At 41.1% G+C, this 144,179-nt stretch overlaps 2 protein-coding genes across 2 annotated transcripts in view; both read left to right on the forward strand.

The window, feature by feature from the left end:
- plpp4 (phospholipid phosphatase 4) overlaps positions 1 to 35,031 on the forward strand; it is a 54,105-nt gene extending 19,074 nt beyond the window's left edge. The window contains exons 2-7 of the mRNA XM_085800586.1: positions 13,395 to 13,503; positions 17,280 to 17,370; positions 20,909 to 20,972; positions 21,146 to 21,270; positions 30,050 to 30,220; positions 31,752 to 35,031. Of these exons, the coding sequence (XP_085656712.1) occupies positions 13,395 to 13,503; positions 17,280 to 17,370; positions 20,909 to 20,972; positions 21,146 to 21,270; positions 30,050 to 30,220; positions 31,752 to 31,960 (769 nt within the window). The 3' untranslated portion in view covers positions 31,961 to 35,031. The remainder of the gene's footprint in view (positions 1 to 13,394; positions 13,504 to 17,279; positions 17,371 to 20,908; positions 20,973 to 21,145; positions 21,271 to 30,049; positions 30,221 to 31,751) is intronic.
- Positions 35,032 to 63,074: 28,043 nt separating this feature from the next.
- wdr11 (WD repeat domain 11) lies at positions 63,075 to 117,076 on the forward strand. The gene is made up of 29 exons (XM_085800594.1): positions 63,075 to 63,300; positions 64,429 to 64,540; positions 65,945 to 66,098; positions 66,345 to 66,518; positions 66,650 to 66,851; positions 72,896 to 73,061; positions 74,969 to 75,071; positions 75,816 to 76,014; positions 77,080 to 77,180; positions 79,790 to 79,966; positions 91,063 to 91,147; positions 94,531 to 94,637; positions 97,370 to 97,445; positions 98,998 to 99,106; positions 100,226 to 100,347; positions 101,141 to 101,288; positions 104,085 to 104,191; positions 104,426 to 104,540; positions 105,783 to 105,954; positions 106,161 to 106,269; positions 107,477 to 107,539; positions 107,885 to 107,950; positions 109,172 to 109,361; positions 111,207 to 111,302; positions 112,011 to 112,176; positions 112,391 to 112,488; positions 112,735 to 112,880; positions 113,342 to 113,421; positions 114,936 to 117,076. The coding sequence occupies exons 1-29, from the start codon at positions 63,215 to 63,217 to the stop codon at positions 115,136 to 115,138; spliced, it is 3,732 nt and encodes a 1,243-aa protein (XP_085656720.1). The 5' UTR covers positions 63,075 to 63,214; the 3' UTR covers positions 115,139 to 117,076.
- The last annotated feature ends 27,103 nt before the right edge of the window (positions 117,077 to 144,179 follow it).

A 144,179-nucleotide genomic window follows, 5' to 3' on the forward strand; every position in this document is an offset into this window, starting at 1 on the left:
TTACAGTAATGCATAAAGTAAAGTGTTGTGGTCCAGCACTGGAGATGAATAGCAGCACTGACTGTCAGAACTAGGGATAAACTAGCCTGCAGGTGCTATTAATAGTTTAGAAATACACCTAGCTACCAGCAATTACAGTTTAATTAGACACTGGTAGGAAGAGTTTATCTTGGCAGTCAGCCCTATAATTGGGGATACCCTGCACAATAATACCCGGCTCATGTTAACTATTGTACATTAATAAAAAGCTTAGTCAAAGCAAAAACACCCGTTAGCCACAAGTGTGTATATTGGCTAGTTGTTTCTCCCTGTGTTCAGCTGATAAGCAAAGATGAGCTAATTGTAATTGCACACAACTCCAGCTTCTCTTCACATTCAAAGACATGAAAGTGATTGGTATCAGTCTTGTTATCCAGTTCTTTGAAAGAAAGCAAAGAGAATATTTCTGAGTCTTTAACTAGCTTCTTTTATTCATTGTAAGAAAGGACTGGCGTTGGGCTTAGAGGAGAGGAAAAGTCGAGTACACCAGAAAAGTAAAACTTCATGACACCAGTAACTTCTGTGCACTTCAGAGTTGTATAGGACTATCTTAGGGTGACACTTTGGTCCACACAGTGCAATAGAGGGAGAGAAAGCTCAGCAAATCTGATGAGCCTCAGCCGACAGCAATGGGCCAGTAAGGTCGATGCATTTACTCAGCAACCTCAGTGAATACAAGCTTTGGACCTGTGGAGCATTTGTGAAGCCTGCTGGCAGATCATCTGTGTGTAGCAGCCTGCCTCCTTTCTTTCCTGCTGGGGGCTGGACACTTATCTCACCATGCACTCCTCGCATGCGCTACCTTGATTCCCCAGTCCCTCTGTGTCCCTTTGGCCATGTCCTGCCAGCCTCACACCACTGCTTTTCCTAATGCCTGCCTCAAATAAGAGACTTTGACCTTTTGTAGCATTTCTCTGGGGCTCCCATGAGCAGACACCTGTAATCTGACCGAACACGCCCTTGTTTTGCTCCTCATTATATAGTGAGCGGCTTTTCAATACAGCTTCCTGAATTAGACAGCGTGAAAGGGTAATTGAAACTAAAAGAATAACCCTGCTCTGTATGCTCTATATCCCTCCAGTAGGGTTTTACATGATAAGGAAAGGAGGGTGTTTTCTGTTTTCTCTCGCCTTCAGACAACTTGAGAAGAGATATCTCTAGGGAGGTCAGAGCCAGCCAGTGTCACTCAGGATCTATCCCATTCCCCTCCTCCCACCCTCTCCTGTGACAGGACCAAAGCTGTGCATTCCTGACACGTTCGGTCAAGGCCCTGACCATAAGAACCTACAGAAACAGAGAGTGGGAGGGCTGTGACATTTATTTCACTTGCACAACACTGACTTGCATAACAGAGTGCATGTCTAGGAAAATACACAGACTAGTGGAATATGATTATATGCAGCTTGCTGTATGGGAAATTCAGATGAGGATGTTATTATAATGCAATTTTTTCTTATATTTTAAAACCAGAGCAGGTGTACTGTATGGCTGGATTTGTTGGCTAAGAGCATAATCGCCTGGTTCCACTTTTGTTTTTACCCTGGCTGTGCTGATAATGTTGGAAAGGGTTTGAGAATTGTCCTTTGAGGGACAGTCGTGGCCTGGTCCCCAGGTCTCAGTTTCGTCTCCAAACTGAAATCCACTGCCACAATCAGCCACAGAACCTCACCTTCAGGCTCAAAATCATGAGCTTCACACATTTCCTCCAATCCTCATTCCTCAGCCAAAAACATCTTGTCTCAAATGTCATGATTTTAGGTTTCTGAAATCCAGCAGGAATCCGCCAGATTAATCACCACCTGCCTCAATAAAAGTTTAATTCCTAAAAAAGAGCAGTTCTCCTCCAGTCTGCAATCAGCACCACACAGAAGTACGCTTTAGTTGCCGAGGCAGCAGTGCTGTGCTCTGATATGGGACCAATAATCAATGAAATAAAAGCAGCTTGATTAAACCAAGAATGTATCATCAATCTGTCCAATCACCTCCTATTTCCCTTCACGATGAACCACCTCAATCAAAGTGCAGCAGGAGAGCTTTATTAAATCACAGATACCCAGTTGTCTTTGCTTTAATGCAGCCGCACCCCACGAGGTTTGATTAGATTTTGCTGGAAATGCCAGACGCACGATTTTCTCTCTGTGTGGGGTGAGCATAGAAACTTAAGCGAAACCTGTGCTGTTCTTTAATCCTCGCAGCAGTTTGGAGTGTTTAAGTTGTGGATTTGTGATAAAGTGAAAATCACCTGCTGAGGCTCATCCATCAACCAGTACAAAGTTTTCTTATGTAGGGTGAAGCCAGTGGCAGCATATCTCACAGATGCACAACTTGGATCTGAAGCTATTGTGAAAACATATTCTGTCAGTGTATTCCTGCTGTACTGCACTGTATACCTACTAGACTGTGATCCACTATTTTGTCTTACATTAGTATTCCTTTCTTTTATGATTATGATCACTGCTGTATCTCCAAGTACCACAACACTGCACATGCCACAGGTATATTCAAAGAAAAGACTTTGGCATTTTGCAGAATATTCTTCTCCTCTTTAGCTGGAGCTGACAGCTGGTTGTTTTAGCTTGGCATAAACAGTGAAAAATAATCAGAACAGATAACCTGGCTTTGTCAGAAGGTAACAGAATCTATTTACCAGCAGCTCTTAGGTTGAAACAGTAGACATTTTTGTATCAAGAAAGAACATAAAACTTGGGAAGCTGCCTTTATCGTTATACTTTGGGTTTCAAGACAGCTTGGCTACTACTGGCTATAGCTACAGTTACATTGAACAGACAGATAGAAGTGGTGTGTGTGCATGCTAAATGTCATACTATTTTTTTTAATTCATATATTTCCTCCACCACTCCAATACAGTGCTATGTTACTTTTAACTTAATTCCAATGACATTCTCTTACTCCTCCTCCTAATATGGTGCATCCTTGGTCTGGCACTTCCTTCCAATTTTATACATTACAGTAATATATGCACAGTGTGTGAGGTGAAGTCAAATGAGCTTAATGAAGTGACACCTTTATCCAGTATTTGTTATAGAGCTCTTGTGAAGTGAAAAATAGAACAAAAGTAACACACTGAGCCCGAACACACGAGGATATGAATTACTGAAGGGCTCAAACGGAAAAATGGAAAAGTGCATTTGAAATATATCCTTCCAATGCCCTTATTCTGGGAACGCTTTTAATTTGAAAATGGTTTATGCTCAGACAATCTAAAGACTGTAAGTGTTGAGCAGCCATCTGAGCTACTGTATACTGCTGATTTCACCACTCCAGAAAAGCCTGTGTGTGCATGTGAGCCAGGAATTGAAGAGCTGGCAAATAGTCTTCTTCACCATGCTGTCTTTTCATATGTCTTCTGATAAGATAAGAATAACTATTGTCTGTCACAATGTAGCTGAATTTTATTTTTATTTTTTTGACAAGGCCCAACATTAATTTCATCCACACATTTGCAGAAACATGGAACAGGACTAAAAAATAATAAAACTACAACAGACACATACAGAGCTAGACATGTCAGAGTGCATTTCCTCTTGTAATTTATTCAGTGTGATTATCAGAGAGAAGAAAGGATTTTTGTTTGTTTTCCTTGCCCAGTGGGACTTTTTCAGTATCTACCTTATGGCAGTGAGTGAAAGGATTGCTGGAGGGGGTGCGAGGGGTCCTGCTTGATCAGAGTGGCCTCCCTGATTAGACCGAGTGTACAGTTCAGATAGGGGAGTTTGGGATGAACCAATTATTCTTCTGGCCTGATAAGCTGTGCAGCAGAGCTTTGTTTTGTGTGTGGCTGTGATTGATATTGAACCAATGCCGAAATAATGAAGGTGAGTATAGATTTGAGCACTGTGCTGTAAGCTGGGGTTAAAGTCGCTGACATAAAGTATTTCGTATTTGTATTTGTGTTTGTATTAAAAGTCCCCAGCTTCCTCAGCAGGTGGAGATAACACTTGGCTTTTTTGTACACAGAGTCAGTCAGTGTGCAGAAGAGAGGACTGGAAGGTACAAAGGTAAATGTGTTTTGTCACGAGGTGCTTGAGAACTTGTTGAACCAAATTCCACACTTGTACATATTTTACATTTTGTTAAATTATGGGTTACTGACATCATTTTGTTTACCTACATTGTTAGGATCACTGGTTCACTTCTAAGTACCTTAATGACTAACCTGTAACACCATGTCTCTACCAGACATATCTGCCCACTGCAAGCAAAACATCCTGCATTTTAACAAGGTCTAGTCAATCTTTTAATCTTTCAAGAAATCTTTTAATCTTTTTTTCATATTTTTAATAATGCAGGTGATGGAAACCACGGCCCATCAATCAGTTAAATGATCACAAAGCTTTGTTTGATTTATTCATTGAGGCCAAAGAGAGATGTGCCATCATGTATTTGTGCGCTTGACTTTGTCTTGACAGCTTGTGAATTTGTAAATATTGCAGTCACTGAAAAACTGTTCATGAGCTTTTGGGGATTAAAACTTTTAAACACATGCACAGTGTAGGCCTGTGCACTCAGTCCAAACCCTATATACTGTCATTTACAATGTTTAGATATGTGTGTGGAGTTTGTGCATTGGGGTTTGCAATCCAGTCGGGTTGCCACGTCATATCTATATTATTTATTGCTAGTTTGTCCAAATATTGGTTGGCATTCCAATTTAATTTCTCCCAGTGGAGTCGCTTTACTTTCTCTTTCTTCTTCTCCAGCACATCTGAATAATTTAAACAACTTTTTCGACTAAGAAAATAGGTACCATCCTCACAAGATTGCTTCTCTGTCCCAACACGCTGTGGTATGGGCTGCAGTTCTCCAATGACAATAACAAATTTGTATTCGACATTTAATCATTGTTTCAGACCTTTTTAAGCCTTGCCCTAAATTTGTGACTAAACTTTAACCACCATCTGTGGAAATGAGTGAGCAAAGCAGAAAGGATAAGTCTTTCACATGCAAGTCACTGATATATACATCAAAATTAGCCAGGATGTAACTACAGTATATTTGTGTGCATTGGGGAAGGGTGGGTGGTGGTGGGGTCTCAGTCTGTAATGATCCTAATTGCCGCAAATGAGGCTGCAGTCTACATACAGAAACATTACGTTTTCAGCTTGTTCATGACAAATCGCTGTTTTCCTACAGTAAGCACACTGCACTTATGTAAAACAAACCATGCTGGATGGAAACAGTTGAAAATCTTGGTTTTTCTAAACATGTAAATCTTGTTGAAGAGGTGGTTTGATCTTGTAAAGGTTTATTGGTCAATGCTAATCTCATTTTTGATGCTGTGAGGATCATTTGGGCTCCTCAGCTCTCCTGACTCTATTGTAGATTTGCACTTGGCCAATACAGCTGTCAAGTTAATTCTGACTGTGGATATCTGTGGCTGAGACTGTAGAGTTATTACGGATACTTACTTTGCATCTTTTTGTCAAGTAGGGCCAGTTCAGGTGGTGTTTATTACATTATGGCAGACATACACCTGTTCTCACAGCGGCCAACAGGCAAATGAGTGTCACAGTAAGCTTTTGCACCCACCATTTTTCTCTCTGAGGGGAATGCTGGTGGTCTCAAAGGTCATGGTCGTGTGCCGCTCCTGCTCAGCTTCCTGCAGGTTTGCCATCTTGGGAATGGGAAGTGAAGCAGGCATCGGATCATGTCAGCATACCGTGCCGTGCCATCTCCTGGAGTTCTGCTTGTGCGTGTCGCTCTGCGGCCTCGAGCGGCCAATCCCAGGAATAAATCAACCTCGGTCAGCTCTTGCTGGAGGACACATGCGGATTCCCCCCTCTCTGTTTAATCAGCTCTTGGACTTTGGATGAGCATGGTGGTGGAGAGGAAGAGGATGAGAATGTCATGTTCAGCCCTGAGGCATCTATTTAGACAGAGCTAAGGGGTTTAGGAGCAGTAACCAGCTCTTTGTATCTGGATCCCCTTTTCACAGATGGAAGACTCTATTTTGCCAGTTTCTGTCACAGTGGGTAGCGGAGGCGATAATTTGGGCATGCGAGAGTAGGGTTTGAGCCCTCGGTGGGCCTTTAGGCTAATTCTGCGAGTGGATTAGCCCCCCCATGGGTCCTGTTCAGAGGCATTTCTGTGAGTGATATCTGTGCAGCTGCTAGTTGGACATCCCCACACACTTTTATTAAGTTTTATTGCGTCGACGTGACAGCGCTGTCATTAGTGCACTGTCCTCGCTGTTGTTTTATCTTAACTGCGTGTTGAACCCACAGGGATGGATTGTAGTGTTGACCTTCCTTGGTCAAGGTACAGTATGAGCTATATCTCCCATAGTGAGATGCTGAATGAGGTTTGTGAAAGACTATTTGGTTACCAAGGTAACCAAAGATATCTGAAGACACTGCATTCGTACAGCAATGCAGTCCTGCGAGACACATGGTCACACCAACCACAGAGATTATGTGTGAATATTTCATACAAGCCCGAACTTAAATGTTCAATTTAACAAGTTGTGGAGCTTGTGTAAATTGCAAGCTCTACAACTTTTATAATCTCTTGCATTTTGAAACAAACAAACCTTCATAGGAAGGTGTTTATTTCTGTCACAAGGTGTTTAAAAGATTATACTTTGTACAAGTTTCTACTCGTTATATCTCCCTGAATCTCTGCTCTTCACTGTCATTTCTGCTAATACATATTTTTAGATAGAAAATACATTCAGGCTCAAGCGTGGATTTGGTGGCTTGTAAAAGGAGGGATGGGAATTCACCACCAGTAAATGAACCAGAAGATGCAGTGAACAGAGAAGGATGGGAATTTCCCTCAGGGCTCAACACAACCTCCGATCTTAATAGCTTTTAAATCCGACTAGTCACTTTTCAATAGCTCCCTGCTTTATGATTAAATGATGGGAGCAATAAGTACAGGGTGACATGTGGGTGGTATCAGGCTGAGAGAAAGGCAGTGATGATCGCTCACCTCTGATCTGGTGGGGACAATCAGCCCAGATCCAGTCCCAGATCTGGCAGATGGTCAGCTCCAGTTTTGTCCACTCAGTTTCTTCACTACACACACACACACAAGTGTAGCTGAGCTGATTGCCAAATGTGCACCTCCTGAGAGTGGAAATGCAATCAAATGTGAGTGGACACAATGGCCTGCATCCTTTTAAATGTGTCCCTGGATTGCAGAAAGTATTGTAGCAGTTCTACCATTGAGGAGCTCTGGCGCAAAGTGTGCCTGAACGGCCACGGCCGCTTTAACCCTTTCTGCTCCCGAAGGACAGGAGGGCACTTTCACAAAAGGACTAACTCTAAACGACATCCATACGCACAGTTTGCATTGTGCGATGCTTTGTGACCCCGTGTTGAGGACATTTTAAGGCTCTGTGATATTTCCCATTCCCCTTGAGAGGTGAAGGTCTCACACTCTGTCCGTCAACATAGCTGTGCAGACAAAGTGCTGCTCTGTAGCCTCCTGCACTTGTGGATGACTGTTAGAGTTTTACTTTTTTTGTCATTGCTAAAATGTAACTGAAGTCACATCTCATAACTCTTCACACAGCGGGTCTATGTGGACCAAAATATTTTCATTGCTTTAACACACATACTCAATAACAACATTTGCCACATGCACAAACTCCATTCTCACGCTCTACTGCCTGCAACACTACATTTGCAGCACAACGCTAATGCACTGTTTTTTTTTATAACACATTCAATACAAAATGATGGAAGATTTGTGCGTTTCTGCTGTAGTGTTGAAATATTATATAGCACATCTGATTCCTAGTCCAGCTGCAGGCCTATACCCAGGTGTCCTGTTTTTTGCCTCTTTGCCAAACAGACAGAGGGACTGGCTTAAAAATTATTGGATCTGGAGGAAGGATGAAGGATAACAGGTTGGTGGGGAAACAAGAGAGGCAGGGAGAGGAAGAATGTGTGTGATGTGCAATGGTCTCTGATGAGATAAGACCCACAATTATTGACATAAATAGTCAATAACTGTAAACCCATGGTTTCCCTTTGAGCCATGCTAGTTTATGGGGTGCAACCAAATGTGCAGTGCTCAACAGTTGCATCAATAATGTGACTTTTCCGCTTAAAGGAAAAAGAAAGAAAGAAAAGAAAACAAGTGGGATGTGCATCCTTCAATGATAATTGAAACATACCTGACAATACATTTACTTTTTTACATGAACTGACATTTTCAAATATTGATTGTTGTGCTTGAACCTCCCACAGGAGAGACAGGAAGAATATTATTAGATGTGCAGGAAATTGAAAGCGCTGTGGATTTACTGTATTTCAGAGTGTAATGGAGATGGAAGCCAAACAATACATCCATCTTTGTGGATGAGCCTGGATTTATGCCGCGGGGGAGGAAATGTTATTGGACCGAGAGAACCATGGATGTCCCAAGCCAGAGAAGAGCTATAACGTCATAGTATGGGCAGCGCTGTCCAGTGAGGGTTTTGTTGTTACAGGGAGCACACAAAGTACAGAGAGGATCAGTTGTTTTTCTGTATGACCTGCAGGAGAGAGGTCAGAGGAGAAGAAACTCCCCTACCATTGTTGATGTGTTGAATAAACCACTCTGGTGCAGTCACAGGCTGCATTATTCCTTTCCCCGTAGTCTTTTTCTGCTCTCAGCTACATGGCCAGATGCTCTTAATGTATGCCAGGGATGTGGGAGGTGGACACACTTCTCCTGATGTGGGATTAGACACTGTCTAGTAGTTGACCAGAGAAGACGTGAGAAGTGAGGTTGCTGTGGCCTAATGGAGGACAGAGGGAGGACTTTTTGTTGTTGTTGCTGGTGTTTTTGTTTCGTTTTGCTTTTGTAATTTTCTAAATGTGTTCTTTCATTGTTTCCTTTCTCACAAATAAGTTAGAATGTGCAGATATGAAGAAAGATAAAAGATGTTGAAGAAGATTGCTGCTTTTTCAGATTTATTCTGCAGCAAAGTCAGCGAAGTGAAAATGTTATTTTGTAATATTTCGTAAAATGTTCATAATTTATATGTAATTCTGCCTGCTGTTAGCGTTTTTTTAAGTCAGTGTTGAGTTATGTCCTTCGAATAATAGTTGTTGGCAAGGCAATTTATTTATTATTATTTATTTATTTATTATTTATATTTATGTTGAATGAGCCTATTTTGCTGGTGTTGGTTGGTGGTTGGTGTCAGCTCCAGACGTGTTGGTAATGCAGAAAAGTGTGAGGAGTTTTAAAAGAAAGGCTTCACTATTGACTGATGCTTGATAGCAAGTGAAAAAAAAGAAATACCATAATAATGCTTTGGTTTAATAATGGCTCTGGGTGTTTGACTCCTGTGTGGCCAACCTCTAGAAGATATAATATGATCAATGTTGATGAAAATTCTCAGCCTCTGTTTGGATGTGTGATAGGCCGATGCATTAATACACACATCCATACCCCTACTACATACACACACACACACACACACACACACGTTCAGCCAAAGATTACTTTTAGACTTTTTTTTTAAACGAGAGCTTGCCTGAAGTTAATCCAACTAAGCCATTCCACTCTCCTGCCTAATTGCTTCGCAACATTTCTAACTAATTTAGGAAGAATTTTTCTCCTCTTTTTTTTCCTGCCAAAGTGGCACCGCAGACGATATGTATTCCCCAGGCCACAGCCATAGTATCTGCTCCACAGTGCCTCGTAAATCAAGAGCTTTCAAATTAGCTGCCCCGTATTGTCCTTAATGCTGTTGGGTGCTAAATTACCACAAAGGGGGTTGTGAGGGTGGGGGGGTTGATTTCGAGAAATAGTTCCATTTCATTCACTTGGCTGTGGCTGTGCTTTTCAAATGTAGAAATACTGTATGCACATAGTGGAGATGGATAGGAGTTGGTGATAATAAATTAGTCCAGTTGCAGAGATTTAATGAAGACAAAAAACCCAGTAAGGCAGAGAGAGTCAGAAAAAAGGTCAGTCATGAAGCTTTAATGCCAAGAATATGAAGTAGGTAGAGTTTGCTCTTTATGGAAATGAATGTGGTTGTATGTGGCACATCGTGATGACCCCGCCAATTAAAGTATTTGCAGAAAAAAAGAAGCCTCCTGCCACTATGAATCTGGATGCCAACGTGTTATTAACCTCCCAGATGTACCCTCGGACCTGCTTGGTTGTTGGGCAATGTAACATGGATTGGCCCCTATAGAAGCCTTTAGTCTGTGTGCAGTGATGTGTCTACACAAAGCAAACAGAAGCTGATCAAAGAGATTGGGGTGCTCTCCAGGCGGCCTGCAGACGCTGCTGAGTTCAGCACCTTTTGTTTGCCTAGTGTATATGGGCACGCGGAGAGCTCATCTCCTCCGTCCACAGATCTTGTCAGAGGGCCTTGGGGCTCATTTGAAAACTGATGGCAAAGAAACACTTTGTTTCCTTTCCTTTCCCCCATCATTGTCTCTTCTCATTGTCTGTGCAGCTCCTGCTCTCATTGTCTTATGCACAGTAAGGGTTGAGATAATCTTCTTGTAAATGAGCAGAAGAAAGAGAAGCAAAAGTAAAATGAAGCCACGAGTGGCAGATCTATAGAGAAAAACTCTTTTAGGTCTGAACCGAATGGTTTTCTTGTCTAAATGTGCCAATTTTGAGTTTGTTTCTTCTGCGGTGCAGCCCATCACCACACCACCCTCTCCATCTCTGAATCAATGTGATTACAATTATTTCCCAGCAGGATAAATTGGGGTGCATGCTGTGTGTGTCATTACCTCTCAAAGCTCTGACATTAGCTCAGCTAATGTGACTGTGATCCACATTGTACTTCCTTCCAATCCTCACACAGACACTGACATGATGCACTTCCTACCACTTTCATCACAGCCTGTAAATTACAATAAAGCAAAATTAATTCCCTCAAAGGCCAGGCACTTCCATCCGTGGAATCAAGGATGAAGCCTTGATTAATTCCAACTGTGTGCGTCACGTTTGGAGCCTGGAGCCCGGACCAAAACTATATTGGAGTCCTTCTTTTAATAAAGTTTATCGTTGGAGAGGAGAAGATGAGGCAAATAAACTCAATCTGGATCTTGAGCCAAAGGAACTCCTCTGAGGGCCGCAATGCTTTGATGGCGTAGATTTAATACAAATTCTCCAAAAGAAGGAGGAATGTTATTACATGGCAAAAGGCATTTTAATTTTGAGCTTATGAAAGTGATCACACACAGTAAACAATGTGACCGTGGAAATATCTGAAAACACAACAACACTGAAATGAAATGAAATGAAATTCACCTACCAAAATTTGTCAAGCTGGCATGTGACCAGATATAAAATGATTCTCAGCATTAGTTATTGCATGAATAGACGTTGAACATTAAAGAGTTATGTCGTGTAAATGCACTCAATAAATGCCAAATAGTGATATCAAAAATGAGGTTTGATTTTTTTTATGAAACTTTCAACAGATATTTGAAAAAAAAATCCGACAGACTCAGTAGAATTTATTTTTTCACGGCAGCAAGTCTGTGTACCTTGTGTGCATCTTAATGTGAATGCATAGAAGAAATTATTGATGAATTATATCTGTGTAGTTACCTTGGAGAAGTGTGTGCCTCAAACTCATTAAGACGTTAGGAGCTGAATGCAAGATAAGCCAGGAAGAGTGACAGGTAGACCACTGCACTATTTAATGGCATGGGAGCTCTCTCTCCCTGTGAGTGTGGGTGGGCTGGGGGGGGGGGGGGGTCTGCCTTGACTGACTCTATTTGTCTATGTTCTGTCTTTCATCTCTTAATCCCTGGGGGGATAAAATTACATTCCCTGTCACTGATGTCTGAACACGAGAGCCGAGGAGAGGACAAACTGTGAAACTGGTGTGTAATTCATGAGGAGAATCGTGCGTCATTAGCACGGTGTAATTTATTGTGCGCCACACAGTGTAAATGTATGCTCAGCAAGGTCTGAAATTAGCTTGCACTGAATAGAATAGATTCGATTAGAAAGCCTTTATTGTCGTACAGAATAATATACAACAGCTGCTCCCTTTTCAAGAGCATCGTGACAGATAGTCAGCTGACCAGCAACAACAGCTGCTTTTTTACTGTGTGTACTGTAGTACACTGCAGGTCTTTTAGAGAGATTTAAAATATTTAATTGATTTCCTGTACCTTGACAAGAGAGAAAAATTGTTGTGCATGACTTTTTATGTAGGAAAAGATTTGCAGAAGTTTTGTGTGCCCTTTTAGCCACTGCCCTCCTTCGCATTCACCCAGCGAGATTCTCACTGAGGAGATATCCTCGCACTTTAGCCGCTGGCCTGTGAGCGGCTCAGCTGGAGCAGATGCGTGATAAATGCCTTGCTGAAGGGCATGTAGTTCTTTGGGAGAGCTCCACTCAATCACTATTTCCACCTCGAATGAAGCAGTCCATCTGGGGAATGAACTGCTGCACACGAGATACAGACTTAAGACAACTGCCTCATCTGTCATTTCCATTTGGGCTCGTGGTTTGCCTGTTTATTTGATTCACCATTTATCATTTGTTTTTAAGGTAACAGCAGAATTACACCCGGGGGTGTAAGTACCCTTGGTTGGAAATCACTGATCTGGGTAGTTTTTAACAGCAACTTGTTGAGTCTATATGTTCTCAAAATGAATGTGCTGTTGTCAGGGGAGCTGAGAGCACAGAGCACAGAGGAGGTGAGATGATAATTAAGGGGAGGCAGAGTTCGACTCAGGACCTGGAACACACTGAGGATTTGAGATATTTCCTATTTGTGGTTCTTAAATAATTGTTTTTCAGGGATCCCAGAATTGAAGCCCCTTGGTGTGCAGCTAAACTTTTCATTTATTTCAAAACTTGCATGGACCACTTCTTCAGACAGTCACGGTGAGGCACACACACACCACCAAATCGGAATTTCTGTTTATTATTCTTTTTGCTTTTTGTTGCTAGAAGACAATGTCCCAGTAAAAATGTAGTTTCTACTTTTGGTGTGAGCACAGTGTTTTGAATATGTGGAGCTATCTGTGGCCCGGGGAGGTTTCTGATAGCATAGTGTTGCAACACAAAAGGTTTTTAGAGAGCAAAAAGACTTTGTCGAGAGCACAACAAGATTGTATCCGACAGGTCTCTGTGTGGCCAGGGAGGGCTGGAGGAAGCAGGGGCATGCTACAGTAAACTCCCATTCTGTATGAGGGTGAGAGAGCGGGGCTCACCTGTTTAATCCTAATAGAAGAATAAACAGGTCTTCTTTACCTAAGTGCTACAAATGCAGAAATTTAAACATATCAGTCTGTGCACACTAATAAATCGTGTGATATGTGATGTAGCTGCTGTTTGTAACAACATTTACTGAACACTCAAATATATTTAACTGATTTTTGTACATTTGTTTTGTTCTGCTGCAGATTTACAGAGTTTCTGGAGCCGTTTGAGAGAGTGATTCAACCAGAGGAACTTTGGCTCTACAAGAATCCTCTCGTTGAGTCAGACCACATCCCTAAGAGGGTCATGTTCGTAAGTACCTTCCTTCTAAAATGATGAATTCTGTTATTACAGCCCTGATTGCCTCTAAATACTGTGTCATAATTGGAATTCTACATGAACCACATCCTCTGCTCAGTTCTGACTAATGTATGTGGTGCAGAAATCCTTCATTCGGGAGAGTCAATACGGTAAAACCTCCTGGTTCCACTGATGAGGTGAGGCCTGAATCATGTTGATAGAACGGGGGTCTTGGCAAAACTGTGGTGATTAGTGCTTCGAATGTAAATATTACCTTCGCGTGGAATGAAGTACAGGGTTAGGATGAATATACCAGATACAGCACGGCCTGAAAACGCCTCTGCCTCATACCGTGAACACTAATAAAACTTTAAAGAATATTTTGTGCGAACATTTCTGCCCAGCATGTATTTGAGCAGTTGGGTTGATTTTGTTTTCAGTGCAGTTTTCAGCCAATCACACTTCAAATTCAACGTACTGGTCATTACAGAACTCATTGTTGTGACTCATACATCGTTTTCAGAGTCTGAGATGGAAAACACTGCTTTCAAAACGTGATCATGGTAAAATAAAACAGGAGTGACAAAATAGAAACAGCTCCCATAAAATGAGAAATACTTTGTTTCCATCTACTACCAAAAGTCCACACCGTCCAATGACATGAAATCTATGGGAAACAATTTAAGCAGTGGGCTCTCTTCTGTATATGTGCCTAACAAATTTCATATATCTACAGTGAAGTGTACAGTGAGGGAATTAAATTTTACATGGAGGGCACTACTGAGCCATTTTGCGAAACGTAAATCCTGAGACTCATCGTTCTAACATCAAGGTACTGTATAAAACATATCATTTCCATTGCCAGTAGGTGTTACTTCACCATGGCTCCATCAACACGCTGTTCAACAAAAACTAGAAAGCTTTGCGTAGAAGTACTTCGAGGGTCTTTAGATTATGCTCCCCAAATATGATGTTGGCCTGATGAAATGTATTTGTGAACTTCAAATTAAGAATGGCTGACGTCCTGCTGGGCTTGTGGTATGGCTCTAAGAGGTTTTTTGTAAGTCTTGTGATCATACGTGTGGTTACTGAATTTCATAATACTGTAGGTTAAAAGCCCAAAGTCTTCTTCATTGAATTTTTGTAAGGTGTACGTTTTGCTGCACCCAAACACATGATCCATAGATTTTACCCACATCTAATGAGAGTGTTTTATGAAACTGCTTGGGTCCTAATGACAATTTCTAAGATTGTAAGGCTTGCACATGCAATAGATAATAGAGCAGTTTAACATTTTGTGGAAAAAGGCTTTTTTATTGCCATGAATGTGATAAAAAAGATTAAAAGCACTCTAATGTATGTACAATAAGTCTGATGCTAGAGCCATGATGTCAGTCAAGAAGCCTGCCTGTCAAAAGTTCATGAATTCTCCCTCCAGTTACAACAGTAACTTAAAACAGAACTCATGACCATATAAACCTGATAATCTCAGCTGAATGTGCTGCATATAAAGCAGAACAGCCTTTTAAAGGTGCTGCAATATGAATATTGAGAAAATGTGTTTTCAGTACTGCTGTTGCAGAGCATAAATGGAGCCCTGGTGTGAAATGGATATGCTATATTGAAATCCTGACATGTAATAAACTCTTTTTTCTACCACATTAAACTGCGAGCAAACTATAGTTAAATATCGAGTTGTTATTAGGCATGGGAAACTTCAATGTATTTTTTGCTGATGACAAAACTCAAAATAATGAGTGTGAGGACCCACACCCCCACCCCATTCTCATGCCTGTTAGGTAAGAAGGATGACACACAGCAGTCAGGCTTCTTCAGTGTCATTGCTCTGACAGTGGCCCTGAAGTTGTGCAGAATTTATCTGGCCATTACAAATAGTCCATGGTGGGGATTTACATGAAGCTACATTATGACTCACTCTGACCTTCATTAAGATACTGTATTACCCTGTATGCATGCAGCCTTAAGAGTCACCCTTGGATTTTCTCATTACAGGAGTGGCGGGAATATTCTCAATGCTAGTTATTTATTGATGGGCCCAATGAGTGTGTCTCTTCTGTTGAGCATAGCCAAAGGCAGCATTGGTAGAATGTGTAAACAGGCCATTAGCATTCAGCCCTCAAAACTGTGCCTGAAAATCTGATCTCATCTTCAAGGAAAACCTTCCTCCTCACATTTCTCTGCAAGGATGTTGTCCCAAATACATAATGCAACTAACTATTACAAAAATTAACTGATAATGATTTGTACTTAACGATAAGTTATTGACAGCAAGATTCTCAATGGGAGTGTTGACCATCTTTTAAGTAGGGCAATGGTGAATGGTACAAAAAAAGAGTTTTGCACATAAAGATCTCTACTTATAATATCTAACAGTCATCCATATACCAAGAGACAAAAAAATGTTTGAAAAGTTAGAATATCTATAGAAATGTGATTAAAATGATGTTGGGCTTGAATATAAGTCATGTTGAAGGCAGTGCTAATTAAAAACAGACATGACTGTCACTTTGTGAAATATTGTTAGACAAAACCCATTACATTGTCAAACCTTTTAAGATGTTTTAAAATACTTCAATGTGCTTCCATGGCAACTTAAATCTTCTACTTTCCTCATCTACATATCCCCCTCCACATCTTTGACAACTGTATAATACCTTCAGGATTGCTACTGTATAATTTTAGCATAAGAGGAGCAACTATAAGTAAAACACTGTTAGAAGTTGTAAATGGAAATGTCCTCAATCGTTAATAAAAAAGGCAGTGTTGGGCCACCTTTGGTGTCGGCACCACTCGGGTAGATTTGCATAGTTGTTTCACTCTGCATTCATTCTGAGGAGTTGTGAAAGTGTCTCAACCTGACAGATAGTGCAGCTGTTTACACCGGTTTCCCTCCCGACCTCAGTGATAAACTGATGGGGACTGCTGAGAATTAAAGGTCACTGATACGCAGGATGCGTTTTTGGCAAAAGTGATTGATGCAGCTACTGCCTGAGTTACAGCTTTGGTGCTTCGATCAGTTTTGTGAAGAAACGTTTTGATATCGGAAGAATGTGATCCTGTGTCTGTGTTTTTCTTTTTTTCATTGACCTATGAAGCATGCAGTGTGATGTTATTCCTGCTATAACATAATTTTTTTGTTCTGTATGTGTAAGGGCATGTTCTTCACTGTGACATTGGGTCTACAAGGACATGTTGGATTATTTAATTTCAGATTCAGTCAGTAAGTGTTAGAGCACTCAATCCAAGTGTAATTACACATTTGAATCCAGCTACTTCAAAGGGGATTGTGAGGTGCAAAATGAGTTTATAATTGGCAAAGATACACAGATTCACAGGCAGCAGAACTGATGAACAGCACTCAAGGCAAATTCAATATGTGTCATAAAAATGGATGTGAAACCCAATCTTTGTTGTTTCCACTTCCTTTGCCTAGGAAAAGAAAATATATTGAATTTGGACAGAAAGTTATTAATACAATTTGGGGCATGAATAATTACCAAGGTGCTGAGGAGGCCCGAAATCTCTTATCAAGTGTGGAGCAAAATTCTTCTCTGTGCAGGCAGTGATCCCACTGAACAATAAAGTAGCTTGTTTGGCCCCTCAGTTTGTCTTGTTAGAATTAACTCTGCATAAAAGATTGGTTCATGTCATTACCTGAGGCGAATGTCATTTTTTGATTAACCCGCAAAACAGACCCTGTGGAATGCAGTGCATCCCTAATGTCACAGTAATGACTGTACATTTTTTTTGTCTTGATTTTCTCACAGGCAATTTCATTCCTCACCCCACTGGCAGTGATATTTGTGGTGAAGATAATTCAGAGGACGGACAAAACAGAAATCAAAGAGGCTTGTTTAGGTATGTGGAGCCAATTACTTTAAATGTCATGAAATTGTTGCTGTTAGTCACAGTCTTACCTACGAGAAGACTGGAAATGATATGCATAGTCGCTTCACACAGTGCAGTCAGTGGGATTTTTTAATAGCCGTGAAGAAGACGTCTCTTGGTCTTTAACATCTTTCACCTTTCCCAAGTGAGTGTGGGCTAACTGGACACCTGTAAGTATTCCGTTGAGGTTAATGGTGAAAACAACTCTGTAACATCTGTTGCAGTCAGCGTGATACCACACAAGTTCATCTTAACCACAGCAGTCATGCGCATTTACACCCATTAAAAATGTTCATGGTATTTGGTTGTTTCTCGACTGAGCATTTCTCTCACACTGATTCTCCTCCTGTTTGCAATCTCCCCCGGGTCGAGGGGCCGGTGGGGGGTTTGGCACATCTGAGAGCATTAAGAAAGTTTAACACAAATCCAATTAAAGAGACACACGGATGAATCGGATGGATAAAGGGTGGTTAAGTCTACTATCAGTATAGAGATTACATTGCTGTGTAGAACTTAACAGGCCCATTGCTGCCTGCAGCGGAGCACTTGTACGAGGCTTTATGGCCGTAGAGGAAAACAAAAATCACTCAGAAGAACAAAGTCAAAAGAAGGCAGTTATTCCAACAAGTTTCTACAGCATCATGTCTTTGAACTACTGTAGTGTGACCTATAAACCTGAGAAGACAAAAATATCATAAAAGCAATTATTTGGTTGCATGTGCAGTTAAAATGTAGCTTATTTTTATTTATCTGCAGACCTATTCATCCCAAACTAAAATCACAAAAAAGAAGCTGTCTAAATTCCGGCTAAGGTTGTCCCTTTCAAACACAACAATATCACTGTGCTGGCATAAATTAATGGCCTGAGTTAGATTTTCACCACTTGGTTTTGCTACTTCAGTGCATAAATTGTTTGATAGATTGCATTCTGCTTTGTTTTCCTTTGGAGTAAAATGAACACAGTGTAGCCTTTGTAGGATTGTCTAATAATGTCTAATAACCCTTTATCATTCCCAAACTCCTGCAGCTTAATTGCACGATTATCTATCAGTCAGGCTGTAATGACGCCATTTTGAAAGTTTGATTACATTTTCCAAAAGACTACCCTCTGAGAACGACACAGAGATGATTCTGCTGTGATTGTTTTAAATTTTTGGTTACAAAGCATGAATAATTTCAGATTTCATTATTCATCATCTAAATGTGAGATCTCACCACACAAAGCTTTATTGTTTGGTGTTTGCAGAGGAAGTACTCTTCCAGTTAGTGAGAAAAGGGGGGAGTTTTTAATAATGCAAGTTTTTGTAGTCTCTACATATTGGGTCTGCTATATGAACGCTCTAGTCCTCTCTGGGGATTTGAAGTACTCCTCCCTTGCTTTGTTAATGATTAGTCCATAATACATTAGATGTTGTGGACAGAAGCAGAACCGGCAGGTATGTCTCTGATTGTTCTTTTTCCTTTGAGCGGTTTTTGTTAAATCAACCAACCAGTCTGCAACAACTTGGCAAAAGCACTCAGAAGCTGAATGAGAAAGTCTCAGCAATGTAATGGCAGCAATCCTGTCTTTACTCAATAGGTTTCTAATTTCCTGAAACTGTGCCTTGCTGCAATCACTGGTTCAAACTCGGGGGTGCAAGTGCATATAAATGTGGTCAATTTGCTGACACAGCACAGAGCAATTTAGCAAAGCGACAAATGCAGGTTGAATAAACTATTAAGGTGCTCTTGTGGCGAGCTTCAAGAATGGCCAATCACGTAAACCCTTGAGAAGTAACAGAAGTGAAGTCCATATTAATCTGGAGGAACAAAGTTGCAAGGCATGGACATACAGTACAGGACAAAGTTTCCCTAAGAACTGTATGTGTCTCTGATATGCTTTTAATGCCTCCTTTATGAATCTGATCAGCCATGCTCCTCAATCTAACTTGACAGAAACTGGCTCATTTGGTTGCCAGGAGTCTTACAAACAAGCAGAAGTGCAAACAAATGGACTGCCAGAACTGTGTTAGTGCTACAGTACTGTCGGCTCTGGGCCACGGGCAAAATTAATTAATACTTTAATGACCATCAGTAAACATCCTAAGTGTGGAGTATGAGAGAGAGAATGCTGCTGCAGCACATTTTACACCACACGTACTCGGCCTCCTTAACGAACTGGTCAAATGGAACATGTATCATTTTGGACTTTCATCTCATCTGCATGGGGTCTGCCCAAATTAACAAGCTGTTAAATACCATTGACACTGTGCATCTCAAAGCAGCTCATGAAGATAATACATTTGAGAGCCAGAAACGTGGGGTGAATTCAATTGGCCTTCAGACTTCTGGGATTAACCTATGAGGGCAGTCGCTCTGGCTAATGATGAGCCCCAATGGTTTGCTTCACAGCTAATTAAATGAACGTACGGTTACAGTGGGATTCCTACCTGCCAACCAACTGTACTTCTGTTTCCTATTAGGAAAGTTGAGCTGAAGTATTAGTAGTAATTGCTTCACAGTTAGATAAGCTGTACGGCTGTAGGGATTTGTTCTGGTCTTATATTTTAATATGTGAGTGATATTTACCAGCATTCAACAGTAACTGTTAGCTCTGCTTTCATTTTTACCCTTTTTTTTTTTTTTTACTGGCGGTGGATCAGTCTGTCGGTTGATTGGTTCATCACTTTGATTCAACATGAAATATCTCAACAACCATGGCATGAATTGCTTTGAAACTTTGTCCAATCACACGCAGTTGTGCTGAGGCACCACTGTGAGGTTCAACATTATTTGTGGCATGAAATTGATTGGCGTGAAATTTGGTACAGACTTTCATTTCCCACTGCAGGATTTCAGGATTTGTGATAGCATCAGATCTCTTGACTTTTCCTTCAAACTACGTAGATCAACACACAAAACATAGATGATGAACGCAGCAAACAATATAACAGCATTGAAAGGTGTTGGTCAATTCTCATGCATTCTATCCAGCTACAGCCGTGTTATCTCAGTGACAGTTTGTGATCACTTGAAATTGAGTATAAATGTTCACTTTAACTCAAGGATGAGCTGATTAGATTTTGGCGGTGAAAGGTTAAAGGTCACTGCAGCCATAACTCTAAGCGTAACACAATAATAAACCCTGGACTAGTCGGTGGAAGTGTGCATCTTAAGATGGTAATTCTTGTCTTGTGTGTGTCTGTTATCTGTGTTGTGTTTAAAACTCTCCTCCTACTGCTGCTACAATTATGAAAGTCTGTTTCACACATAAAACCAGACAACCATCTGTCCATCTGCAAAGGGAATTCCTATGAACCTAATTGGCAGTTATTTGTACAGTATTGTATGTGGCTAACCTGCCAGAAACAGCAATTCACTGACAGTAAAATTAATTATTTTAATGCGCATTACTTTTTTAGGAATGTTAATCATATTGAAAATGCTGCGTCAATCTAATCTGCCCCATCAATGAACCTCTGTGTGCTGAGATGCTAATTTGACCGTGTCTCTCTCCCTTCACCTCCAGCTGTGTCCCTGGCTCTCGCACTTAATGGAGTCTTCACAAACACCATCAAGTTGATTGTTGGCAGGTATGTTAAACAAACTGAGGCCTTTCACAGGCTCTGACAGTGATGCTAAGTGGTTGCGGGCTCTGAAGATCCCACTTCTTTCACTTACTAGATTTATGGCTTACTAGATGTTTGACAAGCAGAAGGAATTTTCTCTACCGAGCACATATAAACCATCCGTGTTTGATTTCCAGACCCAGGCCCGATTATTTTCAGCGCTGTTTCCCAGACGGAAAACTGAATGCGAGGATGCTGTGCACCGGGGATCCAGATCTTGTCTCAGAGGGACGCAAGAGCTTCCCCAGCAGCCATTCCTCCTGTGAGTATCAGTCATCAGTACAAGCGGATCAGTGACAGCACCTGTCAACACAAAGCCAGGATATATCAGAACGCACACTCTGACTTATTAAATCGACACACACCTGTGCTTGTTTGCTCAGTTGATCTTGACGGTCTGAACAACATTACGCACAAATAGAAAATGCTGTAACAAAGTGCTTAATTCACATCACAAAGTGGCAATGAGTGGTCATTCAATTTGCACATCCCGGGGGAGCTTGTTAAGATGCTTATGGATTTGGTCGATTGAGTTGAGCGCATTCAATCTTGTTGACGGGGTGAATGAGCGCTGGAGTTCGTGCTGTGTTCAGTTGAGCAGACCAATGTGGGGCGCGGGACATCTTTTCGACCATATTGCTCTCCAAGCTGTTTTCACTTCAGCAGCGTGTTAAATAATTCACATGTTTTTCTGTTGTCCTGCAGATGAATGTTAAGCGTTATGCATGGAGAGTCTACTGTGTTGAATAAACCCTCGGCATTATGTGCTGCATCGGGCATGTAAAGCTTGCATGCATGCAAGACAATACATCTCCGAGAACATCGCTTAGTGACCTTGCTGCCATTGAACGTAGAATATACTGACTGAGTGGCTTTGAAGTGTCTCTTCTTTCCTGCTCTAGTGAATATGCATCTCAGAAAAGTCCAACAAAAACACCATCAGCAATAAAATACTTACACTGGAGTTACACTGAACCTCCTGCTATCTATTATGCAAAATGAAAATTATATCTTTATATCCTCCAGTGAGCTGTGCCCCAAATGTGGAACTCTTGATATTTATAATGTTTGCTTTTGTTCAAAATTCTTCTTACATTTCCTCTCTAGATTCACATTCACACTTAACAAGGTAATTATGTAGAAGTACGACCGGATTGTGTAAATAAGCAAGTGGTGGCGTCCAACTGAAGATTTTAACTGGCACAGGTTAAAAGACGTGAAAAACAAAGTCACTATGAACATCTTGAACTCAAGTTTAAGTATTTTAATTAAACCATGAATGTTTGATGTGAGTTTATAAAAGAAGGATTCTTGGGAGGTAGAGATCGGAAGCGCAAGTGCAAGGAAGCGGCGCTTGTTCAGTGGTTTGTGAATGCTTTTAATTGCCATCCTGCTGTGAGTGTGACTGCCTCGACTCACAGTTAAATGAAACATGGGACTAATTGGTCTTTGTGTGCTAACATAGGATGGCAAGATGGTATAATAGATGGGATGGCGTAGATAGTAAATGTTTTCATTGATATAAAAGTGGGATGAAATTTTCTGATCCAGTTTTAGTCCAAATCTTGTTTTAGCGTAATTTCAAAGTTGCACACTAACAGCTTCTCAGACACCTGCCTTAAAAGAGAAATGCTTTGAAGTGCTGGCTCAGTCCCATTAGAAAAAGCAGAGAGGGACATTGCCCCATAATTCACTGCAGCACTGTGTATGGATTACATTCATCTGCACGGCAGCTCTAATAGCCTTATGTTGTACTGTGAGTGAGGAAGTGATTGAGAGAGCCATGCGACGGGGGCACAAGAAGCACCCATATGCCACCGTGTCTAGAGAGAGAGACGAAGAAATCCAATTTCCTGTCTGTGTCCCTTTACACCAGGACAACGCTTGTTGGACCATGCAAAATATACAGAGCTTTTAACCAGACTCATGTGGCAATGGACAGGGAATAGGGCCAGACAGATGAGAGGCATGAATGAAGCCTTACTCAAAGTGGCATCCGGACATAATGAAACATCACTTCTGGCTGGTGTGAGGCCCAAGAGACGGACGATAAATAAAAAAAGAAACCTTGCATTTACAGACTCTCCCAATAGATGCTATATAATCTGCATGAATGGTAAACAGATAACCCAAACTAATCCATCAAAATCAGCCAGAATTAAATAATAAATACACACCCAACTTCAGTGTTTCGTGGCAGCTGTTTTTTTAAAGCACACAAACTATTATTGCGTTTCTAAGGCTGCTCAGATTCTCTGTGATTAGATTTCTTTTCCTCACCTCGTAGCAAAGTAACAGAATAACAGAGATTGGAGGAGACAGTTCCCAGAAAGAGAAAAACAAACAGATAAATACAAACTCCCCCGAACCCACTGCACCAATATTCACAGCAGTAAAGCGAGCAGGCCCTATGGCAGTAGCTGTAAATTGTCTCCCTCTTATTCTTATTCATTACACCATCTCCCCCTGTGCATATTAAGCCATTAGATATGATCAATTAATGTGCACTTTTGGAAACCATCTGCCATCTTCATCTCATACATTCCTTCCCATGCCTAAATGAATCCTGTGAGACAAACCTAATCACATCTGTGAATCTTCACATTGCTCCTTTCACTTACACGTAACTATCTGTATTAAATTAGGCATAGCTCGGAATGTCTATCATATTAGTTCAGCATCTAGAGGGAGAAAACTGCACTAGTGTGAAGTGTACTCTCATGTGCTTACTCACTTAGATGCACCTCATCGTGACTGGAGTGTGGAGAGGGGTTGAAGAACAGCTGCTGTAAGAGTGCAGCGATTATTCTGTGCTAATAATGAGCTCCTGTTGGCTTTTGTATGTTAATGGATGAACAGCCTTGGTGCCCAAGTGGTTGGTTAATATGCATTACTTGTGGTCAAAGGCGTCTCCCATTGGTCCCTGCTGGGATCAGAGGTCAAAGCAGGAGGAGGAGAGTGGGAAAGGCTGGGAGACAGAAAACATAACCACTACTGCCAGTGATTGGACACTTTTATGTCTGTGTGTGTGGTCAGGTTGTTCACTGATAGATATTACACCAGAAATAAGAGGTTAGGAAGGCACTAAAGAGTGGCATTCCCCAAATTACTACACTTTGCAGAGGCTCTAACCAAAGCATAAGTCCCCTCTTCAAATCAAACATGTGGTTTAAAAGAAAAAGTGTTCTTCCTGGATTCACTCTAAACCATATTTTCAACAGCTCCTAATGATAACAGTTGCTGCTGGACTGTGACAACACATCCAGGCCTATATCTTTCTCTGACTGACTGACTGACTGACTGACTGACTGACTGACTGACTGACTGAGTTGCAGTTTCCCTACTAGCCATTTCTCTTTCAAAATGAGTCAGTGCAAGTACTTTCGTCCTCTCTCTACTGTGTTCACTGGCAGAGAAGCAACTGTGTTACCCAGAAGAAGGCAATATGTTGTGGATACTCTCTTGCTAAACCTTCTGTCTCAGTGATCAATTCAACAGAATTTAACAGAAAACACATTTATGTGTGTGGCAATTCAGTCAGTCAATGTCAATGACTTTGGAGAGTAAAGGTGCAATCTCAGGTGACCACGTTTCAGCCCTCATATCTCAAACTCGTATGACTGACAACAGAAACAAATAAGATTATGTTTTTTTGGGAAGTCATCAGTAATACAATACAGTAAATGTGAGCACATACAGTAGAAGCACATAAAAAGTACTGACAAAGCTTAAAGTAGTGTGACAACTCAGTTTATGCTGTTGTGAATGTGTCACAGTGTTAGCTTGTTAGCGTTTTGACTTGACAAAGGCCTTGGCCGAAACCTTGTCAAATATATCTCTGCAACTGGAGCTGAGTGTGTGCCGTTCTTCTTTCCTTTTCTCAGCTTCATCCATCGCCAGCACCTCTACAATTACGGTGTGTGTTGTTCCTCATCCTAAGCTTGTTAGCATTTACCAATTAACAAATACAGTTGTTTTGGTTAATGTCGTTCGGGTAAGGGTTGAAAACATTTTTTTAACTTGAAACATTGGACTGATGAAAGTTTGACCTCCATTATATTAGTGCCAGGAAAATTATCAGCAATTTCATTGTAGTCCATAGCTGAAAGATTTCAGAAGCCGTATCTATGCAAAATCTTTACATATGTAAAATCTATGACCCCTAGGAGACCCATTTCAATTTATCATGCTGGGCCACCTCTTTAGACACGGCATGCATCTCCAGAAAGCTGGTAACCAATTATTAGAAAACATTACATATAAGAAGAACCACACATCAAACTTAATGAAGATTTAATAACAAAATGTTATTTGCATGCTCCGCATGTTTACAGCAATCATTGTTCTCCCAAAATGCAAATAAAGACTCTAATAATAAGACGTAGTCTACCGTCCCTAGCTACGAAGTTGACATTTTGTGACAGCCTATTTTAGATGGTGTTACAGTCCCATGCCTCTGCTGTCAGAGAGATATTTTTTCATAGCTTCTCAACAAGTGAGAGATTTGATGAGCCTTCATGATGTACCTGCAGGCACATTGAATTACTGGTTTATTAATCACGTCTTGTTCTGAAACATTTTTTCCCCCTCTACCTTTCTGAATCTTTGTCTAATTTCTGTGATGTTTACAGAGCCCCTCCTCCATGTTCTGCTTAAAAAGCGCAATCAGGCTTGGTTCCTCTTCACTCACAACTTCTGAGTAAACTTTGTGCTTGTTTTGAAGATGAAAAAAGCAATCACACTGCACTCATCACTCTCATTAGGCATCTTTGTTTAGTCTAAGGGGAATTATTTTCCAAGGTTTTTAAAATGCATTAAGTGGATTCATTACCATGGTGTTTTCTTCTTTGCTGGCCTCCCTGCTGTCCTCTGGCCTTTCTGGGACTCCTGCTGCCTCTGGGGGAGCACCATTCACTGATTACAGACTACACCTCATTTTCGCTGTGTAATCCCACCGCTGCAAATACACCGGCTTAGTTAATTATGCTAATTTCACACATTGAAATGTGAAATGTTTCAGCGGCTCTTTGGGCATGTGTGGGAAATACATAGTAGCTGTCCCTGCTCATGTATTATTTATACGGCCAAAGCATTTCTATTAGTGCAACACTCCAGGTGTTGTCTGTGTCTGCAAACATCTTGGTTGTATGTTGTATGGGAATAAAGGATGTTTCCTGTTACAATGCCCCATTTCCTTTCATATAACATACTGTAGTCATTCAAAAACCATTTTGTCTAACCTCATTGTATCTCTGTTACAAAACAGGTCAAAAGACCAAACAGGTCAAAAGACCAAACAGGGAGAGTTACAGTATATACTGTATATCTGTCTTGATTACTTCACAATCAGAAAAAAAGCTCAATAAATAGATCATTAGCTGGATTTTAGAGTCTTAAACTAACCTGTCAACTAACTAATTATGATAGTTTCTTTAATTGATTAAGCAGTTAGTATTTGAAGTAAACATTGTGCTTTTCTGAGCTTTGTTTCCTCTGTTTTATTTCTGTGAGAACAGTACACAAAATAAAGTAGGAAATTGAAATTGCACATTGTGATTAATAAATAAGTGTGTTTCTATCTGTGTTATGAAAGTGCTGTCTATGTTTAAGTGATGAGGGATCAGCACTGCAGACGCTGCAAAAAGGTGTCTAGCAAATGTGTCATCTTCTCATGTAAAACTGCTGCGAGTTTAAATGTTCACTCAGCTTACTCGGTCGTGGATATCATGGATAATTTAGTCATGTCTTTCCAAATGAATAATGTAATCATCTTAGGCATGGTTAGAGCTGTAAAAATGAATGATGGGAGCTGCTGTGTGATTGGAAATGTGGAGAGTTCGCTTCACTCAGAAGTGAGATGAATGGGTGCTGAGGGATGGTGAGGCTGAAGAACTCAGTCATGACCTACAGAGGCCGCTGGGCCGATGAACTGAGCTTGAAAGTTTGAATGTAATGTGTTGTCTTGTGTGTCCATGTGCGTGTGTGCGTGTGTGCGTACTTTCTTCTTTTTAATCCATTACTGTCATACAGTATATCAAATATTAACTCAGCACATCTCTTCCTCCGAACATCAACAAAAAAGTACTTCATGTTATTTTTTACTTGGAGATATACTTGTTGCAATTTGATCTCTTTTAATTAACTGACTTGCCAAATCTGTGAAAATATATTTAATGTTCAGTTATTAACTGCTGATCCTTGATGACTGATATCAACATTAATATTTTAATGGGGAAGTCTGGAGATATGATGACATGAGCAGCCCTCCCAGTGGCTTTCACTGAATTTCCATGGCTTTGCTTTTCAGCTCTTGAAATGTTGTTGCATATGACATTTGTCAATCATTCTTGCTGTGAATATTCTTCCAATTTAGTATGTGAGAGCAGTCAAGGAACATTTATTTGGTGCTACGATTGATCAGACTTCTCCTCCTTTTCCTTTTCTTACCAACAGGTACCGTAAGATGCTTGTTGGTGTGTGAACTTGTGTACAGTAGCTTACTATCAACTTTTGATTGACAGCTAGCTACAGAATATTTTGATGCCACTGACTCAAAATGTGTATCTGCTACAGGAAACATCAGGTTTGCAGAGCTGTGTGGGTCACCCTGCATGCATACTAATCAAAAATCTCATCAACTGTTGCTGCGCTTGAGTTTTAATGCTAATTAGAAAATGTTAGTATGCTCCCAGGCTTTACTACAGAAATTATACCCATTAAACATCAGTCTCTTAGTGTTGTCATTGTGCACATGTTGAGAGGTGGAGACAATTTAGCTGAAAGCACCACTGTGCCTGAGCTGCTCCCTGCTATTCCTTTGTTTTAAAGCTTTTTTGTTTCATTATTATTTTGGACCAGGTAATGTGAGTGTTTTCACTTAAAGGGATAGTAGCATTTTTTTTAAAGTGGGGTTGTATGATCTACAAATAGCCCCTAAGTACTTTAATTGCAGTAGAAGACTCTCTGCACTCCTCCCGTTAGCAACGCCAGCCCATAGCCCTGCCCAGAGATTTACAACATACATTGTTGGTCCAAATAAAAACTGTGTTTTTCCTGCACCTTGAAGGGCTGGAAAAAATTATATTATAGCGAACAATGGAACTGTGTATTTTTTTTTCACGTAAAACCTCTTTTAGGCAGCGAAAATAGGCCGTTTCTTTGGGTCCATTCACAACAATGTATGTTGTAAATCTCTGGGCAGGGCTATGGGCTGGCGTTGCTAACGGGAGGAGTGTAGAGAGTCTTCTACTGCAATCAAAGTACTTAGGGGCTATTTGTAGATCATACAACCCCACTTTAAAAAAAAATGCTACTATCCCTTTAAGTTCCAGTGTTGATGAGATTCAGCTTGATGAGATTGAGATGAGAGGTGAGGACTTTATATCCACTCACTGATTGGTAACCTGAAAACACATACAGTCTTTATTATTATTATTATTATTATTATTCTATTATACTGTATTCTGTTTATATGTCCATGTATCCATACACCCTTGCATCCTTCATTACAGTCTGCCACAGCTTGCTATGCTAACCTGTGACCACTCATGATGGGGGTGAGAAATGAGCTGGTACAAAAACACAGGTGACTTTGACAAGGCTTGTCAGCAACAGTTAGCAGGGTGTACAACAATGTGCTGCAACAACAGGTCTGATGCAACAGCTCCACATTATAACTTTGTGCCAGATGTTACAGCAGACATACAAGGGTTTGGTAGCAACAACAAGGAAACGTACTGTGCCAAAATCCATTACACATTACATTCAGTCCTGCTGAGGAACTCAATGCATGGGTAGATTTTACAATTACAGTAGAATGCAGTAAGGGAAATACATTAGGTAGGTGACATTGTATGACTTCTTTTTTTTCTTCTTTAAATTAAACCCATATCAGCCTGTCCCAGACATCCAATATATTGGTGTAAATTGCCTAATGGAGAATGCTGAGTTTTTATTGGAATCAACTCTTTCAAGCGCTGCGACAGGTGGACTTTCTGCCTCTTCTTTCTCACCATCCTTCCTGTCTATCTACAGGCTGCACACGTGTCCCACCGTCCTTAGTATTCTTGGCCGGCTTGTCGCTTGAGTGACAAATGGGCAGCTGATGGCTGCTAATGTGTGCTGTTTGCGCCTGCTGCAGCAGTAAACTAATGACCCCATAGCTCAGCGCCACCTTTTTATGGCTTCATGACACAACTTTTAATTCATATGGTTAGACCACCGCTGTTTCTCTTACACAAACCACTATGAAACTACCCCCCCCCTCACTCCCACTCCCAGCACAGCGTGGCCAGCAGCTCAGTCACATTTCCTTCTCAGGCAGGGGTTTATTCACTATGGCCTCAGGTTGTCAAACCATTGGTGTGCCTGTGCAGAGGAGAGCTGTCGAAACTAACTGAATATTATGCATCAACTCCACACTAATGTAGTAATGTGGTATAATTTGGGACTGACAGTTCCTTTCTTATCTTTGTTTGCAAGAACCAGCCACTGAGAAGCTCATTTTGTAACAGTTATTGGCTCAGGGACGCTCACTTGTGCCACATACTCCACATCGGAGTATGTACATTGCTAAACAAGTCTCCTCCAGTGTGTGGGTAGTGCTCTGCAAGTGTGTTGATGCGGCTGTCTGTTTACCCTCGCCGGCTCTCAGGCACCTGTCACACACAGTGAAATTAGTGTGGAGATATTTGCCTGAGTCGACTGAAGTTTTGTCTCTCAGTGAGTTTACCTGCATGTGGGTGGCAGTGGACAAGCTGTACAACTCCCATCTGTCTCCTTCATTGTGTGTTTTCTGTCTGAAATGTTGTCTTCTTTACTTACTTGTCAGCATTGCTTGTTGAAGACTTGCCCATCATGTCGTGTCGGTGAGTTTTACAAGACAGCTCCCTGACACGCGGTCACGGTTGATGACTTCGCTGATGAACAAGAGGAATTGTCACAGAGAGGATGAGAGTTTTCAATCTCAATGTTGAATGTAACACTCCGTCTTGACATCCTTGTCTTCTTTCTCTTTGTCCGCCCACTTCTGTGCTTGTTAGTTGCGTTCTCTGGTCTTGGCTTCACCTCCTTCTACCTGGCCGGGAAGCTGCAGTGTTTCACGGATCAGGGTCGAGGGCGTAGCTGGCGTCTCTGCGCCATGGTGCTGCCTCTCTACAGCGCCATGATGATTGCATTGTCTCGGACCTGCGACTACAAACACCACTGGCAAGGTCTACCTAACTGCTGCACACACAACACACTCATCATTCATCTGTGCCGACTGTGAAATAAATGCTGCATATTCTCCACTCAAAGTTAAATCCATGTGTGTCAGCCAGACAAGTGTTGCTGTGCAGAACTTTCCATCACACCTTGCTCAAGGCATTTTTAATATAATATATAGAATTTATAAAGCAAACTCTGGATGATGTTTATATTTCCAACAGCGTTACAGATTTTTATCTTAATCAGCATGACTGACAAACTTAGGAAGGCCCTCAAAACATGCACATACATTTATTCAGATTGAGCAGCCTGCTTATTTTCCCAAAAGATTCAAAAATTGCATCTTATGAGACTTTCTGTCACACACAGTATAATGGCAGGTTTTGATTTCCTGAAAACTGCCTCAGATGACAGTGAGGTAGCATTTAATTCAGCAGCCTGGGAAGAAAATTATAATTACAAGCTTCAGTTTTTCATATTTGCTCTGAAAGAACTGGAGGGAGACTTGGATGGAATAGAATGCCTACGTGTGAAGGGTGTGGGAGACAGTATGTGGTAATGTGATGACAGCTCTGTCATAAAGTGTTAATTAGTTTTAGAGAGCCATATGCTTCTGGTGAGCAGGGCAACAACCAAACAGACAACTGTTTTAACAACCAGGATTTATTTACATACAGTATCATTATACAGTAGTAACAGGCAAGCTTACGGCTTTGTGGCTGCTCTCAGTATTCCTTAGCTGTACACTTAGGTTTTCTCCTCCTTCTCCCCAGTCTGCTGGGAGATCAGCAACAGTGCAGTCCATTAAACTTGTGAGGACCCAGTGTAAACACAAGCTGGGAGCTCCCATTAGCCTAGCTGCTGAGCCATGCTTGATTGATACCAATATTCTCACCATCCCTTTGGAGGCACTTTGAAGGTACGGTCTGTCCTCCACAGGGAAAGGCTGGCCTTCCAATCACTGTCTCAGTGAAGCCACCAAAGTAAAAGCACTCGACAGGAGTCAATGAAACATTCACAGAGCAGGATCATGCACTGAAAGGTTCTTGAACGGAGGAATTCGATGTTATACAGTGTTTTAGTTCACCCATAAGGAGAAAATAAAAGGAGCTGATATTATGCGAGGTTCTCCTTCAGCTGCCGCAGCAACCAGCTGGTGATGTCATTTTGATCTATACCCAACAATATAGGCTTAATATTCAGCATGCCAGTGTGATATTGTATGATGTATAGTAGCTGAAAGGGAGTAAGGCATTATATGAAACTGTTCAGTATAGATGACAAAGTGTCAGAGACAGCATGTCCAAAGGCAAATGCTCAGTAGAAGTAATTCATCACTTTGCCTTTCAGTTTACGTTCAGCAAACTCCAAACTAACCAGGCATGACCAATGCTCGATGAAGCCCCATAGCACATACAGTAACGCCTAATTAATTGTGTTCATTATGAGAACAAGTGTTGTTTCTCTGCCTCCACATAGGCTAAAATTAAATATAGATGCATACCTTAAAATATATGTGTTTTTGTGACGTTGCAGACGCCTTTGTTGGAGGAGTGATTGGGTTGCTGTTTGCGTACTTCTGCTACCGCCAGCACTACCCACCCTTCCTGCACACGGACTGCCACCTGCCTTACGCCAGTCTGACTGCCGCCGCCCACCCGACCTCGCACCCCCAGGACGACCCGCAACCCACTGACAATGCCACCACCCTGCCCCTGGAGGGTTTAACTGAAGGGCCAGTATGACTAGTGGCCACCGTCGAGACTCCCCCCAACACCCTCACCAAACCACCGAGCCCGCTCCCCCATTCCCAGTGACTGACTGGGGCCTCGTATACATTCCAGTGGACAGAAATACACCCACCTCCCCATCACCATAGTGTTGCACCCAGTCTCGGCGGCACCTACATACCTTTTTGTTTTGTTTTTTTATATCCGGTTCTTGCTCAGCAGCCGTGAAAGTCTATATTTAGATGTGATGTATGAGAGGAACCTACAAATATGGGACATCACCACTGAGAGGGAAGAGTGAAAAACATGTTAAAAACCTGAGGAAACAAGTCTCACTAATGGCTGTGAAGGAAGATTAAAATATTTACAGTGCTATTGGTATTTTTGCTTAATAAGGGATGTGGCTTGTTTCATGGTTGAGTATATTTAAAGTTTGCCAATTAAAAGGTGAAGACAGAAAGTTGGGGGGACTCGAGAAATCCCATGAAATGTCACAGCAATCAAACCATGAGATCACTCATTAATTAAAAGATTTAAATATAAGTTATTAGATGTGACACTAAGCATCAAATTTGATTGAAACTACAGTAGTACCAGAAAAATAAACCTCTGATATTCAGTGCATTTCAGCTGGAAAGTCAGATATGCTGCACTTTCAGAGGGCACCAATGTGTTGGTTTAACTCTGGAGGGCACTGGTCACTACTGTAGATTCATATCTTCTTTGCTTTTAATAATTGTGGTTGTCCATAGCAACATAATGATAAATATAGCACCAATACACTCTGGAGAAAAGCACTGGTCCAAGTCAAGCTGGTATACAATGTTTCCCAACCCCTCTAAACACCTGTTACTATTCTACCTTCCTCTATTTTTTATTATTCCAGCTCTCCATGTCCTCTTGGGTTTGTACAGTTTTCCTGTGCAATCCTGGACATCACCATCCCCCTCATTCTTTTTCTCCACGCTGTCACTATCTGACTTTATTTCTCACAACCGCTGCATTAACACATGTTCCCAGGGGTTGCACAGGGACATGAACCCAAATTGTAGCTCAATGAGTGCAATCAATAACAGGCAGGTGGGAATGGCTTGGCGGAAGTGTGCCTAGACAGGCACAAACTCCAATCTGATCCTGCATTAATCCTCATTAAGGGAGGTCAGCCACCACTGCTTATCAGAACATTAGGACTATATGAGATGCCCTATGGACTGCCCAAGCATTGCAAATGGCTTTCAGCCTGCTGCAGCCCCACAAATAGACAATCTAGCATTCGGCAGATGACAGGCTTGAATCCGGGACAGCGATTTTGATGTATTATTCATTCATTAAAGTTCTGTTATTTATTAATATTTCCAGACTTAATTTAAGGACATAGCGCTGAAATGAAGCAGACACCAAAGATTTGTAGCTTTTTTCCGCATGGGTTGTATGTGCCCTGTTATGCTTTATTAACAGGGATGACACATAGCCCGATTACTGGTTCCCTGCCACCAACAAAGCAATTTGTCGCCTCTTACAAGTTATGTTAGAAATGATGGATAATTTTGTTGCCTTGGTTACCATGTCTTTGCTGCTGCCATTGCTGTGACATTAATGGGAATCTCAGCTTACCTCCAACCCAATCATGGTACAGAGGAAGGGAAAGATTATATATTTGCACCTCGGAGTGAGGGAGGAAAAACATGAGATATCCCATCAGAGCAGCATGATATGAAGTGAGCACCAAGCCAAATGTAGAAGGCTGTTTTGTAATTTTATGATCTTGTCAGGATGTTAGTCTAGTTTATTTTATTTTATTTTTTTCTACATTAGTCCGTCTCCACTGTCAGAGGAACACACGTTTTTTGTAAAAACTAAAACAAAAAAAACCTTAATTCTGGGCACAATTTGGCTCGTGGCACATGGAAAGAAAGATAAAACAAACTCTGTGTTCAGAATTTGTTTAAACGTAATTTATTGAAATTCACCTCTGTTTATCACTAATGCAACCCATTGGCAGCTTCTGAAAACCGTATGAGTGTGTGCACAGGTTTTTATGAAAGGCCTGTCCCACACCAATGCAATACAATACAAAATGAAACTTTACAAAGAACAAACGTTTCACGAGAGGGAGGAGGTGCTAGACTCTGCGTGTCAGACTCTGTGACGGGACTTGAAGAGACTCTGAGAGTTGACTGGAGGGAAGTTTGTAACCTGCTTACTGGTTCTTCAGTCTTTCAGCATGAGCCTGGAGATCTGTGACTGTGAGGCTTTGACATGTTGAGTAAGGTTTATTGGTGAAATGATTGTGGCACAGACGCATTACAGTACTGTACGTTCTGTAAACCTGCATTTGCTTGACATCCTGATGTTTGTACCTTGTCATTTTGTTTTGGTGCAGTGTGTATTGGATGAAAAAGTTGTTCAGAAAATCATGTCTGTATCTAATTTTGCTTTTTAAAGATTTCTTATTTTCACAGATTCCTTCAAATCATTCCATGATTTGTTTTGATTTGGTGCTATAGATACTTTTCTAGAAGTAGGCGTCACTTTTTTCAGACGGTGGATGTGTCATTTTGAAATAAAAGTTAGATTTTCTACAGACGAAAAAGATTTTACATATTTCAGTTTTTTTTTTTATTATTCAGATGCTCAAGGGCAAACCCGTCTTTGTGATTTTGTTCAATCATTTCACCTTCCTGAGGACTGAAGGAATAAAAGTAACTAAAAAATATCAAAGAATAATGAAATTATTATCAACTATAATAAATAGGTGTCTGAAGAATAACGAGTGTAAGATTTAAGAATCTTTGTTCATGGCATGCCAGTTCCATTTGTGAGAAAAGACAGTTTTCTATGAATAAGCATGTCTGGCCTTGAGAACTCTTCGAGCTGTGTTTTGCTGTTTATATACTTTATGTACCGTAAAGGACTGCAGCTGTGTGAAATCTGTCCATTAAGAAGAAAACAAAGGAGCCTAGTGTATCTTGTCGAAGTGTCATCGTGGGAGCCTGCGTTTATCGTTGTGACTGGAACTCTGAACCGCTACACATGGATTCAACATATCATTGGAAACAAATTGAAGTTGAGGATGTTGAGATTGAAAAAAAGAAAAAAAAATCACTAATCAGATCATTGGTGTTTCCAGATTATTCACAATATGCAAATGAACAGTCTTACATCATGGACATTTGAATGAGCTACTGTATATCCCAAGTTTGGTTCAGTGAATTTATGCCTGTCAGACTGCAGAGTGTTACTGAGGCAGCCGAGGAAGTGTGTGTGAATGTAACTCTGTTCTAAGTGTGCTTTTCTGCATCAGTTGTGTTGCACTCTTGTTTAGGGAATTTCCAATAAACGTATGTATGCTTATCACTGCCTAATGTTTTTCATTTCAGGATTCAATCAGGATGTTGGCGAGGGCAACTCCTGAAAGGTGAAAGCTGAGGATAGATTCATTTTAAAATGATCTGTTACAAAATACTCTCTGCCATTACTTTGATCTTTACTTTTTGTCAAGCTATTTCTTGATCTTGCCAAAATCAACTTGCAATTCAACATCAACATAATCTTCCAAGCCAATAACATTAACTTGATAAAGCATTTCTATTGCATTCTGCCGAATGACTAAAACCTGATCCCTGGGCTACAGAACACGATTCTTCTGGCCCTTTGTTCAAATGGATAAATAACACTGAAACAAAAAGTTTTTGTGGAGGTGTATCAACTATATTGTTCATGTTATTTCTATTTACTAGTGTTTCTGTTTGTTTTTGAATATTGGCAAAACTTGTATTTCATGGGGGCCAGGACTTTAATTTTCAAGTTTTGTTCTCATTAGCCTAAGCTCGCATGCTTATGTTTTTTTTTTTTTTTTTACATGTGAACAAGGTTAAGGCAAGCAGTGAAAAAGGTACATAGGTAAACTGTTGCAAAATTGTTGCTTATGCTAACTTCCTACTACTGTCTGAGGCTGTAGTAACTTAAGGTGAACGCTAATGTCAGCATGCTAAGATGCAGACAACCCGAATGCTACTGTTCATGACCGGGTTAACATTTCTTAATTAGCACAAACTACAGCTGAGAGACTGATGATTGAATTAATGACTCTGCAGGTGATAAATGGACAAATACCATCTTTAACCTGATAATGGTGCTAGATGCAGTGTTGATCACCAGTTATTTCAATTCATCCTGTGTAGTTGTATCTGTAGCCTACCAGATTTCAACAATCCATGCAGAGACTTTCACAAAAAATATGTATGTCATCATAGACCCACAGAAAAGGCTGGGAAAGTATTAAGGAATCACATTAACTGTTAATGTGCCAACTGCCAAGTAAAAAACTAGGAACATTAAGAAAGAGCTGAAGGTCTGCCCTCAGCCTCTGTTCCCCTAACATGTAGCCCTCATCAGTGCAAACTCTCAGTCAGCATCTCTTTCATCTGTCCTCCTGTTGGCAGGATCAAATAACCCCCAATTTAAAGGAATGATGGATAATATTTGAATATTAAGCAAGTTAGAGAAGTACTTAGGGATGAATAAGATTGTAGACTTTTTTCTGGCTCTTTGTCAGCTGAGCTAACTACATAAAGTTTGCAGTCACGAATTGATTTTTAAGTGCGAGTGGACAAAATAGTTTTCTGCCTCTGAATTTTAATGAATAAAATAACTGCAAGAGCATACCACCATCGCAATTTTGAAATGACTTATAACATACAACAGTTTGAAATAAACTCAATAAATGCTTAAATTTTGAAAGGCTCAACATTGAATCCCTGAATGGCTTTGTTCAGGCTTTTAACCCTTGTGGCCTTGTTATACACCAGAATAATTCCTCCTGAATAAGAAGACAAAGACGCCATAGATCAATAAATGTGTTGCACTTCTACATTGTGCCCTCTCCAGTGCACCGATAAGCTGTTGCTATTACTTGTGTTTTTCAAAGCATATTAAAAACTGATGACATTTCTATAGAGCACAAGGCCTCAAGGTAGATAAAGGTAAAAGAAAAAAAGGGAGAGAAAAAAACAACTCTAGGTCGACAGAAAACTTTTGATTGACGCATGATGGCAACAGCCCATCCAATCAGGAGCCAGAGTGCTGCAGCAGCTATCTGTGATACAAGCAGGGAGAGCGTTTCCATATAGGAACCCCTATAAGAACCAGAGGCTGTGCGGCTCAATCTGATCCATTACCAGCCCGTTGAGAGAGATTTTAAAATAAATGCTTGTCTACAGTAGTTCATCTTCCTGCACCTTGCAAATATAAATTGTATGGAATTGACATAAAATTATTAAAATGACATGTAGACTATGTCTCGGTGCAGACACTGTATAGTTTCAAGGCACATTGAACACTCACACAACATTAAACAGCCACAACAGCAATTATACTCTCATTGTTGCACAGCTCTCCCTTTGATTCTCACAAGAAATCTTGTGCTGTGAGAGCATGTGTGCTATACTCGGGTTGATTATGCACAAAATAGAGTTGTTGTTTAGTGTTGTAGAAAACCACAGCATAAAAGACCCCGCTTGACAACTCACACATTTAATCCTTGGAGATGGAAGCAATAGTTTCCGTTCAGTATCAGAATGATTAGAGTGTTCAGGCAGAGGCAAGTGTCTCATCCCTCAAAACATCCATATTGTTTTCCCGTCAAGGCCGACTCCCCACTTCTGGACGAGCAGTGCAATTATGGCAGTCAAATCAACCTTGATCTAATGCATCACCAGTCAGCTGGCATCTAATATCACTTAACATTGCAATACCCTTCAAGACGCTGCACATAACACTCTGTCATACTCACTGCTTCCACTGGGATATTTAACCAGAGGTTTCATGAACCTCTGGTCACGTTAGCTGACATGAGAAAAGTGGGACAGTTAACGTGATTATCAGCTTTGCTGTGTGCTAATAAGATACCGAGCAATTAATGGATCTGATCAGTTTTACCTCTAATGGGATTGTATCTGAAAAATATGGAACCTACTATGGATTCTCTTTTTGATACACTTTTGTATTCAAGCTATGTAGGATCGCTAGAACTAAAAGTTTAAAGCAACACTTATTATAAGAACCGAGCTAGCTCACTGTTCTCAGTGTATGTCCGTCATGGTTGTGTGGCTGTTATGAGCTCTTCTCTCTCCTGTCTAGGTTCAACTCCTCCCCTCTCCTGCTGCAGTGGGTGGTACTGGAACTAGGCCCTGGTGCAGCTTAGAGAGCTGAGGTGGAGTCAAAAAAAAAAAAAAAGAAAAAAGTTCCTCTGCAGTGGAGCTTTAATACAAAATTAATGAAATGGAGCTAAGCGAAAGTTCAGACAGGAAGATCTATCTCTTTAAGCCTCTTCCCAATTTTCCTATCCTCTCTCTCTTCTACCAATCAGTCATTAGCTGTCAAATGTAAAAGAGTTTTTTTTGTCTGCTGTCATCCAGTTGTCATTTCAGCAAAACTCTCAGCCCATCTCCACCCCTGCACCACCTCCGTCAAGATACAGACCGTCTTCATCCGGATCTTCAACCAAGAAGTTCCCTCATCAGGCGGCCTCATGCTTCCCTAACACCACCAGTGTCTAGGCCTGGGGGGGATATATCTGCTTCAGATGCAAGCTTCTCATCCCCAGATCAGTTCACTCAGCTGGTCTACTCCCCGGGGTCCAAGCGCCAAAGTTTATTTTTGTGCACAATATGTAATTTCAACTTCATCTTCAAACCTGTCTCTCTAGTCGTAATTAGTCTGTCCTGATTGAAACAGAACTCAATGTGTACAGAAATATTCACTCCTGTCAGAAAAATATACTTCCTTACAACTCAGTTGAGTTATTTCTCCAGCACTGTCATGAGGGGAGCTCTTACTAGAAGGTTGAGGTAAAAACGTATTTGTCCTCTTCGTGTCTATATGTGTTTATTTGTAAATCCTTGTAGTTGTAACTTGACAAAGTGAGGCTTTTTTTTGTTTGTTTCTTGTTAGATTTTCTCTCCAAAGTTTTCTTTTTTGCAGTACAAGATAATGTAGCCATAGCGAGAAATTGTGTCATTACAACATAAGCTTTAAATAATTAACATTTTATTCTCTGCAGCTGGTGTCATTTTCTTTCTTCCTTTCCTTTTTCATGACATTTCTGAATAATGAATGGATCTGGACTATGTGCAGCAAGTGGCAAATAAGGGAGTCATCAGATTTGCTCATAATTAATGGATCAGCTAAGGAATGTGAGATTTATCTCTTAGTCTTCTCATCTGTGTAGTTGGAGCTGATACTGGAAAAACTATATTTCTGCTTCGATGTCAAAACTAAATCTGAATCTCATAAATGACATAAAAATGTATTTTACAGGAGATATGCTGTTCTCATATTCAGGTTATTCAAGACACATTCACAACTTTATGGATTGTTGCTTTTGGGCACAAAGTGGTTGTTTTTTGTGAAGATGTGTCAACCTGCGATGAAAAATACATTTTAAAAAATGAATTCGGATGTTCAGTTATGCTGCTGATTTCCATGAAGAGGTTTTGTAATGGCCTGCAGGCTGAAATAGCAATATTGACAATCCAGGACATTATTTGAGTCGTAGTTTCCTCCTGTATAGTATTTACATTGTATAATATTATATATGTAAGGTAGCATGCACAATAACTTTCCAACTCAACATGAATCCCAGCTGAAGTGGAAACTAACATTCATAATAGATCAATAGCAATGAGCAGACAGCTGTAGATGTACCTTTCATGCTCCTGTAAATTCCTCTGGGTACTGTGCTATATCGCAGAACTCAGTGATTTTTGTCATGTCTGCCTCATTAATACACAAACCACAATTCTGTCAAAGTGCCACTTTCAGTAAACCCTCAAGGAATTGTTGGCAAACCGAGTGGCAGTTTCCCTCTCCCGTTACTTAAATACTGAGCGTTGATTACATTCTGGTTTGGCCCGCTCACGGGGAGAAATTGATCCACATCACTCAGAGACACGTCTTAGTCAAAAGTTAGCAAAGGACAAACATGCTCCAACAGAGGAACGGAAGCTTTTTCACATGGGAGCGCTGTCAAATAACTGAGAAAAGGAGTTTGAGAAACTTTGTGAACTTCTTTCTGCTGCTCAACTTTATTGACTTCTTTCTCATCTGCTGCATATCGAGAGATTCCTCAACGTCCCCGGTACGGTTCAATAGGTTTGTATGTTGTCTCAGAAATATCAGTTCACATCTTGTAAGTGTCAGTCAGCATCAGCTTTTATGCCCTGAAGGTCAGAGACACTGTTCTCCTCCATCACACTGACGGCTTGTAAGTGAGTTGACTGCTTATCTGCACAAAGTCAAATCACAGAAGCATGTTTTATTAATTTATTTCTTTTACATATTTTTATTTTATGCAAGAAAATCAAAAAATGTAGTGAATAAAAGCTTATACAACTCCTACTCAAAACCACAGTCCTTGCGCCTGCTTTCCCCTCTGAGCCGAATCAATGAAAAGAAATTCTTATTCCATGGTTCTATTACTTTTATAACTTTGACATTGCCTCAGTAATGTCTATCCTTGACTTTTGTAGTTGTTGCAGACTTTACTCCCGCACATTTCTTATTGTCTGTTTAGGTCAAAAAGCAAATATAACCATCATTTTTCTGATAAATTGTATAATAATTGACTGAGGACTGTGTTTAGTTTCATTAGACTGTGATTCAAGATGGGTACTATAAAGTTTTTATGTTGTCTTCTAAATGTTTGAAAATCACACGTGAACACAGCTCCTGAAGGTCAGGAGTTTCAATCTGCTCTTGCAGTTTAGTTCAAAGCTGGTATTCCCTGTTGAATCAGCAGTCTGATCCTCGCTCTCAAGGACCTTGTTACATCCTCGTCTTTGCTGTCGCTGTTTCGTGGGCTTATTGATGGCTGAGGTGTGAGGAGAGCTAAGTGACACACTGAGAGAACAAACCCAGTCTGCACCGTCAGCGAGGCTGAACTTTCATGTTTGGCACGTCTAACCTTTCACAAAACTTCCCAAAGTGTAAAAGTCACGATTTTTTAACAGCTTTAACAATGCTTCACAAAGTTGCTATTGAAAGGCTTTTTCATCAGAAAGCTTTCATGTAGTTGGTTGGTGACCTATAACAAAAAGATAACTAACCGTAGCAACACTGTGAGGAACTGCAGCAATGAACCGATGGGCGGCGTCAGCACCACGGACAGCGTTCCCTCCCACAGCTGAGGCCTCTGGGAAATGTCCCAGAGGAGAGCCAAGGATTACCTAAATTATCTACTCCGTACCAGGTCCAGCAGCCACAGGTGAGCTGCATTATGGGAACCGTACTGACCTAGTTGTGAGCACTTTTAAAGAAGAGGAGGAGCAGGAGAGTGGCTGAGCCCGCTGGGACTCTAAACAGAGGAGCTGTGCTGCAGCTGATAGAACGACATCCTCACATGTGCATTTCAAATATAACGTGGTTCTTAGAGATGCCGACAGGAAGATGGAGATTATTATTAGCTATGTTTTCATGTGGTCCATGAAAATGAAACATGCTGCGGGCTGCCTCATTCATTTTGAGGAAATTTGGAGAAGGACATGCTTAAACGAAGAATAGAGGACGACAGAGGCACTATACTGACAATCTAATGGAAACCGCTTTTTCCATTAGATAAAAATAAAGTGTGAAGATATCTTTATGAAACACAGAGAGAAGTTGAGAGAATTTGCCACCAAAGAATGAGGCATTTGGATTGTTTCAGATTAATAAAGCATTGTGGGTAATTCAATCCTGGTGGGGTTAAAATTGATTTTAGGCCATTCAGTGTAAAGTTCAGTGGAATTTAAAGAACAGATCTGAGTTTACTGTCATTTGAAGAGAGTGAATACAGAGTTTATTATCTTGTATTGAAGAAAAAAAAAAGACATTAGGATTTCTGGAAATGAAAACTTCAGTGTAAACCGACTTTTTTTTTAAAGCATCAGTGTATGTCAATGTATGATTATACTGTAATGGTGCTTTGGATACCTTACATTATGTCACCTGTTTAACGGATAGTTCAAAGAAACTGAGTGCATGTTACAGTGGGAAAAGGTGTTTAAATGTGATGGGCAAAACCTTTCTTCGTGATGGTCTTCGAGTGATTTTTGCATTTTTGCTACAGTAAATCACATGAAAAATAATCACACCAACATCCAACATCCTCAAAGCTCAAAAGGCATTTTGCATGTTTTGATTGAAAATGTCCCTTTTCCCCTGTCACTCTCACATGAAATCAAACAACATTTGGATGATAAAATAATCTTTTTATTATTTTCTGTCTGATGATTTATTTTTGGAGCTGCATTTTAAAATGACACACCTGCCAATGCGATACTAACTCAGGCGACAGGATAAAATTGTAAATTATGATTCTAGGGAGAGAAAAATGATAGCAGGTAATTTATACTGGCAGTTGACACATGAATGGCAATGGCTTTATACACACTTCTTTTTTTTGAGACGATAGACATCAGTTAACTTATTTTCAAAGCAGACAAAGATGACTCAGTTTTGTGGATGTGATGTCTCCCAGATGAATTTCTTTACATCTTTGTAGAGGTTAAAAGTTTAATTGGTACCTCTAAAATATATTAATTTATCAGTTATCAGCAGACCTGTAAGATGAAGGTGCCACAGAGAAGAGGAAGGATTTATCTCAGCTCCACCCCAACCCACCTGCACACTGTGACTGATGAGAACTGGCAGGACTTTTCTTTCTTACAACTCTGTTAATAAATGTGCATGTGTGTGTGTGTGTGTGCGTGTGCTTCTGTGCAAATGTTAAACTCAATCTTATGAAATTTCCAACAGCCAGCATGTAGACGTGTGCATACACGGTCTACATCTGTGTTTGTATGTCTGTGTGCATCAGAGAATAAAAAGAGCTGAAGTGTGCAGGAAAAAAACCCCATGTGGAATAACTAAATGTTTCATGATAACCAAGTGCTGTGGACAAACATGAAGCACGATGTGAATGCTGACTGGTACTGAAGAGGAATATAAACCCATATACAGCCACCCCAATCCGAAACATCTATAGCGGAGATATTGTATTTTAAATTAAAATTCCAGTCCTCGTGGTAGATGGCAGAATTGCTTGTGAGATTTCTTTCTTTCTCCATTCAATCCACCAGCTGAGGCAACGTCTGCAGTCATCCATATTTGCTCAGCGGAGAAATTGGAACAAAAAAATTACCACTCCAATATCAGCACAAAATGAAAGAAATGCATTTTTTTCCCTGTGATGTTTATTTAATGTTGTGAAGTTTTTGTGCTGATTTGGGTTGACATCAAACTTGGGGAAACTTGGGCTGTTAGTGTGTCGCTTCCCGAGGAATTCCTCTGCTTACTTGTTATTAAGCTATTGTCAGACATCAACTTATATATTCATGGAACATTTACAACCCATCGGAGGTTTTCAAATATTAATCTATAGCCATCAGAGTGCAAAGTGAAATTAAAGGTCTGACTTAGAACTTGCAGGTGAAAAGCTGGGTGGTAAAAGCGCAGGAATTCAATCTGTTCCATCTGACTGACTCGAGGAACATTAGAAACCACAGGACTGCCTGTCAACCTATTTACAGACACACTGGCTCCTGGGATACCGTGTGCACATCTCTGCATCCTCAGACATGTGCATGTTTTTGGGTGAGTGAACAATTGTGCGTATGTCTCTCTATCTCAGTCCTCCTACAGGCAAGAGAAAATAAAGGAGAAAATGAAGCTGTAAAGAATAACGAGTTTTTCACAGTTAGCCTCTTGAAAGACAAAGAGACAATCATTCAAAAGGTACAGAGGCTCACTGCAGGTGACAAACCTGCATGTCTGGTCAAATCTCTGCTTCACAACCTGCCCGTTTGTTTTCCACTGTCAATGAGCTTTTTATCAATTACCTGTACAGAGCTCTCTCTGAGTTATAACCCCAATCACAGCTTATGTGATGGCTGCTGTCACCTCCTACAGCTTGTTGCGGCACATCATAATGACTGTGAACTGGATTTGTTTGCAAAGTTTACCTGAGAACTGCTACTCATGTATCAAGCGGTGACTTTAGAGAGTTTGGAGAGGTAGGCGCAGTACTGAAAGGTCAGCAGCTTGATTGCCTGGACAGGCAGGGGAAAAAAAGTGGGCTGGGGGAGTGAAGGGACATCACTTACATTATGACATTATTACTTCCAAGCTGCTTCAGTCGCGGCTGCCCAGCTGCTGCGTATGTGTGTGTTGTCTGTTCTTTGACTGTGTTGATGGATGGGTTCAATTCACAGGTCAAATTCCAGTCTGTGTAAACATATTTGGCAGAAGAGCATTCTTCATTTTCTCCTGAGGTTTTTTATTTTATTTTTTTTATAATACACAGGAAACCTTACAGTGATAAAGCTGCTGGCTATATTGTCTCCAGACTTTATGCCAAGCTAAGCTAAACTAACCATCTGGGCTGAATACACTTGACCTGAGAATCATGATTTCAGTTTTGAGTTCTCCATGTTCTTGTTCATTGTTTTCTGTTTTCATTTGTGTTTCATTTCATCCTGTGATTACCTCATGTAACAAAAATAACTTTAACAACAACAATTAAAGCATGAGACAACAAAAAAATACCCTAATGACAACAAACATATTTCCTAAAATGTCTGTCCCTGATAATGAAACTCTGGTCCAACATACTGTATGTCCTGCTCCACGGCTTGAGTTCAGCCCATACATCTGAGCAGAGTTAATCAGATCCTGTGTGTGCTCCAGAATTGGTCCAGATTTAAAAAAAAAAAAAAAAAGCATCTTACAATGTATGTATGGACCAGATTTGGGCTGTGGATGCGAGTTTATGTTGAATCTGAATGGCTGGACTCATTTAACCATCAGGAATTACATTTTTCTTTTATTTATTTACAATTTAGTGCCTCAAATAGGTGCACTGAAGAGCATGGTGACACATTCTCGAGGCTATGCCAAAAGAAAAAAGCAAAACAGTGCAGCTACTGTACTGCTACATCTGCCACATGTGAGTTGAGACAGTATATGTGGTGATATATGGTGGTGAATAGGTGAAATAACCTCTGTGTCAGGCTTCATCAGCGTGCCCATAATGAGTTTGAGATGACAGGTTATTTTTTGCACGACTTTGTGCCTGCGGAAAGGCTTTGAAATCTTTTCAGGTCACTGCATACAATAAGTCATGCTGCGGGTTCATACCACACTGCTTTAGCCAGATAAAACGTCTGTGTCTAAAGCTTCTCAGCTGGAGAGGCAGCAGAAATACATATGAATAAATATACCTGGCTGGACATGAAATACTCATTTTTGCAAGCTTGAGCCATCAAGCCCTATCACATCCTTGAAACTCGGACCCACTTGAAAATGAGATGATTGTTCATCTCAAGGGGCTATCCATAAATACATCTCTACTAAACTTGGATGCTTACTGCAACTTCGTAACACACAGACACTCATATTTAACAAACCAACTATCTGTATCCAACAAAGATGCAGGGACATCATTCAGCATTGTTGCACTCCAAGTGACTGTCACCGTTTTCTTCCTCATGGATAAGAAACTTTTGCAGTCTTGAGTTCTTTGGAGTGAGGAATCAGTCAAGTTGAGAGGTTAAAATAGCAGGACAATGGAGAATCTGCTGTGTATTTAATGGTACTCACTCATGATGCAGCAGGATTACAAAGAGCCTGAGTTTATTGTATTTTTATAAATTTACTATAAAGCCACATCTTGCCTGAGGCACACAAATTGTCTCCAAAATATGTGTCCCTAAAAAGAAAAGTGCCTCATTTTAGCCCAGCAACCAAGACTCCTACAAGCTGTTTCTCTCTCCCAGGTTGAGACCTATACGATTCATAAAGAATAAATTATAGATAAATGGTTTTTGTGGGGTTTTTTTTAGATGCTATTGCTGCACTTGTGTACCGTTCAAAAACAAAGCAGCAAAAGAGGAAAAGCAAAAACGGCATCCAAGAAATGTATTTCAAGATCAACAAAGAGAGCTACATATCGGTTCTAAACAGAGATGTGTCGAGCAAAGGGAAGTGGGAGACAGGATAAATATTTAAAGTGTCTCCCTTCTTTCTTTATTTATTCATTTTGTCGGTTTAATTGGCTTTCAGTCCCTTTGCTTGGCTCCAGTTGATCAATCACAGTATTCCACTGAGGAGCTTTTGATGTAAAATTTTGTCAAAGAATTTACAGTATTTACTTTGTTGTGGTTCATGTATCAGTAGAATACTTGAGAAAATTGTTCAAAGGAGATATTGTGGGTCTCAGTTTGTGATTTCTTTCTTTTTTTTTTTTTAACCATTTGATGGCTGTTGTTCTGTAAGCAAACCTAAAGTAAAATGACATAAGCATCTCTGTGTAATTTATATGTTTCTTGCATCATTTGGTAAAGTCAGTATTTATGGAGTTCACCTCAAAAGAGATAACCGCATCACCTACAAATTATTCATTGGCAGAAACGCATCAGGTTTGTTTGTGTTGGGCTTTTTTTTTCCGCTCAAAAGTGATATTCATGAAATCTCTAATTGCCTCGGTTAGTTAATTTTATGCATACTCACAGATAGTCTCGCACACAGCAGTCGGCCGGCCCTCTGAAGTGGAGATGATGTGTGAATCTGGGGCATGCAGTGACTGATGTTCAGCGCTGATGGGCATTGGCAGTGCCACTCTGCCAAACCCATGAGGCCGCACCGACCGGGGAGAGGGGCTGCAGCTGGCCGGGATAAGATTCACCATCAAGAACGACAGCAACCTGGCTTCGGTGGGACTTGGAACACATGGGCCATTCAGGGACACCGTGAGGATGCTGATACTGTCGTTGTCCTCTTCTGAAAAATGATGGTATCACTATATCCTGGGGCTTGGATAAGAAGACTCTACGTCAAGACAGAATAAAACAAGATGCAACTTTTGAAGGAGCAGGAAGTAATGCACACCAGATTTACCTGTGTAATGATGAGCAGAAACCAAATGGTCGGAGAAGATTATCTGGCTCCAGCAGGGAGATTCAAATGTTACCAGCCCAGATGAATCTGAGCCAGTCTGATAGTGTCTGATATTGATTCAGCATCTAAGAACAACTTGTGTTGTGTTCAGGATCACAGATTTATGTCGAAAATGGAATGAAGCCAGGGAGAGAGGAGTTCATAGTGCGGTGAATCTGGCTGTTTGTCTCAGTGTTAATGTTGGATCACAGACATGTAGTGTTTCAGCAGATTAGAAAATGTGATTGTAGCAGGATTTTCCCATTATGGAATAAAATGGCACTTCATGAAGCCCACACATTCATTGTGAACAGTTGCATTGTATGTCTGAAAGACACTTTTGTGTGCAGTTGTTGTGTGTGAGGCAGTTCTTTTTCAAAGTCATTTAAAACGCTGAATATCCTGCCATCTGTCCCATGCAGCATTCAGGATATTTGGGATGGGTATACTTGTCCTACTTCCCCAAATCTTTATGCCGCCTCCCCTCTGTTCTAGCGATCTGCCATCCAGCACAACACTATCAGTCTGTTGTTAATCTTTGTCCTCATCTCTCTCCTTTTAAGTGCAGTCATTCCTACCTCATTTGTTGCTGCTGCAGTCCTCCGGACCCCACTCTGGGTGGTGATAGATTCAGGCAGCTCTGTGGTGATATCAAATCCCCTGCAGAGGTGTTAAAACAAGTGAAAAAAGATCTTCTTGCTTGCATATAATCTTGGGTTGCAATGGCAACATCCACACAACACCAATCTAAGAGGTTAGAATAAGAAAGCCTGTGACCTCTGTGTACATGTGATGGAAAGTCTCCCAATCCATCACCTTTATTGAAAGTGCCATAAAGTGATGGACTGTGGTTGTATCGGGCAGTTTTTTTCCCAATACAAAATTGGGAAACTGAGAGACTGACGTTGCTAGAGTCGACAGACTGTGTCCACCATATTTTCCTGGAAAGGTTAGAAAGTTAGAGAATAATTTTCTCTATCAAGTGGACTGACATGACCCTCTCCGTGTCCCTGGGGGAATGAAGACATATTGCATATTACAAGAGTAATTCAACTGCTACAATCATTCAGGGGGTCAAAAAAAGAAAAAAAAAGAAAGAAACGCAGAGAGGTTAATTTGGCATGATATTTGGTGCTAACAACAAGCTGTACTTGGCCTCAGAGTGCAGTAAAAATCTCTAAAGAAGACCTATGTACAAATACAGATCTTGCACAGGAAATATTAAATTGTTATTGCCACTGATTAATTAAACATTAATTATGAGGGGCGCCTTGTCCACTTCTTCCTTTGGTTACCATTGAATTAGTAGTAATTCGCTGCAGTTCAACTCCGTCAGACTCCTGTTGCTGCTGTGCTACAATTGGATTCCTTACAATGGTTTTTGGAAATACTGCGCTTAACCTTTAAGACTGTTACAGAGGATAAATTATGAGACATCAAACCTGCCCTGGAAAAAATTCTCTTAATTTGCTTGCCTCAGTCCATTTCCTAATTCCTGTAGAAGACGGCTTAGCAAAAGGAAGGATGCTCACAGGAAGCGATAGGTTTGTTTATCCAGTAATTTCCATTTAGGCCTGCATGCCTCTCATCCATCTGAGGGGCTTTGTGTGGAGGTAGTGAAAGATGATGCCTGCAGGCTGGTGGAAGGGCGGTTGGCTGCTGAGTGCACCTATGTTCATTACCATATAATGCTGAAGACATATCGGCTCCATGCTCAGGCCCAGGGTTTTTACAGCTTATGAAGCTTCATTAAATATGCATGAATCATAACAGTGATTTACAGATGATTTCCTGTCTATGAATCTTTAATGCTTCTTACTATGTCATCTGGCAAGTGATACACCTCCTTCTGCTAATCGCTGTGAAAAACGTGTGGCTTTTTTCAGCTCCCTGTACCCTCACTGTCTCCACTATAGCAGCTCACATAGTGTGTGTCCTAAAAAGTGCCAGTCTAAAAAAAGAAAAAAAAACTTTTGTGCAGTTGTCAGAGTAAGGTTTGCCATGGGTTACTTGAAATCATGTATGAATACGGAATCTGCATTTATTTTGAAATTCAAGCACCACTAAAGCTGCTCCAACACCCTAGTTTCATCAGCACTAATTGAAGCCAATTACATTCCAGACGCTGTGGGTTCATGCACGTAAACACATCTTTGAGGCATCCAAGCACCAGTAAACAGGGTTTTCTATGACAAACATGGCTAATACAGCTTTACACCAATCAAGCAGCAGCTGCAAAGACATTGTAACAGGCATTAGCATTCAGCACAACAGCAGCAAACCATGAAAAGAACAAAGCTTTCTAATAAAAGCCCCTTACCGGAGCATTACACTGATGCTGGTTTTTCAAATGCACCTTCATGACTCCCTAAAAATGTCAAGCTGAATGAAAGAGTTGGGAAATGCATAAAACTTAACTTCCCACCCTGCAAGTATTAAGTCCCTGATCTAGATGCTGGTGCAGAACCTGTCCAGGTTCACAGCTAAACTCAGCACAGCAATATTTCTTGTGAGTTCACACTCATCAGTGTGTATTGCTAATCCGCTTTTTCCACTGCCAGTTGGATTACCTGACTGCTGATATGTTGAATAAACCTCTGTGTGTTTTCCCTCTCCCTCTCGCCCAGAGCTCCCTCATCTTGTGAGTGTGTCCGGGCAGAAGATGCAGTCACTAATCATTTAGTTGCAGCTGCTAGCGCGGCAGAATCGCACCATATCCAGGGATTCCATCTTATACCCACCATGAATACTATCTGAAGACATTCACAGACATGCTCTGCTCCTTCTCTTGTCTGCAGGAGAAGCTTTGTTTGGCTTGACTATTGAATGAAATATTCCTGTGAAAACTGATAATGCATAACAATTGAACATATTTAGCAGGGCTGGATACTCTTCTTCATACAGTGCTGTGTGTGTTTCCTCTTTAAATCAAGCATGCATGCATAATTTGGAATCAAATCTATCTGGTGGCTGGATGACATTGGTCTCAGTGTCTCGTGTACTTTGACATTCTGGCAAGGACATAGCCTTTCATCAGCCGCCTCAGTCAGTGACCCTGGGATGTGCTTCACTCCTTCCCATCATTTTTCGCGCTTGTGCTTTCCATACAAATACACACACACAGAAATGTCCATGCATCCTCTCATGCATGGGCAAAAAAACACATTGGATGTGCTCCCTCAGTTTCTACTATCTGAAAGGCTGAAAATGCAAAGAGCTTTGGCGTTCAACCCTGCACGTGCATCGAAATGTTTTTTTTTTTTGTGCTAATTTTCTCTGTTCTGCTCCAGTTGGTGCAGCGGCCAAATTGCCGTTCATTAGCAGAGATGCGACTACATGATGTCCCAGGTCCATCCTGTTCCCCTAGGTATGGAAAACAACTTCGCTATTAAGAGGAAAAGCACCGAGAGTGGGCCATTAGTGTACGTACTGTGGAGACACATAAAAAAACAAATAGCCCCACACATTCTGTCAGGGAGAGACAGAGAGTTTCAGGGTTACATTATTCTCTTTGGTATCTGGACAATGAAAGCAACATTTGTTTTCTGGTGAAAGACGCCAGCTGTATTGCAAACACAACACAACATTCTGGCTTTGGTGCTAAAAAAAGAAAAAAGCACTATGCCATGTAAAAGTGATGACAGAAAATGTTGAGTCAACAACAAATATCATTAAATGTGACGGCCCTTTGCACTTCTCTACAGCCACAGTTTTGTGAGGCTGTGCTTTGAGGTAAATTCTGACGTCAGGGTACAAACATGTCAAACAGGTTCAACATCTTAATTTAAATCTGAAGTGTTGTGTGATGATTAATGGAAAATGAAGAAAAATAAAGTTCTGATTCACAAGTATTTTCAGCCGTTGGACTTTTTCGCTAATCTGTCTTTTTTGGTGAGATATTTGATCATTAGAACATGTCATTTACTTAAATGAAACCATCCGAGAAGCTTAGAGGGAAACATCACTGTTTGGTGGAGCTGTTATCAAGTCATAGATGTCTGAAATGTGACCCTAATCATACTCTGCCTTGAAGTGCTTGGAGCCAAAAAAAGCTTTAAATGACTGGTTTCATTTGTAATAATGTGTTGTGAATTTTCTTCCTTTTAAACAAAACTTAGGCTGTGAAATAAAATGGTTAGACAGTACAACAATTCCCTATGAAATGTAGTGGAGTGGAAGTACTGTATAAAGAAAGGTTACTAAAATACTGAAGAAAAATACAGGCACACTATTTTAGTACAGTAAATGTACTTCGTTTCGAAAGTAGTAGGCCAACTGACTGACAGACTGACATCCCCATCCTTACTCATGCTGCTAACATGGCTAAAAATAGGCCTACACACAACTGGTTGCCATAACATTCTTGTAGAAAATGTTACTTTTTCACCATGTAATCACTTAATAATGTATAGTCCTTTTTTTAACCAACTGCATTGAGCGACCAAAAAAGGTCATTGTTCCTTCTCCCGTTGTTGCCATTTTAACATCTGACTCAGCTGTGGAACCATGGAGCTGTGAAACGTGGTTCTTAATAAGTTCCCAAGTTCACTTTAATATGTCTGCGCGGAGATGAAAAACAAACACATATTTGCTGACGTGCGCAGGGCCAGGGGGCGGAATGTTTTCTCCAGCTTAAAAGGTTATCCTCAGCCCCGGTGAGCATGCACATTTAAACAGCACCGCTTCAGGTTTGTCTGTCTAAATGTTCAATTTATTCATCTCACTGTGACAGCTGCTTAAAATTGCAAACTTCCTTGAATGACAGCGGTTGTGCCAGAAATTATTTATGTGAAAATGTCATTTACCATATTCTAGGGCAAGCTAATACTACCAGCACTAGCACAGCCTTCTGAAAAATATGGCTTGTTTGTGTTAATTTCTAAGTAAGTTACGCACCCATGAGTTTTACCACACTACCTGTGTGAAAATACAAACTAAGGACATACTGTAAACATGCATTTAACTTTTCTTATTTGTTCTGATTATTGAACTTTTTAGCTTCAACTTTTTCTCTTTGAAGGACTCATTATTAATTCCAGTAATATTTTCTCTATGATCGAGCTCTGACAGAGAGCACTGACCTCTTGAAGTGCACACAAGGCCAAATTTGAATGTGCTTCAGCACCAATTTACAGTAAACTGTACACCAGTAGCTATGGCAGTTGAGCTTTATGTTATGTTTTATTTAACACTCTCTGGGGGAAAAAAAGAAAAAGAAAAAACGACCTTGAAACAAAAGTGTTTGGGGTACAGACAGAGTGAGAGCTTGGAGGAGGAGGAGTCAGCTGGAAATTGCCTCTATTTGAGAGAGTTCAAGCTGAAGGAAATCAAACTGTATTCCTTTGTTGTTGGATGGCCTTCCGTGCAGCTGGAAATGTGGGTTAAATTCACAGTTCATAGTTCTTTTTTTCAATGATTGCAGCTGCTGGCCATAAGATGACTTATTCACATCTTGTTTCGACCTCTTTCACACAACAGTTTTGGGCATTTTCCAGGTTTTAATGTATTATAAATCTGAGACTGTTGTGCTGCCTTGACATGGATCTATAAAAGACTGTACCATCCATAGATTTATTGCACTTGGCCCACTTTCACCAAAAATCCAAGTCAACTAAACAATAAAATGTTTCATACAACAAATCTATGCCCCATATTTCTAAGTTTGCACCCATTTGTCATTTTAACTCCCACCTGATTGCAAAGTCATCAAGCCCTGTGAGTCTGACAGCTGATGAATAGCTGCAGGGCGCAAATTGTTTCCTGAATGACTGTAATTGACATAAGCTGTAATCAAACTGCAAAGAAAAATAAATCTGTATCAAGGAATAACACACAATCTCATTTCTTTCACATCTGCTGAAAACACAGCTTTGTTTAACAGAAGAGAGGGAGGACAGCTTTTCAAAAATAATCTGGACATAACTGTCAAACTTTGCATGAGCAGGGAGCTATGTTTTTTTTATTTGATATTAATATTTCAGACAGGCAGCGCTTGAGCGAAGTTTGAGGTTGAAGTTTAAACCAAGTTCTCATGCTCTACAAAGCCCCTGTTCTCCTCTGTTTTCCCTCTCTGTGTGGGTCAGGTCTCAGTCCTGTGCCGGTATCCGTGATTAAACTTTGCCTTTGTCTTTTCCACTCTGTTGCACTTTATCTCACTAACCTCGTCTCTCCTGCCACCCTGGTGTCTCTTCCCCTCTCCTCCCTTCTCGCCACCGCCTCAAGATCACTGCAGTGGAACTTGCTCTCATCTCAGCACTGAGGATGATTGATTACTAACCCGGTCTCATCTGCTCTTACTGCTGGTGTTCAAAGTCTAGCACTGGTCAGAGCAAGTTGCCAGAGACAAAAACAAGAGCTTGACTGACTTTGATTTCATCCTAGCATTATAAAAATCCTCTAATCTTGGTTGTCACTGGATCTAGTTTCAGCTCCTGGCTCCCAAAGAGTTAAATGACCTTCCTGCTGGAGAAGATCAAAGTCAGTACTGATCCTCCTTAACAGGCAGTTAAGTCATCTTTTAGTCATGACTGCTGCATCACCTCTGTACTCACTCCTCCAACTCTCCTTCAAAAAGACTTGAGCATTGTTTCTTTTTATGTGTGTTTCTATGTGATTGCTCATGCTGTTGACTCAGTTTCATGCAGATTTCCTTGATGCTATCACAAGAGGAGGAAAACACAAACAGCAACTGATGACTGACAACAGCACAGCATTAGAAAAAGATGTGCCAAATGAGATGTGAAAAAGTGGGCCAAAATGAACGACTCCAGTTAATGTGTAAAAGATGCATCATGGTGTGTAGATCTTACAGAAATGTTTCATGCAAGTTTTGGATCGATTTTGTTGTATGACTACGGGAAATGCCAGAGTTTGATAAAAAATGGTTTGATGAATGAATAGGCCTAATTGGTGTAACTCTGGAGGATCAAGCCTTTATGGTGTTCCAGTAACACAATGGTGGGTGCAGGTAGGAGGTCTTAATCTTGGAAGCTTTATTGTGAAGCTTTGTCACCATGAAATATCCACTGTGATTTATACTGTAACCATGACGACAGAGGTCCCCTAGCCTTCCTGAAATACACTTTTATGTGTTGCTCTATGCGCAGACAAGGGCAGTGACTGCAACAAGTCAGTTCATGTAAATGTAATTCTAATTTTCCAGTTTAATAAAGTAGTATTTTCTATTGCTCTGTACATACAGCACACACTTTTTTCCCCACATGGACAAAGAGGTTAAAGCAAGCTTTAATTAGTAACATGATCCATACTTGAGTCAGAGACATAAATCAATGTGTCATCGACATCAGAGTTTGCTGGACTGCTGGAGAACAGAATGCTCATCTGGTCAGGCATTAAATGTGCAACAGTACAATAAAGCCAAGAATGTTTCTAAACATCTTCCACTCTCTGTCTGTCTATACTGTAATGCATTCAGTCAGCCCTCCAGCTGTTCTCATCTGGATCTGACCTGGCCTCAGCTCTGACAGGGGAGAGCACAAGACAAGAGGCAACATGAGCAGCCTGAAGTGAGATTAACTTTTTCTTTAGAAACTGTAAACAAAACAAATACTTAAAGCAATACTGTTGTCTTATACTTCTTCCGTTTCGATTATTCAGACAGTCACTCAATCACTCGCTCACTGGCAGAGGGGCTTGCGGTGGCCAATTAATATCAAGCTGTCACGCATCCTTGCTTTTGGAACCGGGATAATTAGCACATAACTTGTCCCTGGTCCAATATGAAGTGCCACTAATTCAAACCCCTATATGCACCAGTGAACACATGAGTGCACATTATGTGTAGTCTACCCGTGCGTGCATGCAGATACACACAATCAAGAGGTGCAATGTGACATTAGTTGTAATTCTCTCTGGTCTACAGGGTAAATCTACACTACAAGAAGAAGAGAATGGAGTGAAGAGACTTCAGCAGTGTCAGTCGGTGCAGCCAAGTCGTGGTAATGAATGTTTGAGCTTAATGTGGATTTGTGCATTTTTTTCTCCTCTGCAGGCATCAACCTTGAAGCCTCCTCCTTTCTATCTCTGCTTCCTCTTGACTCCCTTCCTTCTCACTTGCACTCTCCACTTTCACTTTCTCTCTTACATCCAGCCTCAATTCAATTTTGTGTACAATCAATATTTTTTTTATTATCCTTTATTGTGACTCACTCTCTTTATATCTTAGGGTACTGTATATCTTCCCCTTCTCTTTGTTTTTCTGGCCATGATTTACAGTAAGTGTGTCCCTGGCAACAACCTGTCTTTATTGTTGCCATTACCAACAACTATGTTGCCAGGGAAAAAGTAAGAAGTAGTAAGAAGAATGAACTTAATAACTTGACACCTCATACTGGGTTCACAGCACAGAGCCAGATCACATTATTAAGATGTCAAACCAATTCATATTAATGTAAGTATATTAAGCAAGAATCTTCTTTTGCCTGAAGATGTAAATTAATGCACCACAGATATAATCCCCACCTGAGAAAACAAAAGAAAAGAAAATCAAGAATGCAAAGTATAGACCACAGAAAAACACGCTGGAGATGAATAAAAAAATTACTTGCATGGCTGTGAGATCTACAGATTATCATGTTGTTGGAGATTTATAACCTTCATCATCACATTAAGCTAGTGAAATACTTTAACAACTGCTCTCACGGCCCACGTCTCTGTTCCTTGGTGTAACTAATAGGCCATGAAGGCTCGTCTGCCCTGCTTGTTGAATATACTCTTACTGTATTACTGAGACGTCTCACACTCAGGTTTAATTCATTGTGTTTATTCGCCTCTTGGGATAGGCTCATTTTCTTTAACAGCATTTTGTGTCTGACCGTCCGTCACCTTGTCATTTATTAGACGTTAATAACCATCAAGAATGAGGACACGGCAAGAATAGAGAGTAATAAGTGTCAGCAGCCACATCAGCATATGTGGTTTGTGTTGATGAGGCTTTAAGTGAGGCCAAGAGATCCAGAAGCACCACTTATGCTTCTCTTGGGGTCAGGTTTATGTGACACCGCTATGTTACAGGCATTAAATATTCTACCACAGGCCTGGAAAATGAAGCTAAATATTGATTTAAGGTGAAATACATCGTCATTATTTTTATGTTTTTGTTGGCACCTCGGCCAATTTATGCAAATTCATTTTCATCATTCTCAGTGCTGTCTTTGCTGAGTGGTTAGTGGTTTATTGACTCAGTCATTGTGATATTTAAATGGTTTGAGTTTGTAGATAATGGTTCACAGAGGTCTTGATGATGATGAATATTATGCTTAGTTTAACTAAGCTCCTTTCCAGTCATATCTCCACTAGGATACAGAAGGGCTGTGCACAGAGAAAAACTTGAGAGCTCCCAGATATCTTTCACTGGTAATCCTTGGGTTTATTCATAAATACACACTGGGTTGATGGGGGACATTCAAATGGGTGAGAATTAAAAGGATGAAATACCTGCAGCAGACCCTACCGCACCAGAGCACAACAAATGTTTGGAGGCGTGAGCATCAGTTTCATGATTTATATAATTTTTATTCTCAGCTATTCAGTAATACCCTGATTATTCACTTGTTAATCCAGGTTCGTACATCCATTTGTCATCCTTCTGTACACACACACACAAATCTTGACAAACCAATATCACCCCAAGGTCCATTTAGTGGCATGATTTTCAATCCTATCGTTTTCTGTCTCAGTTGTCATGGAAATGTGTTTTTTGCTCCTTGTTCACTTAAAAGTTTAAAGTCCTGACATTAGAAAACCTAGAATATCTGACCTCTCTGCAGACTCCATTAACTGAGGAAGATCATGCGATATCATACATACAGTACATATTGTATAATGTCAACAAGGTGTACTGTAATGTTCAAGAATAATTATTAGTGAGCACTTTGTGGTTCTCCTTGTAGAGTATGAACCATTAAGGCTTAGTCCCAACCACTGCAGCCTGGGGTTGAGTCTGACTCGAAGCCCCTTACTTCATATCATTCTTCTCTCTTTCCTCTGTTTTTCTCTCTCTCTTACACTGTGTCAATACTAAAGAGATAAAAATATAAACATAATGAACATCAGAAGACCACTTTCAAACCCATATTAAAATTGTATGAACACAGTAATGTTTATGCATTAGTATCATCCTACAGATACAGTGCTCTCATTTTCATCTCCTCCTTTGCACTCGTATGTACCTCGGATACTGTTATTGCTCTACAAAGATATTGTACAAATGTATGGCCATCATTAGCACTCGGTTGATTAAAATGATCCCCCTGTATGGTCATTTGCAACTGTTTGTGAAAAACATCTTTGAACACACACAGCAAGGCAGGAATTATGATGTTTTTCATGAAATGATGAAGCTCATTACAGGAAAGGCTTGGAGCTTGTTTCTTTGTAGGGAAGGAGAAATAGATATTGAATTATCGTGGCAAGTTCCTGAGGTAATCAGTTCTTCTCCTCCTATAGGCACAAGATCATAATAACCTTTATGTCATTATTTCATTTATGACCTCTGTGTCCCTCTTGATGTATTTATGATAAATAAAATGTGCCCTATATATCATTTTTCAGTGTGATGACATTATGCAGCCTGAGCGTAAAATGACTCATTTTGCTGTTACAAGCCAGCAATTTAGAATCAATTTCATACCAGCAGAAGTAATAGAAACAGTGCTGGCAGTTACGCAGATGACAATGCATTTACTATATGACCCGTTCATTCTCTCATTAATATTCATGTGGCAGATGTTCAATTGCCTGGATGATAAAAGTAGATCAGGGATATCATGTGGGGATCTCTCTTCTCAAAGTGTGACATCATAACTCACTCTGACATCCAGCACTGTAACCGTCAAGTAAGACAGTTTGAAATATAGAAGAAAGCTGTTAACACATTCTGGCGGCATGATTCGAAGGGCCGGTCCATTCATGTGGATCTGACGTGCTTCACGAGCAACAGAAGGTCTAATCCAGTGACGGGAACTTCGTGAGAAAAACATTTTGGCTTTGTTCAGCCAGCTAAAATTTTTCAAGTGAACCAAGACATGACAAAGCATTAACTTGCACCTCCCACGTGAACTGCGGTGGGTTTCTAAATCAATGAGAATTTCATGGCCCTGTTGCCTCTGTTTCATCTCTGCTTTCTGAGGGATTTCTCCTGATGTGAAGATCAAGAGGATGGCAGCAGGATAGCAGAAATGAAAGCACACAGTCCCGGAGAGGGAGATGGAGAGAGAGAGAGAGAGAGGGGGGCTTCAGAGTTTCAATTAATTGCCTGTTTTTTGAGATACATAAAAACACACATGATGGGACTGGAGTTTGAATTTGTGTGCAAGTTAAACATTTTTGTGGAGAAAAAATGATAATAACAGGAGCCGCACAGTAAACCTCTTGAATTATTTGGCTCTGACAGCGCTCTGACACTTCTTTATATTGCACAACATAAACACACAATAATTACATGTCTAACATCAAGCAACAAATTTGCTCCTGTCAAGTGAAAGAAAATATATCCCCAAAATATGACAGTAATGTCTGATTTTATCCCACTGTCACCTGACAGAAAGAAGGCTCTTGGTTTGATTTGGCCTCTCTGGGATCTTTCTGTGTGAAGTCTGCATGTCCTTGTGTCCATGATACTTTCTTGCTTGTTGTTGTGTCATCCCTTTGTTCACTGGACATCTACCAGACTGTTCGTCACCCTCATCCGGTGTCAGCTGGGATTGACTACAGCCTTCTTGCAAAAGAAAAACACTGAATGAATGATAAGTCAGATGGATTTTGATTTTTTTGTTTCGTAGATTGTGTCTAGTTGCAAACTGCTAAGTGCTGTTTTATCACTGCATGTTTTTACCATGGTCTCAGCCACTTAAGCTGGGAGTCATTTATGTCATGCAGTAAAACCTATGGGCATATTGAATTGTGGTTTGGTTTGCTTTCTTACTTATGAATGATTTTGAACATTACGTAAGCAACCTTAAAGGCAGGATTTGTATTTCTTTACCTGAAATAAGAGCATTAATCCTCAATACTGTCAACATGCAGTATTTATAATCATTTTGAGCTAATGTAGGTGCTATTGTTCCCTGTAAGGCATATTATAGAGCCACGAGGTGAGAATCAGTAGAGCTTGAGTGAATGAATATACCATTCATGCCATGCATCAATATAATGTTTCAGCATGCTCATAAACACATCTAAAATAAGAGTCGATATGGAGGCTTGAAGTGGAAATCATGGGGTTATTTCACACGGCTGACAACCAGCAGCTAAGCGTGTTTTGAGCACTCAGGCTCTAATTGGGTTTTTACGTGAACCAAAGTGTGATTATCCCTGCTCTCCCCTTTCATTATAAAACCTTCATTACACTTTGGCACTCACTTCCTTCAGCCAAATCAGCCACAGAATCCTATAGAAAAAAGAACAAAATACAAAGAGAAATGAAGGACAGATTTACCACCTTTCACCTGCCAAACCATGCCTCCTGTAGTGCGGGCTGGCTGTTGAAATGCTGCCTTTCACAAATGACTTAAAGAGCTTTGAGACTGGTGGAGTCTGTATCAAGCAAGCTGCAGACCCAGATACTATTCTCAGGAGTTGGTAGAAACCAAACAAGAGCTAAAAACAAAACAAACAAACAAAAAACATAGACATAATGTCATTAAATGTAATATGCATATTGAATTTTGTTTGGCCAGAAGGGGCTGTTCATGCAACAAATAAGTGATGGCTTATTTTTTTTAGATGTTGAACTGTCCCTTTAGTTAAGGAACCTTAATCCTCACAAATCCTAACCACCTTTTTAATACTTACATCTAACCAGAACAAGCACTCAAAAAGGTTTTTCAGTTGTGACTGATCTAGAGAATGCAATAAGAACAGATCAGGGAAATACATATTCTGGAGAGCGGCTACAAATAACAATGGGATTTCAGTTACACTATATGTATTTGTTTGTTTGGCAGTATTTACATATTGCCTAACAAATACCCAAGTGTCTGAATGAGGCAATGTTGGTAAAAACACAGTTGCACACCTACAACCTGTCAACAAAAGCGATAAACCAAGGCAAGGAAAGGCAGTTTTATTTGTATAGCCATTTTTACAAACAGTTTGTCTCAAAGGGCTTTACATAGCATCATAACAACATCTTCTGCCCTTAGACCCTCAGGAAAAACTCCCAGGAAACCCCTTTTAACAGGGAAAAAATTGGAGAAACCTCAGGTGAGCAACAGAGGAGGGATCCCTCACCCAGGACGGGCAGACGTGCAATACTGTAGATGTTGTATACAGACAAGAAAACAGTTTATAATACAGAATATGCAAAAACATGGAAATGGTTAACAAGAGCTGATGAAGGCAGCTTCTGGTGGGAGTAGTCTGGGGCCGTTGACTCGCTGTTTTGGGAAGGAAACGGATCCAGGGCGAGAGAGACAGACCTTTCCTTCAAAATAAAAGCACCAAGCTAATAAAATGCGGTAAAACTCTTTAATTTAAGGAATATAATTTACAAGAAAGTCCCCGAGCCATTAAGTTAACATTTCGCTTTTATTGTATTGCAAGTTAATGTTTATTTTATAAGTTTTATGTTGGTGAACACTTTTATTTTGGTGAATCTGGTGATTTCGCTATCCGCTACAGACAGGAACCAGAATGCAGACTAATTCAGAGGTAATGGACACCAGGCTCTTCGCTTGTCTGAAGAGCCTGGTGATGCGAGGCTAGGTGGGAGAGAAAGCAGGGAGAGCAGGCGGGCTTAGTGGATGGGAGACTGGTTCATGAGAAGGGAGGGCAGGCCGGTTTAACAGCAGGGGAAAGGGGAAGGGGGCGATGTAGGCGGCGGTTGGTGCAAAGAGATGGCGCTCTGGTGGATCTGTGGAAACACAGAGAAGGTGCAAGGCCAAGGCCAAACTACAAGGTGCAACAGACGACAGTTCAAAATGTAGAGATCATTTATCATTTATTTCTGTGTATCAACTTACTGTTCCCTCTCATTCCCTCAGTTTCTTATAAAGCCATCGTCAAACAGCCAAATGTATCTCTTCAAGTAGGGAAAATTAAATTAAATTAGATTTTACAGTGACTTTTAAAATACTACTACTAATGACTCCTCTATCTTATATAACTCAAGTCGAAATGCAAATCATGACCACAGCAGCGTATGGGATGAAAGCCTTTCTCATGAACTGTGAAGAAAAGATGAACTTCTTCTCCAGGTCACTGCACAAAGAGACTTTTAAATGATATACTGTAGCACTTAAATGGTGTGTAGCCTACTGAAGCTGAATTTGTTCAGAAAATACCATGACAGTTGACAAATTATTTCACCCATAACCTGTCAATATGATATTCACGAGCTTTCAAATCTCAGTATGGAGAGCAGCTATATGTCTGACTGAAATTAAAAAAATATGCACCTCAAGAACGGGTGAGATAAAGTTAAATCATTCTATATCATCAGCTCAGCCGTATTTCCTGTGACAGCAGGCCTGCAATAATGATGATGAATGGGATGGATTCTGTATGTGTACATTGAGCATGCAGGAAACCGTGACCACAAGATAATTGTGACAGGCAGTCAAACATTGCGAATGTATGGTGAACTGCAATCTTGAGTCAACCAATTGACAATTACCATGCAAATCAGGAAGGAGAGAAAAGAGAGCTCCATGGGATAGTTAACATAAATCCAATAACCATGCAGCAATAAAGGGATTGAGAGACATGTTCATTTGATCTGCCTGCCACAAAGAAAACACAAGATCTGTAGGAACTTAAATCACACAGTCTGTATAGAGAATGAAAATTATTAATCAGAGTCATCATTTCAAGTTATTGTTGTGGCTGTATTACATAATGCAGTGGATAAATCCAGCCTATGTGATACAATCAAAATGCAATGCACAAAGCAAATGTTTGACAACTCCCTGTAGAAAACATTAGGTGGTTCTCTTATGTTGAGAAAAACACCATTAACAGTGTTGCATTTGCAACCAATGAACCATGACTGAAGAATCTGTTATATAACCTACATATTCTGATGTTTTGCCATGTTTTGTCTCCATGTCTCTACTGTACTACAGTGTATCTCCAAATGAATTATGTTTCATTGTTAGTACAGCCAGAGAGAGAGAGAGAGAGAGAGAGAGAGAGAGAGTATACTGTACATATGTGATACAGGCTTTATGGATGATGAAAGATTTAATTGTAGTTGTCGTTTTGTCTGATGTTAAACAAAATGTAAACTGGAGGAACCAGAACTGTGCAGCAGAAAATGAAACCACAGATGTGTGTGTGTGGCAAAGCTGTTAATAGCCTACACTGAGAGCAAACTGTATTGCTTGTCCGTCAATCCTGTGAGTTTAAGGTTTATTCCCCATACAAGACTCATGCAGGACACACTTCTATCCTGGGAGTAATAGCTGTGTGTTCTGCTCGATCAACCAGTGCCAGCTTGTACGGGGACTGCAGGGAGGAAAGTGCTGCCAAATAAAAAGCGGAAAGATTTTTAGCGTCTGAACTGTCAACAGATATATGAGGTAGTTTTATGTTATAAGCTGCACAGCTGTAGTGGCTGAAAGCCACCCACTGCACTCCCTTGTGTGACATTTCAAAGCCTGTCAACTTCCTCCTGTGGGACACAGCAACACACCCACTCCAGGCTGTGGTCCCAAAGAAACCCAGATTCTTTTGCATCCCAAAGTTAGCTCATCACTGTCTCATGGTAATCAGGTAAAACTGGATGAAAACAAAGTTGCTGGGATCAATTAAAGATCTTACAAGCATTCTGTTTTGTATGACAAAAATGGCAAATAGAATCTCTAAGGGAGCAGTTCCTTGCATATTTTCTCTAATAATAGGCTATTTTATATTGTATTGCTGGCATAGCCTAATGTGAAACTGAAATACAAATTCTGAGATGACACTCCAGTTGAAAAATCTTACATAGGCTACTCTGTCTTTGTGCATTACACCGTACTATTATAGTGCAGAGTCAAATTTAGAAGAAAAAGACAAACAAACATTTAATTGGATGAAGACTATTTCTGCTTTAAGATTATTTGGATGCTCAAATACACGACATTTTAGGAGAATTCATTCATTCATTCATTTCTTTTTTGCTTATCAGACTCGGAACCTTTGTACTCAGGGATTGGTTCCCGTACGGCACTTCACGTAGAGACACCATTTCACTTCCTGTTAAAATTCACAACAGAGCCGAACCAGAGAAGCTAATTAATTTTAGCCGCTGTCGGTGGACAAATGTTAATGTAGCATACATACTTACGAACAAAGATGATTCCTTACACGGTCAACATCAAACTCGCTGCTCGGACGTTGACTGGCACTCTCAATTTGCAGAATAAAACCGCGGTAGATTGGTGAGTACTGCCCCTCTGCCGCTAGCATAATGTGATAGCTTGTTTGTAGCTCGTTAATTGAGTCAGATGTGCGACTGACAGGTGATGTTAATTAACTGTTAATTACCATGTGTGCGTTGCGTTGCATTGTTTCCATTTGTTGCCGCACAGGAAGATGCCATTGTGAGTTGACGTAGATAATGTAGATTTTCTCCATCAAAACAGAGGTATCCTGTGTCATGTGATGCGATGTGATGTGATGTGATGTGACACTTTGCTGGGCCTGATTGAAAGCCTTATTTTTCCGACAGTAATCTGACAGCGACTGATAATGCTGAGGGCTTGCTCGCCAAAAAACTACCATGTTTGTATCTCAGAAGCATAAACAACACGGTTTATTCTAAATGTATGAAACGGAAGTGAGTCATGTGTTGAAAATTGTGGTGAATTCTTCATCCGCAGCAACGCTTGCACGAGGACTCAAATCGAAACTCTGTGTGTACTGAAATAAATAATAGCTCAGCAGGGTTTCAGAATGAAAGGTGGATTTGAATTGAGACTTTTGTGGATTTTGGACAAAGTAGAATCACATGCAATTGCAGATTTAAGCGCACTGAAAAATAAAGATCAACAGAGACATGAGGTGAAGAGCAGGAACTGGGTAACTCAGACACAGCTTTTAAAGGCAAGGCAAGTTTATTTGAATAGCCCATTTTTTACAGTTTGTCTCAAAGGGCTTTACATAGCATCATAACAGCAGCATCCTCTTCCCTTAGACCCTCACATCGACTGAAAAAAACTTCCAAGAAAACCCTTAACAAGAAAGAAACAGGAGAAACCTCAGGGTGGGCTGCCCGTACCTTATGGGCAGATGTGCAATACTGTAGATGTTGTGTACAGACAAAAAACAGTTTGCATTGCAACATGGAAAATGGAAAGAATACAGTAATCACAGGGAAGGGTGTACAAACCAGTGTCAGGCCAAGTGGGCGCATAATTGATTATAACTTAATTTTGAAAGGTTTTGTGTATTATTTGGCTCAGTCTCCCACTTACAGCACATCTGTCATCTCTCATGTATCTTACTTACTTTTCTATATTTTAAACACTCCGCTTCTTCTCCCTCCCTATGACTTGTGTGCTCTGTAGGGGTTGGCAGGGGCTGATAGCTCAGGGATGTCACTCCAGTATTCTTATTATCGATCCAAAAACATCCCAGACCATCCAGGTTTTGGAAAGGCACAAAGCCAACGTTGTCAAGGTAAGATTCTGTTTAGCTCTATAAAAGCCTAATATTTTTTCAATCATTTAAATTTGTTTTGTTGATTGTCTCTTGGTTATTATCAATTAGGCCTAAGTGTAAAAAAGGTTGAAAATGTAAAAAAGAAATGCCCACACTAGGCCCAAGTTGTATATAAACATCAAAAGGCAAAAGTAATTCCAATGACTGTCAAATAAACAAGAAAATAAATTAAGCAAATTCTCAAATTTGAGGATTAATTTAAAGACATTTTTGATTTCAACACCACAGTGGAAGAACTGACAACACACTTAGCATAACATATAAAAGACAGGTTGACCTGATTAATGTGGAAAGAATACATTTGGTGCAAAAGGATGGTTTTTGAACAGTATCAATGAGCAAAAACATAAATCTTCCCATTTGCACTTGAAGCCATTTCTCTGTATCGGCATGGGGAGTATAGTTTGTTTGAATGTTTATATGCTCATTTGCTCTTAGTCTGTCACACACACACGTCAGTTTCTTGATACATTTGGACTTTCCCGGCAAAAAACAAATACATCTGGAGATGGAATCATTTTTTATAACCCAGTGTTACCATCTGCATTCAGTGTCCTTGAGCTAAGTTGTTTTTGTCCCTCTGTCTAGCAGACAAATTCAGCTCTGCTTCACTGTCTAAGCCCACACCAGCAACACTGATAAAGGTTGCCTTCTACATTGACAGAGAATCCCACTGCATGTGTATGTGTGCGCACATATGCTTGTGTGTTTCGTAGGGTAAATAATGGGCAATAAATTCTACAGTGATTATCAGGGCCTGGGCTCAATGTGAGACTCTCATTTCTCACTCCAAGCACACTTTAATCTTGTAAAGCACCGCCACCACAGCAGCGGGCCATTCCTCACCTCCCAGCCTGCCACTGGAAAGCTTGCTGAAAAAAACGAACAACACAGGCAGTAGTAGTCACCGTAAAGGGCAAGGCTATTCAGAAACAAAGACACAGACATAATCAATTATTTAAAAATCAACTTATTCATGCAGTCATTTGTCTTTTTTAGTATAGGGCTAGCACTGGCTTCATTTTGATGTTGTTTGTTTTCTATAGGGTCTATAGTTTATATCTCCAGTTTTTAGTGTGTTTCTCCCCAAAGGCCTCATTTTCACTGACTGTACTTATTAGTTAGAATATCAAAAGCATTAATTCAGAAAAACCCTGCTCAGGATAGTTCAGTGAGAAGATTGTGGCATCTGCTCTGTAATTAGTGAAATTTATCATCTTCACTTTGAGAAGCACTCGGCTTCTGTTGTTTACTCTGTGCTGTTCATATGCAACAACAGTTGAAGGTGCTGGAGTACCGGCATAAAATCATCTTGATAATATGATTTTTAAACATGTTTAACAAATGTTTTGTGTTTGTTAGGTGAAATGGTCCAGAGAAAACTACTACCACAACTTGAGCTCACCCTATTGTCTGCGGCTGGCCTCAGGAGATGCCTCAGGGAAGATAATAGTTTGGGATGTAGTCAGTGGCACTGCTCATTGTGAGATCCAAGAGCACTCCAAACCAATCCAAGGTAAGGGAACTTCCCCAACCCCCCAGCATGCAGCCTTAAATTGATTTTTTTTTGTCCCTCAACTCACTCCAGCAAAAAAAACATTACTCTGCCAGGGCTGCCAAGGAGAAACTTTGAGCTGGCTATTTGTTTTCATTAAGATGCTCTTGCCATCGGTCTGTCTCTCCACCTGTCACACACTACAGTACATCCCCACCCTCTTAATTACCACATTCTCTTCTCTGTCCTCCGCTCTTTTCCTGTCAGACTTGGAGTGGTTGTGGAATCAGGATGCGTCTCGTGATTTGCTGTTAGCTGTCCACCCTCCCAACTACATTGTCCTGTGGAATGGAGACACAGGTACCAAGCTGTGGAAGAAGAGCTACGCTGAGAACATCCTTTCGTTTTCTTTTGACCCCTTTGACCCCTCCAACATGGCATGTAAGTGAATGACATACTGTCTAAAGATAATTGTATTTTGTCAAGTGCCGGATACAAAATTGCTAATAGAATACTGACAGTGGGTATCATAATAAGCATGTTTTTCATGTTTTCCTGCTCTTCCTCTACAGTGCTGACCAGTGAAGGAATAGTCTTCATCACAGACTTTTCCCACTCCAAACCACCAGGCAGTGCTGGCAAAAAGGTCTACATTGCCAGCCCCCATGCAAGCCCCGCTCACGCCAAACCTGCTCCCGCCGCTGCCCCAGCCCCGACCGGCGCCAAGAAAGCCCTCAACAAGGTCAAAGTGCTCATCACCAATGAAAAACCCACGTAAGTACCACTTGAAGATCTAACTTCCTTTGTGTTTTGGAATTTAGGGGTGAATTCAGATGTTACTCACACATCTGTATTCTGCTGATGGTCTCAAATGTTGCCTCTAACTATAAAAGTATGGCTTTAATTACCAACCATGTTATTGGTTAATCCAATTTATCAATGTCTTAAAACATTAATCTAGGTGTTCAGCACTTCATTGGTGGGCCACCTGTGCGATTTATGGCTTGTTTCAAAGAATTTCAATTCATTTTAGAAATGTCACATAACCTGGTCTGCATTTTAAGTAAGGTTCATTTGCAGCTCCGATCCAGCAAATGAGAAGAGAATGAAGGGCACTGCTCAGGGTCATGTCAATTGAGTTTTGTTGAAAAAGAGTCGAAAGCAGTAATTTTATTAGACAGTTTTTTATACTTTGGGCATTTTCTGGCTATAAAGTGTGTGTACGTGCCCTTGACCTGCAGTGAATCTGCTACTGTCAGCCTGTGTTAATTTTGCTATGTCCTTTGCCGTTGGACAACGTATACAGGCACCAAGTATGTCTTGTTTTATAAATCAAAATTTCCATCCATTAGTGCATGAGTGCAAAATGCTAAATATAAGATTTGGTTTTGAGAGGTCATTAGCATAATAACATGCCATTTGAATAAACTCTTAACTTGCTCTGCTCTCCCTTATTTTTGGTTCGACAGTGGGGCTGACCCTAAAGCAGGCATATCCAAACTTTTCCACAAAGGGCTGTGTGGCTGCAGGTTTTTGTTCCAACCAATCAAGAGCGCCCAGTCTGATCAATCAACTGTCTGAAAAATGAGTGAAGTCTGGTGTGCTGCTGCTCGGTGGAGTACTTTGTGGAATAGTTTGGACATGCCTGCCCTACAGTGAATGTGTGAGTGGGTGGTGGGGTGGTTGAGAACAAAAGAAAAGATTTACCCAAATATCAGACGGTAATCCTTAAATATGTTGCTTGTGAGGTGTGATATTCATGCTTGTGTGTTCACATGATCAGAATTATATAAATCTTTGTGTTATTTTGAGTCAGAAACAGCTTTATTGATCATTTTGTTACAGAAAAAAATTGTAAATGTGAGCAAAGGGAGAGAGGAGAAACAAAAAGATTCAGGCTGTTTGACACAAGCTGACATCAGGCAGAAAGGATAAACCCATGATGTCTCCATACAGGTTTTCAGCTATATCTTCAATTTCAGACATGGACCTGATCAGCGAGGAAACTGACTTGTTGAAAGTGAATTATGACAACTGTCCAATGTGGGATCTAGTTCATTCTGTGATGGTTTCTTTGATCAACTCAGGGTAGTGTTTGATGTGCTGCTTGCACAATGGCAAGCAAATGAGTTGTTGGGCAACAGAGTTGAGTGAGTGATGAAGTTACACCATTGGCCAGCTCAGTGTCTTCATTGCCTGTTGTGCTTGAGCATTTTTGTTTCTGTTTGGCCGTTTACAGCAATTTTTGCTGCCATGTTTCTTCAGAGAGTGGCCGAGGCTTTCTCTCTCCTCAGCTGCAGAGGGCAACAGGCTGTCTACTATTTTGTAGCTGCAGTAGTAGGAGCTGCTTGTGTCTCTGTATCCCTGACATTTTTTAAAACACTCATATTTCAGCTTGACTTTCAGATGTCTGGGGTCGAGGCCTGTCCACATTTAATTTTATTACAGATTTATTACACTGGACAGGTACCCTTCATGTTGATGTGGTGGCGCATCAAGATTTCTTCTGCTTCTTTAGATGGCACATCTTATTAGGGAACAGTCTATAGAGCAAATGCAATTACCAAAAGAAATGGATGCAAATTGCATGCAGATTTTTTTTCATATCGGTTACTCTTCTGATGTGATCATAAATGAAGACAAGTATAAAGAAATAAAGCACTTACATTACCCTGGCCTGGGGAACAGATTCGATTTATCACCCAGCAGATTTACCACATTATTTTGTAATACTAAACACACACTCAAAGTAGTGGCTAACACTTAGTGACAAACTTGTTAAACTGTAGAAGGCATTGCTTAACAAAAAGTTGCGCTGGAACCAAAGCTCTGTTTGATGTGCTGGCAGCCTCCTGCCTGAGCGGTTGTGACTGTCAAAGAGGCTTATTTATAGCAGCAGCACCCCGGCCTCTGTGTCCACCCACCCAGTCAGCTCTAATAACAAACACTCCATTAATCTTACTTGTCTTTATTTTCTTTCTCTCCTCTCCTGTCTATTTCAGTCTTTGTTGGTACGTGACACCTCCTTCCCTTCACTTTTCATGCGTTGGTTTTTGCTCTTGCTGACAATGCTATGTTCCTCCAGTCCGCCTTTGTCTGTGTGTCAAGTTTTGGTGTTTATCATGTTCAGTGCGTTACAGTATCTGTCCTCTGTGCCTCCACATGATAGATGGGGGATTTACACATGACTCTGCTCTCCGTGGACTCAGAACTATATCATGTACATTAGTGTCTCATCAGGCTGCCATTAATCTGGTTGTTAGGCAGCAAAGATTTAGTCCCTTTGTCAAGATGACAAATCTTCTCTACACCAATGTGCCTGTGCACACACACAAACGCAAGCTGAATATATGTTTGTAATATTTACAAATTTGTTATCACTAAAAAAACAAGAAGAACAAAATTATTCAGTAAGACACTAAAGCAGCAATCGTTAACATCTCAGACACCTGTGGTTACCGTGGTAACAGCACCACAGGAATTCTAGGGGCAGTAATTGCCTGTTGAGCAGCGACTTTGTTAGAAATAACGAAGAACAACTGGTGAATCTGTTTACAGTGCAACCAAACAAACTCACCGTGCTAATAATCCATATCCATGGGAGGACGGCTTCATGATTAAAGCCACCCTGTGTCTTGCTATTGAAACTGGTGGTCAAAACCAGAATTAATGTTGTAATGTTGTATTTTTATCGCTAGGATAAGGAAAGTCCAAGGACAAGAGAGAAGTTGAACCTTGAAAACATTACATGAAACATTTAAAGGGATAGTTCACCTTAGAATGATATTTCGCTCATTATCTACTCACCCTCATGTTGACTAAGGGCTGGAAGAAGTCTCAGAGTCCTCCGTCCCTTCTCTGAGTTACAGGGGGTCTCAGCGTAGCAGTGCATGTCCATATAACGGTTGTAAAGGGACACCAGAGCTCTTCGTAAAAAAACACACACAAAAAAACATCCAAATACCTCCATGATGCTCGTATGTAATGTCCGTCTTCTGCTGAAGCCCCAAATTGCGTAATTGTCCCGAAAAAAATTAAATAAGTCTATATTTTAAGCTTGTTTGTAGCGGAAGCTTCTCAAAGCTCCTCTTCCTGGTCCGTCCAAATCTCGCGTGATTCGCAGTAACCGCACTGACGCCGGCGCAAATCACGCGAGATTTGGACGGACCAGGAAGAGGAGCTTTGAGAAGCTTCCGCTACAAACAAGCTTAAAATATAGACTTATTTAATTTTTTTCGGGACAATTACGCAATTTGGGGCTTCAGCAGAAGACGGACATTACATACGAGCATCATGGAGGTATTTGGATGTTTTTTTGTGTGTGTTTTTTTACGAAGAGCTCTGGTGTCCCTTTACAACCGTTATATGGACATGCACTGCTACGCTGAGACCCCCTGTAACTCAGAGAAGGGACGGAGGACTCTGAGACTTCTTCCAGCCCTTAGTCAACATGAGGGTGAGTAGATAATGAGCGAAATATCATTCTAGGGTGAACTATCCCTTTAAGGTCATGGGCAGAGCCCAATACCAAAATGTTTCCCCCTGCTTTGTAAAAACCCACAAAAGATCTCTTATCTAAAATCCAAGAACTTTGTGGCCTGACTGACCTACTGAAGTGGGCAGCATTTACTAAGTTTTATGTTGTAAGAACATTTTTTATCTGTTTGACATGATGATTAATGCGAGTTTCCAGTTCAGTTTTATTCTCTTTTCTGTCTCCACTGTTGTGAGCCATCTCCTGCTGCTGCTGCTGCTGCTGCTGCTGCTCTTCCTTTAGCCAAGACTTGGGGGGGCTTCACTTTTAAAATGTAATTACGCACACATTGGGTGCCCATGTGCATACTCAAACCAAAGTCATGATTTATTCACCTCTGCCTGCCAGTATCAGTAGGTTTATTCTGTATTGTGTAGAAATCAGAAGCACAAGCGCTTCCATAATGTATTAACATTGTATTGGGTTTTCATGTGATTTGGGTCATTTTGGTGTATTAAACATGATCAAATAATAGAAGTTGGAGGGTTCTTTGAGGCATCCTCCTGTGTGTGCACTCCTGCACACCTTGCAGGAGTCAGCACGCAATGTGTGTGTGCACATTTTTACATGTAGTAACTATGTATGATCCACTGACTGCTGTAGCCCTCATCCCTTATTCCCAGTAAAGAGATAGAGAGAGAGAGAGAGAGAGATGTGAGAAGTGTGTGATGTTTTGGAAATTGGACAGCTGAATATTTTGGGAGGGTTTGGGGTTATAGGATATATCTTCCTCTGTTTTTCTCCTTTCTCTGTGAAGATCTGTTGCTTTCCTTTTCGCATCTTAGACACAGAAGTCTTTCACTGTTTCTGTCTGATGTTTTGCCTTTGGTGGCTCAGTCATTTCAGCCTCTATCTCTGCCTTGACTGGCTTCAGTGAGCCAGTAACTGTCTGATTTAGCTCAGCAACTCCTAAAGGTTCCTCTGTTGAGTCCATTCTATCTATTACGCTTTCCCCTGGATGATAATGATCTCCATTGTGTTAAAAAGTTTGTTTCTCCTTTTATTTGATCTCACTGTGTGACCTAGAGGAATGAAGCTGTAGGAATGAGTTTTAGTTGTGGACCCACTCTTGGATTCAGAGAAAATCAGCTCTTTGTTCCCTCTGACTGAACTGTTAAGTGTTTGTGACTGCTTTGTTGTCATACAGAGAGATTGAACTGGGTTGCTGCTGTGGATAATAGTGTTGGTAATTAATTTAAACACACAAGAAAGAACTAACTGCAAACAGACTTACAGTAGTAATTTTAAGGACTCTTAAAGTAAAGGAAGAGAGTTGTTTTTCTTGGGCTGCCAGTACCTGCTTTACTCATCAGCCTCTCATTGTTAAATCAAATTCACTTTAAAGTTCTCCCTCATTTGCCTGAGACTTCCAGAGACAACAACAGTAATGACTAATTCATTGAAGACATGAATAAAGATCAAATTGGTCTTAGCAATGAAACAGTTTTCATTAAACTTGTTTTAAGATTTTTTAATCCTTCTTCACATTGGTCTGCATAACATATGAATATTTCATATGTGTTTTTCCATCAGAGTTTTTTTTAAATTATTGTATATTATGTGTCTGCAGGCAATACATCCTGTTATCTAGACCAGTGGTTTTCAAAGTGGGGCCTGAGGCTGCCAGGGGGTGCAAGGCGGTCCTCAGCAAATGGGAGTAGAGATGATAAAACAATGCATGCAGCAAAATAAAATCAATTCAAATCATTATATTTTGAGCATTATTATAATTTATAATCATATAACATATCAAAACTCATCTTGCTTATTGCCTGCCAGTCAATCAATATCATTCATGACGTCATAAACTGTTTGTGTGACCTGGCGGTTTGCGCCTGACTTTAAACCTCAAACTCGATGGGTTTCCAAGGGGGTCCCCGGCTTGAAGCTAATGCTATTCGGGGGGCCTTGGCATGGAAAAGTTGGGGAACCCCTGATCTAGACAAACAGGTCTAGCTTTTACAATTTCCTTTTTTTTCTCTCCTAACATATCGTGCATAGTATGATGAGTTTAAAGCAAGTCTGCAAAACCAAGACAGTGGCCAATTGAAGGAAATGTTGAATCTCAAATATCTCTGATATTTGTGGTTGGGCTGAAGGAATGATTGTTTCTGAAATTCGAGTGATCTATCAAAAGAGAATTAATTTGTCAAAGGCTTTTGGCTGACAGTTTCCATGGAAATGCCACATTTTGTCAGTTGAGAAATAATCTTGACACTGAAATTGATTTCCTTGTCTCACCTTGTGTACACTCCTGTCTTCTGTCTCTCCTGTGGCGCTGTAGCGCGGAGGCGGTGACGCTGAACGACTGTCTGCAGCTGTCCTACCTTCCATCCAAGAGGAACCACATGCTGCTTCTTTATCCCAGAGAGATCCTTATCCTGGACCTGGAGCTCAGCCAGACAGTGGGCGTGGTGGCCATTGAGCGCTCTGGGGTGCCCTTCACTCAGGTGAGGGACTGTTCACTACATACGCCGCAAATTCGGTGTGGTAAGGATGTCAGTAAAACTTGACAGAATCATAGTTTGTGGAAATGGAATTACAAAGTTTCGAATTTGAACTTCTCAAGGTGAGAAGTTTCTCATCTTCTGATGTTTGAAATGTGAAGGAGAGACATTTCTCCTTTACATTCAGATGTTAAATTCAAAGACAGTTTTTGCACCACATCGTTCTTGGTTTAAGTGAAGCAAATAAAAGATGACTGTGCTGTCTCACTCTAACATGCTTCCTACATTGCCATCTTTCCCTCCCCTCAAATGAGCCCTGTGCACAGTTTCTATTTTTATTGCAATACTAGGAGAGGGCTTTACAAAATTCTGTCTTTTTTTATGGATGATTCTTCCAGGAAGCCAATTCCCCCTGCCTTGAATGATAAAATTCTCTACTTTTCTTCCTCCCTCTCGGTGCTCACCTCATCAAGGCCTAGCGACAGCACAGCAAGGCCATGCAGTCCTTATATATAGCGGAAACCCCCTCAAAAAACACCAGTCTGCATATCATCCGACTTCTGCTTCTTTCTATGGTCATGTTCAGCAGCACCAGTGACCTTTAGGTGTCAATTCTCATCTTTTGGAGTCTGGTTTTCTAATTGGAAATTGATGAATGCTGTGGAGGTATTAGGTAGAGGATTTGTCACGGCGCCAGAGCCAGTAACTGTTAATGTCACTCTGTTCACCCCTAACCCTCGTGTCTGTCTCTGAAGGACTGCCATGGTGGCTTGTCACTCCACTGAGTAGGTCTCATGGTTTCCACCATGGGTGTTTTCTAGTCTTAAAACATATAGCCTTGACAGTCATACACGTATCAACATGCATGGACCAATTTGCTGTTCCTCAGTTTATCAGAATAGTCTGTTTATATTTTCTGTGTGTAAGAAATTAGTTTCTCTTCTATATGCTGTTGTACCTCCATTATTCAAACTTCCCTCAGCTTGTCAGTAATCTTGTTTTAACAAATGTGACCGTGGTTAAATGGTACAGAGGTAAAACAAGGCTTTGTAGTGACGGAGTAAGTCCTGAAGTCAGAGAGCAGCAGTAAAGGGGAATTACTCAGCCGCCCAGGCTGTGTCCAGCCAACGCCTCCATTCTCTAAGTGTTATAAAGTGTTTGTCACATAGCCAATTTGCATGACTGATGACACAGCTTCAACAAAAAATTAGCCTGTGGTGTAGAAAGTCCGATAGCTAGAAAAGGTCGAAAAGTATAGACCCACTAACATCTATACTACACATGGACATATTTGGCACAGACACACAGAGGTGTAGGTTTTTCAGATATATAGTTACTACACACCTAACACAACCTAATACAAAATCTATCACTAAAATTGAAACACTCAGCTTGAAGAAGATGTTGATGCACCTCAGTGGCCACCAGAAAGGCTGAAAATGTGGTGATATTGATTCATGATTCACTATATTGGAAAGTGTTTGTAATAATTTGTGGACCTGCAATTACATTAAAGAGTTTAGAGCATTGAAAATCTGAGTTAAATAAGATAAGATGCTCAGTGCTGAAAAACAATCAATGAAAAATTGAGCTTAGTTAAAATTTCCTGATCAGCTGTTGCTATTTAAACTCCCAGCTTCTTCAGTCTGAGTATTTGATACTGAACATTGTGAGAAGAACACTGAGAAGATGTCACTTTGGGAATAACAAAGTTTGTGACTGTCTTTTTTTTTTTTTAATAACATTTGTGTTTCTACTAAATTAAACTACATTACACATGCACATATGAATATCATATCATTTCATGATCGTTCACAGAGGGATGCAGTGCTAAGGCCAAACTGCTCCACAGTGAGACTCAGTTGTGAATGCACCTCATCCCCTGTTTCCCTGACTCTCCCTGTGTTTAGGTTATTCCCTGTGCTCAACGGGACGCCCTCTACTGTCTCCACGAGAACGGGTGCATAACCCTTCGAGTGTGTCGCTCCACGACTGCTCCAGAGGAAGCGGCAGGTATGAAAGGTCTTCACAGAGACGTGCACACAAACACACAGCGCATGCTGGTCGAACGGCACTCACTCCCAAACCGCTGTCACTCCCGTGCTGTCGTTCTGTCATCATCTATTCAGCCAAACAGCACTGCAGTCGCAGCCTGCAGCCTGTCTCTATGCTCCAGTGGCCGTTTAGCCTCTCACTGTCTCATTTATCTTAGGCTTAGTGTTAGAGGCCAATGGGAGTCTATTGTCTCGCTGTATCTCTTACTCTCCCCACTTACTCTTCCTGCAATCTCTTCTACTGTCTACTCATCTTTTTTCTGTCATGTCCTTTGTGAGTCTCCCATGCACTCATTTATTCACTTACAGTAAATGCCTTAACATCTTGTCTTATCTCCTTAAATCTTTTCTTCTACCTCTAGACACTCCTCTAAAATTCAAGAATTGTTTTCACTGGTCTCTTAACAGCACTTTCTCCCAATTCCACCCTTGCCTACCCCCCTGTCTCTTTCTCTCTCTATTCCCCACACTGTTAAAATCTACACAGCTTCTTCCCAAAAATCCCCCCCCACCCTCTCTTTTAATCCCCTTCAATTCATGTCTTCGCCAATTTGCTCCAATTCCATCTGATTTGCTTTTATCTTCCACCATTCTTGTTTTCCACTCTCCTTCACTGTCACACTGTCTTTCCTACCTTTCTACCACATTAATCTTCTTTATGTCCCTCTGTTTCTTTCTCCATCTCTCTCTCTCTCTCCCTCAGACCCAGAACAGAGTGTTCAGGAGCTCGTCTACGACCTTCGCTCACAGTGTGATGCCATCCGAGTCACCAAGACAGTCCGGCCATATCGCATGGTTATCTGCCCTGTCAATGAAAACAATGCTGGGCTGATGGTCAGTGACGGCAGAGTCATGCTGTGGGAGCTCAAAGCCCACACTGGCAAGGCTGCTGCCAATCCCAGGTATGCACACACACACACACAGAAATATGGAAATCACTCTGTCGAGCTATATTACTATTTCCGAGGTGGTGGCTGAAATGACACGAGGGAAAGTTCAACTACTTTGTAAGGTGACTTAAACTGACTTTAAAGTACATAATCCTCTGACCTAAATTTAGTCTTCTTAGTGACTGGTGTATGTAGGGGTGCAGAGAGTTTAGCTCACGTTGATGAGCCCTGCTCTCCTTTGATGGAACGCTCCCTTGCTGCTGTCGAGGAGACAGTTTTGTGTCTCTCTCTTAAGTTGGCTTCCTGTGTGAGGCTGCGAGAGGTTTGTCTTGCCTGTGAGCAAACCAGTTTAATTTGGGAAAGCAACAGAAATCTACAGCAGTGAATTAAGCAGGGCTGACATATTCCTCTTTTTGCCTCTCTGATGAAGTGTCTTACTATAGTCTTGTTTGAATTTTACTTTCTTGAAGTCTCAGACAGGTGGGTTCTTCTATTTCGGGACTCTTCAGATTCTGGCAGTTGTCTTTCATACTACATTACATTGATATTCTGATGCTTGCTTGTGATTGTTCAGACATTCTGGTGCACACTGTTCCTGTTTCAAAGCCAGAATAAATCCTTAAAACATGTTTTGGCCATGGTTTGATATATTGACATGAATTATAATTCCCTCTGTCAGACGTGGTTTGTCACAGTGTGCTGAACAATCTACAGATAAATTAGCTTATTGAGGTTGAGGCGTGTCACTCTGCTATCTTAGAAATGAGCAGCCAGTGTATCAAGCTCCATCAGCGGTCATGAAAATAATTTTTCTAGGAATCATCTCTGTTTTTATTTTTAAAGTGAGCAGCATCTAATCAATATAAGGAATCAGTACACATGTCATCCGCTGTGAAAGCTGCAGCGTCCCTCTGGGTCAGTAATTTATTGAAAAGCGGATCACATCCATCACTCGCACAAGCAATATTCATTCATCACCCCCCATTCACTTGCTTTCAATAATGGATGTGCGCCTCGCCTTTCATGTACAAAAAAATGTATTCAATTAATATCCTCTCTCCCCCAACTCTGTGTCAGTTCGGGGCTGTCGCCACTCTACACCCCCGTGTCATTTTGTGGAGCTCCGCTGGGTCCCAACCAGAAGAGGATTCAGGATCTCTGTCTCAACAGCATGATCGGTACGGCCGTACACATCACTGTCCACACCGTCTACAACACCACAAAAACTGATCACATATACATCCCTTCTGACTGCAGCTGAAGATTTCTCCCTCTCCATAGAAGGATGACTTTCATTTTTTGAGAGAAAATGTGAAAGAATGAATGAAGGAAGTTAGTTGTATTTGTGTGAATGCTTGTGTGCACCGGGGCAGGCCTTGTTATAACTCTTATTGTACCTCTGTGAGTCGTGCATGCCTCAGGGCTCTCCTTCACTTTCTGCTTTAATGTGTGACTGCTGGCTTCTCCTCTGTGCATTACATGGGCCAGTGTTATTTCCCAAGCTGAATGGCTCTGCACAAAGAGTCCCATGGGTGCTTGGCCATTCCTCTCTTTGGCTTTTATCTCTTTACCATCTCATCCTTTTGCTTATGATTTGCTTCTATCTCTCCCTCCACTTACCCTCTTTCTTCTCCCTGTTGATTTGGAAAAGAGCTGTCGATCAAAACACCAAAGTGGGTATCAAACAGAATGAGATGCAGGACTCTCTTTTTGGCGTTTTCTTTCTTTCTTTTTTTTTTTTTTTGGTCGTTGTGTTTTCTGTTTGCCAGTTGTATTCAGCAAAAGTCAGACACCAGTGACTGGAAGGCCTTGGGGAGGTGGAGCACTAGTAGTTATGTTGGCATAAGAGGGTGGGGGGATTTTGTTGCTGACAGATTGGACCCAGCTACTGTCTGCAGCAATAGCTCTGTCTGACAGTTGCTGACTAAAGCTCTTGAGGGAATGTAACTGGTCTGCAGGATGCTAAAATTCTCTGAAAAACCGGCTTGTTGTTAAGATCTGATGCTGATTGTTCCACATAAGAAAGGCATCGTGTGATTGTTGCTATAGGCAAGAGCTGTGACCCAAAAAGCTAGAGTTGCTTTCATTTCATATTTTCATTTGCTGCATATGGTAATATATTCCATCTATGGTTTGTTTTTATTGATGCGCTGGCTTGTTGAGAATCCTGTCCCATCTCATTTAATTATATCTTCAAGCTGAAATGACACGCATTTAGAAAGACATAAAATTCCCAATGTAAAGAAGGCTATTATGGTGCATGAAATATAAACAAAATGGATTTTTCAGCCAGTGCCAATTATAACAGCATGGTTATTACACATTCAAAGAGTGTCCCAAAGCCCTGCAGCAAATATACAATAGGAGGTGATTTCCCATTTAGTACATAGAATATGCAGTCATTAGCAGTGTGATTGTGAAGGGTGCTGCCATAAAAGCCAAGCCTCAATAAGAATACTGTGTTCAGGTATTTCAAAATATGAAAGGACCTGAGGCTTATGTTGATGTGAAAATGTCCAGTTCTGTGAATCTGCTATTGGAGATGTAATAAAATCAGCAAAGTAGATTTAACTGGATGAGGCCTATAGATGCTCCTGTTAAAAACATGGGTGTGTAGCTTAATTGTCTCAGCTCACCACTGTTTCTGAGATCATTAAAACTGGTCAACCTGATAACTGAGGCCACAGCTTAATGAAACAATCGCTACTGGTTCAACTCTGCTTGCTCCAACCGGTCACTTTGCGTGACGTTTTGCGTTTAACCCATGAACAGCTTTGGCTTAGATCGTTGAAAGTTTTATTCGTTAGAGAGCTAATGAGCTCTGTTGCACATATGTAACCAGAATACTGAGGAGAAAGAGGGAAACAGAGAAAACTGCACACTCCTCTCTGTGCTAAAATAAGATTAGGTTTGTTCCAACATGTTTCGGCTTATGCCTTTGTCAGGGTACAAATGACAGTGTGCTGCAGCACTCGATGTAGGATGAGTCACACCTGCATTGAATTAGGACACCATGTCTGTCTCATGTATATGCAGCCACATCTGGAATTGGAGTGAGAGCTACTTTGTGATGCTTGTTCAATGGCTGATGTTGTTGCTGCTGGTTCTTAAGATACAGTTGATATTTTTGTTAGTTTGTGTTCATTTAGTTTCTTTGGTTTGTGTTTGTTTTGTCTGCTCCAGGTATGCCTGTTGTTTTTTGTGCTACATTGAAATGTTGTAACCTTCAGTATTTATAAAAGACTTGAACAAATGAACTGTATAGAGGAGTTTTAATGGAATATTATTAAGGACGGTTATGTGAGAGGAGCTGTCTGAATCCTCCTCAGACTGAAGCTAATCTCACAGATTTCATGCAAAATGCTGTAAATGGTATAAGTTAAGTTTAAAGGGAGCCATTATACTGGCTTTTCTCAATGTTGCAAGACATGTCATCTAATCTGGATCAGCTTTATGCTTAAACATTAATTTAGACCATTAAATACATACATACTACAGTATTAAAGGACTTGGTTTAGGGACCAAAGCCAGACATGCCAGCTTAGAGATTCAGTCCCATTAATGGTGATTTATTGAAGGTTGTACACACAGGCTTAGGTTGCAGTAAAAAGCAGTCTTCCGTCTTTTTCCTCAAGTTACAACGAATAGAGAAAAAGTACATTTCATAGACATCTGACATGTTCATAAAGCAGTTCTACAGATGCTGTATTTACTGTTGATATTTGAAAAGTGGTCGTGATATTGCCCACCACCTTGAACCTTTCCATTGCTGTGGTTTCATCTCCAGGCCAGACGTTGATAGCTGGTGAGGCTCCTCCTCCATCATCCAACCAGCAGGAGGTCCAGTTGAAGTTCTTGCTGACCGGTCTTCTGTCTGGTCTGCCACTTCCACCTTTTGCCATTCGCATGTGCCCCCCACTTACCACCAAGAACATCAACCACTACCAACCCCTGCTGGCTGTAGGTAGGTAATAATGCACCACTGACATATGCACACTAAAAATTGTAGCACAAGAACCTGCTGGGTAAATACTACTGCACAGAACTCATAATGTGTCAGCATTACCATCATACATCAGCACATCTCAAAGTGCGGACCAAGGTATTCTTCTGAATCTAGTTTCTGTGCTTTCAAAAGAACTGTCAGTAATGTTTGCGCTTGCATCCAGTATGTTGTTTTGTTTCATCATGAGTCATTGCTGTCTCAGATAAAACCAGTTGCATCAGTGCTGCTCTTCAAAGACAAAACAAATGATGGCTGAACTTTTGTTGCATTTTGTGGCTTTTTCTGTCACAGTCATATCAACAAATAGTTTCTCTGAACATTAGTAAAAGCTTCATGGTGATTTAGTATATAGAATAATGGAGGCTATTACAAATATGAACTCTCTCACATGACAAATGCTCTCTCTGCTCATGGCAGCACACAATTGGGGAATTTGTCAGCATTGTCATGCTGTACTGCTTATACGGCTTACAATAATCACATTCTCTAGATAATTGGAGTGAGTCAACTCCATCAAAATATGGAAATTCTCAATTGATGCAATCATTTATTTACTCATAAATCAGCCTAATATAGTGACCAATTCCCCCAAATTATCCTGTATGGTCCTTTGTTAAGAGATTTTCTTTTTCTAGTTTCATTTTTTCATTTTTCTCATGTTTTGAATTAGTACAATGCTTAATACACAGTTGTGCCAATCTGTCAGGTGTCTGATATTAGCAATTTGCTGCATCGAATGGTTCATGATTTTTATCGAGGTTACTTTGAAAATCTTTTGGAATTGGAACCTTTTGTTCTGGAATCAGCCCTGGTTACCATGGAAACCTTGAGTCAAACCTTTCTGCCTCTGAGCTACACAAGGACAGCCTTTAACCTGCAAAATGCACATTAACGGTAAGAAATAACTACCTCCCTTTACTTTTTTTATTTGTAGTTGATGGGTTATGATTAGATGAATGTATCGTAAAGTAAACTTAAATCTATACAAACAAACTTTGTGTGTCAGCTCCAAGTGGGGCCATGTGAACTCACTGGTAGTTTGTTTGGTTATTAAATTGTATAACGTATTATGGTGTTTAGAGAAATGATCTGACAGTTAATATTTTCTGTTCCTTGATTTTACTATGGAGTAAAAAGAGATTGACATCGTTTATTTCCCAGTGCTACATTTTTAAGCTGCAGCTATTTAAACTAGACTGACATTCATTAGAGAACATACATCTGCCAAGGCCAAACAAACATCCCCAAGGTATTATCTGTGCATTACATTGTAGTCATAGATCTCAGCACTGTTTATATGTCTGATTATTTTTTACATAAAGATCAAAACAGTGTTCCCTGAGAAATTGGCAAAAATGTCAAAACAACAACAAAAAACGCTGATGGCCCATGGCTCATCCTGTCATCCAGTTTGGCACAAATTGCTTCAGTTCTTTTTGCATAATCCTGCTGATGATCAAACAAATAAACACATGTGAACAAGTAACCTTCTTGGCAGAAGTTTAAAAAAAAAAGTCTTAGAATACCTGTTATAGCTGGAAGTATCTAACTGGATGTTCTCTTATTTGGTTACTGAGGAGTTATTGTTTTGTAAACCTGATGTTTTTTAGAAGTCAAGAATGAATGATACATTTCATTTTGTATTTATCCAGCGTCCAGTCAGTTTTATTGTAACTGCTGTTATTACCATAGTTTTACACAGCTTGCTGTTTTCATTTGAAAGTCCAATCATGGATGCAGGAAAATGAACGCCATCAACAAAATGAATTTTGTGGCAGAGGTCAAATATTTTTTTACTTTTTAAAAACCAATATGATTGAATTTGAAAACTAAAGCAATGAACTAAAAGTTGAAGAAATATTCAGGGAGGATCAGTTTCAAGGAAAATTAATTCAGTTTCCTAATAGTACATTCAGTTTCAAGTTTATTGGAATTCAGTTCCAAACTAATAAATTCAGTTTCATTCAGGTTTTGCTATTCAGGTTCAGATTTTCAATGCACTTTTTCAAGTGTGAGCAATTCAGATTCAATATGCAGTTAATTTGATGAGGAAAGCACCACAGCATCACAAGCTACAACATAATTTTAGCTGGACTGTGGGCCCTGTAAATGGGAATGTCCATGACCAATAAACTAAATAACTAAAATGAACTAACTAAAAACAAATGACAATATTCAGTGTGGTTACAGTACAGTATTAGGTTAAAAGAGCTAGAATGCATTTTCAGATTTTATTATGTAGTAATTACTTCACAGTACTTCAAAAGAAAACGTATTCTATTTTTTTTTTATCTACATTCGACCACAGAATATAATTAGAAGCCATTTACCCTTTAATATAATGAATGACCTGTTTTAATTTTGCTTTATCATAACAGAGCTGTAGGAGAATTTCAGTGGAGAACTGCTGGATCGATATCAACCTGACCACACTGTAGAGAAACCAGATCACTGTGACTATTGGATTTAAAGATTAATCAGTGCATCCACACTGGAGAAAAGCCTTACCTCTGTGACCAATGTTGGAATACGTTCAGAGACCAAAGAACTTTTAGCAGATGTACAAACACTCAGGTTGGAGAAAGGCCATACATCTGTGGCAACTGTGGGCAGAGTTTCAGGGACTCTAAGGTTCATCAGCAAATTCACAGTGGAGAAAATCCTTAACATCTGTGACCACTAACTCACTCACTCCATGTGAAAAGTCATTGACCTCTTGATACTTTAGAAACATGTGTGAAATAACTTGGTTTAGAAATTAATTTCTTAAAGGACAATTCCAGGCGAATTCAACTCAGGGGTGTATTTTCATATCATTTTAGGTCTAAAAGAATGAATCTGAAGATTTTCAGTTTAATCGCTCCTGTTTTGCGGTAGTTGCGTCTGTCCGCGCATCGCCACGGCAGCAATGAATGGGAGTGGATGTAAGTTCCGCTGTTTAGGCTGTTTCCAGCCCTCAAAGCCGCATTTTTTTTCCACAGACAGCATCAGATGGCTACTCAAACATGCACCGAGAAGTTTATTTACTTCAAGCAAGCCGACATGTTTGTAAAACTAAATCTAATTCAAAGTCTCCCGGAGTCTCCCGGAGTCCCCCTCTCCCCTCAAGAAGCTTGTGCTTTTTGTCAGGCCATCATTGCAAATAAGAACCTGTTCTTAATGATTTTTCGCCTGGTTAAATAAAGGTTAAATAAAATAAAAAGAGACCCAGTTGCCGTGCTCGGTGTGTTCAGGAGCAGTGGGAAAAGCTACCGTTTGTGTCATAAACACAGGAATATCAACTCTTTACTTGCTTCAAGTAAAAAAAACTTCTTGGCGCATCTTTGAGTAGCCATCTGACACTGTATGTGGAAAAAAATGTACACTTCACGCAAGTAAAGAGTTGATATTCCTGTGTTTATGACACAAGCGGTAGCTCCTACTGCGCCTGAATACACCAGCACTGCAACTTCGGGCTCGCGCGAGACTCCGGGAGACTTTGAATTAGATTGACTTTTACAAACATGTCGGCTTGCTTGAAGTAAATAAACTTCTCGGTGCATGTTTGAGTAGCCATCTGACGCTGTCTGTGGAAAAAAATTGCGGCTTTGAGGGCTGTAAACAGCCTAAACAGCGGAACTTACATCCACTCCCATTCATTGCTGCCGTGGCGATGCAGGGACAGACGCAACTACCGCAAAACAGGAGCAATTAAACTGAAAATCTTCAGATTCATTCTTTTAGACCTAAAATGATATGAAAATACACCCCAGAGTTGAATTCGCCTGGAATTGTCCTTTAATTGTATTGAACAGGTAAATGTGAAAAGTTGTAAAAAATCTCATAAATGGCATGTGTTTTGTTGTACTTGTTGTCAGAGCTACAACAGCACACACACAAACACCCACTGAGTAGGGTCATACCTACAGTAACTTAAAGGGACAATATGTGACAATTACCCCCATCTAGCGGTGCGGTTGCATGTCGGCACGTATTCTTGCTGTTGCGTTTACGTAAACTCGGGCAGAAGTCAGAAAAACAACACACGCTGCATGTATCAGGATAAACAAGCCTCTATGTAAACAAACGGTCCGCCAGCACGAGGCAAAACAATACAGGCGTGACAATATGTTGTCATGGCGATGTCGTATTGTTTACCTGACCCACGTTTTACCGGCTTTCTCTCGTCGAGTAAAATAACATCCAGTCGGTTTGCCGACGGCGTCACTCACGGCGTCATTCAGGTGTCTGACTGCACCTGAAAGCAACACCAGTGCCTCCGTCCTTCCTCACACTAGCTACACGGTGGTGACAGTTTTAACAGGCGCTGTCTGGAAAACTTTCTCCCCGAGCCGAGAAGCTCCGGCGGCCCGAGTTTGTGGTTACTGACGGCCACGGTGACACTGAACGTAAAACATGGCGATTCAACATGGCAGAGAAGGTTCGGTGAACCCCCCCCTGTATGTTTGTAACGACTTGTAACATCTCATTCTAAGGTACGAGAAAGCGCTCGTTTGTATGCGGGCGCGATTCCACTTCAGTGAAATACGTATTTATGAAAGCGATATTTGATTTTTGTCAATAAAAAGCCAATAAAGTCCCATACTGTCCCTTTAAGTACTACACAGACATGAAGCCAGCTTTTTTGACATCTCCAAGAAGAAAACATGTGGCCACAAGGAGCAGAAGCTCTGCAGATAGAAAGACCCTGTTGATGAAAAAGGTTAGATAAGCTCGGCCAAACCGGTTGGAGCTGCCAGAAAGACTACAGTAACTCACCCCATAAGATAAGGATTCTTGACAACTGAGGTGAACAGAAAAGCTTCTCCAAATGCACAGTACATCAAGACAAATTGAACAGTTTGAAACTGCTCTGGCACACTTTGGGCTCCTTCAGCCAAACCGAGTCCTCCTATTTGAACTGCATGGCACAATCTAATTGTCTCACCCAGTGTAACAGTGAATTTGACTGGATATCCACTGGAAGTCGATTCTTAACTCTTAGTAAAATAAGTGAAAGTCCTCCTTCAAACCTTCACTTAAATACAAAGCATTATCATCAAAACAACCAAAACGTACTCAGAAGAGCTCGTTCAGAAATGTTACATATTATATAGTTGAGTCAAATATAAAGCGTAACATAATATTTCCGTCTGAATTGACAAAATGTACATTGACTTGTGCAGTCATTCATCTTTAACTATGACAGATTTGGATGCTGAGAACAGAAAGCTTGTCTGGTTTGATTTATGAATTGTTGCAGTCAAGTGATGACACCACAGAACATCCCAACGAGTTGAGAGTGCTGTGGAGGGCAAAGGGCTGAATGATTATGCAGCTGCAGTCACGCAATTTAATCGCTTGCATGTCCAGGTCCTCTGTTGTGTTTTGTGTTTGAAAAATAAGACATAGAAAGCACTGGAAATGAATAGCAGAGCACAACCTCAAACATTGGTTCATCACAAAACAGGAGATTAATAGCTACTGATATGAAGGCAAACATTAAGTCAGGCGGGGCTTTACCTTAGAACAGCAACACAATTATCAGATGTAGTCATTCATATGCTCTGCCTAAGGGACCTGTCAAAGTGGAAGAATCTATCCACAGCCTCCAGGGCAGTGTTTCTTAGTATTACACAAAGCAGGTTTCAATTTAATGTTGTGCTAAATGTTGTACTACTGTATCCTCTATATTATTCTGCAGTCCAATCGGTGTAAATTAAGTTTAAAACTGCCAACTGTGAAATCACTGCTGTGAATTTGACGTTTTGAGGCTAAAAATGAGTAAGCATTAGTCCATCCAGTCTGAATGTGTGGCCTCAGTAAGTGATGCAAAAACCATAGACTTCAATCTGAGATATCAAATAGCCTGTGTTCTCCCTCTGCTGAGACAGCTGCAAGGATAGAGAGAGAGAGAGAGCAAGCGAGCCAGTGAAAGTTTGGATTTATTTGTTTTACATCAGCATAGCAATTTTGTTCAGAAGCCGTTCCCTTATCTTCCCGCACAGTAATGATGCAGAAAATTATGCAAGTCTCAATTTGAATGGAAAATTAAGAGCAAAATCGTGTATGTAATGTGTGTCTGTCTTTCTGACGGTTTGCTTTGCTCTGCGTGCACACTCTCTTGCTTGTGCACCAGATTCCATGTAAGGTCCAGGCATACTGCCTCTCCCCCATACTACGGCAAACCTTCACTTTAGTTGTCAAGCTGATAAATAGGCTACGCTCAGTCCCCTGTCGTAGCCTATATGAATTAATCATACCTCAGAGATACATTGCCACCCTTAGAGCTACAGACAAGCAGATAAATAATAACACCTTCAACCTACACATTTACAACCATTTTATTGGCTGTCTTTGTCTCTGATATGTGCATCACGTCCACTATGGTGAACCACACAGATCTCTTAAATCTTCTGCACATTATTATTTAATAACTGGAATAGCTCCACAGATGACCACAGGGCTTTTCCATTTGTTATTTACAGGTTTGTCTCAAATGTGTCATGTCAAAAATGAAAGGGCATTTGTACCTTTAAAAAAAAAATCCACCAGCCAAAGCCATTTCAAAAATGCTTTCCTGACAGGGACATGGCATTGTGTTTCCAAGCAAGGGTGTGAGTTTGGAGTTGGTGCAGTAGGAGCACATCATGCCACAGATGGTGTGGGGTTGACTTGGCACAGCTGTTCCCAGTGGCCTTCTGAATCTAAAACTAGAACGGGGCGATTGAGTTTTCTTTGCACATAATTTGTCAAGTCCCCATAGTCATCTTGCAGAGTCAAGTAGTTAAACAGTCTCCAGCTACATTATTGAAATGTGCCTTTTGTTCCACTCCCTGTGAGCTGGACTGTGAATCATAAGTTTGGGGGACTGAATGACGACAGTGGAGATGGAGAATGCAATATCTACTGAAAGGTAAAAGGTATGTTTAGGCAATTAAAAGCTGTTTGTTTACCTAAAATGGTACCTTGAGGCTAGTGTTTATAGCCGGTTTGTTATATTAAAGCAGAAGTAAGCGATCCGGTCGTTTTGGCTAACTTCTTGTCAGCCGATGGAGTTAGCAGTCCCCGCCCTTGTCCCTACGTCACCACATTCATGCGCATCCCTTGGCTACACACACAGAGAGGACCGCCCCTTTATGCTGTTCTCTCTCCTCATTGGATAAAGGTTGTAGGATACAAGGAAAGTTTTCTCCTCGGCTTACAGCAGAGCAGAGTGACTGACAGACCTGTGTTTCGGACCAAACACTCTATAAAAGTGATTGCCGTCGGAAGATATAACTATTTAAGACTTATATTAACACAAAAATCCTGCTTACTTCTGCTTTAATACTTGTAGCAATATGCTATCTTATTAAGGTTGGAGTTACTGTCACATTACAATCACTCCATCTTTGGAATCTTGAAATGTGGTACTTTGTATCACTCTCATGGTTTAGAAAGTGAATTCATACCTGGGTAACAATTGCAATTGTCACCTTCTCAGTAATGATGCTTAGGTTAGTACTATGACAGCTGTTCTGGCAGGTGTTGGCATCCGTCACCTTTCCTGTTTACCAAGACCGGGAATATACACCTAATCAGTAAATCCAGAGTGATCCACGGATAAGTCCTTGACAGTTACAGCTCAGTCTCTGTCTGCATTAGGTTTCTAGCTACTGTAATGTGCAGCTGAGCAAGAATGGATTCTTGTTGTGTTTCGGTGATGCAACACCAGTCAGGCATAGCCAAGGGAAACCAAGTTTTTACACCTTCCACTAGGTGCAAATATACCAAGAGATGAGCTCAGTGCTGACGCTGTGAAAGTACTCGGGGTTGAAATTGCCATCCACAGTTTCATTACAGTTAGACAGGAGGCAGAAATTCCCATGTCGGTTTTCTCCATTTTTGTCTTCCATATTTCACCACTGTCAGTCTCCCTTGCTCCTTACCTCCAACAATGAGGTTGTAGAAGCCGTGTAGTCAATCCAGCTACCCAGAAACACAACTGTCAGGTACCCTAATGTGTCTGATAGGCTGTAATCTTTATGAGACTCGACAGCTTCAGTACTGATATGTACAAGACCTAGAGCCTTTCCTTTTCAGGGGCATGTACATGAACAAACCAGCATCCATTTCTTATCATCTGATTGTGGCATGCCTAATTTATTTATTCATTCTTTGCCCAACAGCTATTCTTTTCTTCATTGTTTAGATGTGCAAAAAGAAACAGCTTTAGGAGTAGAATTGCAAAATATGAGAACTGAGATAAAGGCAGCTGCTGAAGCATGCACCTCAAAAGGCAAAACAATTATAAGACAGAATGCTTCTAATTCTCAGCTCCAGTGGTCTGTCAATGGCAATGTCAATTACAATTGCAGTCAACAAATGAATCTGTTCAAAGCCTCCAGTTCTATGTACACATTAACTTCGGCCACTTCACACTTACTTGCAGAGTTGGGATTAGTTGGGAGTTGTCCAGCTCTGTCCTCTAAGCTTGCTGTTGAAACATATTAGATGTTGAACTGGCATCAAATTTAAGAATTTCAGCTACTCTAAAGGAATTCATTCAAGTGAGTCGTTCATTCAGGAAAATCAGACCACATGTTACATTAACAGTCAAATTATTATATAATCCGTTGCAGAAGTTTATATGCTTTACAATTATGAAACAATTACTGCAGATGTACAAAACCATAGTGTCTTGCCAGTTGTACAGCACTTCTAGGTTGTTGTCAAATTTTGTGGAATGATTGAGATAACCACATAATTTCCTCAGTGCATTATGAGGAAGCAGCGAGGAACTATAACTATATATAGGTTTTCCATGATTCAGTTTTAAGCATATTGTGTTGCTGGCATTGGGCTAAATTAAAGGATTAGTTTGACATACACTTATTTTCATACTTGCCAAGAGGTAAATGAGATAAGCACCACTGACATGCCTGTACAGTAAACATGACGCCAGTAGCTGGTTATCTTAGCACAGCATAAAATAAAACTGGAAACAGCTTGCTCGACTCTATCCAAAGATAATGAAATTCGCCTTCCACCACCTCTTAGACTCACTAGTTAATACCTCGGCCAAGAGCAGAGGCTTACCTCCGTTTAGCTGTTACACTGACTTTTCCAGTCAACCAGCAGAAATGTAGGCATCATCGTGATGGGCCGTGAGAGAGTCCTCATTCGTTGTGAAATGAAGACTTAACTGTTTTAACACTTTAGTCTGGGCACGTATTGAAAAAACTTATAACGTTCATAGATATTATGTTCATTAGAAAGCTTCATATCTAAGCCGATTTTGCTACTTTTGGACAGAGCCACATAAGCTTTTCACCCCCATGCTATCCATTTCCTAACTATTGCATTATATTTAACAGCAATATGAGCGTGGTCTCAATCTTCGTCTTCAGTCTTCAAACCACTGACAAGAAAGAATAAGAACGAGTTGTTATCAAAAATGTTTGAGCAACTCAATGACAAAGATGCTTTTCCTCCAGCTGAATGACTATCAAAGTGACAGAGTGCTGTTTGGAAGAGCTGAACAACTGTCAAATACTGAGGAGCATCCACGATACTACTCGGACTGTTAGTGACATCTTTCTGATTGGTCTTTCTGCTGACTTTCTGGCTATAGGTTCTCAAATTCTACAGTGTTGTGGGCAAAGAGTCAATTTTCTGTCACATTTCAAATAATCTTCAGAAATCTTTTTAAAAAAGACTCATCTCAAATTTAAGGCCATATAAAGGGACATTATCTTCTCTGGAATCTTCACAGCAAACGTTGAGAGGTAGCTCTCCAAAAATCCACTATTTTTTGCCCGACTTCTTGCAGAAACCCCCTACAGCCCCACACTGCATGCCATCTATCAGCTACACATGGTACCAGAAAGGGAAGACACACACACACAAACACACAGATGCCCATGTGGCCCTGCCTATCGCCACCTCCAGATGTTTTGTCAGCATGTGGTCGTCGTGCTGTGGCCCAGTGCAGAGTGCAGACTGAGCAGTCCTTTTCAGAGGGCCTGGGCACATCAGCCCAGTTCCATCACATTCAGGATAATTATAGAACTGAATGTGCTGCTGCACCTGCCCGTGTTCAAATGCAGGAATAAAAAGAAACCCCTCAGACCTTGTTAAACACTTTCGAAAAATCATGAAAATGGACTTTTGATTTGCTTTCACATCTGCTGCAGACTTTTTCCAACACACTCCTGAATTGAATAATTATTTTAATTGCTGTGTCTTTCTGCTTAGATGGTAACCTCAGCTGTTTTATGCTTTTTACTGCTGTTTCTTGTTCCCATTAATGAAACCTAGTCTATGGAATTCTATAAAAAAGCTGATATTATCATTTAAGGGAAGTTTCCATATAGTATATAGGATGCAAATGTAAATAAGGGCTTGTATTGCATAATCTTTTGAAATGTGCTCTTAAAACCTCATGTAGAGGAGCGAAAATGATGATGCAAAATCATTCCACATTTTATTTGAATGCTTCAGTCCAGCTTCTTCGTATGAATTTGTTTTGACTGAATGTGAACCAGGACTTTACTGAAAAAAACATGAACATTCCCTGCAAATTCTAAAAAAGTTGTAAATTGAGTTTATTAATTTTAAGTTCCCTAGTTGGAAACTTTCCCTAGTAGCCTCGTACACATAAATAAAAGTAGATTTTGGTTTTGATTTGATTTGATTTTGCCTGTTAAAATATGAACAAAAGTGATTAAAAAAACATCACTTTGTCAAACTTCCTCTGTTTCTGATCAGAGTATCAAATGTCACCTGCAGTATTTAATCAGGTGGAGTTTGGGGAGCGATAGAGCTGTTTTGCTATTTTGCCAGCAGCAGATGAAACGGTGCAATGCTCCTAGGCTGTGAGCTGGGTGACAGGGTTTGATGTGTTGCCTCCATCCACACCCACTGCAGTGACAGTGAACACACAGGGTTGTCACAGTGACACGCCATCTCTCTGATCCTGCTGCAGGCTAGACGCAGCTGAGATCAGTAACTGTATGACTTGTGACCCCTCATCTGTCTGTGTCAGTCTGCATCATATACCTCATCCTCTACTCTCTCTCTCCTCTCCCCAGGCACCAGTAATGGGTCGGTACTGGTTTATAACTTGACCAGTGGTCTTCTCCACAAAGAGCTCAGTGTCCACTCTTGTGAAGTCAGGTAAGGTTCATCCATCCATCCATCCATCCATCCATCCATCCATCCATCCATCCCTCCATCCATCCATCCCTCCATCCCATTCTTGTGAATACAATATCTCAGGAACACATTGTGTGGATTTCTTTAAATTGGGCAGAAACATTAATTTGGACACAAAGATACACTTCAAAGAATTTTGTGTACAGTAATGTTGTGTTTTCTACAGTTTGCTTCCCACCAGTGAAGTGTTGCTGTTAAGGTGAAATATCTGTAAAATGGCATTTTAAATGAACCCCAGTGGCGAGTCAGTCAGTGTGAGGCGGATTGATTTTCGGTTGATTGGTTTTAGGCTTTTTTAGAGTTTATGAAGGCAATTGGCACTTAACATAATTATAGTGCCATGTCAGCTCTAGTGTGTAAAAGAGAAATAATTCCCTAGCTTGCTTTCTGGGCCTTTTATCCAATATCCTCTCAATGGACTTGAGATGAGTGTCTTGCCCTTGTATTAGAAAACTTCAAAATAAGAAACAAACGGAAATGGGGATTGTGGTTAAATATATAGTGTACATGATCTAGATTTAGAACATCGTGGTAGCACTAATATTGCTTTCATATGCAAATGAAATACTGAAGACCACAAATACAAATGCGTCATGTTGCTCAGGGTTGGCTTGTGATGTATATTTGTGAAGATAACAGAAAAATCCTGACACCACATGCTATGATCAAACCACATTATATATATATATATATATATATATATATATATATATATATATATATAATAAAACCACTTCAATTTTTGAGTAGCTGATGAAAATACTGCAAAGCTACCTTGGTACATTTATCGGGACGAGTGACTGAATGTTGAGTTTGTTTCCTGAGTGGGTGAACGCAGAGGAGGCTTAGATGCTCATGAGAAAATGGGACCATCTTTCCATACCGTGCAAATCAATTCATCCCAACAACACAATAAAGGGTATTACAAGACCTACATTTTAGTATGTGTGTGTGTGCATTTGGGGTAGAGAGAAGACATTGTGTCAGTGATACCCAGTTTTACATTATCTAACTAAAGCTGCTGAGGTAGCACGGTTGTATTTGCTCAGTTAACAGTAATAAACATAGTATCATCGCCAATTACTGGGAAGTTACTGGGAAGAAATCAGCTGTCCCTGGTCTCCACAGAACTTCTACATCTTGTTAAGGTGTTACCAATAACATTACTGTCAGGCTCTGGTATGTGTATACAGGCTCACTTGAATGCCCAAGCAGAACACACTCATCATTAACATTATTAGTTACACTGATGTTTTTCATAATCATAGTCAGTCATAATGTCTGCTGTGGGGAGGCTCTATTGATTTCTCAGTGAAAAGTGTGCTGCATATAAATATCATCTTCCACTGTCACTTGAAATAAATGACTTGATTTTTTTTTTCTGTGATGGTGGAAATTGAGCCAAACATCCATGCTTCTGATGTAGCTTTAACCTCTCAACACTTCACTATTGCCTCAGGTCTAAGAAGCTAATTAATGGGCCTGTCAATCACAAGTCCAATGGGCCATTCAGGGAAGAGCACAATCCTGTATTAGGAAGCCTCTGGTCATAACTGAGCATTTGAGGGAAGAACAAAACATTGAATCATTCCAACACAATTAGGAGCTAGTTGGTCAGCAAACCCAAGATCATAAAACACCCCGCACTCATTTGGCTATTGATATTTATTTGTTCCTTTTGCTTTTCTCTAATGTCATTTGGCAACAGTGATTGTGGCTGTGGGGAGAAAATCTTGTCCAGGATCACAAAGAAGGTGTTACCACAGGGATAGCTGTGGGGAAACAAATTGTGCATTATCTGGAGTGTACCATGTTGATATGTGCGACCAAGAAAAGTTCTGAAAAAGCCATTAGTTATTTTAATTGACTTTTTGTCTTATTAAAAACCCAATTAAAGAATTTTGTTTTCAGTATTATGTGATTGGTAGCACATTTCTCATAACACTTGTTGGCGGTAATATTACATCCACTTCCATATTTATTAAAAAATGTTGTTTAGTATTTCAGCATAAGCTTGTTTAGTTTGCACAACTAATAGAGTAAGTAAGTGTTTTGTGTGTGTGTTCTAATTAGTACAAAACAAGTGCACTCAAAATAGATTACAGTGATATGCAGTGACATAGGCTTAGCTATGCTGCAATGCAGATTTGTTATACATTCAACCTTGTTGTCCTGCAGTATGTCTGCTCACTGTATTGGCTGCTTATGACACTGACCTGGAATTTAATCAGAACACTACACCACCTTAATGCAACAGCTCAACATTTACAAACAGCATGTTTGGCTTAATTAGTTCTTATTCTCAAAGAGCAGCAAAACTATTTCACTTGGATTATTTAAGGACAAAATTAAATCAGTTAATGTTAAAAAGAGATTGACTCGGTGCAAACGCCATTCGTTCAGACAGAGACAAGCTTTCTTTAATGAGAGAAGTTGGTGTAAAACTTCAACATACTTTAATGAGCCATGCAGTGCACGCATACAGTATGTTACGCTTTAGTTACCCCTGCATGTTTGTGTGTATGTGTGGATGAAAGTGAGTAACCAGGCGATGGATTTCTGTGTCTGGTGTCTCTGTGGATTTGCTCTCCAGTCATGACACGTAACAGCTGTCTGCTCATCTGCCTGTCATCTTTCACTCAATTTGACTCCACCTTGTGTTCACACATGGCATAAAATATTTAATACATGTGAGCACTTGGGCGCTGTTAAGATGCTCGGCGTTGAATACTGCTTTGGTGTATTAGGGTCCTCATGATTTTAGACATCAGATCATCTGAAGAAGAACAAAATGACAAAAAAGTGTAAAAATAAACAAACAACAAAGCCAAACACTGAACCAGATCTTCACATCGAAATAGCACCATCAGATCAGGGCTTTCAAGAGATTTTCTCTCTTCCTATACAGACACATGTAGAGCCCTGCTCTTAAACCCAGTGTGATGACGTTCAACATTAAGCTGTGTGTTATGTGTGATGGGAAGAGCAGAAGTGCTTATGGAAATGGGCCCGGCGGCCCTTGCCCGGGCACAGCCATGCCAAAGGAGGCCTGGCTACTTAGCATCTCATTTACATTTAGTGGGGAAATGAACTAATTAATCATGTGGCTATTTACCATCTCATTATAGTGGGGTTTGTGCTCCCTGAGCTCTGCACACTTAAAAATGCTCATATCTCACACTTGCTGGTTTGATTTTCTTTTTACTTTTGTTCTGAAGGAGAAATTTTAGGTGTACTTTTACCTTGCTAGGATGTCGTGGAATAATGCATGACAGCTGCTCTGCAAGTATTAGATAGCAATAGTATTTATTTGACTATAACCTGTGTGTGTGCTTATTCCACAGGGGGATTGAATGGGTGAGTCTGACCAGTTTTCTGTCTTTTGCCACCTCTGCACCCAACAACATGGGCCTGGTGCGAAATGAACTGCAGCATGTGGACCTGCCTACTGGTGAGAGGCTTACACACACACACACACCTGTTATCACTTGTGCCGGAGGGCACCGGCCAGTACTTTGTTCTCGATTTTTATATTTTGCTCAGGGTTCCTGCAGCCCCAACAAGAAAGAAAATAGACACTTCAGTCTCTATCTGACTCTCTCTCGTTATCTGTCTTTTTGTGTTTATGTGGTTCTCCAAGAGACTTTTCTTGTTCACCCCCAGGAGACACTTACACACTCTTTCAAACTAAGGTCCAAACTAAACAGTCTTAGGGTACCACCAAGGGAAACCGAGCTCTGAAAGTGAGATTCTATTATGACTTCCTGCGGAGCGACTTACACCTTGGCCTTAGTCCATTGATGGGTCTATAGAATCACTGCACCAACACTGGAGCGCTTCTGCCTCCTCCAGGGGTTGGAAATGTACAGTGCTACATTTCCTCTGTCAGAGAGAGAGCAGAGTTAAAAAGTGAACGATCAGGAAGAGACGGTTAAAGGAGGAAAAAAAACGACTTCTCTTTAGTTAATGCATTAGAATTAATACATTTTGGAGACAATAATTGATGAGCACTATCATCATTTTCACACAACTTTTCCATTTACATTTTACATTTTAGTCTCAATGCGTTTGGCTTGAGGAATTTGCATGTGCACAATAAACAATGTGATCACTATAATGATTCAGTCACAGAGCCTTTATGCCCATTTCAGGACAATGGAAAGTATAAGTCACTTCTTTAATGACTGTCTTGGAAGCACCAGAGTCATCAAAGTTAACTGTCTGCTGCAATAGCTTTGGTTACAGACCCATACACTCTCCAAAATGCTTACCCTTTTATTGTTTTCTTTTTCTTGCAAGTTCAAATGGGTTCAAGTGACTGAGCCCTAGACTAGTCCTAGACTGCAAATGTTGTGGCTGACTGTCATCTGTGATGCATGCATATGTCTGTTTTCAACTTGGGTCACAACATTTTGGGAAATGCACTTTTTACTGTCTTACCAAGAGTTACAGTAGTTAAGAGAATCATTATTAATGAACTGTAATCTGTGTGTGTTTGCTATAGAGATGCGGCAGGTCTGGGATGTGTTGAGCTTAGCATAGCACCAAGGTGACCAGAGAAACTGAGTGAAGCTTGCTAAGCCCCATCAAACAAAAGAAAAAGCATGCCTTTCAACAACTCGCAATATCTTTTATTTACAGGTTACAACTGTTTCTACATGAATAAATAATAAATGAGAGATTGACATTTTACAGAGGCAATCACTTAATATCGTTTTTTTAAAATCATAAGTTCAGTCTTCTTTAAGCGTTTTAATGTCAGATGTTTAAATGATGATAATACCATCAAAAATGTATGGTATTACTATCACACTTTAACTTTTTGGAATTCAAATTCAGAAAGACTGCAGGCTGATTGGCACAGTTTTGTGTGTGTTACTTGAGGTTATGCTCGTTTGTTTTATTTATTCGGGGAAAGTGTGCATATTTTTGCATAAACAAGTCCTCAAATAGAACAGCACCAAAGTTCTGCACTAAAAGATAGCTCAAAGACTAATCCACTAAGGCAGACACCTTATGCCCCTTACAGCTGGAGCGTTTTCTGATAAGATTTAAAAATCTGGGATGCAAAATCATCTTCCTCGCTTGCCTCACTCAGTCGTGGTTATATGATGCCTAGTTTCTATATTATCATATGCTTTATCTATGGAAGGATTTTTTTTGTGCTACAATAACTGGGATGAGTCAGTGTTGAGACGTGGTAGCGTAAACTCAGTTTCCATAACCCCACGTACCGTATAAATATGTATTATGTGCACAGATGTTAATAACCCATTATTTATACATGCATAATTATAGCTGTTGTCATCAGCTCAACTCTCTGAGGTACTTTTCCAATCATGCACGGTAAATGAAGAGCAAAAGGATCTGACATTGCTGTGTTCATGAGAAAGCAAAACCCTCCTCCCTTCACTATGTGCTGCGCCATGAGCTGTATTTAAGACCCTGAGACGTGTGTGTGTGTGTGTGTGTGTCTGTGTTTGTGTGTGTTTTCGTGAATACATTTCGTGAACACATTTTACACATTTGCTGCTGATCTGACGAGTTAGATAATATAATTGGCACTTTGTAATCAGGACACACGACCCCTCCCACTGTGTATAACCGTGGAAACATTAGAGGAAATGGAGAACTGCAGACTGAATTAGATTCTAGTGATGTCTCCAAACTTTTCCTTACACCATCTCTTACAGTAGCTACTTAATGCCCCACCGGTACACCAAAAACTGTTGGAGGTCACCCCCCTGCCCCCCCTCTCCTAAAACACCACAGGCTGCTCTGTTGCTTGTACATTTAGACAGGCCACCTTCTTAAGTGTCCTCCGCAAAATTAGATCAGCGCTTCCTCAGGCAAACATGATGCGACACACCTGAAGGGCATTCTTGTTTTGTTTAAACGGGCACCTTGGCGGTTTGCATAATGTCTGTGTTGGCGGATGGAAAGTTGCGAATAAAAAGCAGGGATCAGAGCAAGTAAGTTGTCGGCAGTTTGCTCTCTCCGCTCTGGTGAAAGAGATGAAACCAGGACTCTCAGGAACTGAAGTGAAATGAGATGAATCAGTCTTTTCACAGGTGTAAAGGAAAGATGCCATCTTCTGCCTTCTATCATCACCACCACTCCCTCCCTCCCTCCCTCCCTCACTCACTTTTCTCTCTCTCTCTCTACGTCTGTTGTGTTTTCCAGGCAGATGCTTTGCATTCAGAGGCGAGCGAGGAAACGATGAGCCACCCATTGAGATGATTAAAGTATCTCACCTCAAGTGAGTTGCCTGCTCCCCCCACAACCAACAAAACCAACAAAATACCATCACACTATCTTTGATGCCTTTCCCCAAGCCACACACACCTTTTATACAAACTGTACATTTACATATCCAATATACACCCAGACATAGCCTCTTACCTTACCTGCATAAGGCCATTTCCCCTTTGTCTTTCTCCATCCATATCTCTACATTTAATACTTCCCCCTTTCAGCTCTTTCTCTTTTTGTTTTTGAAATATTGTTACACCAGACGGGAATACTAATGGAGCTCTGTTAAAGAAAAAAACACAAATCCACCATTAATTAGGTTGTTTATTTATTACCGTCCCCAAAAACCTTTTTATATTCAGACTGTGCAGTGTTTCAGATCATTACTTCTCTATCCAGGCATTATTCATTGCTGCTTCCTAATGGGACAGTGATATTTTGAAAAATTAAAGAGCATGCATTTACAGTCATCACACATTTTATTGTGACATTAAACCATACACAAGTTATCAGAAATCAACTGCTTTTCTACACTCAGTCGCTCTCTATATACCTCTGCATTATATTCAAGGGCACTGTATTTTGACAGCATGCAAAGTCCTAGCCTTAGCATGCATCTATGATGTCATTAGTTGGCTGGTGTATTATGCTGGAAAGTGACATCTCTGATTCTCCTGCCTACATTAGGTCATGATTTACATTTAGAAGAAAATGTTCCCACCTCCAGAGTAAAACAAGTAGGCTGCACTGGAGGTAATGAATACAAGGGTCAGTACATAAGCCATGGCCCTGAAAAAAAATATCACAAACAAGCTGTGAAGAATACAGATTATCATTGTACTTATCTAAGTTCTCTTGTTAAGTAAAACAAATCAAATGTATGCTGAGAAACTGAGCTGCTACACTCTCAACATCTCATCACGAGGTAAAAGGCAGTGGAAAAATCTATAATTACAGGCCAGAGCAACATCTATTTTTCCCCCATATATAGTGTTTTATTATTTTAACCCAGCAAGTTACCACAGATCACAATCTTATAATAACAAAGGCCTGGGGGTATAGTCACAGAGGCTCACAGAGATGTCCAGTGCTGCAGTATTTCCGCACTGTTAAACACTGTGTCTTCTCTCTACAGCAGATTTTGCTCTAGGGCGATTATATAGTAGCTTTTTAAGAAGGGGGGCCTGTGATTCGCCCCAAATCTATGGGCGTCTCTATTTCCAAGTTGGTTTGTGGATTCAGCTAGAGTAAATGCAGGTCAAACAGCTGAATATATGATTAGATGTACAAGAAAATACACGTTCATGCTGTGTTTTCATTTTTCCGTGTAAACAGAGAAATACTACAATATGGCAGAGAGAAGAAACCTGACAGATGAGCAGATCGACATGAATTCCATCTGTCACTGTTGGTGCTCGTAATCTGACACATTGCTGTCTGAGGTGCCAGACTCAGCATCCAATGTTTAGACACCCAAGTCTCAAGGAATCTAATATTGGGATTGTGGCCAGTTTATATTTTTTCAACTGAACGTGTGTGTTTGTGTTGTCCATCCTCAGACAGTATCTGGTGGTGGTGTTCAGAGACAAACCCCTGGAGCTGTGGGACATCAGGACGGGGACACTTCTGCGGGAGATGGCTAAGAACTTCCCCACGGTTACAGCACTGGTACGGATAAATCTCTGTACTTAGAAAACCTTTTTGCTAACCGGTCCTTAGTTCTGAGGTGCTGTGCAGCGCAGAAACTGAAAAGAGAAATATTTCAGTAGGTGTTCAGGTGTGCACAGGTAGATTCACAGCTGCATTTGAACATCTTCAGTTTACATATTTACTTTAACAAAGAACTGTGTCAGTGCTGTTGACTCTTTTTCTTTGCTAATAATCTCTTGGACTTTTTCACCCCTACCTCTTTTGTGTTTGTGTGGACCATTTGAAAGATTAGTCTGCAAAATTTCCCTAAGCTCAGCAAAGAACAGTGGATTCATTAGGCTGGAGAAATGCTCATAAAAAGAGAGTTATGCTGGGCAAACTTTACAGTGGGGCTGTAAAATCCTCCACAGTGCGAATAAAAGTGCCAGTAACCTTAATAATACATGCTGGCCTCCCCCAGCCCCATATTGCTGTCTCATTTCCATATTGATTACCACCTCGAGTTAACCAGACTGCTGCCACTGTGCTCCAGCCGTTAGACACCCAGGCTTGGGAAACGAGCTCTCCTGTGAGCCTCAGTTTCATTTATGGAAGCATTAACAATCCATGCAAATGACTTCCTTTTTCTCTTATCTCTCTCTCTCTCTCTCTCTGATTTTTGCACTGAATTGGTTTGGGGTGTCACAGTGCACCAGTACTGACGATTAATGTGATATTCAAAAAATGAAACATTGATATTGTGTTCATAATACACTTATGAAAATGTCACTATGGCAGATTTCGGGTCCCATGGATATTTTTTTTTATATCAGTTCATGTGGTTGCCTTTTCAATATCCATTAAGTACAATGTTTTTTTGCACTTATGTACAGGTATAGTTGCGGTCTCTCCACCTCTCTACACTTGTGTTTGACTCACATTCATTTGCCAAAAAGAGACGTATTACACAGAAAACTAAGTTACCGGTAATGATTATTAGGATTATTGTTAATATAAGTTTTTAGGTATTTATTTTCAAGTTTCCTGTAGGTAATACCATTATATTGTTGTTAGTGTGAATTCTTTTTGCCATGTAAATCTGGTACTGTGACATCCTAACTGTTAATGCTGTAACTGTGTGTACATGTGTGAAAACAGGAGTGGTCCCCATCTCACAACCTGAAGAGTCTTAAGAAGAAGCAAATGGCAGCGAGGGAGGCTATTGCTCGGCAGACAGTGTCAGATGCCGAGCAGAGCAGTGTTGAGTCATCAGTCATCAGGTCAGCATCATAAAGCTTAGAAATTTTATCCGTGATTTTGTGTGGGGCAATAAGACATATTTCTCGGACTGACATTCATCTGTAAAATCCCACAACACAGTCAGTTTTATATTTAAAATAAATGGATTTAATAGGATCACACTGTCAATCTTGCTGTGGTGGAATCATATTTAACACATTTGTGTCATTTTGCAAAAGCACAGTAGCATTCCTTTGAGCTTTAGCAGAACAATATATTATTTTAAACCTATTTCTTTTTGTTTAGACATATATTTATTGTTTTTGTATTTGAACATCTTGAACATAATGAAAATAATAATCACAATATACTAAAGCTTATAAGGACACAAAAGTTCAATAAATAACATAAATAGATAGATAAGATAAAATAAAGCCCACTAGTCATTTAAAGCCTATTTCAATACATTCTAGTGGCTCAAACCTGTGGGTTAACACTTCTATAAAAGGACACCCAACTAGTTTTAACATACTCTGAATTGCAACACATGGATTTCAAGTGTTGTGTGGATATATTTATTTTCAATCATATTATTTTGTAATTATTTACTGATTTCTATTTTTCCCTTATCTTTACTATCTGTACTATCTAGTGACTTTAGAAACCTCACCCTGGGTTATAACCCCCTCTGTTTTCGGAATCACCGGGATAAATGGGAGTGGTAATGCAACTGTCAGCGGCAGAATACTGAGAAGTGGAAATTGGTCAAAAAACATGTATGCTGCAGCATTTATCTGAGGGAATTGTCTGTCTCTGTGATTTCTCCAACAACAGTCTCCTGCAGGATGCAGAGAGCAAGTCAGAGACCAGCCAGGCCATCTCTGCAAGGGAGCATTTTGTATTCACTGACACAGACGGGCAGGTCTACCACATCACCGTGGAAGGCAACACAGTCAAAGATGGTGCACGAATTCCCCCTGATGTGAGTCCAGAGACTAAGTCTTATTTTTTTATATCTATCTCTTCATGTATATATAATACTTCATGTTCTCCCAAACTACCTCAAGGTCCAGCCACAGTGATCCTGGCACAAAGCTTCCCCTATCTCCATTGTATCTCTGTTTCCATTCATTTTAATGTGTTTAATCCTTTCTGTACACAAGATCAAATTCTATCTCTTCATCTGTTTGTTATCTGCAGACACCAGTTAGTACATCCCTGCTCACTGCTTTTACCTCTGCTTTCCTCTGTCTATAAATATATGTATCAATCACATTATTGATAATTATACCTTTCTGTATTGTAACTTACAGTACACTGTCTTTTCCACAATATTTTATCTTCAGACACCACATGCATCACTATTTGAAAAGCAGATTTTTCACATTTTTTGTCATCCTTCTGTCTTTTGTTCTATTTTTGTTCTTGTGTCTCTCATTTATGATTAAAGGTTAAATCTTTTGTTTTCTTTCAACATTTTTTCTCACTGTCAAAGAGATTGACAAGAAGTGTTTCACTTCAGTTACGTTGCTGGTTTTTGCAATCAAACATCTGCATACTGTCATCATTTTTCTTCATTTTGGAGCTTGAAGGAAACACTGCTGTCTGGCTGGGAGCCAGCATCTTGCACAATTTACTCGTCTCTGTAGTAGAAGCCATTACTCCCCCTCTATATCCCGTGTCCTTCACATTTTTTGGGGCTTGTGTGAGAGATGATATAGGTGTTGGCAAAAGATAGTGAATTTAATGCGCTGCACTCGGTAATGAACTGTGTGGAATCAAGGTGAACATAAAACTCTACAGTTTTGTTTTCTTGCCACATCAAACTTTTTCTTTAAGAGAACTAACAGCCAACTGAAGGTGCGTGATTTTCAGTTTTTCATCAGTGTGTCATCAGTTTGTCCCAGATTATGTTTCCCACGTGTTTTCTGTATTGGCTCAGAGCATGACTCATGCTCAGAGACAGAGAAACAGTTACTGTATTTACCTGTAAAGCATTTAATGGTAACTTAGCTATTTATTTGCTTTGACAGCTGGGCTGATAAACAGAAGCAAGCTATTACTGAGGACAGGGTTTTTCTTTTCCCCTAGATGACTACAAGATGCAGCAGGTTATTTTCATTATTCTACAAGTCAACATGTCATCACTAACAAAGACCCATTTGTTTGCTAATTAGGGAAGTTTGGTTGACCACACACCAGTTATCCCAAGAGACATATAAATTGAGGTTATTGTTTGGTGAGACTTGGAAGATTTTGGATTCAGGAACATTTGACTCATTATCTTGTCATTCCTCATAATTGGGTCGTGATTAGTCATGCGATCAACCTTCTGTTGTTTATCGTTGGTCGCCCACATCTTCTGCCAATCAAAACAAGCACACACCTTATAAGAAACATGTATCTTATTTTATTTTTTATTGGAAGTGGCTAAATTCATCTTGCTCCATGCAGAGTTTCTGAAGGAAACCCGCTATAGATCTGTTTCTCAGGTCCATTTCTGAGCAGTGGCAGTCTGTGTTTTTCTCTCTGTATTTGTACCACACAGACAGGCGCAGGAGGGTTACCTGGGGATTTTAAAGCCTTATCTTTGTGACGGCTGCAGATTCATTGCTCAAAGATTTGCATACCCCAAAGGTTTTACAATCCTTTCAGGATGATAGAGGATCTTCATATCTCTGTCAGGAAACTGATGCAAACTCTCCTAAAAAGTTTTGTTCTAGCATCCACTGTACACACTGTGAAGGTGAGCTGACACGTAATCACTTTACATCAGCACTCTCTCTTGTTGCGAAGCCTCTCTGAAACTCAGACATCATGCTTGTTTACCACCCGGCTGACACAGATATTTTAATTTATTTTCCTGTTTTCATTCACGCTCATACTTTAAATGCGAGGGAGTATGATGTTTTATAGTTGAGAGATAAAAGCGTTTTTTATGCTGCTGGGAATATCCAAGGGTTGGCAGCATAAAAAACATGAACATTATGACATCATTTTCTTTGTTCTTTCCTTCTCTAATTATTTTATTATATGTACAGTAGGATGATTGTGGACTTCAAGGATTCCACCACCGCAGCTCGCTAATGAGGCTTCTTAAGAGCAATTCTCATAGTTTTGTGTCTGTAAATAGTTAAAAATAATCAAATGGGCAAGATGCAAAAAATGAAGACGTGCTCTAAAAACTAAATGATGATTTGGTCCAGTTCAGTCACAGTTTTCAGATACTTGACTCCAGTAGGAATCTTTGAGCAGTGGACAACTCTCCAGCTCTCCTCCCTTCCTTTCCCTTCTTTGTTATTCAACTTTCTTGAATGAACGAGATCTACTCGAGCCATCTCTGGAATGACCCCGCCCACCCAGCCCGGACACTCCCTGTTCACCAGCCTCCCCTCTGGCAGGCTAAGAACCATGCCAGGCCGCACCAACAGATTCAAACACAGCTTCTTCCCCATGGCTGTGAAGAGACTGCTGCAAGGAGCATAATCACTAGCCTGTGCAACAATCTGGACTATTACAATAACTGTTCCTTTGCACTACATATTTAATAACATATTTATTTACTATCATAATAACTGCTCTTTTTGCACATTTCTGATTTAAATACTTGATACATATTTTTATTAATATGTATTTGTTTTATATTTAATACGATTGATACAGTAGCTGCTGCAAGAGATTTCTGCTAAACAAAGTTTTGTTGTACTGTATCTTGTGCAATGACAATAAAGCATCTTCTTCTTTTTCATGTATCTTCCCACCTCCACTTGTGTTGCAGGGCAGTATGGGTAGTATCGCCTGCATTGCCTGGAAAGGTGACACCCTGGTGCTCGGAGATGTTGACGGAAACCTCAACTTCTGGGACCTTAAAGCTCGTTTGTCCAGGTGACAACTAAAGGCTATGATATTATGCAATTTTAATGGATTACTGTTTAGTAACCTTTAGTTTACCTTTAAATAAATGTCAATGGATTGATTACCCATCTATGTGTATTGTTATTTCTGTCAAAACAATCAGTCAAAAAATATCTACACATTGGACAGCTGATCTTTATGATTTAAAAAAAAAATGTAAGAACGGATCTGTGCCAACTTGACCAAAGCTTTTGATGTGTTCAGGGGAATACCGACACATCGTGGCTGGGTGAAGAAGATCCGCTTTGCACCAGGGAAGGGCAACCAAAAGTTGCTGGTCATGTATACGGACGGAGCAGAGGTCTGGGACACCAAAGAGGTGAGGCGTTACTCATGTTTCCTGTTGCTGGGGGCATTTCTTAGCAGCTGATTCATTGATTGTTTCAGTGTGACACTTCCTAAATTCCCAGCATGCACATCACCACACCACACTGCAGACCTCCAGTAAAGGGAAGGCTGCAGCTGTCTGCAGGCTCATAATAGTGTTTACAGTTTTACAGATTTACTGCGGCAGAATTAATGTGCTTCCATACCACCGTAATCACTGGAGCACTACGATATTGTGGTGGGTATATTTAACTAATGTTTCCTCTCAATCTAATGCTGTAGTAATAGTATTAATTATCCTCTTCTTGTTAAAGAATCATTATGGTTTGCTGTATAAGTACACATACACAAGTCTTAAAAGCTCTCTGTTGACATTTATAAGCTTAACCGTAGCAGGATGGATGGTTGTGATTTCTGTAAGCGTTGTGCTTCCCGGCTCCCTCTTTAACTTTGTTTGCCAAAGTCATCCAGAAAGTCCTCGCTCTGCACAGTCTTCATTACACCTCATCTAAGAGCCCCTTCTGGCTAGTTTGCACTCCAGTACATCATTTCATCTAATGTCATGCGCTACTTTTTGTTATATCTATCCACACCACAATATTTGTGAGCTTTGCCAGCAGCAGTGAGTGTTAGAATTTGAAGAGGGGATAAATGTGGATGCAGAAAGATGCTCTGGTGTAATAAGCAGCATGTGGTGGAAGGACGGGTGGAGGGAGATGGTCCCAATGGAGCACTATTGTCTGGATGGAGGGATGTGCTCTCTTGAGGGGAGTCGAGATAAGACTGTTTTCAGTCCCCAGTCATAAAAGCCAGACAACAGATGGATCAAGATGCAGAGCGAAACGAGCAGAAGCTATAGAGCGGGGGAGAGAGAGGAGGATAGGAGAGGAAGTGCAGGAGAGATTTCTGAAATGCTTCAGCGCTCTGCTGACAGCTGGCTTGTGCTGACTACCATACAGCCACGTGAAAAGCCAGAGAGAGAGGTTTTGGAAAACACATTGTGAACAGATCCACTGAGTCTCCCATTCTGTATCCTGCTATAGTAAACATGAATTAGTTCACAGTAGCACAACACTGTTTGAAATCCAATAGTTTATGATAGCATCCAAACAATATACTGTATATCTCTTTGAATTTGCAGAATAATGACTGGAAGACTCGTTGCAGATGCTGTGAAAAAAAGGATTTTAGGTGCCAGTTTCACTTGAACTACCTTGGCTCTTCCATCTCACAGGTCCAAATGGTGAGCAGCATGCGGATTGGTCGCAACGTGAACTACCGCATCCTAGACATCGACTGGTGCACATCAGACAAGGTCGTTCTGGCTTCTGATGATGGTTGTATCCGAGTGCTGGAGATGGCCATGAAGTCTGCCAGCTACCGCATGGATGAACAGGACCTGACTGGTGAGAGAGAGATAGAGGACAATTGTAAAATTTATGACATAGAGGTTTTAGAGGAGAGAAACAGGGACTAGATCTAGATGTAGTAGTTTTCTGATGCCACCTCCTTATTTTTTAAATGATTTTAAATGGCATATGGATGCCTGATGTCATACTATTCAGTTAAGCTCCATTCTGAAGTTCTGTCTGTTTATGGGGGACATGTCCAGATCCGGTGTGGTGTCCTTCCCTGCTGGTGCCCAGAGCTGCTCTCACCCTCAAGGCATTCCTGTTACTGCAGCCTTGGTCAGGAACATTCACCATGGACATCACTCAAGTGTAAGTCTCAAGTCTGAGTAAGCTGCTGTAAATGTGTCCACACTCATGAAATAATCCCATTTATGATTTCATGAGTAGGGCTAACAAGTACTTTACCATTTGCTTAATATTTGCTTATTTACTCATGTGGCCAGTTTTAAGTTTCAGCTTCACCAGACTATTCAACTGTGTGAAGAACTCAGAAGAGCCTTTAGTGCTGAAGTTCTGTATCAGGGCTGACCAATGCATTTTGAATTAACTCTTATAGTCATATAGAGTCTGATCCAGTACCAGCCCTTTGTGTAACTTGTAGCAGTGGGGTACACTAGCAGTAAAATGAAATCCATTGGTACCTATTCCTAAAGGTAGAGCAAGTAAGGAGACATTGATAGTTTCAATTATGGATATATCAACACAGTGAGGGATGAGCAGAGCTGCTTTAGTTTAAACTGCATTTGAACTTTGTACTGTAGGCAGAAGTCAATCTTCTGTTGAATTTCCCTGCAACAATGCTCACAGGCTGGCCTCCTATTGTACTGTTTTCAGGCATTTGTACTAAAAAAACTACTATATTTATTGTACCATCCCTGTTCAGTAGTTTCATTTTTGTTTGTGGCTTATTTTTTAATTACAAAGCAGAATTTACAAGACAGAATCATTCTTAATGATCACGATCCATAAAATATTGAATGCATTTCTAATCATCAAGGCGTAAGACTTGCCTTGATGTATTCTGTTAGACTTCGAGAGCATATGGCAGCCACCCAAGCGTTCAGTTTATTACCATCATAAAAAACAAAACAAAACAAAATACAGACCACCTTTGTAAACAAGTCAACACGGGAGCCTGCAGAGGCCATCCTGAGCGAGGGAGACTATTGTTGTTTTGTTTTTTGTTTTTCAGACTGCTACATCTGTGTTTAACTATAGACAAGTGGCCCATTTAACCGAGCTCTCTGTGTTGCACTGCTTTCTTTTATTAACCACACACAGCTGCCTTATCGTAAGTCAGGCAGCTATATTAGCAGCGCTCGCAGGGTGCTACCTGACCTCAGCATAAATGTTTGAATAGAGTTATCTATTACTGCCCGACGCCACAAATCGACTTCTCATAACAAGCAGCTTCTCAGCTTCCCATTTGCTGTAATATCAGGTCAGGTTTTTTTTTTTTGCATTTGCAGAAGACTTGAGAGGAACCATTTGACTGAGTTTGATCTCTGTGTTTCAGAGACTACACTGAGAAAAACGAGATAAAAGGGCTAATCCAGGAGCAGCTCAACTCCCTGTCGAAGTAAGTTATTGCACGATTGCTTTGTCTTGTGAGGGCAATTGCACTCTCCAACTCAAACTACTGTATTTCATATTGTCATCATGAAAGCACCAACAATCAAGTGTGTGTGTATGTGTGAGTGTGTGTATATCATATTGTAAGTTGTCAGTTATTGTTTGTGTACTTTTAACTTGCAGTCCCAGTCCCAGGGCTCTTTGTATTTAGACAGCAGACCCAAAGAGCAAGTAGTCTGTGGGCTCACAGATAAAAGAATCTCCTGTAACAGCCACAGTGTGCCCGCTGTGTTTGAGACATGTAATTGGCCCTCACCGTGTCCTGATTGTCAGTGTCTGATTGGCTCCCCAGTGATATGAAGAGTGTGCTACTGGACCCAGAGTTGAGTCTGCTGCAGCGATGCCTCCTGGTCTCACGGTGAGCTACGACTCAGCATGGAGTTACCCACTGTTTGCTGTCTGCACACACTGCACTGTGTTCACGGGGGTTTATGGCTTCTCCAGCACGATGTTTTTATTAATATTCAGACAGTGCATCTATGTCAAAGACTTGAAGACTTGACATAGAAGTGATAGCTACTGATAGCTGCTGTGTTTGAACAAAAATACTTTGTTTAAGAGACAAAGAAGCAGGATGACACCAACCCCTTTTATCTCTATCATCACGGGGTAAAATAGACTTAAGATTAATGTAACAATAAACACTGAAACTATTACAGAACACATGTTAAATCTGCCTTTGATTCAGTGTATGCTAATGTCTTCCTGTCTGTCTCTTGTGTTGAGTTTGTTGCAGTGATCTTACGCTGAATTGGGTTTGTAGCTTGTTCACTGATCAATCTGGATATAATTCAGTTGAGTGAGACATAATTAGATGGTTTGGGGATGATTTCTCCACAGGAATGTGCTTAATTTTATATTTCCATATCATCATTTTTTCCACACGGTTTACACACAGTTTTCACAGAGGATATTTGCGGGATATCAATAAAGAAATACCACATTTAATTTAACATTATTGGGGATAGATGAGCATAATGATTCAACATTGAGCCAAATGTGCTGCTGAATTATTAACTTTTAAAACTGTCAAGTTATCTACCATACCATATTTTTGCTGTAATTGTATAGCCGTGATTCTTCATCTTTTAACAAACATTACATGAGAGCTTGTGTCAGCAACTCTGATCTCATCTCTGCCCCACTTCTCGTTTCCCTGGAGCATCTTGACAAATCTAGAGCAGCCAGTCTGCATCCTGTTATCAAAGCCGTGATGTACCTGAACCCTTATTGGTGCGGGCGACTGTGCTCGTTCACGGAGAGCTAATGCTCATTTCTCTGTATCCCGCTGTCCAAGTCACCATTGTTAAGGTTGGCAAGGTAGCCTAGCAACAGCCATGTGCCTGCGCAGATATGTGAAAAGAAGGCTGAGGGAGGCAAATGACAGATGAAAAAGCTGGGAGATGCGGAGATAGGGTGGAGGGCTGGAAGAGAGAGGTGTGGACTGTAAGAATAGGAACTGCAGTCATTAGTGAGTACACCATCCGGCAGGTTAAGACTCTGCAGGTCCACTAACTACTCCAGAGAGAACATTATCCACCCTGAGCCCAGCTGATTGCCTTGTTGTGATAAACTGCAGGCTGTTCGGGGATGAGTCAGACCTTCACTTTTGGACAGTTGCCTCCCACTACCTCCAGTCGTTTGCCCAGGCTCGTCAGCTGAGTGTGTCCACTGCAGAGGGTCAGGCTCCAAGTGAAGGAACCCAGCCATCACCTCAGAACCACCTGGACATCTGCCACGACGTCCTGTGTGAAAGCTCCTACTTCCAGGTCAGTAGATCAAGAGACAGTCAAAACAAACACATGACTGGAGCTTTCAGCATTCTCAAAAAACAATCCCCTCCACAGTCATTCATAGACACTTGAAGTAAGCCCATGCACAAGCACACACCACCAGCCTGCCACTTGTCATCCACAATGACAACAGCATGAACCCAGTGACACTGTATGTTCTGCTGTTAATGACATTGTATCTCCTCTGTTGTCTCACTAAGCCTCTTCCTTCAAGGGAGGCTACATGCACTTTTAAGCCTTTGAGGTCAAACCCATTTTGCGCTTCATTCCTCACCAGATTTAATTCTCCCAACAATACCCAACAATGATTTCTGGCCCACACCGGGGCACGCTCAATTAAATAAACCCCCCCTCCTCTTGTTTGTGCCATGTCATTGCTCGCACCGGTGAGTCTTGCTGATGAACCAGCACCCAAGGACCTTGTAAACAATACCAGAAAACCTCTTTTTGTTTTTTGCTTTTTCCCACCTTTACTTATTGACTTCTTTTGAAGAGAGTTAGAAAAGTTTCCTCAGAAGATCCCCATTGATTGGTCCTTCTCTGCTCTGTCTGCCCTCATCACTCTGATGGGTGACATTGCTGAACAAAGACACCCACCTTCATGTTACCATCTGAATGCTAAGGACTTTTTTTTTTACATTTGTCGTTGTGCTGCATAGTGTTGCCTTTTCTTCAGATTAATAGTTTGTTGAAAAAAAGTTTGAATAGTAATTAAAAAGTTGGCTCACTGTGCAAGTGAAGACAAGCATTCACTGCCTTTTTGGCTCTTTTTTTTTCCAGTGGACCCAAGAGTGCAAAGGAAAAAAACATGTACCTTTTTTTGATGAAACGCGATTATCCAGTTCATGAGAAATGTCAAGCAGCTTTTAGCTAGCATCAAGGTTTGAATTAGCTGAATGCAAATGGACTGTAATTTGACTCAGTAGAGCCCGCGTCTTTTCTTTTTTTTTCTTTTTGGATTATGCACTTTTCAGTTTTGTGAAAGTTCTTTTCCTTGTTAATGAGGGGCCATGCAGTGATCACAAAGTTAGGACTTTCAAAGAGTTGCCCAGACAGTCTTCTGCTGCATTTGTCTCCTGTTGTCATAAAACAGCCTCACTGGAAGCAGCCCGACTGTAATTACTAATATCCAAGACTCCAATACAGAGCACACAGCTCTGAAGTTACTAAACTAATTTGGTATCTCTGCAAGGATTTATGCCCACAGCTCTTACACACAGAAGAATTCATCATCATAAAAAGTCCAAAGATGTAAAGCTTCAGTGGTGGATACAGATACACAAGTCTTCACACACACGGACACACATGCAGAGTAATTAATTTTCTCCCGTGTTGTTACTTCTTCTCTTATTGTACCATTTTCTTTTTCTTTGGCTGAGGAGCTCTCATACTTTCAAGTGTCATTGCTGTTTTACGCCTATTATTCTCTCGCTGACATAAGCCTGATCTCCCATCAGGGAATCCGTAGTGAAATAATGGGAAAAAAGCCACCAATAATGAAAGTCAGTATGGGAGGCTGTGGAACCAGAAACACTGTGAAAACTCCTGAATATTTTAAAGACTATAATTATATTCTCCATCTCTGGACTCTGTATTCCTATAATTGTCCTCTATCCATTTTTTTTTTGCTCATTATTAGTCAAATCATGTCCTTGGGGTATAATATATGTGTACTAACACATTCCTTCGGTGTCTCTCTCCCACACAGGCACACACACACACCCACACACACACAGACGCACAATGTTTAGCTATAGGTCTTTTCAAGCTGTGTGAAAAAAGAGCAAGCTAACTTGTCTTTCCCACTTCCCCACTCAACAGAAGTTCCAGTTGGATCGGGTTCACCTGCAGGAGGTGAAGCGTTCCAGTTATGATCACACTAAGAAATGTGCTGACCAGCTCCTCCTGCTGGGTCAGGTAAGTACAACACTACCCACACTGCCCACATAATTATATACGGTATGTAAGGCTGCTGTAGATGCAACAATGATATGAGATAAGAGTTCCTGCTCAGATTTTCCAGTTTTTAAACAAAATGAGGAATTCATCTCATCTTCTGTGGACTGGATGATGAGCTCTTAGTTTTTGTTTTGATCTCCTTGATAGTTATTTTTTGCGATGTTTCCCCCCTGTAGCTTTAAGACTGTACACTACTCTTCCTCTCTCTCACATGCATACATAATATCACCTCCACACACCTTAGTTGTGCATATAAATGTATTGTCATACTTATTGTCATACTTGTAGATGGGTCATAGCAGTGCTGGGGAGTCTGGTGAAATAAGATGGATGGTAAGTGCTGCCTCTGTCGCCCTTTACGTCTCGGCCTGTGGGGGAAGGATTCACCTCTCTTCAATGTCACAGCTTGTTCACTAATCACAGGCTGCAATCAGTGTATTGTGTATGTTGGATGTTCAGTCTTTCAGTGGGCAGACAGGCAGAGGGCAGTCTGCCGTGACCCCAGCGCGAGCCTGAGCCTTCATCTCCACCAGATGAAAAGAAGGATAATCAAGATAATTTCTCCTTGCATTTCTGTGCTGTTCAGCTCACAGTGAGCTGCTTAATGCCTTGTTTGTCTGCGCCGCCTCAGTCATTACTCTGTCATCTCTTTGTTGTTGCTCTCAGACGGACAGGGCAGTGCAGTTACTGTTGGAGACGAGCGCAGACAATCCCAGCTATTACTGTGATTCACTGAAGGCCTGCCTCGTGACCACCATCACCTCCTCAGGCCCCTCGCAGTCCACTATCAAACTAGTGGCCACCAACATGATTGCTAATGGCAAACTAGCAGGTAGTCTTTGAAGAATCCTTGGGTTATTAGGGCCTTTATCTCTTATAATATATTTTTATATTTGGTCACAATATTTTTTTTGGAAAAAAAAATAGTCCTACTTACTTATAATCAACTGTATATAAAGAAATTATTATATTTGTATCTGAGCTGAGTTAGCCACCACAGATCAGTAATTCTCCATTTACAAACTCTCCACCCTGCTGTTTGTCAGAGGGAGTACAGCTGCTGTGTCTGATTGACAAGGCGGCCGACGCCTGCCGCTACTTGCAGACCTACGGGGAGTGGAACCGAGCCGCCTGGCTGGCCAAGGTAACTCAGCGTGACGGCTTCCATCAACAGCAAACATCAGCCACTGTGTAATGTTTGGATAGTTTGTGAGTGTGTGGGTATGTGAGTGATAAGGTTCTACATGCTGCATATGTGTATGATTGAGTTTGTATATTTCTTTAATAGTTATTTGTAAAAACAACTTTAAAAATGTATAGGATAATTGCATATTTTCACCTTTAAAGCTGCTGGGAGTTTGAGGAGCTTGTGTGTTGTGTTCTTTTCCAGGTGCGTCTGAACCCAGCAGAGAGTTCAGATGTGCTGAAGCGGTGGGCAGAGCATCTGTGCTCCCCACAGGTCAACCAGAAGTCTAAAGCCATCTTAGTGCTGCTTTCCCTGGGCTGCTTTTCCAAAGTGGGAGAAATGCTCCACAGGTAAGATGAAGAATATCTCGGCATTGTCTGTGTCTGAATGAGCAGCAGAGATATCGTCATTTGTTGTAATTTATTAATTCCTTTCATAGAACGCATGTATACAAACAAGACATCCTTTGCCTTTGCTCTCTCCTCTTCCACCCACAGTCATAAACACTCGAGTCTTTTAAGTCCTTTCTTCCTGAGTGCATTTTAAGGACACTTCAGAGTGTATGATGTAGTCTGACTGCATATCTTTTACATCACATCCACTGGTCTACCTGTCCTTCTTGACAGCCCCTGTTCCCAGTTTCTCCAGCAGCAAAAAAGCTCTCAGAGAATTTGAGAGGCATCAGGATGACAGGGTTTATGAATGCTGTAAAATCACAGACATAACTGCAGGGATGATGCTAGTGTCTGACAGAATCTCTCACCAACTCCTCCTGTGTGTCTTTCTTCTCCTCCTTCCATCGCCTGGACAGTATGAGGTACTTTGATCGCGCTGCCCTGTTTATTGAAGCCTGCCTGAAGTATGGGGTGATGGAGGCCAATGACTCTTCCAATATCCTTTTTGAAATTGTGTTACTAAAGTCTGGGGGCAATTTATGACCATAGTTAGCCCTGCTGTAACTTCCGTCTCTGCTCCGGACGAGCACTCGATGGCGCAGAGCCTTTGTCACAATGACGGCCAATTTAGATGCTCCACCGAGCACATCAAGCCACGTTTCACATGTTCCTATTGCTAATATCACACCCCTGCCACAGAGTGCAGTTAACCCACAGACTCATAAGAGAGCATTTACAGCCTATACCTTGAAAGCATATTGTGTTACACCGGGCTACTGATCGAAAGATGATATAAAATCAGCAGCCACAGTGTTTCACAGTTGGTTAGTCTGTGTTGTTTGATCACAGTTTATTGGACTGTTTGTATTTGACTCTGTTGGAAATGTGTTTACAGCTTAATGCCTAAAGAAAACAACATGGTCTCAGACGGTTACTGTGACACAGTGGAGCTCAACTTGCTGACTCCTCAACAAAGTGAGAAATTAACTTTATGGTCCACTAGTTACTGTGGTTACTGGATGAATTGGTTTTACCAGCCACTCCTTTTCATCAGTCATAGTAATGCTCTGCATATTAGCAGTGAAAAACACAGCAAGGCGGTGGGAAAAAAAAAACCCAATGCTGGTACTCTAAGGCAATGTTTCACCTAGAAATTATTTGCATGCAATGAGCTAAGAACATCCTTTTTGTGTTGTTCAATGTTTAGAACTGGCTTGTAGCCACTTAGTGATTTCTGATTTATGGAGCAGCAAAGCCTCCACGAGGGCAGGAGTTATTTATCAAGCTGTTTCTATTTAAAAATGCATATTTTTCTAACATAATATTCGCTTTTGTTTGTGTACTTTTTTTTTTTTAGAAAGACTTATGGGTGAGACATTAGTGGAAAAGCCAACACAAAGAGCTCTATTTTTCTGAAACCAGGCCCGAGCACAAATGCAAGCATGTGTGACCAACTAATCTTTGTAAATTTGTTGACTAGGAGCAGTAGTGCAAACAAGGTGCAGCAGGATGCTGAAACACACTGCACACACTACTAATAAGTGTTTCTAATACTTAGCCTTCTCTCACTGAATTGAAAGGTGTGACTTTAGACTGTGTTACCTTAATACCAAAATATCCCTGCATTTGCATTATGAGGTGATCTGGGATCTGGTGACAGCAAACGTCAGCAAATATAACTCAGAATGTTTTACACACCAGACTTTCCACTCAAAATCTGTAATTAGAATGATTCTCCATTTATTTTAATAGGTTTATCACCTGAAGATTTTAATATGAATCATGTCAACTTTAACTTCAGGGAGTCAACACTGTTTACCACTTTTTGGAGATTTTATGTTGCACCTTTCCCCTTTTAGGAACTGTTAAGTGTAGTAGAAGTCACACTGCTCTGACAGCTCAGTGAGCTGAAATGACAGAATTATTCTGGGTGCTGGCAGCTCTCCGTGCTTGACTATGTTAATTACATCCCATGAAATGCTTTAAATTCTCCTTGACCTGCATTTGCACATAAACTCATCGAGGCTGCGTTTTTGGACTATGCACGGCTGCTTCGCTCGCTGGGCCTGCGGGAGGGCGCCGCGCTGTGGGCATCACGGGCCGGCAGCGCTGGGGAGCAGCTGATGGAGGAGCTGTTCCAGGGAGAGGGAGGCGTGCCAGAAGCCATTTTTGGCGAAGAGGAAGTGGAGCTGGGCCAGGAGAGCACCGAGTGACCTCAAAAACCGAAGGGAGGGGTTTGAAAGAGAAGGGATGGCATACTGATGCAAATCAAGGGTCGGCCATTCAGTCTAACATCAGTAACTTACCATGCGTGAATTAACTTTGTGTCGACATCCAGGAGAATCATGACCATCATCTCCACATTGGACAGAGGAGGTATGAGGAGTTTCCTCCATATGAAGTTGTTAGTCAGTCAGTCACTAACGTCTGCCTGTGTCTGTGGCTGTGCTGAGTTTCTAAATGTGTGGTATGACCAGTGTGTGTTTGTGTGCGTACGTGTATGCATGTAACAGCCCCAAAAGAAACACACTTGTTTCCTCATTCCCTTCAACAAGTGAGGTAATACACATCATCGTTATTTCCCTTGATATCAGTGTGTGACATTGTTGGTTGATGAATTTAACTCATTTGATTTGTTTAATGGTTGCTTGTCAAACTTTATTTTCTGTGCCTGTTTTAATAATTCCAAAGTACTGTTGTAGGTCTACAGGTTTCATTTACCTTTTTGCTGCTGAGATGACATGTGGCAGATATTAACTTTTTCCAAAAAATAATACATTCAGTATCTCAGTTTGAAGATGCACTGCCATTATATTGGGCCCACATAACCACTACTCCATGACTGAATTCCAAAATCTTTTTTGATTTAACCAAAAACATCACATTATGTGAATGAGAACTGAATGAGGCTTAGTTGGGTCTAAACTGGATGTTTTCTCCACAGTTGGTGGTGCTGTGAGAAGCCTTTGCAGAGTAACTATGATAGGGCAGTGAAATTAGTTAGCCTGGCCACCCTGCACTTATGATACTTTTATCATTGTATATTATCTCCCTGAGTTGAGAGGGAAGAAGAATCTACTGCTGCCACCTCTGTGATACCGTTTAATTAGCTTGCGTAGACTTGAGTTCAGTTAAATAGATGCTGGTTGTTCATTAATCCATTCCATTAATCCAAACGGGGTTTTTAATTTTCTACTTTTATGAAGACTTGGGAGGATACTTTGCTCTGTGTGTGCTTTGATGTTCGTATAATGAGGTTGCTCTCTGGTGTGTGTGTATTACAAGAAGAGCTGTCAAAATGTGTTGTAACTCATTTTAATCAGACCTCTGACGGATCATTTACACACAAACAATACTATGTGCTGCTCCTACTGTTGTTCGTTACAATCACAAAAACCTGACACAGTTTAGGGAGTGGTTTAGCATCGCACTCTTGACTCCTCTGCTCTGCTTTTGCCTGATTTTTACATAGTAAATATCTACTGATCATCAAAATCATCTATATGACAATGCAACGACTTTTGTGATTGTGTGTTTAATTGCTTTGTAACATGTTAAGTTGTCCTGCAGTAAGACAGTAACTTGATCTACAGGACCTTTTTAGTGTGTTATTGTGTTTCATAAACACGTCAGTGCTGTTTCTCTTCTGTGTTAAGGTTAACCCCAGGCAGTGTCTCTATGACAACCCAAGCCTATTTTTGGGGACTACATGTTGTTCCTTTAGATCCATTTTACATAGCTTCACTAACATACTGTAGAGTCACGTAGAGAGCCAGCATAGAGTCATACAACCCAGCAGATAATCAGCTGTAGTTTCCCTGGTGCTGTGCATCTTCTTCCAATCATGTGATGCAGTATGCACATGTACTGTACTGCCTGTACTTTATGACTGGGCACCAGTTTGATTAACACTTGCTGCTTTTCTTTGTACTACAATGAACTTTACAAAACAAAGCTGTTCCAAACTCAGGCATGTAGATGAGGGAGAGGAAATGCCTGGAACAGTGTGTTTTGTAAGAAGACAAAACATTGTGACGGTGTCAAAGCTTCGCCTTTTTTTCATTGTTCTCTGTTCATTGTTTACACAGTGATCCTTATGCTTTAAGCTATATAAATATGACAAGAGAAGAAAAGATATATGTATATATGGATGGCAATAAAATCAATATTATTAACTTGAGGTTTTCAGTGTGCTGTTTGGTGTCTGAAGATGCTGACACAAGAGGGCGCTCTTAGCCCTCATTGGCAAATTGGCTGTGGCGCTCTGGTTTAATGGCATGGTCGTTTTATAAGAAAAGACCTGTTCCATCAAGTGTTCTTTGCAATTATCCTCTTTTAATTTCAACGCAGGTAGATTGAATCTGAATGTACGTTCATTTATCAAACTGTCTTAAAAGTAAATTAGTTCTTGCATGAGCTGCTTCCGCAAATTAATTACTTCTTTTCTGTTCAGAAGGAGGGCCAACAGCTGGCTTCAGCTCGCTGCCCGGCTCTAACCGTTTTCACCCTTTTCTTCGCCTCAGATTTATTCATTGACGTGTATTCTGTTTCTTCTCTCTCTCCCCCAAAAAGCAGAGCACAGGGAGAAGAAAAACAGTCTGAAACACAAATAACGTGATTGTGTTCCTTTAATGGCTTAATGAATAACCGCCGGAGAGCCGATCCAGCCGTTACAGCCAGGTCATCAGTATGCAGGGCCGCACCACAAGATTTCTATTCTGTCCCATTGCTTATGCGGGCTACCACCCAGATAGCCAAATGGCTCTGATGGCAACTCCCATCCAGACATCCTCACTTGTCACTTCCCTTTTCCACCTTATATGTGCTTTCTCCTTCCTTTTTCTATCCATTCTTGCCTTTCTCCCTTGTAAAGAAAACAGGCAGACTTCATGTGCCAACTCATGTTCTTGCTGCACCCCAACCTCTACAAATTTCCTGGAAGTCTTGTTTCCATCTGTTGCTTGGATTTCTCCTCAGTAGCTCAGCTTCCTGAAATGAGACTCAAAGCTGTGTCAGAGACACAAGATTAAGTGTGTTTGGATCCAGAGCAGTGAGGAGCACTTGTGTTCATCTAACAGATGGAAATCACTGGCCTTCACTGCGTCACGCTGCATTCGGGGAGAATTAACAGCCGGCTCCAAATTAATCGTATCCGGTAGTTTCTGTTGCGCTTTCTCAATCAAGTGTGTAAGTAGCCATGCTGCACACAGGCCTCAGAATGCAGCAAGCAGAGGCACAGCCACCCCTGCAGCGTCTGTGTGGTGTAGACAGTGAGGTGCAGCAGGTCATCCATTTCCCATGAGCATGTTTTCTGGTGCTGCTGACAGATAGCTTTATCCAGGAAGGGCAGGTCTAAGCCTGCTCGAACAACTTACTGAAAACCCATCGTCTCTTCCTCGGTGTCTGTGAAATGTTTTCCAGTTTGTTTTTCCCCTCCTCACACAGTTTCTTCCTTGTTCTCTCTCTAATCATCCCACCCTCCATTGTTTTCTCAACACCCTCACAAGGCATTTTCAAGGATATTTTAGGCAGCTCACACCCCAGGTGTTGGAATTATTTTAGGCTGAGTAGCTGCTGCAGTGAGGAGGATAACTATTTGTCGAGGTATTCTGATTGCTGTTTGAACCTTGTCCTGCATTGAAAACAGTATTACATTTCAATGCTTTTCTTTGTTTTGATGTGAAACCTTGTGTTTCTCATCCTTGTAGCTGATGGTCTGTCTTCTCTACATCACTATAAGTGTGTCTCACCTTTCTCCCTTCTCTGCACACCAATAACAACATTGCTTCCTGTCTATACCTCAGCGGACCTGATCTACACGTGTTGAGGTCACATCCATTCCTCTTGCACAACCACTGTCACCTCTACATCACCTCTTCTCGCCCACATGTGGGGAGTGGGGGGGTCTCCTGGTGTGGAAGGAACCCACAGGCTTGGTTTAATCTGATATCAGCTGCCAGCCGCTCCTCGGATTGGTTAGAGATGACTTTCCCTCCCTCCTTTCAGTCCCAGCTATTTGTTGAGGTCTCTTTTCACCCCCCTGACGCTGGCAGACTCTAGTTGGCTGCCGAACAGGGCCGGGGGCCCCTTGCTGGGGGCTCCAGGTGATGTTTATGTTGAAGGTATTCAGGCCCCTACCTTTATCTGATTCTATATAGATGAATGTAAGTGCTCAGCAGACCATAGCCTCACCTCACCACAACACCACCCTGCACCCATTTAAGAGAGATTTGAGCAAGAGAGGGTGTAAAACAGGGACGAGGGGCTATGCGGGGGGCAGCACAGGGGAACCACAGGATCTCTGGAACATTACCACATGATGACAAACTCTTATCAAGTCCTGGTAATGACTTGAGGACAGGGTAATCTTTTAAAAAGCTCCTTGCTATCTCAAAAACAGCTCCTTTGTGGCTTTGACGTATGCATGTTGCAGGTTTGAGTTGTTATTTACAAAAGCAATGAGGAATCAATGTGAGCATTGTGTCAGGAGCATGGAGCTGCCTATGCCATCCCCTACACTGTGGTCTCCAGCTCCTGCACAGGTTTTCACACGACTAATCCCCAGAGAGTGATCAGGGCTGTACATATGGGAAAGAGACAAATGATTCACAAACAAGGCTACAACTCATACAGACAGTTGGGGCACCAGGGGGAAATTTCCAAACTCGGAGTAGGAGGTTTATCTGATGATATTAATGTCATGTATAATAGGAAATCCTCAGTGTATGTCAACAAGCCAGAAAGACATGGTTGAAAGATCTCTTCCCCCAACTGTTGTTGACAAAGCATAAACCGCATCTAGAGCCTTTTGTGACTGCATGTGTGCGTGTTTTTATGTGTAGACAACAAATAGACATAGCAGAGAGATCCCATTAAATGGCAGTGAAGTGAATTAATAGTAGCTAAACAAGAGGGTGGGAAAAAAAAAATTTTTTAAAAGAGTCCCAGTTAGTAAATATCTAATGAAACGTAAGACATAGTAGGGAGGAGAAAAAGTTAAGATAGGTCTATTATATGCAGACACAAGAGCACCCAAGGGGGACACGAAATCCAAGCTCAGGCTCTGGCTGATGCCAAAATGTGTGTGTTTTGTGTTTCGATGAGCGGTCATGAGGTAATAGAGATGCCACAGATGCCCCTGCTACAGTGGGGCCCTCCCCGGGCTAATTGCCACTGTCCTTTGGGAGATTAGGGCAGGGGAAAGCAGGGATGATTATAAAGGAAATGGCCTCTTATAAGCTGCTGTACACTCGGGCCCAAGGCTGCAGAGACGACTGTATTCCCTTTCATCGGCGGATAGCGGGAGCCAGGAGAGGATGTAAAGCATACCTGTGCTGCAGCTGACCTATTTCCTGTATTGGTGGTTGTGTATATGTGCATGTATGTGTGTTTATCTGAAATTGTACATGTGCCGCGCTGTATCCATGAATATGTGCTCATTGCATGAATGTACAGAGTGATCCCAGTTTAACAGCCCTGGCCTCTTTCCTGTGAGTGCAGAGAGACTATCCTGCTGTGTTTGGGTCTCTCACAGAGCTGCGTGTTTTCCTTTCTAGTCAAGCAGAGTATTCGTGTTTCCTCTCTGTGTAGTCCAACCGGACACACTGGGCCTGTGTGTGTGAGAGCAGGGCTGTGTGTGTGTGTGTGTGTGGGGGGCGGGCTGGAGGATAAGGAGCGGTGGGCTGTTTTGCTGCGGCCCGTGCAGGCCTACACTCCTGGGGATAAGCACGTGCAGCACTGCCAAGAGAGAACCAGGTCCAGACTCAGTCTTTCTCCAGTGGTTTTAAAAGGAAAACTTCCGCTGCACTGTAAAGTTGAGATGGTAATTTATCACTGAATAGTCACAACCACGCTACAAAGCCATGAGCTAAGTTTTATGGCTGTGATTTTCAGTTGAGACTGGGTCCCTCTTGTATTCTGTAAATTATAAGCATGCCTCTCGGCTATATAGTGAGTTGCATTCAAAGTAAAATAATGGCAAAATGATTTCTAACTGCTTGACATCCCAGTGTGCAGCATAGGTTTTTTTTATTATTTTGTTGTTTTTTCTCATGTGGACAGAGGTGTCACAGTTTTCAGGCATAAAAAGAGAGAAAGTAGCAAATCACGTTTCTAGCCATTTATCTTGTATTATCATATTTAAAATTGGCAGAGCATTGTTTAAAAGATGTAGTTTGATTCATGTCTTTATTGGTGCATAACATATGTGTCTCCACATACCATAGTGAATACTATAATTTATAGGAGTTTAGGGATTATATGTTTATAATGATACCACTGGGGGGCGGCAGAGGTCTGGGAATTGTGTGGTGAGGATTCCTAATGCATTGTAGAAGTTTCCCCAGACCAGAATACAGATGTGCTGTGTGTGAATAAGAAATGACAATAGCCTGATACTGGTAGTTGTGATGGAAAAAATATTTAATAATCTATTTAACAATCTGAGTCACACTATTTCAACTTCTGTTTATTTATTTCACTCCTTCATCCTATAAAGTAAATATGCTGTGTGCGTGTCAGCGAGCTCATTATTTCAGTCCATCAAGTCAGCTCAGCATATGATTTTATTTTCCCAGGACACTAACTCTGCCGCAGAAGCTTTGTCTGAACCCCAATGAAAAAGAGTCGCATTCCTCTGTGTCTGCTGTGTGTTTCTTGTTGGCTGGGATGTGTGTTGGTGGGTCATGCAGTGAGAGAGAGCCAGCCAGAAGTTGCAGGCCCGTTTCAAAACAGCTCACTGCATTTGTGCATGACGGCGCCATGTTCCCTCTATCACCGAGACGATCTGACACCAGCACACTGCTGCATGTTGCCTAATCTGGGAATCAGCGTGGCAGCTATTCCCTATAGCGCCTGCTCACGTAGCCGAGCATGCGTGCAGGGAAACCTCCTTCTCAGGTGTGCCAAGGCAACGCTCATGATAAGTATTTGAAGGTTACCATTCACTGGTGCCCCCTGCATGATCTCCTTTAAGGACTTTGAGTTGATGTTTGATGCAACACTTCTGGGAGAAATGCTGGCACACTGGAAATGTATTACATCAGACAACACAGGAGTGTGTAAGGAAGAGAGAGTGGAGAGGATTGAAAGGTTAAAGTGATGAGGAGACAGAGAGAAGAGAGAAAAGCAGGATGACAGAAGAAGTGGAAGGGAGGGGCAGGGTGCTGACAGTGTTTTGTTGGAGTTATGTAGATGTAATCCCTTCTGATGGGCAGGTCAAGCTGCCTGCTGAACGCTGAGGCACCGGCCAGCGCATGTGCGAGAAGCATGCTGTGTGTGTTTGTGCAGGTCCGTGTGCATGTGTGTCAGTTGAGCTTCTTGTTGCAATCTGGCAAGGCTCATGAAAGGGGAGAACAAAGGCTAGATTTTTCTTTTTCTTTAAGCAACGAGGGCCGGCCTGCAGAGGAAAGAGAGATGGATCTTCTCCAAATGCCACCGTGGGTGCACTAATGCCTGCTTTGTTCGCCACGGTAATTCTATTATGGTAATGGAGGATGAATCCCAGCTTTCTTCCCCTCTTCTTGCTCCATCCCAGTTCCAAGCCTCCTGTCCCAACACACACACCCCAACCAGAGAGCTTCCGGCACAAGAACAAAACGGTTAACTGGCCCCAAGAGGCCCCTGAAAGATTAGATGCAAAGTCCTACTGTTGCATAGATGTAGTGAGTTGTGAAATAGCAAATCTTTCTTTGCCACTGATTTATTTTATTTTATCTGTGTCAGAAACTGTGAGTTTGTAAAAGTTTGTGACGCTCTATTCTTCACATTTATCAATTGGTCATTATTTGCAAATCAGCTACAGATGGTATAATGATGCAATAATGATGTTGACTTAGTGAGGCAAACAATAAGGGGGAAAATAGCAGGAGAGATTTGTAAAGACTTATAAATTATCCATGACACTATTTTACTCTTGTGCCTTTCTGTGGGACTTTACAGAGCTATGCTTTGGTGGGGGGTGGGGGGGTTACATATCCCCTAATGTTCTCTCCATTGGGATTGGCCTCCCTCTCCATTGGGCGACACTCCACCGCTTTACCCAGCGGCCCCCAGAGCCCCTAATCCCTCCAGCCTGGGAACAACTCCAACTTACAGTCCCTTAAAAAGTCTTGGTTTGTGCACTATTAGATGCTATGAATTACACTTAGGGATGTATGGAAGGAAAACATGGCAACTGGCAAACATGGCAGTGATAAATCTGAAATAATGAAACAGGGCTCTAAGTGGAACCAGGAGGGCTTTGCTGACCCAAAATCAGCGAAACATGATAGGCCTGCAGAGCTGCTGGAGGCCGGAGTGCTAGTAAAGCCCAGCTGGACCTACGGGTACCTAACCTCGGCACAATGTGGAGCTCATTGGGGCCCTGGGAGATCTGCGGCAGGTCACATTCCTGGCCCTCAGGGTGACCTTGGCAGAGATGGAGGTGCAGTGTGGTAGTGAAGTGGAGCTCTTATTGTTTATTTTGCTTACTGTGCTATCACTTTATTTTTAGTTCTCAGACTTTCATGAAGAATTATGATCCTATCAAGCATGTAAGTGATGGTAAGGAAAGGTAGGGCTAACTAATGACAGCCTGTTAAGCTTTGAACTCTGATAAGTTATTGCTCCAGACAGGAGGAATAAATTACTTAACTAAGACAAATGTCCTGTTGTCGTCCTGCTCGGAATCCTTATTCTCTCCCTCCCTTCAATAATATACAGGAAAACATGACATAGAGGCTTTCTTTACATGTACAAATAACTCAATAACGCAGGACGTCTCTGCTGTAATTCCTGTGTATCACTTCCTATAGTGTATTTTGAGTATATGAGGGGCCTCACTACTGTGCAGCCATAAAGGGCAGCCTGTGCACATGAGAGATAGAGCCCTGCACTCAGACTGAAGCATGGTTGCTTTTTCACTCTGAAAGCGATATAAATTCCCAGCCAGTAATATAACATGTTTGGGTTGGTTGTGTGTGTGTTTATGTGTGTTAGGAGGAAGGAGGGCATGTGCAATAGAGAGTGTGTGTCAGAGAGAAAGGGTAGGGCAGAGAATGAATAGCTCTGTCACAGAGAGGCCAGCTAATAAAGTGGGTAGTTGAAGGAGGGGAGGGGGTAAAAAGAAAGCATCTCGTCTTTCGCCCCCTTCACCGTCGCTTGTCATCGAGGGTGAATTAGTTTTATGCCGAGGCGAATGCAACCAATAAAGCTCCGTCCACTGGTCAGGTCCTTTACACCCTGACCCCCCCTGCCTGCCGGTGGAAATTGCATTGGCCATGGTTTAAGAGACGCATGCAGCTCAAGTTTCAACACTTTTGAAGTTTTCATCGTCAATAAATTGCTAGATCAAGCAGATTAGTTAAGTGTATTTTGGCTTCTTTTCACAGCTGGGCGGCCTTTGTCTGTGGGTGTGTGGGTGTGTGTGTGGTTGATCTTGGACTTCACTTTTGATTTTCCAGAGTAGAGCCATGACCCCCGATGTGATGACAAAAAAAGCCAATTAAACTTAAAAACATCAAAACATTTTTATCTTTGTTTGTTTCTCTACAGAGAAATGTATTGTGTCAATTGAAATTATTAGTAATGCTGTATTTCATTTTTTCTCTCAGGTTTATAACCTTCCCCATCCTACCCATGACCCCCGATGTGATGACAGAAAAAGCTAATTAAACTTCAAAAACATCAAAACATTTTTATCTTTGTTTGTTTCTCTATTGTGTCAATTGAAATTATTAATAATGCTGTATTTCATTATTTCTCTCAGGTTTATAACCTTCCCCAACCTACTATTTGTCTTCTCTCTTTTACGCTTCAGGGAGATTGTTGCATCACAATCTGTGTGAAAAATATTTTATCTTGAAACGCAATAATCCCCGCATTTGTCACAGCAGGTCTGAGAGATGTAACTGTCATCAGATGGATGAGTGTGCTTTAAAGCTACCGTTAAAGTCTACTAATACCATGCAGAACAAGCACAATACATCACTATAAAAGAGCCTCATGCATGGTATTCACTTGACTGATATCAGTGTTCAACTCTCTGTCAGTCCAACACTTCACCGGCAAACAGCCCCTTCTCCATCAGGCTAACAGCTCCGCTTTATTCAAACCAGGGCAACAGCTGACTCCCTCAGGCCCTACTCTTTTCCCAGGACTTTTTGCTGGAGGAAGGGAAGAAAAGGGAGGTGTTTGGGCTGATAACCCCTCTCCATCACCCTGTCAGTGGGAATAGAGCAGCTCCGAAGCAGGGCCTCTGGATAGTGGTCACCCCCAGCTCGGAGGGAGATGGAGAGCGAGAGCAGCTAAAGGAGGGTAACAGCCAACAGGTGGTGGGGTGCTGGGGTTGATAAAGAGTCAGGGTGAATGATGGAGGTCTAGCTGAGAGGTGGAGTTATCTGTTTGGTCATATGTTTGACAGACTTTTCTTTCCCTCACAATCACTCACCCTGTCGTGTGATATCAGTTCTGCCGTGGCGCCAGCTTGTTATCGGGCCCACGGAGGCCAATAGGTTCGTGCACATCTGAGTTATCATAAATGTACATTACTACATACCTACTGTATGACTGCACCGGGCTCCACAGATAAGGTTTGGCTTTATGCTGACGTCTTTTTAATGTATTTGATCAGCGTCTCACCCTCCACTGACAGATATGGCATACAGTGCAAACACAGGGATGGATTTCTGCACGTATGAAGGAATTTGGGTCTTTTAGTTGTAGATACACACATACAGACCTGCTTATATATGAGGGGGGGGGGGGGGTGCTAACTGGGAAAGGGCAGACTCCCGCTGAGCCCGCCGCTGCACAAATAAACATCAGTCCAGGTCCATAGACGCGGGGAGACACACCATCTGTCACCATCCGCATCAACCCCACGAGAGGAGGAGGAGGTAGAGAGGAAGGCAACGGAGGAAGGATGGAGGGAAGTGTGAGCCTTAATGGAATCCAGGCAGTCGTATGATAGATAACAAATTTCACAATGGGGAATGAGGGAATACCATAATGTGAAGCAGCCATGAGGTAGGAGGGGGTTGGTGTGTGGCGCGCAGCTGCACTGACCACTACAGCCCCAGTATTACACCAGCAGCCACTGCAGCATGCTCTGACTCTGCAGCTGCAAAACTGAGAATTATGGGACAAATGTTGCAGGTTTTTCGCTTTTCAACTTGGCGTGTTGAAGCACGGTGTGCCCTGCAGTATCAGCACTATACCTGGCAATTAATTTTACTGTATGTTCCTGGTAGCTACTTGCTTAAAGCCATAGTAACACAGTGTATTGGTAAAATATTTATAGCAACCCCAAAGCCATGATGAAAGTGGTGCATGGTTTACTGCCGCACACTGTTGTCAGCAAGATTCATGCTGGGACAGGTGAGTCCTGCCATCGTGGTGAAACATAATTGTGGGAATGTCGGGTTTATATAAGGGATTGAGCAAGGCTTCTGAACAAGGGAAGTGAAATGTTGAAGTAGGCTGTTGTGATTTCACACTTTGCTTCCCAATGCCAATAAAATCACTTCTCACAGATGTCTTTCTGGTTCGTTCTTGAGCCTTTAATGGACAAGAAAAAGCACACAAAAAAACATAAACTGACTTAAATATACAATCTTTTATATGTTTTTGTGCTTAGACCAGATGTCGCAGTGAAAGGTGATTCTTCCTGATGTACTGTATGCAGAATATTGAGAGAAACTGAGAAACATTTCAAAAACTACTGTGAGCTCAAAATAACTGGGCCTCAGCAGCATCTTGTGGAAAAAATAAGGCTTTGGAAAAACACACACACACATCTTCACCCCATCCTGGAAACCAGCTTTCAGAAATGCATGTCAAGTCTTTTTCCATGTAACTTTTGACAAATGAATAGAGACATGAGGGTTTAAAGAGTCTTAGGATCTATAGGCCTACACTACGCAGCTGGTCGGGCTAGTTTGCAGATGTACAATGCCGTCTGCACTCCTTGGCCTCCTCTTCATGTGCATGTGTTGCATGCCTGAAATGTCACAAAAGGAGTGAGGATGGATTAAGCTCCCTTTCAAATTAAACAAGTCATCCTTTTCCACTTCTCAATCAATGTGTACGTCTCATTGCAAACGTACAGGCTATTAATCAAAGCTAACATAAATACGTTGCGATTGGGAAACTTTAATGGTCGCTATGACTGTGTTGGCAGCGAGTTCTGAGCGCCAGATAAACAAAAGATAAGAAAGGGGGACCGGACAAACATGGCAACCCAAGGCGCAACCACCTCTTTTGGGTACAGACCAACATCTTCTATATGGAGTGTGCTCTTTACTGCTGTCTAATGCTTTGTGCTATTTGAAATCCCTTTTGTGTCAAGGCTGCGCTGACACACAAAGATTGATGTGTTTTTACACTCATATATCACCTCCCACCAACCTCTCTTTAAAATGTTTTGTTAGAGGTAAACTAGTCAGCATGTGTGTTTTTGAAACCCCACACCAGTGAGAAAAGACTGAATGATGTGTTCCAAGGATTGGATAAATATTTAATATTCCAAAGCCAGGCCACACCAAAAGCATGGTGAAAGATCACAATGAAACAGAAAACGCACGCAAAGTCTAAATAAAGAAAAAAATATATAAATTTATTTTATTATGGTCATGATTTTTTTCTCTCTCCAATTTGTTTCTTTTGTCTTGATTCGTCAGTTGTCAGCTTCAAAGCCTTGGCATCCCATCCAAACACTTGGAGAACAAAAGAGTCTCTGCATGTTGTCATTTTGGAGCTGAGCTCGCTGCCCAGCTCTCGTGTTTGCACAGATATTATTTTATGTGAATGCCTGTGCTGTGTATATTTTCTCTCTGGGTTCGAAGTCTGGCGTTTGCTCTCTCTCTCTCTCTCTCTCTCTCTCTCTCTCTCTCTCTCTCTCTCTCTCTCTCTCTCTCTCTCTCTCTGGATGTGGAGCCGCTCTTCAGCTCTGCTTCTGTTTGCTTTCTCCTGGCTCGCTTCATTTCCTCACGTCATGGGCCAGTGATGCTCCTACATGGGACACCCACCCACCTTTCCTCTTTTTTACTCCACTCTTGATTCTGGAGAGCGTGTTTGTTGTCATTAACTAACCTTCCAAACAGGAGGATGCAATCCTCTCGTGAAAACCTGGGTGTAATCACTGTGTGAAGGAAGATAGAGGCCTGTGTGCAACTTTTTACAGTCAGCATTTCATACCTTGTTATTCTAAATTGTTGGCTCTTTGTGAAAAGATGAGGTAGGCTACAGTAGAAACTTGAATACCTCACCCATGGACGCCCCTCAGCTACCACCACCACCTCCTACAGTATATTATTCCCAAATGTTTGTGTGTATTTGCCAAACTTGAGCATCTATAGCATGTTCATGATTGTATGTGGAGGTCTTGACTTCTTTGTTCATGTCTGTGTATCTGCTGCGGTCTGTCTGTCATAGCTTGAGAATCGAGGTTCAGCACATGCTTTTAATCAGTGCAATCTCTATCCCTGCCAGACGACTGTACTGTTCCCCCTCCTTTCTCTTTCTCTCCCAGTCTTTCCCTCCCCTACCCTGCATTAAAAACATTTTCTCTCACTGCTGCAGGGGACATGGCTCAATGGCTCCACACTGTGGTAGAGACGGAGCTTGCACAAGACTCACAACAAAGCACCTATACAGTTATACTTGATTGTTTGTATCTAGCCTATATGTTGTTGATCCAATTACTTGTCAGATGAATGCAGCAACAGGGTTGGACAAAGTACTGTTCAGCATTAAAACTGGTGGTTGCCAACTTTTTTTCGTTCGTAACCCTTTAATAAAAAGCAGTGTCTGTCACATTTCTGATGTCTGTGAGTTATTAGCAGCTCCACTGAAGAGTGATTCCCCCCTCTAAACTTCTCACATGGTTTCATTTAAATAATTGTTTGATTCTGAAAGAGGTAAAACTTTCCAATATTTCACATAAAAAAGAAAGAAAATAGAGAATATTCCAAAACGCTTTTTCTTTTTTGCAGCTCATATAATCATCTCATGGCCTGTCACATTTATCTATCTAGTAAGCTACTTTTTCTTGATACTTGATAGGCCTACATTAAGCATTCAGATAATAACAGTGGTGCACTATTACACAGGACTTTTATTTGTAATGTGTTTGTTTTTAACAGTGACATCTACTTTCTGAAAGGATTACACTCTTTCTTCTAATGTTACATCAAATGGACATCCTACTATTCTGTATCTATTCTTCTATTTCTGTCTGTCCTATAAGTAAACTACAGTTGGTTCACTACAATGAGTTAAAAATATTTTTTTCCATCTTGAAAAAAACTTGCAAATGAACAGATTGAGGCACTATACAGCTGAGATTACAGTATAGATTAGAAAATCATCTTGTGAAGTGTGTGAAGCTTGAAAAATGTGTCCTGATGTTTCTGGAGTTGTTTCATAATCCCTGATGACTCTCTCTTTTGTTAATTCTCCACCACTTGCACTCTGCCTCACCTCCTCACTCTGTTTCTCAGTCTGTAGCTGTGTCTCTCAGGTGAGAATAAGTGACAGTTGGAGTGACAGGTTCATTAGGGCTTCATTACATGGCTGCTTGGACAGGAGGAGGAGAGAGGCCCAGTAGATGAGCCATAAAGCAGGACAGGCTGGCTGGACGACCCCATCAGACCCCATCTTCACGCAGGTTAACTGAAGGACCCCGGGGGGGGGTGAGAGCACACCTGGGCTAGGTGAGGTTTGCCGTGAAGAAGAAGGCCACTGGGTGAACATTTAACTGAAAAAGCTCGACCAGATTCTTCACATTCAGCCCAGGAGGCTGCCCGGGGGTGCTGTTCCATAGACACTGACATGCACATACTATATATATATCCACACATACACACGCACTCTGTCTGACAGGGGTATTACAGCTAGTTTATACTTTTCAACAGGTCTGCTCAACAAGAAGAAAACAGAGCAAACAGTGAAATGACTTTTCCAGGCTTGAATAAATGAGCATTAAGACTAGACGCAAGCAGTGACATGAGCTCTTCACATTAGCTGTTTCAGGCTGCGCCTCCTCCAACTGTGCCACACCTCTGAATCCTGTCAGTTGTCAGGACTTGAAAAGCCACTGTTGATCATTCTGCAGTTGGATTTTTTTTTTTTTTTTTTTTTTTTTAACCTTGTTCAGCGCCTGACAACAACAAATGTCAGTCAGAGGTTTGTTTTCTTGGGGAGCAAACGAGAAACGTATCTTGAGTTGAGGTGATTAAGGCATTCAGGAACCATTAAGTAGTTAAATTAAGTGGTTAAATTGAAACCAGGTTTTTTTTTCTTTCTTTTTTTTAAAGATTGGAGGATCAGGTAACAACCTCAAGTCGACTAAAGAGTTTAGTTAAATTATGTTTACTCATACATCATAATGTTTTTTAAGTATTAGATTTGTGGAATGAAATTCAGTAATGTAATTATAATACATTTATGTGGGCTACTTTAAGCTGCAATTAAAATATTTTCCACTGCTCTAATGTTTGGGGTACAAATGCAGTTTAGAGGTCTGTAACAACATGAAGCAGGCTGAGCTGGGCCTGTTACTGCTGCTGCCATCCACTGCATTATTATCTGTTCAAGCATCATAAATACTTAAACCACAATGGAAAATATTGATAGTGATGGTGTTTTGTGTTCAAATCCAGAGAACTTTTCGCAAGAAGGTTTCAGCACCTGTCCCAACCTCCTTGCACTTCCTTAATGGAGATAAATGAGCCAAGTTGAGTCTATTGGGGTCTTATTGAAACAGGCTGCACCCAGGACTGTGTGCCAGTGAAATATATCTTAATGAAGGAAATGTGGCTTCAATGGGACTTACAGCTGCCACAAATATGCAAGACTGTGCTGTTAAATGTAGTGCAAGTGAGTGGAAGAGTTTGGAATGGGAGAGTGAGTGTTGCGTTAAATTTGTGTCCATGTTAAATAACATGTGTGCGTGAGGGTATATGAATAAATCTTCACTGTGGTATTCCTCTGCACTATATACTTTCCTAAGGCGATTTAAGCCAGAGCCATTGTACCAAATTAAGCTGAGAGGAATGTAAATGTAAAAAAAAAAAAAAAAACGCTTAAAAAAAGACATACAAAGCAGAAGAACATCATATTCAGGACAAAAATCCACCAGATAGAATAATGTTACATTAGAAAAATGATCCAATAATTTACACAGTTAAGTCATTAGTGGCTCTGCAGCGGACTAAAAATCTGTTCAGGTTGTATCCTGTGTCTGGAGCAGGTGCTCAGTATAAGACATGGAAAATGTTTGAGTGATCAGTTCACCGGAGGTTTCGGCTCCTGCACACAATTCAGGTCAGTTTTATTTATAAAGCACCAAAGCAAAACATACATTATCTCCAGGCACTTTACAGAGCAAGGTTAAGACCTTACAGTGTAATGAAAGAGAAACGCTACAGTTTCCACCATGAGCAAGAACTTGGTGACAGTGTATAGTTACAGTTATATTTTACAGGAAGAAACCTTCAACAGATCTGGACCCAGGGTTGACGTCCAGCTGCCTTTACATTTTAGGTTCAAAGGAGAGAAATTGAGGAGAGAGGGGAAACTTAAAACAATAAAAGTTTTTACATCATTGTCACATAACGACCAGTACGGTGTGTTGATACTGTAAAAGCATGTTTGTTTTACTGTATGCAGGTTTAACTATTGCACACACAGTCCTGATGCTAACACTAGCTAACTCAAATAAAACAACGACAGTAGATAACAGAGGTGGAATACTTTGGAATTGTGTTTAGTGTTATTTTTAGGTTTTCTTGTTAAAGCAGTTTCAGAAGCGAGACAAAATTCGTCAAGTTTTCATGTGTTTTTATTCCTGCCCGTGTTTTTTTTTCAAATGCATGGTTTGAACCCCACATAGTTTCTGTCTATTTTATATACTAACTTTGTTTGACTTCCATGTTGTGACTTCGACTGGTGACACTCGTTTTGAATTTAACATAGAGGGACTACCCACAAAAAGTGATTCTGAGGTTTTGGGATTTTATCTAAACAAGATGACTGGTCCCTCCAAAAGATTAAGTGTGATTTTGGCTCACAGCGCAGGCCCCGAATCATAGAGGAAATATGAACATACACAAAGCCTAAACCTCTACTTACAATCCCATCCCTTTTTTTTCTCTCCCACCATTGCTTCTCATTTTATGTTTCCAGACTACAATGCCCACCCTTATCCCTCTTTCTTTTACTGCAGCACTTTCCCATCCCCATGCTCAGATGTGACCTCTCACCCCTGGCGGCATATTGACTCTCGATGGCAGACATGCTGGTGTCTAATGCTCACCGCTCCACATATCGGTTAAGTCACAGTCATTTCCAAGAGCCACTGCGGTTGAGAGACAAGAGGAGCTGAATGGAGACGGAGGATGGATGCGAGCATTGTCTTGGCCAAATATAAACTGTTATTGACTTCACTTTTTCCCCATCCTTCCTCTGCTCAGGAGACTTGTGGACGCCTCATCTCTTCCTGCTCTCTTCTTTTGCTCATTACTCTCCTGTTCTTTATTTTTCTCTTTGCATGGACTGGCTTTGTTCAGACTGTGCACTGCCAGATGTGGAGATGGAAAAGGAAGAAAGCGGGACTGGCACTTGACAGCTCAAAAACACCAGTTGTTTTTATATTACATTTTTCATAATGTTTTTCACTATGCTTTCTTTGTAAGTTTAGAAAGTGATTGCTTCATAAGTTTGTCACAGTGGCCACTCGTCTAATGACACAGTCTTCTTTATGTGAACGGCCATGTCACTACTTCCCACAACTGGATACACAAAACACAGTAAATTAAAGACAGACAGGCAAATCAAGCTGACATTCAAAACCCATGGCAGCCGCATCACTGGATATCATGGCTCTGTTTGGTGAAATGATAATTATGATAATTGTTCAGTGAACTGTAGCAGTGTGGAGTTGTAATAGTTGCTCTCCCCACAACAGGAACTACTGGGATGTGTGCATGGGCTTGCCAAAACCACAGAGCTTACACAGCCCTGAGGATGACAAGACATGGAGGACGAAGGGAAGGGGTGAATGAAACAAAGAATGAGGCACACTATAGGGTCCCATAAAGACTTTCATATGTACCGTGCCCTGCATGTTTGATTTTCAGTGACTGCGGCGTGGCTTGGCTCCCTCTCAAGGCAATCCAAGAATAATTTCCATGAGTAGAGGGGTAGATCCATGACTGTACAGATCATAGCGCACTGTTAGTCATATGTATCTCATTGATTCAAACTTTTCTTCTCTGTAGTTGGAGTGTTTCATTGACAGGTTCAGTATCATAGTTGTAACTGACCTATATACAACCTTGTCAATCAAAGCGTTTTGAATACTGAATGTGATGCATTTTTTATTGACCACTCAAAATACCATAGAATAGGCAAGGGAAAAAATACAGTTGTAAAATGAGATTTTTTTTTTTTATCTCTATCAAAACAGAGTCACCTGGAAACAGTCGCTCCTACAACCATCTGTAGAAGCCAAAATATTCTACATTAGTTGATCCTGCCAAAAGACTCAGAGCTGTTTCCCTCTACAATAATGTTTGATTCCTCATAATGATAAAAGCTTTTCTGTACTCTTTGCTGAGCTGTTGTTTGCCACCATGACAATAACAGACACAATCAAATATCTTTGCCATTAGGGACTTTTAATTGGTGCTTTATTGCAAGCCGATATGCTAATAAGGTCAGTCACTTGTTCATTGATAAATATAGTGTTGGCACCTAGATTTAGATTGTTTCCACTCAAATTAAACTGCCCTCATCATTGATTATCACTTTTACACACTCAACTGAAAATTGTGCCCATGAGTTATGTAGCTCACTATGTTGTATATTTTTTGGTTAAAACACAAACATAATGTTATGACTGGCAGGGGGCCGTCACAATAAAAAGAAACACAAACATGACAGCAGTGCTTTAGAGAAGTTATGTGCTGAAAATTGACAACAACTCACCCATCCACCTAATACTGTATGTTCTTGCAGATGAAGCTTTGAACATGGCCAGGCTGTTTTCCCACTACCTCCACGCTTTACTACTCCTGGCGTGTACATGAGAAAGATTCATCCAGGAGAAGCACAGTTGGGCTGGTGCATGCTGAAAATGAAATGACACAATTGCTCTGAAAACACCCAGCATTAAGCAGGATTTCTCTCCAATGAACTGTAAGTATTGTTCCGCCGTGCACGTTCTTGAATACACACTGATACACTTTGCACACACACTCATCATTGGGAGTTAGAGAGAGTTCAGTCTTTTTTCTCTCTAAATCCCCTCTTCATATCCAGTATCCTCTCTGAATCTGGCCAGCGTCTTGGTTTTCCAGAGCGCTCTGTCAGCACTCTGAACTGTCAAGGAATGATGCTGCACAGCTCTGCCAGGCAGAGGTGAGGCTCAGGGTGACAAATCAGAAAGTGAGATGAATCTTCTTCCTCTTGATCAACAACTCTGTGATACACGTCTGGCTACTCTCTCCACTGTTGTGTTCTGTGGCTGACATTTCACTGTCACGTTATCTTGTTTGTCCTCGTTTGCTTTTCCAAGTCTCATGAAGCTGCATAGAAGTTACAAGTAAATAGTTTGTATTAACCAGCTGGTGTATTGGCAGTGTCAGCAGAGTGCAGTTAAAGCTATTTGACAAAAAATAATCATTAACCTGATTCCACGAACCATGCCCGCTTGGCTATTTTCAGATACTGCTCTCGTTCACCACCCTTTCACCTATGCACACACACACATACACACACACACACGGTGAGCAGGCATAATGCCGGCGTCACACACTGGCACAGACTCAGCTCTCAGGCACGAAAAGATCAATTCTATTTTCTACATCTAATTTGGGATTTTCAGATGCGCACGCTACGTGCATGTTGCCAGGTTTGTGTCAAGATTTCCAGTGCTCCCGCGGTGTTAATGGCTGTGCTGTGAATTGTCACCACGGCAATGGTCAAACGTGGCCAGTCTGGTGACGTACAGTGGTGAGTCTATCCAAGGGAAATAGCGTGTGTGTGTGTGTGTGTGTGTGTGTGTGTGTGTGTGTGTGTGTGTGTGTGTGCGTGTATTGTTAGGTGTGTTCAAAGTCTTCTCACCCCTCCGTCTCTGTTTCCTGAGAAGTGGGCAGTGGTGTAAACGGAGGGTCAATGCCAGACTCCACACTGAAGGGCTTACGGACTCCAACACCCTGTTTCTTCTCAGTCTCACTGGCGCAATCTCATGTAGCAGGACTGATCCTCACCAGGGCAATGGCAGAGCTTGATTTAATAATTGTGTGACTGGTGCTGCGTGGGCAGAGCACAGATTTCAGAAGCAGAATAATGCTGTCGAGACAGGGTGGCCTGCTGGACACTTTAGTGACAGAAAGGTTCTGAGTTCAGTCCAAACAAGAGCCAGAATCCCCCTTTTTGCTGCTGAGCCTGAGAGTTAACTGAAAGCAGCCATCCGTGAAAAAGTGCAAACCACTCAGTAGGACCTTATTTTTGTGAAAACAGTTTTACTTAATTGGTGTGACAAGGTTTGTACTGTCACATCAGCCCCCGCTCCACCTTCATTTTCATTTCTGCAAACACATCCATATGTGGGAATTGACGTCCCGTGATGTTTGCTTAAATCTTAATTCCCTCTGTGCCCCGGCTGGCTCGGCCCAGTCCAGGAACTGCAGCAGCCGTGCAGCGGGGGCCACGCTGCTGGAGGGCAGGAACACTGAACAGGAGGGAGAGCTCCTAATTGGCCTGAATGGCTGCAATCAGAGCCAATAAGAGATAAGCGCTGGATTGCTCTCCAGATCGGCAGCGATAGGATTGTGCTGTTTGACCGGGCTACTATTGCGCTGTTGACCAAACAGAGAACAGGTGTGCAAGCTCTCTCATGCTCAGGTGGCCTTCCCAGCAACCTCTGAGCAAGCTGCACTATGGCAGGCCTCACACACCCTGAGCAAACATACTGAACGCTTGGATTGCTCTGCACTATATGCTTTTATATTGTGAGGAAAAAAAATCCATCTCTGTGTGACAGGCTTGTTCCCGTGTTGTATCTACAGTATGAAGGAATGTATTCATATGTGTAGGAACAAAAGGCTCTCTTAACCTGCTTCCTTCACACCTAATCGAGCTGTATTGACTTTAGTGATAGGGGGCTGGTTAGACGGATGTTGGTGGGTTGAACAAGTGCAGTGCAATTCACTGCTTTTTTATTTTATTTTACAGATCACAAAGTGGCAACTAGTGAATAGTAATCTGTTTTTATTCTGTGACTGCTCTAAATTCAAATTACAAATCTCATCCACTAACACAGCCTCTGATACATTTCTATTGTATATACAGCATAGATTGTGAATGTTTAGTTCAGGTCACCAATGTTTGTACTGATGTCATGGGATTGTGTAGCAAGCAACTTCTCACATTTTTTGTTTATGCATTTTAAAAGGGGTTATTTCTAAGGTTTGTAAATGCAAATCACAAATATGGTTTCTTGCTGTGAGGGAATGATGTGACAAGGGCTTTGGGCCTTTAAAAGAAGTTGTATCCTTTAAGCATTGCTATATCAGTCAGTGCAGACTGGAGGCTCCAGTGAGTCACAGAGAAGACGGGCTGAGGCTAGGTGGTTAGCATGCTAACCGATGTGATAGGGACATGATTGCTTTCTGCTGGAGTCAGGTCTTGGTTAGCAAAGGTTGAGATGGAAACCTCAACATTTCTTCTAGACAGGTCAGAAAACAGCTGATAACGCTAACACTGGCTATGTAGCAGTAACAAAACTTACAAATAGCTGCTTTTTATGCATGTAACTGTGTTTCAGTCAGGGTCAAGCCTATAGAGTTGGACAGAATTAAAATGAGAATGCATGAAACGACACACAAAAAGCAAAAATGTGCAGCAATATCAACAGCAATGAAACTGGGTTTTCATACGCCATTTGGTGATGCCAGGCTGTTTGATTAGGGGCCATAAGTTTATAAATATGTCTATAATCTTCTTGGCAAGAAAACCCTGTCAGTAATGGCTCCCAGATGGCGAAGGCCCAATGGTGGAATGTTAACAAATTCACATTTAGCACTGTAAACAAAGGAAGGGAAATAGGAAAAAGAATGAGCAATAATATCAAACAAACAATTCTTCACCACTTACACTTTTGAGCTTTACTTTTCTGTTTGTTTAAGCACATGACATCTTTTCTACAAGTCAGTGTGTGTTTTCTATTAATCATTTTAAGCACACTGGTATTTCTTCAGATTGGTTCCTCCACCTCTTCCTCTCTTTTTGTCTGAAACTTTACCACTCTCATATTTATTTCTATTTTTTCCTCTATCCTGCTGCAAATACCTCTTGCTCTCTCAACACTATATTCCTTTCAGGGGACCTAAGCTTACATCCATTTTGTTGATTCAATTACATTTACCCAGGTACCTTGTCCTTGACACTCACACACATACGCACACAGTAAGGCAATGCATCACTGTTAAGGATTTACTCAAGGCGACTTTTGTGTTAAAAGAGTGCACTGAGTGTGTATTCATACTTAAAGTTGAGATTGAAAAGATGACTAAAGGGTAAAGGTTGAGTATGAAGGACTTAGAGATGATGAAACGTACTATGAAATTAGTACGTTTGGTTCAAATTAAATTGTGTGTACGTGTGCAAAGTGGTGCTACAAAGCAAACTCATTTGACTGACAATTTGATACATTATCAGTGATTGCCAAGCTTCCAAAAACTGGGGTGAAATATGTTTTCCCCCTCAAATAAATATTCATGCCACAGGAGGTTAATGCTTCAGGTACGAATGATTGCTCAAGAATAAATAGATATTACTCGTAAAACTTGTCTTTTCACTCAAGTCCCAATGCATGTACACAGACTGCTGTATCTGTGCTGTTTACATCTGAATTTTACTGAGTAACTTTTTGAAAAACAGAGGAAGAGGGTCTTTATGAGGGGGATCACATCCTGTGCCAGAGCCCGGCACTGTGTTTCCAAAGCCAGAAGAAGTGATGGGTGTGCTGGGATAACGAGGGGGGTCAGTATCAGAGGGTGAAAGCATTTGGGGATAAGCCATGGCTAATGACGAGGAAGTCCGAGGCGGCTTTGATCTACACAGGTCCTTTGGCACATCGAGGGAAAGCTGTGTGCTATACCAAGGAGACCCCTAATCTTCTTAGGGCTATGCTTAACATTCCACTACTTTTGGGGACCAAAAAGAGTGCTGCATCTCCATCTCCCCGTCTGTCCTTTTTTATGGGTGCAATTCAAAACAGTTTGCAGGCCTGCTTCCTATTTCGCTTTTGGTTTTTAGGGAAAACCAGAGAGAACATGAGGGAAAGGGAGAGCTGTGGGTTGGTGGGTTGGCTGCTTGATGGAAGGAAGGCCTCTTTTGGTCACAGTGTGGGATGGTTTCTACTAAGCTGGAACAGGTTTTTTTTGGTGGGTTTTGGGAAGATTTCCGCACCGTTCACTGGCATTACATAGCTGAAGCTAATCCTGCAGGGGAACTTTTGATTTCATTTTGGATGTGGATGTTGTTCAAAGTGGCATCACCATCATCATCACTTCAAAATGATTGATTTCTCCTCTTGTCACCCGGGATTATTTTCGAGAAAATCATTCTTTTTTTTTCTGCTGCGGTTGGAAGGTATTTATAGATGTGATATTTCCAAATAGACTAAATTGGCCTACGAGTGACATTAAGCACTATTCTCTGAGGCGTTTTGAGAAAGGACAGAGCTGGAAATTACAGTGGTCATGCCAGCCTGCTGCCTGCCTCTGTGCCAGTCAAGGAGAAAAACCCAAAAAGCTGCAATAAGGATGGAAAATATGGAACAGTCCTTTTATCCCCTGGCTGGATTGGCACTGTGACTCACCAAACAACTCAAATGAGTTCAGCTCAGTTCGCAGCAGGATATGTTTTCTATCAACACTTTCCCGTAGTTCTTTTCTTGTATTTCTTACAATAACGCTTTTATTCTCACAATCTAGATTGGTTTTGTTGCAGGACATGCATGAACAATAAGAGAAGTGGACCATGGATCCCTTCTGGTCAGTCAGATCGTTTTGGACTGGGGTGAAGTGATGGACCCAGAGACCCCTCAGTCCTGCTTGCTGTTAGGCCAACAGAGCATTAGCCAGCCGAGGCCTGCGTGTCTGCAGGGGCTTAGGCCTGCCTTCATTCCTCGTTCTGCAGCCAAAGCCGACACCCCTCCAGGGCATGAGGAGAGAGGAATGCACTCCGACCCTCCACCCTCCTCTCCCCTTTCCCTCCAGAGGAGCAGGGATGGAGGCCCCTTTATGGAAAGCAACCAAGACCCTAGGCATCAGATCCCTCTGTTTTTTCTCTTTACCTCCTCACCCTGCGCTCTTTTCTCTCTCCTTTGTGTGAGGCCTGTTTGCAGTGGTAGAATACACAGCGCGGTGTAGCGGCTGCCTTCCAGAGGGCCGTGGTGAGCCGAGCTGGGGCCCCTGATAAGGGCTGCACTCTGCTGCTGTGAGGGCCATGAGAGCACAAACATTACGCCACTGAGTAAACGGACCCTGGGGCCCACGTCTGAGCGCCTTTGTTATTGTGGCTCGCATGCAGTCAGGTCAGAAGAGATAGAGAATGCAGCTCATATGGCTGGCTTATCACAAAATCCAATCCCGGACCTTGTGGTACAGCCTATTCTTGGAACCAAGAGCATGTTAACTCTCTTGTTGTTGTTTTTTCTTCTTCTTCTTTTTCAGGGATTTGATTCAAAGCTATTTATAAGTGCAGTTATAAAAGGGCATTTTGGGATAGCCTCTGTTCCAGATGGCTATCTGTGCTGTTTGTTTGACTGTGATAAACCAGATCAATCATGAATGTTGAATATTTGCCTGTGATATTAATGTTTAATTAAAAAGGAAATAGCTCTCCTTAAATCTCGGTTAATCTCAAGGAGACCAATGTTATCTTGCACCGCTGTGGGAAAAACACATCTCTCCTCCTATTCAGATCAGATAATTTGTTGATGTCCTTGACTCATTGCAGGATTTTCTTTCTTTAAAGCACAGGAAGTGATAGGAAACTTTCCTCTGAGTCAGCATTAATGAGGTTTAAAGATGACGTTTTCCTCACACTTATTTACACACTCAGTGGAAATCGCGACACAATCTAACTGCAGGATAAACTCTGTGTGTGCATTTACTCTTTGCCTGTGACACTCATCTCAGCATCTTCCGTCTGGGTTCCTGTAGGTGCAGGACAGAAGAGGAAAGAGGAGCCAAGCTGAGTTATAGCGGGAAACAGAGACTTAAGCAGTTGTCTAAACACTGTCAGCAGTGTTCCTGTGCTGCAGAGAAAGATCTCTTCATGTTGCTGTGTGTTCTATCTGAGGTGACAAAATGGAGGCTCTGGTTCCTGTCCTCGGTTCAGGTTCTGGCCCTGCACCATCGTGCTGATGTCTCACAGGCAGAAAGACAGTTTCTAATTTGAACTTCAAAAAAGAGTGGCTCATTTGGGAAAATAAATCTGTTTCTTCATTTTGAATTTGTTATGGTTTGATACGCACAAAGTTGATTCATATCAGCAGTTATTTCCATACTCTTTGGACAAGCTCATGATTGCTCAAGCAACACATCTTGTAGACTACTCTGGAATTCATGAGGCATGTTATTTTTCTTCCAAATGATGACTTTGCTGGAATTTGCCTTTAAGGACACAGGGCCAGCGACCCGAGTCACAGGCTCTGTATGCACATGCCAAACACGCAACACCAGTTTCTCTCCAGTATTTTACTGGAAGTTCGGGTCACTCAGCTGTTCCAAGTTTCTCTCTGTTCTCATCCACAATCCTCAGCCGGGAATCTTGATCCAGACGGAGCAGACAGCACAGAATCACCTTGGTAAACCTAGGGCACTTAATGAAAACTGATGACAGATCAGTAATTATAGCTGAACATAGCAGCCATTTATAATCTTAATCTGTCATACACAGGTGACCTTGGGCTCTACGTGTATGTGTGTACATGCATAATTGTACCCTTTCAGGTGTGTTTGCACAGCAGGGCTATTGATAGCAAAGTCACCATCCACTCCCATCAAGAAACTATACTCAACAGCAAAGAAAACTGACGTACAGTATCGCCCCTTTAAAGAGTTTAAAGAGTTTTTGTAATACTCATATTTTTGCACAAATGCAAAAATATAACCCAGAGAAATAAAATTAAGGAGAAAAAGAATGAAATGCTATATTTTCCATTTTACACCAACATAATCCAAAGTGAACCAGACACAGACAAACAAACACAGTCACAGTAAATAATTTGTCACTATTTCATAACTCACCCTCTTACTGCCTCCTACTGCTAGCATGCTATTTTTCTTTGTGTCTACACTTTTCAACCTATTCAGAAACATTCTGGGCTTGTCAAAGTCTTTCTTGGAAATGTTGAAAATAACAGCCCAAAGTACTGCAGACGAAGCAGGGTGATGGAAACATGTGAAGAGTAAATTGCAACACTCACATTGCACCGAGCAAAAAGATTGATCGCTTACAGCACTTCAATAGAGTCCAAGCATGGAATTTTCCTTTTAGGTTTGTGTCTTCATACATGTCTGTGTACATATTCATACAGGCACACAGAAGCTGCAGGCTTACATGTCCCTACAAGCACATGAGCAAGATCAATGGCAAATCAAGGCAATCTCTGATTTCAGCTAAGCATCTGGAAGGCTTGAGCAACACAGCCATTCCTTGTAAAATGACTTTCAAGTTAGAGCACTTTTATTTGTCATAAATAACACTTAAGAAAGACAACCACATTGGGAAGGAATCCAATACACTGGACGATTCCCTTTCGTCTTTCGAAACAATTGCTACAGCAAAGCATGCAATGTCAACACAATACAGATTGAGTCAACTAGATACACTTGTTATTGTTTCCTGGTTGGAACGGAGCTGGAGACGGTCCAAAGCTCTTTATAACCCACACCAGCAATGTCTTGGTGATCTCTTGTTTTTGCCACTGACTTCTTCAGGCTCATTAACATGATTAATGGATATCTGAAAAGCAAATGGAAATGCAGTCTGGTCCAAGCATAGCATTGGATTTCCACAGCTTTTTAATGTCTCATTACTCATTAGCAGAAAGTCATTCAAGTCCCTTGCTGTGATATTAGAGTGTAATGGCTGTGTCTCTCCGAGGGGGAGAGCACTTTAAGGGGTTTTCTTGAGGTGCCTCTCTGCCCACTTATCAAACTCAACCTTTCATTCTCTGGAGGCATTTCCTTCTTAAGGATTTTCTTTTTTTTTAAAACAACAACCTCAAAACATTTGACTCTTGCTGCATTGTATGGCTTCATCTCTGTGACCATTGTAGTATTGGTCATGTGCCCTCTCTTGCTTCATACCAGGGTAAAGTATTACTAACCTTATCTGCCCCCCTTGTTGCTCTTCCTAATGGGGAATTTCATTTACTGGGGAAGTGATCCGTTTTGTCTGAGCATAAATTGCAGATAATTGTGCCATTTGGACGCTGGACAGCAGGGTCGCTAGACGAACAGTCAGGCTGGGTGAAAGTGGATGCCTGGGAGTTCACGGTTGGCTGAAGCTAAATGCACAAATACACGTGTGTGTGTGTATGTGTGGCTGTGTGCTTTCACTTGGTGTGTACTCTGTGTGTATACTCTCTGTCTGTGTGTGTGTGTGTGTGTGTGTGTGTGTGTGTGTGTGAGAGAGAGAGAGAGAGAGAGAGAGAGGGAGAGCGCTCCTCCCAGTGTTTGTTCTTCTTTCACAGTGGGTTTTAAAACAGGCCGGCTCTGGCTGAGGAGTATACTTTTAACTGTATGTAATTGTCCTCTACAATAACAGCCACCATGTTTCTTCTGGCAGCGCTCAGTGTACAGACTGTGTGAGAGGGGCTTGAGTCCAGCACTGTGAGGCCCATGTTTTATTTTCTTATGGTATCTCACTTCACCACAGGCTGCCAAGATCTATGAGGGCAATGGGAGTGCATGGAGATATCTGTGAGGCGTTGCTATGTCCAAGCACTTTCCCACTCCAGCATCCAACTCTTTCCCTCACAAATCATCGAGAATGACGAAAAAGCAAATTTAGTTCTCCCTCTTTCCCATCTCTCTCTCTCTCTCTGTTACACAGCAGCTGGCACATATGCCAGTGGGTGTGCACAGGGTGAGCCTGAAGTGTGTCTTTTCGCCTGAGGTGAGGTGACATCCCAGCACAAGCTCAGTCAGGTGCAGTTGTTGGAGGGGGGGGGGGGTTAAGTGGTGCCCCAAGCCTGCACACAGGAGCTTAAGCTTTTGACTGACAGCTCTTTAAAGCACGGGCCCTGGAGCTGGTCCAGGTGTGAGAGAGAGGCTGCACACAGAGCCTGATTAGGAGCTTCTTCTTAAAGTCAGTGCAGCCAGGCTCAGTGGAATGACTTATGACTTATGACATAGGTGTAAAGAGTTTGATTTATCAGCTTACTGATAGGTCTCTGCACTCTGGCTGTGCATATGACAGGTTTCTATAGACTGAAACAAAAGAACAAGTAGGACATACATATTATGTAAGAATAAATTTTGTGATATTTTGTTATTGTTAGCAAATCCCGTGAAAACACTCAAAGCATCAACAGTGATTCTACTTACAAGTTATTTCCCATTATCTGAAGCCTGATGTCTTATTCCTCTGAAGCTGTTGTCCAAAACCAAAACGTAAACACATTTATGAGCTACACTGTGTATTTAGGTGACATGTTTTTCATTATAATAAACTTGAATGAGCACAGTCATTTATTTTAAATCAATTTCTCATTGTTGTAAATTTACAGGAAACATTAAATACAGTATTTATCCATGTTTGAGTTTAACCATTGCTAAAAGCAAGAGTGCCCAGCTGTTTTAAAGGGGAGAGCTTGTAATTATGACTCATTTTTCAGGATTAAGTCTTCAGAAGGAATAAGTAGCATAGGGATTCCCCACCTGTCTCAGAAGGTAATGAGGGACATAACACTTTTTTTTTTTGTTCTTTTTGACGGGCTTTGTCAAAAAATATAAATTCTATGGAATATTTCCAGTCTCCTCTAAAGTGAAAATGTCAAGTTCATGCCTCTTGGGTCTTGTACAATCCAGACTAAAGAAATATCAACTATACTGTCTATTTTAAAGGTCCATAACAGTACAATGATTGAACTTACCAGCTGTGCAGGACATTTTGGTCTTACCTGCGGATAAACAGTTTTAGATAATTTGGCTAAACTGCCAGCTTGTTTACAACCTGCCTGATCGCACA

The sequence above is a fragment of the Trachurus japonicus genome, chromosome 15 (genome assembly GCF_045865225.1).
Source record: "Trachurus japonicus isolate A0001 chromosome 15, Traja_1.0".
Classification (NCBI taxonomy): domain Eukaryota; kingdom Metazoa; phylum Chordata; class Actinopteri; order Carangiformes; family Carangidae; genus Trachurus; species Trachurus japonicus.

What these genes read in the sequence shown, in the direction of transcription:
- wdr11 (XM_085800594.1), top strand. Translation starts at nt 63,215, where the DNA reads ATGATTCCTTACACGGTCAACATCAAACTCGCTGCTCGGACGTTGACT. An exon ending in GTTGAGTCATCAGTCATCAG is followed by an intron (nt 100,348 to 101,140) that starts GTCAGCATCATA and finishes CTCCAACAACAG; the next exon opens with TCTCCTGCAGGATGCAGAGA. An exon ending in GGAGGCCAATGACTCTTCCA is followed by an intron (nt 113,422 to 114,935) that starts ATATCCTTTTTG and finishes CTGCATTTGCAC; the next exon opens with ATAAACTCATCGAGGCTGCG.